Source organism: Salvia hispanica, chromosome 5 (assembly GCF_023119035.1).
Source record: "Salvia hispanica cultivar TCC Black 2014 chromosome 5, UniMelb_Shisp_WGS_1.0, whole genome shotgun sequence".
In the NCBI taxonomy this organism is placed as follows: Eukaryota; Viridiplantae; Streptophyta; class Magnoliopsida; order Lamiales; family Lamiaceae; genus Salvia; species Salvia hispanica.
Genome location: NC_062969.1, coordinates 36,636,064 through 36,765,521, shown reverse-complemented (window position 1 = coordinate 36,765,521; position 129,458 = coordinate 36,636,064). Strand labels below are relative to the sequence as shown.

At 35.8% G+C, this 129,458-nt stretch overlaps 14 protein-coding genes and 2 non-coding genes across 24 annotated transcripts in view; 9 read left to right on the top strand and 7 right to left on the bottom strand.

Annotated features, from left to right (window-relative positions):
• Window positions 1–8,126: 8,126 nt before the first annotated feature.
• Window positions 8,127–9,802, top strand: LOC125187272 (peroxisomal 2,4-dienoyl-CoA reductase [(3E)-enoyl-CoA-producing]-like). The gene is made up of 5 exons (XM_048083827.1): window positions 8,127–8,400; window positions 8,597–8,756; window positions 8,892–9,052; window positions 9,127–9,349; window positions 9,472–9,802. The coding sequence occupies exons 1-5, from the start codon at window positions 8,209–8,211 to the stop codon at window positions 9,624–9,626; spliced, it is 891 nt and encodes a 296-aa protein (XP_047939784.1). The 5' UTR covers window positions 8,127–8,208; the 3' UTR covers window positions 9,627–9,802.
• Window positions 9,803–11,036: 1,234 nt separating this feature from the next.
• Window positions 11,037–13,744, top strand: LOC125191210 (phosphoglycerate kinase, cytosolic-like). Its single transcript, XM_048088720.1, has 7 exons — window positions 11,037–11,169; window positions 11,254–11,462; window positions 11,929–12,006; window positions 12,087–12,347; window positions 12,587–12,904; window positions 13,103–13,261; window positions 13,371–13,744. The coding sequence occupies exons 1-7, from the start codon at window positions 11,067–11,069 to the stop codon at window positions 13,563–13,565; spliced, it is 1,323 nt and encodes a 440-aa protein (XP_047944677.1). The 5' UTR covers window positions 11,037–11,066; the 3' UTR covers window positions 13,566–13,744.
• A 376-nt stretch (window positions 13,745–14,120) lies between these two features.
• On the top strand, window positions 14,121–15,978 carry LOC125190242 (putative rRNA methylase YtqB). The gene is made up of 6 exons (XM_048087490.1): window positions 14,121–14,384; window positions 14,463–14,526; window positions 14,607–14,799; window positions 15,268–15,341; window positions 15,432–15,587; window positions 15,704–15,978. Exons 1-6 carry the CDS (start codon window positions 14,204–14,206, stop codon window positions 15,825–15,827), a joined length of 792 nt encoding a protein of 263 aa, XP_047943447.1. The 5' UTR covers window positions 14,121–14,203; the 3' UTR covers window positions 15,828–15,978.
• Window positions 15,979–16,196: 218 nt separating this feature from the next.
• Window positions 16,197–16,269, bottom strand: TRNAR-CCG. Its single transcript has one exon. It is a non-coding gene; the product is annotated as a tRNA-Arg (tRNA).
• A 1,154-nt stretch (window positions 16,270–17,423) lies between these two features.
• LOC125186499 (proteasome subunit alpha type-2-A-like) lies at window positions 17,424–22,221 on the top strand. 3 transcript variants are annotated; one of them, XM_048082865.1, is made up of 12 exons: window positions 17,424–17,549; window positions 17,831–17,910; window positions 18,017–18,093; window positions 18,546–18,610; window positions 19,070–19,116; window positions 19,602–19,677; window positions 20,331–20,398; window positions 20,753–20,822; window positions 21,149–21,234; window positions 21,484–21,546; window positions 21,816–21,881; window positions 21,972–22,221. In XM_048082865.1, exons 2-12 carry the CDS (start codon window positions 17,870–17,872, stop codon window positions 22,018–22,020), a joined length of 708 nt encoding a protein of 235 aa, XP_047938822.1. In that variant the 5' UTR covers window positions 17,424–17,549; window positions 17,831–17,869; the 3' UTR covers window positions 22,021–22,221. The 3 variants fall into 3 exon arrangements, with proteins under 3 accessions (XP_047938822.1, XP_047938823.1, XP_047938824.1); XM_048082866.1 differs by having other exon boundaries at window positions 17,481–17,583; XM_048082867.1 differs by having other exon boundaries at window positions 17,493–17,558.
• Window positions 22,222–22,652: 431 nt separating this feature from the next.
• TRNAT-AGU lies at window positions 22,653–22,726 on the top strand. Its single transcript has one exon. It is a non-coding gene; the product is annotated as a tRNA-Thr (tRNA).
• A 513-nt stretch (window positions 22,727–23,239) lies between these two features.
• LOC125187266 (style cell-cycle inhibitor 1-B) lies at window positions 23,240–24,743 on the bottom strand. 4 transcript variants are annotated; one of them, XM_048083818.1, is made up of 4 exons: window positions 24,585–24,743; window positions 24,398–24,502; window positions 24,124–24,179; window positions 23,240–23,766 (listed from the first exon to the last, which is right to left on the bottom strand). In XM_048083818.1, exons 1-4 carry the CDS (start codon window positions 24,640–24,642, stop codon window positions 23,533–23,535), a joined length of 453 nt encoding a protein of 150 aa, XP_047939775.1. In that variant the 5' UTR covers window positions 24,643–24,743; the 3' UTR covers window positions 23,240–23,532. The 4 variants fall into 4 exon arrangements, with proteins under 4 accessions (XP_047939775.1, XP_047939776.1, XP_047939777.1 ...); XM_048083819.1 differs by having other exon boundaries at window positions 23,240–23,763; XM_048083820.1 differs by having other exon boundaries at window positions 24,124–24,174.
• Window positions 24,744–33,611: 8,868 nt separating this feature from the next.
• On the top strand, window positions 33,612–34,972 carry LOC125186767. The gene is made up of 2 exons (XM_048083212.1): window positions 33,612–33,893; window positions 34,336–34,972. The coding sequence occupies exons 1-2, from the start codon at window positions 33,714–33,716 to the stop codon at window positions 34,801–34,803; spliced, it is 648 nt and encodes a 215-aa protein (XP_047939169.1). The 5' UTR covers window positions 33,612–33,713; the 3' UTR covers window positions 34,804–34,972.
• An 8,524-nt stretch (window positions 34,973–43,496) lies between these two features.
• LOC125189953 (protein DELETION OF SUV3 SUPPRESSOR 1(I)-like) lies at window positions 43,497–50,248 on the bottom strand. Its single transcript, XM_048087166.1, has 5 exons — window positions 50,188–50,248; window positions 44,888–45,016; window positions 44,790–44,806; window positions 44,715–44,740; window positions 43,497–43,772 (listed from the first exon to the last, which is right to left on the bottom strand). Exons 2-5 carry the CDS (start codon window positions 44,983–44,985, stop codon window positions 43,629–43,631), a joined length of 285 nt encoding a protein of 94 aa, XP_047943123.1. The 5' UTR covers window positions 44,986–45,016; window positions 50,188–50,248; the 3' UTR covers window positions 43,497–43,628.
• Window positions 50,249–50,558: 310 nt separating this feature from the next.
• LOC125186337 (post-GPI attachment to proteins factor 3) lies at window positions 50,559–53,477 on the bottom strand. Its single transcript, XM_048082687.1, has 6 exons — window positions 53,462–53,477; window positions 52,720–52,820; window positions 52,304–52,565; window positions 52,008–52,204; window positions 51,660–51,847; window positions 50,559–51,047 (listed from the first exon to the last, which is right to left on the bottom strand). The coding sequence occupies exons 2-6, from the start codon at window positions 52,818–52,820 to the stop codon at window positions 50,761–50,763; spliced, it is 1,035 nt and encodes a 344-aa protein (XP_047938644.1). The 5' UTR covers window positions 53,462–53,477; the 3' UTR covers window positions 50,559–50,760.
• Window positions 53,478–59,514: 6,037 nt separating this feature from the next.
• On the bottom strand, window positions 59,515–61,248 carry LOC125190787 (transcription factor JUNGBRUNNEN 1-like). 2 transcript variants are annotated; one of them, XM_048088189.1, is made up of 3 exons: window positions 60,848–61,248; window positions 60,514–60,761; window positions 59,515–60,080 (listed from the first exon to the last, which is right to left on the bottom strand). In XM_048088189.1, the coding sequence occupies exons 1-3, from the start codon at window positions 61,056–61,058 to the stop codon at window positions 59,739–59,741; spliced, it is 801 nt and encodes a 266-aa protein (XP_047944146.1). In that variant the 5' UTR covers window positions 61,059–61,248; the 3' UTR covers window positions 59,515–59,738. The 2 variants fall into 2 exon arrangements, with proteins under 2 accessions (XP_047944146.1, XP_047944145.1); XM_048088188.1 differs by having other exon boundaries at window positions 60,514–60,767; window positions 60,848–61,247.
• A 22,459-nt stretch (window positions 61,249–83,707) lies between these two features.
• Window positions 83,708–84,896, bottom strand: LOC125186534. Its single transcript, XM_048082914.1, has 3 exons — window positions 84,561–84,896; window positions 84,183–84,323; window positions 83,708–84,052 (listed from the first exon to the last, which is right to left on the bottom strand). The coding sequence occupies exons 1-3, from the start codon at window positions 84,894–84,896 to the stop codon at window positions 83,870–83,872; spliced, it is 660 nt and encodes a 219-aa protein (XP_047938871.1). The 3' UTR covers window positions 83,708–83,869.
• A 5,109-nt stretch (window positions 84,897–90,005) lies between these two features.
• On the bottom strand, window positions 90,006–93,393 carry LOC125187017 (uncharacterized protein At4g15545-like). 3 transcript variants are annotated; one of them, XR_007170551.1, is made up of 9 exons: window positions 92,892–93,393; window positions 92,724–92,792; window positions 91,797–91,850; window positions 91,612–91,672; window positions 91,380–91,451; window positions 91,038–91,292; window positions 90,882–90,927; window positions 90,544–90,794; window positions 90,006–90,257 (listed from the first exon to the last, which is right to left on the bottom strand). XR_007170551.1 is itself a non-coding variant. In XM_048083523.1 (8 exons), the coding sequence occupies exons 1-8, from the start codon at window positions 93,174–93,176 to the stop codon at window positions 90,623–90,625; spliced, it is 1,014 nt and encodes a 337-aa protein (XP_047939480.1). In that variant the 5' UTR covers window positions 93,177–93,393; the 3' UTR covers window positions 90,440–90,622. The 3 variants fall into 3 exon arrangements, 1 of the variants encoding a protein (XP_047939480.1); XR_007170550.1 differs by having other exon boundaries at window positions 90,006–90,235; XM_048083523.1 differs by lacking the exon at window positions 90,006–90,257 and having other exon boundaries at window positions 90,440–90,794.
• Window positions 93,394–110,575: 17,182 nt separating this feature from the next.
• Window positions 110,576–112,321, top strand: LOC125190749 (alkane hydroxylase MAH1-like). The gene has a single exon (XM_048088131.1). The coding sequence runs from the start codon at window positions 110,631–110,633 to the stop codon at window positions 112,098–112,100; it is 1,470 nt and encodes a 489-aa protein (XP_047944088.1). The 5' UTR covers window positions 110,576–110,630; the 3' UTR covers window positions 112,101–112,321.
• An 11,385-nt stretch (window positions 112,322–123,706) lies between these two features.
• On the top strand, window positions 123,707–125,411 carry LOC125191181 (alkane hydroxylase MAH1-like). The gene has a single exon (XM_048088676.1). It carries the CDS (start codon window positions 123,784–123,786, stop codon window positions 125,281–125,283), a length of 1,500 nt encoding a protein of 499 aa, XP_047944633.1. The 5' UTR covers window positions 123,707–123,783; the 3' UTR covers window positions 125,284–125,411.
• A 2,874-nt stretch (window positions 125,412–128,285) lies between these two features.
• Window positions 128,286–129,458, top strand: part of LOC125186893 (alkane hydroxylase MAH1-like) — a 1,826-nt gene continuing 653 nt past the window's right edge. Inside the window, exon 1 of the mRNA XM_048083379.1 lies at window positions 128,286–129,458. This exon is cut by the window's right edge and continues 653 nt beyond it. Coding sequence (XP_047939336.1) covers window positions 128,394–129,458 — 1,065 coding nt within the window. The 5' untranslated portion in view covers window positions 128,286–128,393.

The following is a 129,458-nucleotide window of genomic DNA, read 5'->3' as shown; positions in this document are numbered from 1 at the left end:
CAAGTGGTGGAAGAATAGGGACCAAGCGCCCTCCCAATTTTCACACTAGATTTGACCCCCAACTAGTGGGCCATTAATCAAAAGACTCAAAACAAAACTTTTTGGGAGGCACCCTTTTTATTTTGTTATTTTTTTATTTTCTTTTTGTTTTCCTTAAAAAAAAAATCAGGGGCCCCCCCAAAACCGGCGATCGCCCACGTGTTTTCACTTGGAAAAGGAGGGGGCCCGGGTGGGTTGGGCGGGCCAGCCCACCGGGGCCCCGTTTGAAAGCCCGTGTGGCGGCCCGGGGCCTTCCCCCGGCGCCCCCGGGGGGGGAATTCCCCAAAAAAGGTATGTTTTCCTTTCCCTTTTTCTCATTCCTTTTTAATTTCCCTTCCTTCCCCCTTCCCTTTAAACCCCAAAATTCACCACCCCACTCTCATTCTCTCAATTTTCCAAGTTTAAGTTCTTCTCCCTTCTCTCCAACAAAACGTATGAATCCCCTCATTTCGGTTTTTGCTTTATCTTTCGGGTTTTTGGATTTCTTGGATGAATTGTTTAAGCTCTTGTTATATGGGGGATTTTGGTGCATTTTTTTCCCATGGAAGTTTTTTGGTGGTGAATTGTTCTTAGTGAATGGGATTTTCTTTGTTCTTGAATGTGTATTTGTTCACGTTAAAGCATTGAAAACTTTTTATTTCCTGAATTAATATTTTCCCCGGGGGATAATTATTGGGGGATGGTTAATGCCCTTTTTTTGTTTATTATGCTCTACACGTTAACATGTTACAATTTAGGATGCTATGATGCAAACTTGCACGATTGTTGATTCTTTTTTTTACTTGGTTAAGTGAAAGTTTGGGGTTTGATTGGCTTTTTTTGGGTTAAAGAGTATGAATTTTTTTTTTTAGGATAATGGGATCAAAGGAAAAACCCGAGAATCGAAGAACATGGCACTACCCTTGCCCCGAGGAGCAAAAGGCTAGTCGAAGGTGTCGAAAGGGGCCCCTGATATATCCCCCATTTCCCTCTCCAAACTTTGGGGATCGGGAAGATTTTGGGAGGCGTGGGCGAGGGGCGACCCGCCTTTTCCCAAAAGGAAGTGGCCATCTTTTGGGAAGTCACTCTTGAGTTTCTTAGCTCCTAAAGGTCCCCAAAGGATCGCGCCACAATGTGCTAAGCATCGATTGCTAGGGCCGGGGCACTCGCCCCAGGAGGACAGTGGGTGTTCCATGCTTTGCCCCCAAACCCCCGGGAGGACAATAAATATGGATATTCCGAGGTTTGGGCTAAATGGCAAGACCCCCCCGGGGTTATCCCAATTTTGTCTTTCCCAACCCCCGGGGGCCCCATGGTATGAACCTGTTTGTGGGTCGATGGGGGGTGTCTCCCAAACGGGGCTTAATGTGATGTGGTGTCCAAAAAGAAAGGGATTATGGAACCCTTTTGAGGAGGAGGAGGAAAGGGGGGGTTGAGGTGCGAAATCGAAAAAAAGGCGATTGCCCTCCCTTTTTTTTAGCCGGAAATGATCCCCCGCCACTTGCAAGAAAAAGCCTTAACCCCAATAGTCGGTCTTCAATAATCCCACCGAGAAGAGCACCTCATAAGTGATAAAACGCTCCCCACCATCTTCCGTCAAACCAGCGAGAGAGATGCCCAAGTGTTCGGCAATCATCGTGATCAAGCCCCCACAACATATAACACCTCCGTCTTTCTTTGTGATCCGGTCAACATAAAGTGTAAAGAGGGTTCCATAATCGAATCCATTCTTGTTGAGCAGGCACCACATCACATTAAGCTCCGTTTGGGAGACACTCCTCCCATCGACCCTAGCAAACATGAGTTGGGTCATAGCGCGATGGAGGTACCTCAAGACGGGGTTACGAATAGACAAAGACTTGGCATAACCCGCGGCGTGCTCTTGCTCAATAGTTATCGCGCCCCAAACCTCGGAAAAATCATAGTCATTGTCCTCCTCGGGGTTGGGGTCAAAGCAATGGAACACTGCACTAAGCTCCTCCATGGTAAGCGAGTGCCAACGGTTGCCTAGGCGGAAGTCGATGCTTAACGGGACATTGTGGCGGCGATCCTTGGTGACCTTGAGTGAGCTAAGAAACTCAAGAGTGAGCTTCCTAAAATAGGGCCACTTCCTTTGGAACATGTAGGCGAGGCCATTCCCATCGCCCACATCGCATAGCCCCCAAAACTCCTCTGTGATCCCCAAAGTTTGGAGAGGGAAATCGTGGGGATATATCGCTGGTGCCGTCTCTCTTGCCGACACCTTCTTCCACATAGCCTTTTGCTGCTCCGTGGCAAGGCTAATGCCATAGTTCTTCGCATTCTCGGGCTTTTCCTTTGATCCCATTATCCTACAAAAGAAAATTCACACTCTTAAAAAGAGCACCAACAAATAGGCAATCAAAGTCCCTCCAAACTTGCACTTAACCAAGTAAAAACTAAGAATCAACAATCATGTGCAAGTTTGCGTATCATAGCATCCTAAATTGTAACATGTTAACATGTAGAGCATAATCAACAAAAATAGGACACTTAAATCCATCCCCCAACGTGAATTCATCCCCTATGCAGAGACGTATCAATAATAAATCAATACAAATCAACAAGCTCTTAGTAGACGCTACAGTTAGCTTCCCTTAAAACAACACTGTTAATTGAGAGTGAAGACTTTTCAAGGGTGTTAGGGCTTTTTGGAGTTACGTGTTTGGATTGACAACCCTAATATTGTAATCAACGTTTGTATCGCATGAGCATTAGCTAGATGACTCGTTGTATCAAAGTAATAACTATGCTAGGGTATTGTAGTTTGGAATTTGTATAACCATAACTGTGAACGCACATCCCTGGAATTCCCCTTATCTCTATCGTTTATCTCTGTGTTTTATTTGCATCTAGTTGTTATTTGCTCTCAAATATTTTCAGTTTTCAAAAGTTTTCAAAATCTCTCTGTTTTCCAGATAGTAATTGAGTTTTAGTGGAGGATAGACACTTTGTGTTTGTTTTCCCCGTGTTCGATATCCGGTACTGACCTTTAGCTATACTATATATACTCTTTATACTTGCAGGTTTATTTAGTGCTAAAAAAAATAATGCATCAAGTTTTTGGCGCCGTTGCCGGGGAAGACAATTCACTTTGGAGTGATATCTTCAAACGGACAATTTTACTACTTTGGATTTTAATTGCTTTCTGTTTTTATTTTTAGTGTTAATTTCTTTTTGTTTTTGATTCTTACAGGTTTTGTGTGCGAACGCGCTCTGGGAAGGACAGTCCAGAACCGCTCGATCTAGAACTTGTAGGAAAATAAGAAGTGAAAAAGGATCAGGATCAATGGGTGACAAAACAGACCTCGAGAAGTTGTAGGAGATTGTCCTGATGCTGATGGACGAGAGAGACGCGGAGAGGGCAGCCCGCGAGGCTTTGGAAAAGAAGAACAAGGAATTAGTACCTGTGATGAACATGTTCAGTCACGGGAATATGATTACTTTTCCTGAATTTGTGGAAACTCGTGTTGACGCTAACAATTTTGAGTTGTGCATGACCCTTATTCAAAGGGTCGAGCAAACTCCTTTTGCAGGTAGGGTCGCAGAGGATGCCAACCGCCAAATTTGTGGAAGCAAACAATCTGAAATTAAATGGTGTCGACGACGATGCCATAAGGGTAAGACACTTTCCCTTTTCATTGATTGATTCTGCTATAGAGTGGTTTGAATGCATGCCCATAGAAAAGGTCTCCATATGGGCGGTCATCGTAGTTGCATTCCTCGACAAGTACTATCCGCTAGGCACTATCTTGAAGCTTAAGAGCGAAATTTTCCAATTCATCCAAGGCCATGACGAGCCTCTCTACGAGGCGTTTGCTCGTTTCAAAGCTCTCCTCCGAAAGTGCTCCAACCACAGCTTCACCGTGGACCATCAGGTAGGAATCCTCTATAATGGGTTTAACGAGAAGATTTGTGTTATGCTTGATTCAGGTGCAAATGGAGGATTCTTGAGGAAGACGGGTGAGGATGTCATGGCAGTAATCGAGGAATTCGCCACCAACTGCATGGGGTGGTCGAATGGTTCGGCTCCGAGTCACCCCTCCGGCTCCCGCGGCGAACACCCCTCCGGCTCCTGCGGTTGGAATCACGAATGGTTCAGCTCCGAGTCATTCAAACGCAATTTTCGGCCCCTCCTCTAAACCAAGGTTCTCAAGTTCCAGGTGGCTACCGGCCTTACCCGGTGGACGACCAAGATGCCCCCGGGTTCGGGTGGGCACCCGAACCCGGATCGGGAGGGAGCGGTAGCTTTGCTCGTACTCCTACTTCTACCCCTACTCCTACTCCTCCTACTCATGGTACCCGCACCCTGTACACTCCGGATGAGATGATCCATATGTTCAAAGCCTACTTGGTAGTCTCCGAAGACCCGGATGTTGGCACGAACCAAACCAAGGAAACGTATTGGTGGCGCATCACTCGTCTTTACAATGTGATACGCCCGGATTTTGCACTGTTTTAAGGCCATTATTTGGTCCGTTTTTGTCATCAAAATCACTCTACATGTCCATTATTTGCATATTTTATACATTTTGGTATTTTGACGTGTTTTGTGAGAAATGTGCATATTTGAGCCGAAAAGGGGAGAAAAAATGCATAGTCTGGAAATCTGGAGTCAGACGGCGACCGGCGACCGCCGCGAAGTTGTACGGCGACCGCCGGCGCCCGGCGGTCAGAGCTATGTGGCGGCCCGCCTCGGAAATTTACGCTAGGAGCGGCGACCGCCGGCTTGAGGTGCGGCGGCCCGCCGGAGAAAGGCGGTGAATCCGACCAGCCCTAGATTTGCTCCAAGATTTACCAAATTTTGAAGATCTTTTCCTTCTATGATGAGGAATAATCTTCCCCTATAAATAGGACCTCAAGCTTCATCAAAAGAAGTTTTTTTTTCCGACACACAACAAGAACACATTCATAGAGATCAAAAGCTAGAGTACTTCAATTGTGCAAGGAGTTGAAGAAGGATTTCAAGAACATCAAGAACGACAAGGATTCAACCTACGGGTTTTATTTGCTTTAGTTTTATGTTCAAATTGCTTTCCCTTCAATCTATGTTTTTAGTTTATTCAGTCATGTATAACTAAACTCATAGGATTCTAGGGATGTGTTAGTAGCAACTTTGGTTATACAATTCCGTTTTCTATTTAATATCCGTTTTGTTTTTACTTTGTTTCTTCCCTAAGTTAATCATGATGCTTCATAATTGAGTGACACAATTATGTATGATTCAATACAACTTGCTTCATAACTGTGACAGAGTTCTAGCGAGTTAGATCCACTTAGTAGACACTACAGTTAGCTTCCTTTAATACGGCACTGTTAATTGAGAGTGAGGACTTTTCAAGGGTCTTAGGAGCTTTTTGGAGTTACGTGTTAGGATTGACAACCCTAATGTTAGTAATCAACGTTTGTATCGCATGAGCATAAGCTAGGTGACTCGTCCTTTCAAAGTATTAACTGTGCTAGGGTATTGTAGTTTGGAATTTGTATAACCATTAAAGCGAAAGCACATCCCTGGAATTCCCCTTATCTCTATACTTTTCTCTCCGTGATTTGCTTGTTTTTAGTTGTTTACTGTTTTTAATATTTACTATTTTCAAAAAGTTACAAAAAATTCTTGCTTCTCCAGATAGTAATTGAGTTCTAGTAGAAGATAGACACTTTGTGTACATCTTCCCCGTGTTCGATACCCGGTACTAACCTTTTGCTATACTATACCTACTCTGTATACTTGCAGGTATTTATAGTGCAAATAAAAAGTGCATCACAATGAAACTCGGCCGGAGGGAACCATCTATCGCAATGATAATATGGTGCGCAATTGCATCTTCAGATGCAACGAGGCAATCAGTAAGTTCCAGGGGTATTACCAACAGGAAGAGCGCGCGGCGGAGAGAGGCAAGAGCGAGCTCGACATCATTAGTGCCACCTTGGCGACCTACCAAAGCTTGGAGTTGAAACCGTTCAAGTACCTCGGTTGTTGGCAGGAGGGGCACCAACATCCGAAGTATAGGGGTGGCGTAGTAGCATCCTCCTACAGCTCCTCCAGCAAACGGTCGAGGTCGGTAGCCCTATCCGACGGCGCCTCCGATGATGTGGCTACCCAACTTGCCGGAACTAACTTGGGTAGCTCGACGCTGGTCCTAGCAGTTCCCGCTAGCCGGAAGGAAGGAAGAAGGCGACGGCCAACCGCCGTCGCGCCCCGACTTCATCCGCCCCCGCTCTCGCTCCCTTTGTGCCACCTCCATCCCCGAACAACTCGTTGTGGGCCTTCTTGGGTCAACTCAATACGACCGATACGTCTAACATGACTCCCGACCAACTTGCAACACATGTGGGAATGATCCGGGGTCTCAAGAGAACATTGGGGATAGAGGACTAGTCTTCCACAGGTGTATTTTTTAGTCTTTAATTTGCATTTTTATTTTTTAGGATTTTAATTATGTAATTTTTATTTTTTAGAATTTTATTATGTATTTTTTATTTTTTAGGATTTTAATTATGTAATTTTTATTTTTTAATGTATTTTCATAATGTAGGAATGTTTTTAGTAATTGAAGTATTTAAATTGAATAATAGAATGGTAAGACCTTGAGCTTGTCCTTAGCTAAGAGCACGGATGTGAGTGTTGTTCTCTTAGCTAAGGACAAAGAGTACAAGTGGGTCCGGGTCCACTTATGTGCTCTTAGCTAAGAGCATGGATGAGGATACTCTGAGAAGTAGTGTTAGTGAAATAATGTGTGGGGTTATTATTTGTTGAAAACTTTCCATAAATGAATGTACTCTATTTTTTGTGGACGGCCAAAAATGGTAATTGTGCTCTATTTTTTGTGGACGGAGGAATTATTGTTTTTATAATAGAATGTGAGTGTAATGAGTTAGTTGAAAGTGAGGTCCATTTACTAAAAATGGGGGAAAAAAAGCAAAGTGAACAACATTTCATGGACGAACCGAAATGACAAAACTGGACAACATTTTATGGACGGAGGGAGTAATAAATCTGCACAATAACAATTAACAAATATGCAATTCTACATCACTCATGTATTGACATTTTAATTACCCTAAATTAATTTTTGATTTTTTTATTACTTTTAATTATTAATTTATTTTATTCAATTGTTATATATTTGGATTATAAAATAATTTATATGATTTTAATATAGTTTTGTAATATATTTGAATAAATTATAACATTTATATTGATTAAAAATAAATGACAAAGAAAATATTTAATGGGGTTGAGTAGGGATTATTGATAGAAGTAAAAATTTAATAAGTTGAGGTTTGTATATGTAAATGAGTGAGAAATGCATATTTTATTAAAAAGTTGCTTGAGGTTGGTTAAGTTGGGTAAGGGTTACCGATGAGGGTAGTCTATAGATCATGGGGTCACTGGACTTCAAAGTCATAGAAATTTCAAAATATAAAAATGAGAAGTTATCTCTAAAAAATATGAACTATTTTCTTATTAGTCAATCCCTGAATAGTATATGAACTTTCTAATTTTATACTTTAAACAACATATTATCCTTACATATAATTTTATTTACAACTTATATTATTACACTAAACTACACTACTAATGATGTAGAACTCACTCTTCACTAGCACTTCTGACACTATCATATCTCTCTTACTTTGCTATTTATATACTCTCTCCGTCCCAAGATAAGTGATCTAGTTCTTTTGGGCACAGAATTTAAGGAATGATATTTAAATAAGTTAAAGTGGAGAGAGTAAAGTATGAAAGGGGGAAAAGTAGAGGAGAGAAGAGAGAATAAAGTAGGAGGAAAATAAAGTAAGAGATATGACTTTTTGCTAAAAATAAAAATATGTCACTTATAGTGGGACATCGCAAAAAGGAATACAAATCACTTATCTTGGGACGGAGGGAGTATTAAAATTCGTACATTGAATTAAGTGTACATGCTTTTCAGATAAGAAAAAGAGTAGTAACCTTAAATAAATGAAAAATAAACTATTTTTTATACCAAGAAAAATAGACTTTAGAGTTTGGACCGTAGGAATTCAAGACGTTGAGATGTAGAAATATCAAAATGAGACGTTTTTAGTTGGTGAATATAAAATGAGAGGCGGATTATACCAATAAGAATAGGGCGGCTGCATATTAATCAGTCAACTAGTTCATCAGTTAGTGGTTTGGGCGGAGAAATGGAAATGGAGTCCCCGTTTAAATCCGACGTCCTCAAAGGCAAGGTTGCCCTGCTCACCGGCGGAGGCTCCGGCATCGGCTTTGAGATCTCCACCCAATTCGGCAAACACGGAGCCTCCGTCGCCATCATGGGCCGCCGCAGGAATGTCCTCGACGACGCCGTTTCCGCCCTCACCTCCCGAGGCATCCCCGTATTATTTCTTAACTTTCACTTTTCAACTAATTTTCGCTTCCAATTCCGCTTTTCACCATCTCAATTCTGCTTATCATCTGCTCTGCTGCTTTTTTGCTTTATGTTTTTTATTGCTTTCTCGATTTTGATTGTCTTGCTATTTGGTAGCTACCAAACCAATTTTCGTCTCTAATTTCTCACCGGAAATTTTTCAGGCAATTGGTTTTGAAGGGGATGTTAGGAATTTGGAAGATGCAAAAAGAGTCGTGGAGGCAACGGTGAAGCATTTCGGGAAGCTTGACATTCTGGTCAATGCGGCCGCCGGCAATTTTCTATCTGCAGCTGAAAATCTCTCTCCCAAAGGCTTCAAGACAGGTTGATTTAGTTTTTGTCCTTTGAATAATGAATATTAGTCAAGTCTGGAACTAATTTAAATGATGTGATGATGAATCAACCATAAAATGAAGACTTGAGATCTTTACTTTTACAATGAATGAATACTGTATGCAGTTATGGACATTGATAGTGTTGGGACATTCACAATGTGTCACGAAGCGCTCAAGTATCTCAAGAAAGACGGACCTGGAAAAGCCGGAGGCCTTATTTTGAACATCAGCGCCACTCTGCACTACACAGCATCATGGTATCAGATCCATGTGTCTGCAGCCAAGGTTTGTAGTTTGATGCTTGTGGTGAACATCGTTGTACTTTGAGTCAATTTGTCGCTCTGTATTTCTGTATCCAGGCTGCTATCGACGCGATGACAAGAAATTTGGCACTGGAATGGGGCACCGATTTTGATATAAGAGTTAATGGGATTGCACCTGGTCCTATAGGAGATACGGCTGGCCTGAGTAAACTTCTGCCTGATGAAATTGGTAACAAAATAAGTGATTATATGCCTCTATACAAACTTGGTGAGAAGTGGGACATTGCCATGGCTGCCGTGTACCTTGCCTCGGATGCTGGTAAGGCACATTTGATGAAGCAACCTGCCTACTTTACTTGAAGCAGCTACTGTGTTTAGGTTTTAGGCTTTGACACCGTGTTTTTTCATTTTCCTGTTGTAATGTAACTGTCTTATGTGAAGGTAAATACGTCAATGGGAGCATCCTCCCTGTTGATGGAGGATTGTGGCTGAGCCGTCCTCGTCATCTAGCTAAGGATGAGGTGAAGCAGAATTCTCGATCCATAGAGAAGAGATCTCGTGCTGCCCCAGTTGGCCTTCCGATGAGCAAACTGTAGCTCAAGTTCAAATTGCGCTGCATACATCATGGACTAAATTCGTATGCATTTAGTTGGAACACCATTTGTTGAATTCTACAGGTTTCATTAAAAATCAGAAGGAAATAACTTAATCTCCTTCGTAGTAAATTAGAAGGATTACATGATCATTTGTGAATGAAAATTGATGTTTCGAATGTCTTGGCATTTATTTATGTTCTCGGTTAAAATGTGGTAGCTCTGTTTTGGTTCATCAAATGGAACCCTTTTCAGATAGGCAAGCCTGGCTTCTATCAACTGCCTGCACTATATCATGTGTTAATGTCTTTCAGCCACGCGATTTCTTCAGAGCGAAACCACTGTGCCCCGTTCAGTAGAAGAAGCAGTTCCTCCTAGAGTTCAACATCGGTGCAGCGGAGCAGAATATATATCCAGATCCAGGGGTTGAAACCTAAGACGGCGTAATGGTCCATCCTGTTCAGTAACGATGAGATTCCACAAAGATCACAACAGTACTCAAATGGCCAACACCCTCCACTCTACACACTCTACACACGGCTTATGGTTTCCTCGGTCTAACAGGTTATTATCGTCGTTTTATTAAGGATTATGGCAAGATTGCAACTCCTTTAACTAACCTACTATAAAAACCGACGCCCGCAAGTGAACTTGCCCTAGCGAAGCCGAACAAGCATTCCAAGCCCTCAAAGTTGCTCTTAAGTACTATTTTCGTTAACTTATGAACTCAAAAAAATGTCTGGCTATGATGGACATGGAGGGGAAAAATAAATAAAAAGATAGATTTAATTATTTCATTTAAATAACTGGGGGCCGCATTTGATAAACTGACAAATTTTAGAGACAAAAAATTGTAGAGTTCACTGTACATAAGAACTCATAATAAAATAAATAACAAATAAATATATCTTGAAAAAGTGAAATATTCCATTAATAGAAAATAAAGGAAAAGCAGGAAATATGCTGGTGGACTCAATTTAGTATTTAGTACTATTTACCAACTAAAACACCACATGAGATTTTCCCGAAGTTAATGGCGCACTCGCCCATTAAAATACAAATATATATATACTCCATTTATTGTAACCACAAAACATGTTTGCTTTTGGATTATAAAGATTCCACGTATTATTAAGTTATACCTTCATTTCTTGCTTTATTAATATTCTCTATAATGAGATTATTTTCATTTTGGATATCCAAAAATACTATGAAAAATGTTTCATTTTTTCATTTTGTGTACACTATTCTGAATTCTATTCACTTTTTCTTCTTCACTTTATATTTACACATCTTTTTCATCTTCATTCTCATATTTTATCTATTATTTTTATTTTATTCATTGGTGGAAGAGTACTTTTTAAATAATGAGAAATTATTCAATTTTCATTTATCTAACGGTTAGAAATTAGAGTGTGGTCGGGTGGCCCCATATATTGCATAATGCTCATAACCTACGCCTCAACTTTACATTATAAAACTACAAACCCCACTCAATTCATCCCACTGATCTCTCTGCATCGATACATTCATCGATTTTATCAACGTAAGCTCGACCTCTCTTATCTTCGCCCAAATATCTATATGTTTATATAATTCTATTGTTACCTGATTCTTCTTTTTTGTTCAGGATTTGATCTGAAAATGGCGACGAAGAAGAGTGTGGGTACGCTGAAGGAAGCCGATCTAAAGAGCAAAAAAGTTCTGGTGAGAGCGGATCTGAACGTGCCGTTGGATGATAACTTCAACATTACCGATGATACCAGGATCAGAGCCGCTGTCCCTACCATCAAGTATTTAACGGGATATGGTGCTAAAATCATCCTCACTTCTCACCTTGTACGTATTCATTTTTCATATATACTAATTCCTGGATTAAACTGGAAGCATTCGTATTTGTTTTATGGAGTACATATTCTGCGAGAGGTTTCTTCTTTTCTACATTTATTTGAATTAATTTTGTAGTATGACCGGGGATGTTTACATTTCAATAAATTTCTAAACATGATGATTTAATGTTGGTAATGCTTTGGAGTATGCGTATTGCTTGCTTAATTAATTGTGCTTTCTAGGTTAAGTTAGGTAGATATGAGTGCTCAATACTAGGGCTGTGTTAGATAAATTTGTTCTTCGATTCGTTTGGAAATATGTTTATAGCTACTTGTTTTTGTGCGCTAGTATCCAAGGTATCTTTACTGTGAACTAATTTAATTATTTGAGCTAACGTTTTGATCTTAGTAATAAATCAACTGCCATGTATGATGTGTTACCTTATTTGTTATTGAATAATATGTTGGTTTTTCAGGGCCGTCCAAAAGGTGTCACACCAAAATACAGTTTAAAGCCTCTCGTTCCCAGACTATCTGAGCTTCTTGGGATCCAGGTTCTGAGTACAGCAATCACCTTTATATTGTTGATCTGTGTCCAAGTGTTTTGCTTATCTGAGTTATTTTGTGTTGACAGGTCAAGATGGCTAATGACTGTATTGGTGAAGAAGTTCAGAAGCTGGTGGCTGAATTGCCAGATGGTGGTGTTCTTCTCCTGGAGAATGTTCGGTTTTACAAGGAAGAGGAGAAAAATGATCCCGAGTTTGCAAAAAAGCTTGCTTCTCTTGCAGATTTGTATGTTAATGATGCATTTGGAACTGCGCACAGAGCTCATGCCTCAACAGAGGGAGTTACCAAGTACTTGAAGCCATCTGTTGCTGGATTCCTTATGCAGAAGGTCAGCTGACTAATCTTTTGTTGCGCTTCTATACACTATATTATCCTTTTCTACTTCACAAAAGAATCAAGCCAATCCCGCATAGTCTATGTTGTACTTTTTAAAGCTACTGCCTGTTAAGTTTTCAATCTTAGATGGTTGGTTCACTAATTTTTTTTGTTATGTCAAACTGGAATACACGTTTGTATCAATGAACTTGCATTCTGAAATTATGATTCTGCCCATTTAATACATATCAGGAACTTGATTATTTAGTTGGAGCTGTGTCCAACCCAAAGAAGCCTTTTGCTGCCATTGTGGGGGGCTCAAAGGTCTCATCCAAAATTGGTGTTATTGAATCACTGTTGTCCAAGGTAGACGTCCTGATTCTCGGTGGTGGTATGATCTTCACTTTCTACAAAGCCCAAGGACTTGCGGTGGGATCCTCACTTGTGGAGGCCGACAAGCTTGATCTTGCAACTTCTCTCATGGAGAAGGCTAAGGCTAAAGGAGTATCTCTTTTGCTGCCTTCTGATGTAGTTATTGCTGACAAATTTGCTGCTGATGCCAATAGCAAGGTATGCAGTTTTTGCAAAAGTGGTAAATACAAGCTCAGCTATAGTTTGGTTGTATATGTATTAAATTGTTTTAAGTTTAGTCAAGGGTGATTATTTCATTGGCTTTACTTTGATGACCAAAAAGAAACAACTAAAGCACCTTTGCTGCTATCTGTGCGGTTTTTCATCGTAAATATTAATTTCTGCATTTACCTTCAGACTGTTTCAGCATCTGCCATTCCCGATGGATGGATGGGATTAGATATTGGACCAGATTCGATAAAATCATTTGGTGCAGCTCTTGATTCTACCAAGACAATCATCTGGAATGGCCCAATGGGTGTTTTTGAATTCGACAAGTTTGCAGCAGGAACAGAGGTATTGATTCAGTATTAAAATGCGATATCTTCAAGTTTACATTACTGCAAGTATCTATTTGCTGGACGAGACTTTAAACTAAAGATAATTTGCAATGGTTCCTGTTCAGGCTATCGCAAAGAAGTTGGCAGAACTCAGTGGCAAGGGAGTTACAACAATCATAGGAGGTGGTGACTCAGTTGCTGCAGTGGAGAAGGTTGGACTCGCAGAGAAGATGAGCCATATCTCAACTGGAGGTGGTGCGAGCTTGGAACTTCTCGAGGGAAAGACACTACCTGGAGTCCTTGCCCTTAATGATGCATAAGCTATCTTGTTTCATCGTCTCAAAATGCCCTTTTAGTTGGCGTGTCTGGTTTTCTGTGAAAAACACATTGTTGAGATGTTAGAGTTGGTCTTGTAGAGTGGTAGGCTGTAAACGCTAATAATCGTCACCAATATATTTTGGTACAATAACGGAGATTTTTCATCTTTGTTTTTTACTCATGAAGAGCTGTTGCATTTTTTCACCCGAAGTAAGAAACCACGATGGATGAATCCTGTGTTTGGATGCTCAGTTCTCACTTCTCAACATGGTTATTATATGTTTAGGAGGTGGGAATATCCAATACTTGCAAATGATAGTAGAATGTATGATTTGTTATCCACAGTTGAATCGCCTGGGTTTAATTCAAATCTTGACATAGATAGATTGCCGCACATCATCATGTCATGAGCCCAAAAGAAAACAAGAAAAAACTGGCTATCTTTATTGAAAAATCAATTGATATTTTAGATATATTTCCATAAAAATTTATCAATGTAGATAAATATTCATACTTGTACATTTTATCCAATTTTTTAAAATAAAAAGTTGTATACATGAACTCGTGTAAGGAGTGAGAGCACAACACGAAGGAGAGGGCATATTTTTGCTCAAGACTAACGTTGAAAGCGGAAGTGGCTATGATGAATATGATGAAATGGTGCCCAAATTCATACCCTTCAGCGACCCACAAAATTACTCAACTGCACAACAATCTCAAACTCTTCCGCTCCTCTCACTCGCCCTTACGCTCATTCTCAGCACAATCATCGATCTCGACGCACGACGATGTTCAAGTTCCCTCTTCCTCCCCCTTCTCAGGTCCCTCTCGATTGCTCCAATACGGCCTCAATTTTTTCCTTTTCTTTGGCTTAATTTATCGTATTACTATATTATTAGGGTTGGATGAGATGATGACGGGATTCATATTCGGGAAGAAGAAGGCAACTGAAGTTGCTCACGCGTAGGTACTTCTTCTCCGGCCGTAAATGTTTTTTTTTTTTTTTTTAATTTCGTAAGCGTTTTCACCGGTGGTTGCATTAGGGTTTGGAACAATGTTGTCCGGAAAGGGGATCTGGTGGTTGACGCCACTTGTGGCAATGGTCACGACACAGTGGCTATGGCGAGATTAGTTGCAGATGATGCCGGCAGAGGCCGCGTCTTTGCAATGGACCTTCAGAAATCTGCTTTAGAAAACACTTCATCTTTGCTCGATCAATCACTCACTCCTCATCAGGTTATATTCTCTTGTTGCTTTAATTTTATAGCATCATGTATTGACTCTAAATCATAAGTCTGTTCGGTTTGCAAGATTATATCTCGGGATTATATATGCATTGTGTTTGGTTCATGGGATTGAATCCCACAACTTATCTTAGATGGATAATCACGTGATAATTAGTCATAACTCACTCCATCCAACTAAAATAATCTCACAACTCAATCATATGATAATTAGTCATGGAAACCGAACGACGCCTTAGTTTTACCTTGAGGATGCTCTTGGTATCATTTCTGAATCTCGAGCACTCATCCTTACTGATTCTGCTCGAGTTGGTCGGTAACAAATATTCTGGTTAGCTGTTTATTGTCACTGTAAGTATAAATGTTCGTGCTGCTTGGTTCTTGTTTGTGTTGCTCAGCAGCTGAATTTCTGCATCTGTCTAAACTGAAAGTTGTTGCTTCCTTAATTTTGGGGATGCAGAGAGGACTCGTTGAGCTTTATGCTATGTGCCACACTAAAATGGAAGATCTTGTTCCTAGTGGTGCTTCTGTGAGGTACTGTATTGTGACACTATATGAATTGCAAGTGGTTTGGTTGAGTATAAGTTCAAAGAAACTGTATGGTTGTTGCAATGTTTTGTGAAGGTTAGTCGCGTTCAATTTGGGGTACCTACCAGGAGGTGACAAAAAGATCAAAACGGAGTCAGAAACAACTCTACTTGCATTAGAAGCTGCCAAGAAAATCCTTGCGCGAGGAGGTCTAATAAGTATACTGGCTTATGTTGGGCATTTTGGTGGAAGGTAGGATAAAGCTTGTGATTAATTCATTAAAATTTGTGATGAAACTGTGGTGATCTAGTAGTGATTGATGCTTTTTTCTAGTTTGATAAGTTAAGGTGTTTGTGTTCCTTTTGTAGGGAGGAATTTGAGAAGGTAAGGTCCTTTGCAGCTGAATTACCTGTTGATAATTGGGTGTGCTGCACACTCCAAATGTTAAACCGGCCATCGGCTCCTGTACTGGTCTTATTATCTAAGAAATGATTCGGACATGTCCTTTGTCTATGGCAGCGAGTGCATTTAGTTTGTTTAGAAATTCTCTTTATCTGTATTCGTGAGTTGTGTTAAGATACAGATTGATAATGTAAACTTCAAAATATTTGTGGTTACATGATGACATGCAGTACTTGTACTACCAAGCCTAGCCAACCGCAATTACACAAGGTTTCACGTATAAAACAAAATAGAAAGATCAGATATCTGTCGAATTTGTCCAGAATCTAGATGTAAAAATTTAGATTTAAAAAGACAATGAGAAAAAGCATACATGATTGGTGATGAGAGTACTGAAAATGGCGCAATATTATGGTTTATGAAAAATATTCAATAAAAAAAATGTAGTAACAAATTCCTCGACCGCGATGGGACTCGAACCCACAATCTCCCGCTCCGGAGGCGAGCGCCTTATCCATTAGGCCACGCGGTCCTTGTTGTTTGATCGTCTCGTGAAATTAAAATTATTTCTTTTAGCTAGAATAAATTACTAATGAATTTAGATATCACTACGTGTTATCTTTCTTCTGAAAAATTAGATGTCATACTGCCTATATATCTAAATTCATCTTCACCAAGTTCAACATTATTTTGATTAATAATTAATAATTACAGTATAAGATCAAATTGAACTTGTTAGTTAACCAGAACATATGTATACAAAATTTGAATTTTGATTAATTTCAAAATGCAAATAAATCTAGTGTTTCGTTCTGGTTTTGATTAGGGATGTCAATCGGGCCAGCCCATCGGGTTTCCGGCCAGCCCTATTCGGGTTGCGGGTCAATCGGGTGCGGGCTATTCGGGCTGTGATTTTTACGGGTTATAAAAGTTCAACCCTAACCCTAGAAGCTCGGGTTTCGGGCTAGCCCAGCAGGCTAATCGGGTTGCTACCGATAAAATTAACTTACATTCAATCCAATAAATAATGGTTAAAATTAGTTATATTTATAAAATGTAAAATATTTAATTATTATAAATTTGAGATAAATGCTTAAACTCAAACATAAACATGATCAAATACTAATATTTGAAATTTATGCAAAATAAAACATAATCATCGATAAATTTTAAAGCATGTTTTAAAAATTTAAATATATTTTTTTTAGTGAATTTGAAGTTTTTAATTTATATATCTATTATTATGTTAATAAAAATTTAATATATAATTTATATATTTAATATATAAAAACAAAAGTTATTTTTTTAGTAATCTATATTATAAAATAACCAATGAAGTGTCGAATTAAAGTCAAACAAATAGAACGATAGAAATTTTATTGGGTTTTCGGGCTAGCCCATCGGATTTTCGGGTCTGGTCCTAACGGGTTGCGGGTTAATCGGTGCGGGCTAATCGGGCTGTAATTTTATCGGGCTAGAAATTTTCAGCCCTAACCCTAAAAATTATGCGGCTATTCGGACCGGTCCACGGGTTGCAGGCTATATTGACGTCCCTAGTTTTGATCATACATAAGTTAGTATTTTAAATTTATCAAACAAGAATGGTTTTTTAACAAAGTCGAATAAATTAAATTTTGATCTGATCCGAATCCGGGTCAGGTGGGTTTTGGACGGGCACGGGCCGGGCCTATGCTGGCGTCAAAATCCCCAAGATCGTTAAATATTCAGAATCAGCTTCGTCTCCACCAAGAAACCGCGCATTCCCTGCTCCGGCAATTCATACTAGTGCATTTCTGGGAGCTCATTTTGCAAGTAATTCAGGAATATTTCGTGTCTTCAATTAGCTGTGACTACTTATCTTTTCTCTTTTTGAAAGCAAGTCGTTTCTATCAATTTTGCTCGCACTTGATGTAGATCACAACCCTATGCTTTATATCTATCTCCTGAAAAATCTTTCTCTACCTTTTTCGCGGTCGAATTTTCATTGTCCAAGTTGGATTTCTACGCTCCTTTAGGGCACTAAGTTTCAATTGTGATTAATCTCTTACTTTCACTATGCGAGAGTGCTTATCTTGGTTTGATTAATTATGCAGTTTGCTCATCAGGATTAGTAAAATTGTGTTGAGAAATCAATGGGTGATAGTCAGTACTCTTTCTCCCTCACCACTTTCAGGTATGTATTAGCCGGCTGCACTGATGTTTTTTTTCTAACCTTTTTTTTTTTTAAATGGTGGCGATTGTTGATTACAATGTCTTGTTCCTCATTTCCATTTGTGCAGCCCTTCGGGAAAACTTGTTCAAATCGAACATGCTCTGACTGCAGTTGGATCTGGGCAAACATCCTTGGGAATTAAAGGTGAATTTTTGCTCTGTGCCCCTGCTCACAGTCACATCGTTTTTTAGCGCTGATCATCTCTCACAAAACTGCCTAAATGATGATTTGGCTTATGCGTATGTTGATATGATGTAAGCTACAACTGCAGAAGCTTTTGATTTGTATGTTGAACATGAATGAGTTACAGTCATAAGCGGGCTGCCATAATTTCTATTGTAATCGTTTTGTTTTATTATTTTAAAAAGGGTCATCATTGTTTATGGTCTTGTTGAGTAACACTGAAGGTTATACAATTACATTATCTGTTTGAAATAGTTAACAAGCTCTTCTAAAAGAACATATGGTGGAAAAATTACTATACTGGTGTTTCGTTGAAAATACTTTTCTTTCCTTCCACACACTCACAAAATGAAAAAGAGATGTATCAATTGTTCTTTCAAGAAACTGAGAATGCTTATATCGTGTGGTTGCAGCTACTAATGGCGTTGTTATTGCAACTGAGAAGAAACTGCCATCGATTTTGGTTGATGAAACATCTGTAAGTTTTACATGCTCTTACAATAGCATTTCAACTTCATTCATATGCAATTCAACTCTTTATTCCTTTTCAATGTTGAAATGGATGCTGTTCTCTTCCTGATAAGCTGAAGTGCTTATAGTGCATAAACAGCTAATATTAAGTATCATGTTTCGCATAGGATGTAAGTTTTTAATTTTGCCTGAATGATAATATCTTTTTGCTTAATTGTAATTGTAAATTTAATATTACAAGTTTGGTTTGACAATATTAATGCTAACATTTTTATAAACATTCCATACAGAGTCCAGATATTATATATAGTGTTTAATGCTTTGTATATAAACTTATTTATGGAATTGCATTCAATTAGCTGTTTTGAGGGAATTGATTACTTTTCTACTTGAATTTAAATTTGTACACAGCTGTTAATTATGTTGATGGGCATCCTTTTTCTGAAGGTTTATCTGCTTCTTTCAGGTGCAGAAAATTCAGAGTTTGACTCCAAACATTGGAGTTGTATACAGGTTGGTATTGCTATTGCCATACTGTTGTAGCTCCACAATCCCTTGCTTTATTTTGATGGAACCTGGTGAAATCAAAGCATGTCATGCAAAGAGAATGATCATCAAGAGGCCCCTGATGATATAATTGTATACTACTATTAAATTATTAATGTATCCTGGATTCCTGGTATCCTTGTTGACTGCAACTATCTGATTGCTTGTTTGCTAGTAAAGAGTGACCACTCTTTGGCATTTCAAAGTATGAAAGAAACTTTCGATAAGGTTGAAATGTTTGAAATCTTGTGTCAAGGGCATTTCAAGAAAATTATTTGCTTTTGTGAACTGATAGTTGCTTATCCTTCTCTGTTGAGTTATGTTTAACTCAAAACGACATCTATTATATTCTTCTTGAGCTTCCATCTTTGTAAACAGAGGCATTATTATTTTCAGGAATTTTCATTGTTGAGGGTTTTTTGATAGCTTGATAAAGATTCTCTTTTGTGCAGTGGCATGGGCCCCGATTCTCGAGTTTTGGTTCGAAAAAGTAGAAAACAGGCTGAGCAATATTATCGGCTTTATAAAGTATGTAATCCATGCCCACTGATGTTTCTGTTATCCGACAACAATATTATTTGCATGTGGCCTTTTCTTTTCTGGAAATATCTTAATAAGAAATCATCATGTACTTGAGTATGCCTTGTAATATTTCAGCTGAAATCTGTAAGCACATATCGTGATAAGAACTTTCAAATTCTTTACACAGTGAAAGCAGTCAATTACACATTGCAAGACAAATCTGACTGAGCAAATATCAGCATATCTTATTACTGAATTAGTATTTCTATGTCTGTTTAGGTTTAATATCCATTAGTTGTGGGAGGTTGTGTGAACAACTGAACATGTAGGAAGTCTTTGTTAGTCAGTTTAAATCCTTTAACTTAAGTGTAGATCAACATTCCCTGGGATTCCATTTTACATCTGTAATAATAAAATGAACGAGAAAGGCCTAGGGACATTTTACAATAAAAAGTTTCACTTTACTTCTTGAGGTGCCCTATGGTTCCTACTTTTTTCTTTTCAAAATAAAGTTATCTTACACATGATATCCCATAGGTAGTGCTAAGTTTCTAACTAACAGCTAACTGTATGCTATGTATGTATCCATTTATATGTCCTCTGCAGACATAATATAGCAATCTATGCTGACAATCAGTCATCTGCCAAAAATATTATAGGAACCAATTCCGGTGACTCAGTTGGTGAGGGAAACTGCTACTGTTATGCAGGAGTTCACTCAGTCGGGGTATACTCGTTACTTTATTGCTCTCCTGTTCTAAAAAAGCAAGGGTCATTTATTTATTTTTGATGGCTTTCTTCTTTTGGCTACAACTGCTTTTGATGATTTGATCTCATATGAGTAAACTAGATCTGTCTGATAAAGTGTAATTAAATTAATTCATTTCTTAATTTATTATATCTGTTGCTACTCACTAGGCAGTTCATTATGATCACCGCCACATTCCACTATCTTTTTTCACCAACTTTTCTTTACATTTCTTAAATCCCGTGCCGAACTCAAATGAGACTCCTAAAGTGGGACGGAGGGAGTGTTAACATTTATCCTACTAATCTAAAAACTCTCTGGATTTTCTGATAGTGGCGTGAGGCCCTTTGGTGTATCACTTTTGGTTGCTGGATATGATGATAAGGGCCCCCAGCTATATCAGGTATACGAAGCACTAATTCTATCAATTTGCAGTTGCATTTTCTGTGCCATATCTAGTATTTTAGTTTGGTGACCGGGCCAACATTATATTTATCTTGTATTGCAAATTATACATTACTTTCGCCTTATCTATTTCTCCTGAAATGTACTGTGGGTGTGCATGCTGTTCCAAACACAGTTATATATTGCTATAATTTGATTGCCTCATTTTGTAATCCCACTTGCATGATACACAAATAATTCATGAATGAGTAATATTTTCTTGTTTTGCAGCAATTGACCAAATCAGAGCATCTACTTACTGAGATGTTAATTTTTCTTCTATAGGTTGATCCTTCAGGTTCATATTTCTCTTGGAAAGCTTCAGCCATGGGAAAGAATGTTTCTAATGCAAAGGCATTTCTGGAGAAGAGGTGATTTATTTTTACATTTTTTTGGGGGTGGAGGATGGCTTCTTTTCTTTGAGTTGCATGATGTTCAACTAGATCGGGCTACACTATCTATTTCATGTTACCTTAGCCCATTTAGAGAAGCATGCTGCACTCTACATATTTTTGAGTGGATTAAACTTTTCACTATTGCAATTACTCTTGTACCCATCTAATTCTTTGACTGCTCCTTGATTCCAAATTTTAGTAATTTACCTGTGGAATTCTTTGCAGATATACCGAGGGGATGGAACTTGATGATGCTGTTCATACAGCGATTTTGACTTTGAAGGAGGGGTAAGCGCCTGTTTTCTCTCTTAGAAATTGGTCTGTGTGTGAAAACTCTCTCTATTTCTCTTTTGTTGGGGAAGGTTTGAATTTATATCTATTTTTCAACGTCTCTTGGGGGGAAAATCACATGATTTTTTGCATGTTTTTCTCAATAAAATCATCTAGAAGAAGCATGTTCAGGTGCCACGGTTTATAATTGCTTAGAGTAATATGGTCTTTTATGTAGCATGGTGTGGTAATTGATATTAATAATTGTTGGCACCTTGGATTTCCAGATTCGAAGGGCAAATTACTGGCAAAAATATTGAGATTGGCGTGATTGGCAGCGACAGAATATTCAGGTGAGTGTGTTGTCTGTCTATGAAGTTTCTTTAAATTGCATGCAAAAGGGAGTCTGAGATGTTTTTTTTTTCTCAAAATTTGTTGTGCAGGGTTTTGAGCCCATCTGAAGTGGAGGATTACTTGCAAGAGGTGGAATAGTTGAGTTCCATCTCTCGACTATTACAATTATCCGGCATATCCTGTATTGGCCTGAAAATCTTCACTTCTCTTTCCTTTTGTATTTCAGCAAAAGATTTTAGAGATTTGTATCCTCTGAAATTTTTATTGTAATCTCGGTTTTTACTCTGATAATGTATTTTTCACAATATCAAGTCAGGTCTCTAGATTCTGTGGTTAAAATGCGGAAACTCCCATAATTATGCTCGCCCTAACTCTTTGAGCAGTTTTACTCGATACATCTCATTACCCAGTGATGCACATATTCTGGTCCCGACCCCCTCAGACCCAAGAGTGAGTCACTCATTAACCAGTCTGACCCTGCCCGGCAAAGATTTTTTTAAAAATAGTAGTAGTAACTCATTCTCCTCTAACCTCTCTCTTTTTTGTTTCTCTTGTTAAACAGAGTGAAAAAAAAGTTTTATCCCAACTTTTACTTATATTAATTGATTTTTCGTATAGGTCTCCTCCCTCTCGTCTGATACTGGATCTCAATTTATTTACGTAGACTCTGCAAACAAGATTGCTTCCACAGACCAGAATTGATTTTGTTTGATTATGTTTTATCCGACTAATCCCCATTACAATTTAAATAGACAGCAACAGTACAAGTAGCTCTTGTAGCTCAGTTGGTTAGAGCACCCGTTTAGTAAGCGGGAGGTCTTGAGTTCAACTCTCAACAAGAGCATGATTTATGTTTTTTTATACAATTTTGCTTTTATTTTTTGAGAGGATTTTCCAAGCCAGTGGATCACTGCAGCAAAAGGCAGATAGATATTCAATGTCACGATAATCTAGATTCAAGATCGCGTTTTTGTCCCTGGAATCAGTTTCAACTCATCATTCCATGGCCTATTATTTGCAACAAAAATGATTGAGACTGAGATAGCTAAACCATGAAGATGCTCCCATTTTACTAAAGCAGAAAATATGGATCTATTTGAACTAAGATTGGCTACATTGACATAAATGAGCTTCTTACATAAGCATCCCACTCGACTCTAGTAATTAGTAAACAATATATGTTCATGCAGAGGCATTCCGTAAATTAGAAGCTCATGTCAAGATTCAAGAACATTGATCAAGGTTATGTAGTTTGAATTTGCATCAATCACACTAACCAATCCTTTCTCCAACATATACTAGTATGAAAAATTTTACTAGCTTCATGTGTCATGCATCGTAAGTTGAACGTTCCCAGTTACAAATGCGCACCTTTGTCCTTCACTAATTCAAAAATGCAACAAATACAGTCCCCATAAAAGAACAAGAACCACAACATAACATACATTGAAGCCGCACTGAGCACTTTTGTAGGCATCGCATGCTCGAAAATGCAAGTGCAAGAGGCAACATCGCATGCTCGAAAATGCAAGTGCAAGACTGTACATGACTTGTGATTGTTGGAAGATATATAGCTTATCATCAAACATGTCAGGAGCTAGCTTAACATGACGAGAGTTCAGTCACAAACACTAAATTTATATTACTACGTTACTTTTTGATGTTCCACTTATGTGATGTCCGTGGTGCCGTTGCAATTCCATCGTAGTAATGGGGTTCGAGTTCCTGGCTGTTCCATTCTGCCACAAACTCCTTAAACAGACTCCGTGCAGCTTCCGAAGACAGATCCGCGAAGAACTTTCTCTTCTCTTCTTTTAGCCATGTTGAGAACTCGTTGTTCTTGGAGAAGTAATCATCATCAGTCAATTCTTGGATATCCAGCTTCTATGAGGAGGTGAGAAAATGTATCACTATTTATGCAGCATTCACAAAATTAAACTTCAGTAAGCAGCATTCATAAATTGGTGAACAACTCATTTGAGGGAGAATTTGTTAACTACAGCATACACAAAATTTTATCAAGATACAGCTAATCAATGAACATCTAAGCACAATCAAGATTAATTCAGAAAATATTAACCTTTTGAGAATAACTCAATGATGAGGACAATGTGAAACAAAATAGACTAATCTTGTGGAATTTGATGAGACAAGAACAAATGTTTCAGCCTAAACCAACACCATCACCTACCAATCAAGAGACCCTAATTCTTAGCTACAGAGGTTAGCAGGGGAACTTACTGGAAGTTTATCATGCTTGTGGCCTTTATGCTTGCGCTTCCCACTAGATTTCTGTTCTGAATCAGCACCAATCAATCAGTGATGTAATATAAAATTCAATTCGAATTCATCACAATCAGTAACGCGATTCGGCGAATTAATTTGTGATGGAATCGGATTCGTTATCATTTGATCAATGTTCGTAACCCTAGGGCTATAGCCAGAAGAAAATGCTAAATCAACAACAGAGTGAAAATTCTGAACCAATTACACAATCGAAATCGAAGTTAAATACCTTTACGAGAATGGTGCTTGGAGGAAGTATGAGATTTATGCTTCTTACTAGACTTGTGTTCCTTATCATCGTCCTTACTTCTACGCCTTTTGCTTCTCGATTCATCTGCACGAGAATCCGCCGTCAAAAGAGCTCTACGCCGCGCAATGAAACCAGCAAAATTATTGATTTAAAAAAAAAAAAGCACCTCGCGGAGAGGAAGACGATCTCTTGAGCTTGTGATTGTCATCTTTGGATTTACCCATCGCTGGAGATTGATTGATTTCCCTCTCAAATTGAATCAGACCTAATGTAATACTGCAAATCCCATCTTCTGGAGAATAAAAAATAAAATAAAATAAAATAAAGATAGTTTGGACTGGGTTTGGGCCATTGGGACCAAATTTAGAGTAGCCCACACTTTCCAACGGATAAAAGGGTCCAGTATTATGCACGTTGTTTTATCTCTATTTATAAACCATTGCAAAAATTTGTGAATCTGATCAATATTGGGAATGCACATAATAGCGCACTACTATTGATCTCTAAACAGTAAACTTATCAGTTCCTTTTCGTCAAAAGATTAATGCTATGTAGAGCATTTTTAATTCTGTCACCAGATTTTATGTAATGTTGAAGTAGAGAGAATAAAGTAAGAGAGAGTAGAAAAAGTAGACATAGTAATATTTCTATATTTAGGAATATGTCATACTATAAAATGGGACATCCTAAAAGAAAAAATGTATCCCTTAAAGTGAGACGGAGGGAATACATTTTTAGGTATTACTATTAGTATTGGGAAAAAAAAACTTGTTGACTAATGAGTAACGACTTGAATTTTCTTTTATGTTTCATTTATGTAGGGATCAGATTAGTCTAGATTCACTAACTACGGAGACCTCTTTGTACTTGTACAAGAGAGCTCAGCCAAACTCTCAACCACGCGGCTGATTTATACAAATATAATGGTGTAAATGTACTAAGGATACAAGAAATTGAACCCTAACTATTACAAGCTTCTTGACCGAAAACCCTAGCTAGTTCATCCACTTGATTCGTATCCTGCACACTCAAGAAACAGGTCAATAACTTCACACAAGATCTTCTCAGATCAAAGAAGAGAAACTAACACAAAGAGAAGAAACAAAACAGAATAGATCACACAATATGGCTCAGATCCCGCCACAACCACACTGATCTATTCTACCAGAACAAGATCCAATGGAGCACAACTGGACCGGTTAGAGTTCACCCTCACACCACCGATGCCTTCACCACTAGGGGTGGGTAAGTACGGTATACCTTACCGAAACCACCATACCGTATACCCTACTGTAAATACGGTATGCGAAAAAGTCATACCTTTACCTTACCAAAGTTTTCGGTATACCTTATTTTCGGTACGACGAATTTCCATACCGATACAGTACCTCATTTACGGTATACCGTACCGAAGTTCGGTATACCTTATTTTTGCGATAACTGACTTTCAACATCAATTAAAATAGAAAATTAGAGTTTTTAGATATTATTTATATTTAATAATTTTAAAAGTAAATTAAATATATTTATTCATAATTATATTTATATTTAACAATAGATTTTATAATTAAAAATATATAAAATATACTTCCTCCGTCCCCGAATAAGAGTTACTAATTTTCATTTTGGTCCGTCCCCAATTAAGAGTAGCACTTCACTTTTACCATAAATGGTAAGTAAGTCCCACATTCCATTAACTCATTTCACTCACATTTTATTATAAAACCAATATAAAAAAGTGGATCCCACATTCCACTAACTTTTTCAACCAACTTTTCTTTACATTTCTTAAAACCCGTGTCCCGGTCAAAGTGCTACTCCTAATGGGGGACGGAGGGAGTATTTTATATATAATTGTGTTTATATTTTTTTGGTATATACCTTAGTTTACGGTATATACCTTAATTTACGGTATATACCGAATTTCGGTATACCGCGGTATACCGCGGTATTTGAAAATTCATACCGTTACCTTACCGGAATCTTTCGGTAAGGTATCATACCGTACCGAAAGTCACGGTATACCGAAAATTCGGTATTTTTTCGGTACGATAAGGCCGGTATTTCGGTATTTTTCCCCTCACACCAGATCAAGTTCCACCGAACAAAATCTCAGCACAGAACCTTCAAGTCTCACAAACCCTAGTTCTTCTCCGGCACCCAAGCAATCGAAGAGATTGCCTTATCCCAACACACACAAAAGATCTACCACTCAAAGAACCATGAGAGATCACCAAGAGATGGCCGGAAACTCATCGGAGAAGAAGAGAGAAGAGAGAATACACTGAATCGAGTGTAGAGAGAGAGAGATCAGAGAATGAAAAAATGAGAACGGCGCATAGCCTTCTCACATTAACAAACACAGCCCTACATCCAACGGTGGAGGAGCACGATCTATGAGAGAGAGCACGTGGCAGCATCTGGTGAGAGGAGATAAGTCATTGGGTTTAACCCAATTAATTCCTTCCGAGCTCAAATAAAAGGCAACCCAAATAATAGTCCACGCCAATTTCAAACTAGAAAGGATGATGAAATAAAATTAGATACACTGTATAGAAGAGGTATTTAGGAAATGAAAAAGAGGGAAATAGTATCTAAGAAAAAACAGGTAGTTAGCGAAAAATAGTAGACTGCAAGTAGTTAGAGGTTGTGGAATGTTTGTTTTTTTTTCTTTTCTTCACATTCTTATCTCATGACAAGATGCCATGACCAAATTATGTTCCTATTTGTTGAAGTTTCAACTCCGAGAAATATCATACAACTAACAACAACAAAAATGTAAAGTTCTGCAACAATTTTGTGAGTCATGACAACAAATTTTGGCAAAATTGTAACAACAGTCATCCTTCGCTCTTTCTGTTTTATTAAATTGGTTATCAGTTATTCAGCGAAAATTGTCACATATTAAGTCATGATCTTCGTCTAAACATTATCGACCACGCTCATGCGTCAATCTAGTGAACACTGTTATAAAACATCTGCAAATCAATTGCAAATTTAACATAATTGTTGCTAAATATGATTAATTTCTGATAATTAAGTAATAACTGAAAATTTATCAAAATTGGAGCTATAGAGTTAGAGTACAAACTCATCTTTTCTTCTTTAAATTAACCTTTTTTAATAGAAGAATAGCTCCAACAGAGCATTTATAATTTTGAAAGGCAATGTATGTCCTTCTTGAGCTTAAATCGTAGACTGTTCATTAAAGATGTGGTTTGGGACAAAAACATTTGGACACACTCAAAGTTATAGCTGCAATAATGAATATAAAGTCGAGTTGTCTATTAATTTCTAATTAGACCCACATAAAAAAAACATACACATACATATATGCTTGTCAGTTGTCAGTTAGAGTTTTGTGAGATTTTCTGTATTCCACCAATAAATGAGGACCAGGGAATTCGAATATTATCATCTACTACTACCCCTTTTTTCAATTTAATTACGTATTATTTTGCCATACAACTAACCACATTATCCTAATCGATCTCCAGCGCTTCATCTATCCATACAACTCATCACCTGGAAAATATTGCGTAGATATAAATAAAATTTATTAATAATTATTTTCTGGATATTTGTTTGATAACTCCAACATTAAACAATAATGATTCTTGTTGCAATTTCGTGATAAGATTGAACAATCCAAAATCTCTTAATTTCAAACCGTTTAAGAGGGACCACTTTGCAACAGATATTGGGCCTTCTTGGGCCTATGAATGTTGTTTTCCTTCTTTGGTTGGATGAGGAGTTTCTCATATTATTACTGTGTTACGCATAACCTATTATATTTGTCACAAATTACATTTCCTTTATACGAGATTTAAAAGTAGTGTTTAGTAAGATAAGTTAGAAGAAGAAAAATAATATAAGAATAAAATTAAGAAAAAATATAATAGTGGCAATAAAATAAGAAATATTTAAAATATTAGATTTTTATTAATAATATAAAATGACTGAAAAAAAATACAGAGATATTTAAAATTGCATCAATAGAGTCTTTAATTTGTTATGAATAAATAAAATAATGCTTACAGCTACCGAAACATCACACACTTTATTAAACCTAATTTAATGAGATTGAATGAGGCGAAATCATTTTGAAGAGAGGAAATTGTGCTATTAAAAGGAGTTACCAATTGCCAATCGGGAGTAGGCAAAGGCGCAAAGCCAAACCTCATTAAATTCTGCGTGTCTATTGTTTTTGTGAACTTCTAATTTCTAAGTACGAATAGTTATAAATAAATAATAAATCAGTCAACCAAATCGTGCATTGGTATGGTAGAATTCAAAGTTCAAACATCTTTTTATTTGATTTTGTAAATGGTGCAATGATCTCGTACAGCCTAATTATAATTCTTAAGTTGTTTATTTCCCGTTAATAATCATATATACTGCGTAATTTGTGTCTCAAACATATGGTCCAATATCCAGTTTCGTAATATTCAAATTATTTAGTCTTATTGCTAAAGGTGATGGTCTCACTGTCATTGGCAATTATGACCTCGTGTAAGCTTAGAAATGGACGACAGTATTTTTTATAAATTTTTAAGTGTAACCAGTGGCGGAACCAGAAATAGAAAAAAGCCGGTGCTGAAATATAAAAAATAATAATATTAAAATAATTTAATATTTAATAATACCTATAAACTTTTACAAAAGTTAAATAGATTAACATTTTCTCAAGTAAAACTATACACCAAAATTCTAAGACAATTTGATAACAAATTTTTTGATATAAATTTTCACCATAAAATTATAAAGATAAATTTATTTTATAAATATTTCTCCCCATTTTCTGATATGAAACCATATCCCCTAAACTCATACTCTCATTAGCAATTGATATTAAAAAAATTACTCCCTTCGTCCCGCTTTAGCAGTCTCATTGACTTTTCTGTCTTCTTTTTGTAAAAATGATAAAAAATAGTTAAAAAGGTGAAATGGTAAATTAAGAGAGAAAATAATATAGAGAAGAGTTTTATCTACATTATTGTGTCTCTTACTTTACCATTACTCCACTTTAACTATTTTTTATTATTTTTACAAAAAGATGACAAAAAAGTCAATGAAACTGTTAAAGCGGGACGGAGGAAGTAAAAAATAAAGTAAACTGATCAAAATAAAGAGAACACCATCTATTACTGTGTAATACAAATAATAGATAGAGGAACTAAATTCATGCACCAAGCGTACATGAAATAAAATTTATAATAGGAGGAAAAAAGAATTAAATAAATGACTTAGAGTTATAAAACTAATGACTATCGATTTATCTATAGTGAGGGATATTTGGTCAGGAATTAAATAAGAGTATTAATATCTTCTAATACCAAAGGCCCAATTGATTTTATTATACATTCCAGCCCAATAGCAAAACCTAAGTCTGTAAGTTCATCTTCATCCTTAAGCAATCTAACGGATTCTGCAACTGGGCGGCGCCCTTACAATTTCCGGTGGTAATAATGATCAGGAACCAGCAAGCCCCCGCTCCAGCGGGGGCTTGGCCTATGCTGGTTCCGCAACTGAGTGTAACAAAATAAATTTGATTATATAAATCATTTCTAAAAATTTTAGTAAGAGATCGATCTCATATTCACTAAAAAATTGTCACATTTCACTTAAAATTTGTCACCTTTTGTTCGTCCCTAAATATTTGTTATCCTTCATTTTTATCATTTTTGACAGTGAACCCTATATTTCATTAACTCATTTCCACTCACATTTTATTAGTATAAAATTAATATATAAAAATAGGACGCACGTGTCATTAACTTTTTCAATCCACTTTTTATTATATTTCTTAAAACCCGTGTCAGGTCAAATGGTGACGAATTATTAGCGACGGAGGAAGTATGTGACAATTTTAGTAAAATTACAATATGTGTCGCCACAAATCAAATTCCAACAGCATCTCCCTATCAAGATTTATTTTATTTGTGTTTTTTCATAATATGTGTAGTTCTTATAAAGTTACACTATATAAATAATATGCGTATTAATTTGTAATACTATATAAATACTTAATTGGAACCAATTCTAAGTTATTTGACACTCTTAACTACAAAAATCTAATTATAAAGGGATAATTGTCATTGAAATTATAATTTTTTATTTATGTTTGAAAAATCTCATAACTTTGAAATTGGAGTATAAAATCTTAATTTCACAATTTTTCGCAGTTGTTCCATGATAGTCAAAATTGAAGCTTTTATGGTAAAATCAAATATGATATGACAATAAATACCATATCGTTCTAGAAATAATGATAATCAAAATATATTCAAATCGTTTTGTCACGAACAACATTGTTTTGTGTTATGTCAATTTGATTTTGTCATACAGTATTAATTTCTATTTTGATCATAGTGGGATAATAGAAAAAAAAAATTAAAAATTTATAATTTTATACTCCCTCCGTCCCGGATAATTCGGGTCATTTTGTCCGTGCACGGATTTTAAGAATTGTAATGAAAAGTGGTTGAAAAAGTTAGTGAGATGTGGGTCCTACCTTTATATATTAGTTTTATAATAAAATGTGAATAGAAATGAGTTAGTGGAATATGAGGTCTACTATCAAAAATGGTAAAAATGAAGTGGGACAAATTATATGGGATGAACCAAAATAGAAAATTGGAACGAATTATCTGGGACGGAGGGAGTAGTATTTAGGTTTTAAAAGTAGTACTCCCTCCGTTCCGGCTAAGATGATTTGCTTAGTCGGCACGGGATTTTAGGAGTTATTGGTTAAAGTGTTTAATTGGAGAGAGAGAAGGTGGGTGTAAATATTAAAGTAGAGAGATAAAGAAAGATGGATATTTTAATAGGAGTGAGAAAAAGTGGTTAAGTGTATTAATTGGAGAGAGAAAGTTACCAAAAAAGGAAATGTGTCATCTTAGTTGGGACAAACTAAAAAGGAAAACGTGTCATCTTAAGCGGGACGGAGGGAGTATAAGATTAATCAAAAAAGTCATCGGATATAACTGAAAAATCTCATAATTAAAGTTCCCCTGCATTCCTTCCCTCCCCTCATTTCATGGTATCTGCTCCTATTAGGTCAATGTCAACGCGATGGAGTGTATATCTTAAAAAATAATGCTTGTTTAATTTTTTTCATAGATATCTTACACATACTGATATCATATGGAGTATTATACATATGATTTTGGTTTTAAAATAAAATGTGGATATATGTGGGCTGTATAGATCTTTTGTAAAGATAAATATGTAGCATCATGACATATATGTTCACTATTTAACAAAGTGAAGGTACCAATTGGGGTCAAAAGGAAATCCATTTTTGGAATTAATTTGGTTTTAGGAAGCACCTTCCATTACTCTTTGTCAAGCCATATTTAAAAATATTTGACTAAGAAAAGCCATACAATTAAATCATTTCAATACTCAAAACTAGTAATTTGGTCCACGCTCTATCCTCCCACGACTCCTCATCATTCAAGCGCCACCACATAAATAATCCGACCACATATTCAATAATAAACCCCATGTTCGTCATTACTTATTATCTCTAGACAAACGTTATTTTAATTTTTTCACCAATATCACCTAAATTATGCCCATATCACAAACTATTTTGCATCATCAGTTTTTTCGCATAAACCGCGCCGCTGACATTTGACTTCAATTGTGCAATTTAATTTAAATTATCAATTGGATACTAAAAAATACTACTAATACATTATACATTTATACTAACATGCACCGGCGGACACAATAAAGAGAGGGGAGTATTTCATTTTCTAAAACTTCCAAAATTTTCATATACTGATCTTTAGCCCCTTTAATATTTTTTAAAAATCATTCTCTTACTTTTCAATTTGCAGTTAAACTCATATTATCATTAACAAAGTTATTTTCATGTACGAAATGAGTAGTTATTCTTTCAAGCACATATATACAATAAAGCCCCTATTAAAAAAGTTTTTGCCTCCGCAATTGCTAACATGATATGTACAATGCATGTATGATGGATTTATTATTGCTACATGTAAGGTTACTCATTTAACCGGATCGACAGGTAAATCAGGCCCAGCGAATTAAAATAAATTCAATTGTATGACAATGAATATGATAAACTAATCTTTTAGTTAATGAAATCCGAATAGAAGGTAAAAAGTAAAAACTCATTTTTTCTTATCAATCACTCTTGTTTTTCGATAAAATGACTTTGTATGCAAGTTTTAATGCGTATTTCATTTAAATTCATATTAGTATTACAATTTGAATAAACGATACTAATTACCTTCGTCTATTTATGAGTAAGCACTAATTGAATCTGTAATTATTTTGATGCTGATGTTATCATTGTATCTCTAATTTCTATTACTCATTTTCTAGTTATTCATCTCATTATCCATCTCTCACACGCAACTCTCAATTACTTATATTCAAGTTGTTTCCACTTGTTGACTTAAAAAACATTCAACAAATTTTAATATCAATTTGCGCCCCCAAGATTAAAATTCTGGCTCCGCCACTGAAATCTACAACAAAGTTGGAAAACCAGTTGCTCCGTAAAGCCACTCGTCTCGATTGTGAGCCATCGATTGATAAAACACAGAAGCTGCAACAGGATGGCATCCGCGTCGCGAGCCAGAGGCCACGAATGAAGACCCTATTGCGAATGCAAGTATAAAAACTATAATCACAAATTGAGTGTGCGAGGTAGGGTTACGAAGTTAGAGCCCTTCCTTTGTAAATTGAATTTGGGAGTAAAAAATTGAAAATTTGAAATTGATGGAGCCAAACAGGGCCTCAACTAAAGTCTGGTATTCAATAAATAGAGAAAACAAAAGGTGATTAATGCGGCATTAAAAAATCATAAACGCAAATGGATACAAAATAGAGAAGAAAAAAGCAGTCATTACCAGCATTAATTGCTTATCTAAGGTAAGGAAGCCAAAAGGTCTTTGTATTGTGCCTAGCATTAATTCACAGCTGTCTTTTTGTGTTCCTCTTCCCTCTCTGCATTTATTGCACCCCCCAAGAATCTCAACTCTCTAACCCATCCATCCTATTTATTACTCCAAATCAAAAATAAACACTTACTATTCAAATTACTTTCCCGTATGTATCCGAATAAAATCAAGATCACATTCAATTCTTCATTATGACAATTTAATTAATTATAGGTGGTGATTTTGGTTCGTCATCTTCTCCCCCCTTGTTATATTTATAGCGTGACAATCTCATTTCACCCAAACATTTTCATTCCCCCTTTCTCTCTCTTTGCCTTTTTCCTGCAATTCTGCTCCGTAGTCTACTTAATTAGATGGCTGCTGACGTCAGTTCATTGGTCAGATTGATCAACGGCGGCGATGCTGCTGATTCCCCCAAACCGACGGCTCCGATCACCCGAGACTTGCTAGCCGGATGTACAACCCTTGATGCTAAGGAATTGGACCTCGACTTGCAAGTCCCCTGCGGCTGGGAGAAGCGCCTCGACCTTAAGGTACAATCTCCCTATGCATAATTTTTCAATTTTTTATGATTTATTGATTGATTTTTCTGATGTTTTTATTTTACAGTATTCGATTTTTAATTTGTGGTGGAGAATGGCGTTTTGTTTTCTATTATCTTGATTTTGCATTTTGGAGAGTAATTGCAAATTGCAATATGTGGAAATTAATTGGGGTATTTAATGGATTTAATTATGCTGAATTTATTTATCATCCCCCGTTTATTTCACTCCGCGTGATTTTAAAAGGTGTTTAATGGTGGAATTATGTTCCGTTATTTTTCTTGGAATTGTGGAGCCATGATTAAATTAAATCTCTTACATATTCATTAATAAAGTGCAATTACTATACACTAATTCACGTATTCATTTGTATCATCATCATTAATCACGTAGCTAACTCAATTAATTGATCAATTTTGTGGTTAATTTCCAGTCAGGAAAGGTGTATCTGCAGATATGCAATCCCTCAAACTCATCATCAACATCAACAACAGAAAACAAGGCATTTCAAGACCTCAACTTCCCGCCGTCATCGAAGAAGAAGACGCTGAACCTCTTCGATGACGAGGGGCTGGACTTGAAGCTCGTGTCCCTCTCGTCTCCATCACCGTCCCCATACCAGAGCGTGTGCACCCTGGATAAGGTCAAGTCCGCCCTTGAGAGGGCGGAAAAGGAGACGGTGAGGAAGCGCTCAATATCAATGTCCAAGTCATCAAACTCATCGTCTAGCGATCTCGATCAGGAGGAGAGGTCGTCCTCGTCCTTTGCAGCCGGCTGCCCTTCGTGTCTCCTCTACGTGCTCATCTCGAGCAACAATCCGAAGTGCCCTCGGTGTAACTCGAATGTACCGTTACCTCTCGCTGCCAAGAAGCCTAGAATTGATCTCAACATATCCATTTGAGATGAATAGAGAGCCATATTTCATATTTCTTGGCTCCCATTTTTTGTAAAGATAGAAAAATACGTTTATTTTTCATAAGCTTTTAAGGAATTGGTATATAAATATAAACGTTTTACATGTAGCTAAAGATATGATCAAGTTCAATGCACATTTTCCTTTTTTATCTACATTTACAATACTTTGTTTGTTTGATTGTAAGAAAAGGAAAATGTATTGTTTGGGCGTCAAAGAAAGGTGTAAATGCGCATTAAAAAGGGAAATTAAGGCATCATGTAATTGATTAATACACCTAACAAATAATAAATGATAATTATATCTTCCTACCATCTTTGAATACACACACCTACTTTGTCATAAGAGTTGTTGTCAGCAAAAATTTTAATTGCAGTTAATGCCATTTTGAGTTGAATGTGCTTTGTAGTTGGATTCGGAGATAGATTTTAACTTCCCCAGCTGTGTGAAGAGAAGCAATTGATTTTCTTCTGTCTCATTTAATATACTCTGCCTCCCATTCAATTTTTTGGTCCTGCAACTTTGTTTTCGAATTCGTACAAGGATAATCAGATTAAATAAATAAAATATTAAATTATTTAAGTCTTCATATATTTCATGCTTTGACCACAATTAAAATACTATCTCCGTCCTTGATTAATTGTCACTCTTTTCTATTTCGGTTTGTCTCTCCATAATTGTCACACTTTATTTTTACCATAAATGGTAAGTAGGTCTCACGTTCCATTAACTCACTTCACTCATATTTTATTATAAAACCAATATAAAAAAGTGGATTTCACATTCCACTAACATTTTTTAACCAGCTTTTCTTTATTTCTTAAAACTCGTGGCCGGTCAAAGAGTGGCAATTAATCGGGGACGGATGGAGTAGTTTATAGGCGTTGAAATGATTATATTTAACCAAAGATATGATCAAATTTTGTGGCATTATGGCGGCATTAATATGCGTGAATCCTTAGGAGTTTAAAATGGGATTTAATTGTGGTCAAATGAATGAACTCAACGCTCTAAAGAGATATTAAATGAGGTGGCTCATATCATTTATGTAAGTGAACGCCTTGTAGCATTATATATCAATTAAAAACTATATAAATTGTCTTTACAAATGAATGTAAAAGTCAGAACATTTGGATGTAGACAATAAGTCATTTGTGGTATGTATGCATTACGATGTAGCCATACAATTGTAAATTCGATCTTTTTGATACTAGTCAAGCCCAGTTAACCTATCCATGTAGTAGTTGTATGATTATGACCCAATGTAGTACACGTGTTACAGGAAACAGTTAAGCTTCCACAATTATTAAAGATGGGAGGTGGAGTTAAAATAAATGAATTTATACTTTAGATATGAAAATTTGCAATTTTCGTTAATTTATGAAGAAGCACAATTTAATAAGAGTACTAGTATCTGATACTTCTTCCATCCAACTACATATGATCCACTTCTTTTCGTTTATAGGATTTAAGAAAATAATATTTTATTGAGTTAAATAAATAGAATAAAATATAAGAAAAATAGGAGAATAAAGACTAAATAAGTTAAAAGAGAGTAAAATTACTTTTTTGCAAAAATGAAATTCAATCACTTAAATTGGAACAATCCAAAATGGAAAATTAATCACTTGATATAGAGTTGAGGGAGTATTTGATATTTTCTAATGTGATCCATGAATCAGATTGTTCAAGATTTACTCTTACATGCTCAACCCTTCAATTAATAGAAAAATTAATAGGGTCTAATAAACAAAAAGCTAGTTAATTCGAAGAAAAAGATGGAAGACAAAAAAATGGAGAAAGTGTATGAATGTGAAATCGAAAATCCACTTATGACTTATTGAACCTTCTCCAAAAATCATATATTTACCGGATCAATTAGAATGATAAAGATAGCCCTGAAAATAAAATTTCCTAGAGTTTTCCATTGAAGATGAGAAAAAACATATTCTCTCTGTCTTAATATTCCATCTGTCCTAATCTAAGCGAAACATTTTTTTTTTCCAACAAATAACTCAGTTCTCTCTGCTAGCTCCTTAATTTTTTTTTGTCATACTTACACATTAAATTGACAATAGTTTGAGTATTAGTTGCAGCCTATCTATATTCCAAACTCATCATTTGAAATTTTCTGAACTAATAGGAGTAGTATTTAAATTTTATCGAGAATTAAAAATGGTTGTATCTGCACTGCATCCCATAAAAAATGTATTCAAATTAATGTACACTAGATTTATATCCAAATAAAATAGAATAGCTTATATTTAGATGGGAAGCATCTCCATCCATACTCTTGACAAAAAGCATGGATATAGGACCTGACCCATTTTTATTCATTTTTTACTTCTTATTCTTTAGTCACCCACATTTATACTCTTCCACAAAGACATGCTCAAGGGTCTCACCATTTTATTATTCAATTTAAATAAAAACATTCCACAATATTAAAATGTATTAAAAATATTCAAATACTATTACTAATTACTTAAAAATTAAAAATTACATAATTAAAATCCTAAAAATTAAAAATTTCATAGTTAAAGTCCTAAAAATTAAAAATTATACTCCCTCTGTCCCACTTTAGGAGTCCCGGTTGAATTCAGCACGAGTTTTAAGAAATGTAAAGGAAAGTTGGTGAGAAAAGATAGTGGAATGTGGGTCCTACTTTTTTATATTAGTTTTATAATAAAATGTGAGTGGAAAAATGTTAGTGGAATGTGAGGCCTAATACCATTTATGGAACATTCTAACCGGGACTCCTAAAGTGGGACATCCAAAAATAGTAAACCGGGATTTCTAAAGTGGGACGGGGGGAGTATTATTTAAATCCTAAAAATTAAAAGTTACATTATTAAATTCATAAAATATGAATGAGAGATAATTTGATGTGAAAACGGATGATGAATGTGTGTATTTATAGATGATTTTGGGAATAAATCTTTTTTAAAAAAATTCAAAATACGGTAATAAAACAACTATATTTTTGGGAATCCGAAAATATTTTTTTTAAAATTGTTTGGTATTATTTTTGATTTTTTTTTAAAAAAAGAAAGAAAATGCCGTTGGCCAATAGAAACACGCCACGTCGCCCTGTTCAGAGGCACGGACGTGCTCGATGCATCGAGCAGAGCCGTACCGTCGGCAAGAGCACAGCAGCGGACAGAGGCATGCCGTGCTGGCGACACGGACGACGTCCTTCCCCACAAGCACCGATGCAGATGCTCTTAGAATCTACCTTTTCCTATATTTATACATTTGACCGTGTATTTATTGAGGTAAACAAAAGGACTCGTTGAATTTATAATCTCAACTAATATCAAGAAGAGAATCAATGCAAACGGATCATATCTTATATAGATATATCATAATGCTCAGAGCCTCAGACCATGAAACTTTCTACGTACGTGAGTACCCACTATCTGACCTCATACTGTACACATGCATAATTGCATACTACTACATCGTTTAAAGTAGTGATTTTTAAAGTCAAAACTCTATTACTATCATCTATTCAAATATGAACTCCCTCTAGAAGAAATTGTCCCAATTGATCCTCTACTAACAGATTGAAGGCATTCAGTACCCAGTTATAGTAAAATTTATTTGTAATATATATACTCGCCTATATTATTAAAAATAAAACTCGCCTATCTTAAAAATAAAACGCTGTCCATTTTAGGTTAGGAATATTAAAAATAAAATATTTTTGAAAACAGAAACTACGTAATCTCTATTTTTTCCTCTCCCTTACTTTATTCTCTGTTCATTACACCTTCAACTATTTATACTAAATTATATTCAAACTCATTTTAGTATCAATGTCACTTCAAATGGTGATTTTACTCCAGCCATTTTAACACTAAACTCAAACTTAAAGAAATATTATCTATCCACTATCTATTTTCACTCACAGAAAAAGTGATTTGAGTTTATTCTAGTGTAAACTAAAATTTTTATATTGTACTCAAAAACTTAAAATGAGATTTGTTTAGGAGTACCATTGGAGCTAATTGCCTACTCCACTTTTGGTTTTAATGTACCATTGGAGATGGTCTAACTCATAATACAACACTACATAAAATCTCATGTAGAAGAGCAAAGGTTTCATATTTAGTACTCACTCCGTCTCACAAAAGATGTAACACTTTCTTTTTTAGTTTGTTCCACAAAAGATGTCACATTTCCATATTTGGAAAAAATTCTCTCTCACATGAATATAAAAATTATATTTTCTCTCTTCATTTAACACACAAAACAAAACCTCCTAAAATTTCGTGCCGTCCCACAAGTGTGACATCTATTTTGGGACGGAGGGAGTACTATCCGTGAGCACCATTCACATTTGATAAACTTGAACTCCCTCCGTCTCCAAAGGGTATGAATATTTGGTTTTCCACAAGTTTAATGCATTATTGGAAAAATAAAAGAGAGATAGAAAGAAAAAGTTTTTTAAAATTTGTTTTTGGTGGAGAATGAGTCCCACCTCATTAGAGAGAAATGGGTTTCCAAAATTAGAAAGTTCATCTACTTTTAGGGACAGACTAAAAAGGAAACAATTCATACTTTTTGGGGATGAAGGGTGTAGATTTTTTGTGATTGATAGTTTTGTAGGTACGTAGAACGATATTCTACATACCTTATGCGAGTATTATCCCTGGTCGCAAGACATTATTCGAGCCTCAGTGCATGTGATTATTTTTATTATTCCTTTGCTTTTACATTTAATTAGTTGCTTATCTTATGAATGCATCTTGCTCTGTTGTAATATTTGAGAAATGGATAGTTTGGTTGAATAAGGAATAATCACCTTAACCAATAGTAATGGAGAAACTCTAGCTTTTATGTGAAGCATTGAATCATAGGAGCTAATAGGAGTTTCTTGCTCATTTCTAGATGGAAACTTCGATAATATGGTGCTTATTTTATGTTTGTTGAATCAAATAGATATAGAAACTAACCATTCCTAGATTTTCTTTTATATAGTGATTCTAATTTATCTGTATTACTTAGTTCTAATACAATAGTCCTTGTAAATACGATACACTTATATCGGTTTGGGTTTTTATATCATACTGAAATCAACATGATCTTTATACACCGAATTTTAGTATATTAAAATTCGATAATCAAATTATGAAAAATTTACTTACCGACATTTCGGTGAACCATACCATGCTACGGTATATCGCACTGTACGATATGGTATACCAACATATCAATATACCAGAATCATAACTCTACCAAAAAAAAGCTACTATCATACATTTTATATTAAAAATAGTAGTAATATTTTAACAATATAGATAATGTCCAAATCAATAAAATTCCATCACAACTAAACATAAATCATGACACTCAAAGAAATACAACTTCAAATCAACAAAATTCTAACAATCAAAATCTAAAACAATTACACATATTGAAAGTCAATGACACAATATACAAAGTCATATCATGATATTAGCTTATTCTCGGTGAACGATAATGTATTTTGGACGTCTGCATAATATTTTTACCGCCACCAATTCTATTGTTCTTCTTTTCACAATTTCCACGTAGGAAGCAATATTATATAATTATAAATATTTTGCAATTGAATGAGAGTTAAGCACAACTTTAAATGAGAGCCGACCAAAATACAATATAAATGTGAAATATGACAATTAAAGTCTCATTATGCCTGCTATTGTTATTACTAACATGGAATTCGCATTTAAATAAATGCAAAGTAATTCACATTGATTTGTTTAAAGTTCGTATGAGTTCATCATGGAACAATAAAAGTTGCCACGTGCGCAAAGGCCTTTATTAATAATTGGAAGCAAGTAGTTTGATCATTAATCCCTTTCATTAATTGCAGATAGCGACAATGTCTCATGAATTTTAAGTTTGTTGCTCTAGAAGTGATCTCAAACTATATGTGTAATGAACCAAATACATTAGTTCCTTTTGAAATTCCGATTAGATATTGCATCAAGATCTATTTCCGATGTTCGTTTAATTTCCTTTTAAAAGAAAATTAATCTTCATTATTTATAGTTGGAAACCTACTTATGATAGAAAAGAGTGTTTACCTAAGTATTATCGAAAGAGATGTCGTATGGTTTTTTCTCGTGGTGTTTATTAAGGCATTAAATGCATCATTAAATTATGTACCTAACGCAAACCACTCCGCAATTAAGATTTGTTAATTCAGCTACGCTTCATGGATAGTGACTCCGACTATAACTACTCTAATAACTCTATTTCATGATTATTGGTCAAGCTAACATTGTAGTACAGTATATTTTTGTAAGATCTAACTAGATCATAATGCAGTTTTCAATAGTACACTCACCATTTGATTTTTAAATATATTTAGGTGGACATCGGTATCATTAAATATAATGAGATCATATGTGCATAATCATGATTGCATTGATTGTAGATAGTGTATATTTTTACCGTCAGGAATAAATTCTCAAACAAAATCCATATTTAAAAGAGGATGATATGTTTTTTTTGATTCATTGATGAAATTATATTTAAGTTAATTGGAATGTAATATATAATATCTTTTGAATATAAATGTTTCGCTTTGATTGAAACTGAGGGAGTACTTCTTTATTTTGTACTTACATGTACTTTTTGGCAAAGGCATAATATCAAGGATCATTGTTAAGTGATTATGGAGTAAATGGATAATCATTGTTGATCCTTGTATATAGAAAAAAGCATAATATATTAAGAATATTTATTGGCATGGGTGATCTTAAAAATTATTATTTTATAAACTTAAATTGAAAATATATTGGCGTCTTAATGATCATTTATAAATTTTCGTGCATATTAAAGATCATTGCTTTATGACCGTAAATTAAAATTTACATAAGTTTTGTTCATGTATTTGAAAAAAAAATAATAAAATAATGTGTGAAAAGCAATAAAAAGCACAATAGTTTGTGAAAACAAAAAACTAAACTGGCTTGTTGGATAAGTCACAAGAGATGTTGGCATTAGAGATACCCAAGGTTTTCGGTTCGGGCGGTTAACTGCGGAACCGTAACCGGCGGTTCCGGTTCTGAACTGGAATCGTGAGATTTAGATCGAACTGAAACCGTAGTTCGGTTCAGATTCCAAAATTTCAGAATCGAAACCGTACTGGAACCGCCAGTTCAGAACCATGAAAACTGCCAAAGACTGCCGGAAAACCGGTGATTCCGAACCGTAACCGTAACTGCCGGTTTTGGAACCAGAACCGAAACCGTGAAATACCCTCGCGGTTCGGTTCCGGTTCAACAATTTCCAAAACCGGAACCGGCAGTTCCGGAACCATGAGCATCTCTTGTTGGCATATAGAAACAGCCAATAGTTGAATTAAATACAAGCATACTCCATATTAATATTATTTTATAAAAATCAAGAACGATCGTCATTGTCAACTTTACTAGTCTTCGGACAATAAATTGCTGAACTATATACAGAACTAGATTTTGCACAAGAACATTTTTCCTTCTAGGATTAGAATCAATAGTGTCAGTAATACTCTGTGTGAACATTTTTCCTTCTAGGATTAGAATCAATAGTGTCACTAATACTCTGTGTGTGAGTTGGCCAAGCGGTATTACCTAGAAGTCGTTCATTCTTGACGTTTTACTCCCTCCATCCCACTCTAAATGAAGCATTTCTAATCATTGAATTTTACATAGCGTTGTTTTGTGAGTAAAATAGAGAGAACAATGTAAACTCCCTCCATCCTCTAAATGAAGCATTTCTAATCATCGAATTTTACATAGCGTTGTTATGTGAGTAAAATAGAGAGAGCAATGTAAAAAAGAAAGAAAAAGTAAAGAGACTACTCCCTCCGTTCCATAGTATTAGAGGCGTTTTTTTTTGGCACGGAGATTAAGAAAAATTGTGTCAGGTGAGTTAAGTAAATGGAGAATAAAGTGGAAAATGAAAATAGCAGAGAGATGAAGAGAAAAAAATAGTAAGATAGAGTAAAGTAGGTGTGGAAAAATGTGTTGAAGTTTACTAAAAAGGAAAATGACTATTACTATGGAACGTATCAAAATAGGAAAATGACTCTATTACTATGGAACGAATGGAGTAATATTTTTATATTTAGAAAATGCATCGTTTAGAGTGAGACATTCTAAAAAGAAAAATATGTTACTTAGAGTGGGATGAAGGGAGTATAACGTAGCACACGTTTTATATACTCCCTCTGTCCCACGTTACTTGAGTCATTTCTTTTTTGCACTCATTTTGAAAAAATAATAATAAATAGTTAAAGTGGAGAGAAAGAAAAGTAAGATAGAGAATAATGTAGAGAAGAATCTTAACTATATTATTTTCTTTTTTACTTTATTTTTCTCCACTTTAACTATTTATTATTATTTTTTCTCCACTTTAACTATTTATTATTATTTTTTCAAAACGAGTGCGAAAAAGAAGTGACTCAAGTAACGTGGGACAGAGGGAGTACGTAAATATAATAGTAATAAATAGTAATATAAGTACAAAAATTTTAATTTATAGATAATACAGTTAGGTTTAACATACTCAACACATGTATACATTTTAAATCAATACAAATTTTCACATATCTTGGAAAGGCAGCAATGAAAACTCCTGAATTTAAGAATTTTTGTAATCAGAACTGAATCCCACAATATAACCAAATCACTGACAACGGGTGTATTTTCATCGTTCAAACTATAAAGATGAAGGTGATTTTGCCCAATTAGGGATATTCAGAAGCAAGAAGACGGCAAGTCATTATACTAGAGTTTGAAATCAGAGTTATATATCCAAAACATACAACAGACAACTCAAGTTTTGCCCTCTTTCTTCTCGGCATTGCTGTCCAATTCCCTCCTCAGCTGCAAGGAGAAATCATCAGTGACATCATCATCATCCCAGTCATCTTCCCATTGCTGATCTACTTCTTTACCTTCCTCTTTGTCCCCCCCACTCTGAGAAGAATCAGAGAAAGTAGCACGTAAAAATACAGATATGCTGATAATAAACTAAGAAAGAACAGTGGAACAAGGAACAGAGAAATACAGATAGAATAAGAAGGAAATAAAAATAAATTTGTACAAAATATAATGAAAATGGTTGGTAATGAAGCATAAGTTACTCAGAAGTTCAGAGAAGGATGTTGGAAACCAGATTTCAAATTTTCTGCTATCTAAGAAGTTATTGTTTGAGTAAGAAAATCCAGCTTAAGAGGCCAGGTAAATTGGAGTACATTATCATTTTACTACTATTATGTAATCAACATAAATCAAGAGACTATATATCAGACAAGCATAGTATCAAAGTATCTTATTAGTTGTTGATTGGTTCCCAATGTCCCTGCCCTAGCAGAAGGGAAACTTTTCTCCACCTAAGAAAGGGTTCAATATGAATATTAGAACTTGAAGACCTAGGATTTCATGTCTAGTATGTTAAGTCAATGACAATGTGATTACAAACCATGAACCCAAGAACGGGCTACAAGTTCGTTGTTCACAAACAATTATATACTGAAAGGCCTAAATAATGATTCTAGCCTTTTCACATAAATAGCATTTAGTTGAAGATCAACTCGAGATGTGCCAAACTTAATTTTTGCACATAAATCTCCAATATAAAGAAATGTCATTGATCATATGAGTGGTTAGCTAGAATCAAATTGGTAGCTGTATGCATTGGGGATTTCAAACGCTGCTTCATGGTTTATGGACCTGTCTCATTACAATTTACCAGAGCCCAGCGGTGATGCTAAAATTTACTCATAGAGAAGCAAAAAATACTGCAAAATCACCCTGGCAGATCTAGATATCATAAATATATATTTTGAATTCACCCAGGGAATTAATAAGATGCAACAGATTATACTCAGAAATCAAGAGCGAATAAAATTGACTAACTTCAGTAGCGTTCTCATGATTATAATCTCAGGCAACAATAAGATGCAACAGATTATACTCAGAAAAAAAGGAGGCATAAAATTCTTTTCGTGCTAACGAAGTTAATCAACAGAACATCTAGCAAAAGGAGAAATCAAACTTAAGCAGTTAAATAAACCCTAAAAAAGAATCACCATCCTTGACCGATTTCAAACTCCTCAAATTCATCACCATCTTCAAACAGATCCATCTTTACTTCGTCAGTAGCTGGCTTAGCTTGTTCGGTTGCCATTTCAGCCTTGCACAGAGATCAAAATAAAATCCTAGACGATAAAATTGCAGCATGAATGTAGAATTTAAAGTTAATTCATGATGAATGGAGGAACTATGATACGAGAAATAAGCGCGAAAGGTGACGAGATAAATAAAGCGGTGCATGGGTGCATGCAACCGCAGGATCATAGGGGATGAAATCACACACACGGCGCACATTAGGAATGAAATGTAGTTAGAGGAGGTGAAGTTTGTTAGATCGTACACTTGAGTCACTATAAGAATTGTAATTTCCTTAATTGTAATCTCATTATTATGATTTAATGCAAAGTGCTCTCCCTTCCTCCCCGTCTTCATCTACAAGCAACTCTTTGTGCATCGGTGCTATTCCGGTCATTGTTTCATCTTCCGGTGACCCCAATACCGCACCAAGTGGTATCAGCTTCATCGATCCTATGGTGGAAACACGCTCCGGCGACAACCGCCGTCTCGAGGAGATGCTGACTGCTGCTCTGACAGATCTGACTACCAAGCTTTCCGACGCCGATCGTCGGCGTGAGGAGCTTGACAAAGCCCGCGATCTATCGGACTCCGCGCGCGATCTGACGCTGCGGGAGCTGAGGGAGGAGTTCCTGGCTCTTCAGGTTCAGCAGAATGAGATCATGGCCCGTTTCATGGCCACGGGTGGTGGTGGTGTGGCGCATCAGGGGGGCGGAGGTGGTTTTCAGGCGAGGCCCCAACAGTATTTTGCAACAAGGCAGTCGAAAGTGGGTTTCCCGATCTTTTCCGGCGAGGATCTGACTGGGTGGATCTTACGTTGTGACCATTTCTTCGCGGTGGATCTTACGCCGGAGGATGCGAAGGTCAGGCTGGCAATTATCAACTTGGAGGGCCGTGCTCTGCAATGGTTTCACAATTGGGCGAAGTATCAAGAGGTGCCCACGGCTACCCCATGGCCTCTGTTTCTTCAAGCCTTAGAGGGACGTTTCGGCGATCACCTTTTGGGCGATCCGATGTCCGAGCTCCTTGCTCTGAAGCAAACGGGTTCATTCACTGAGTACCACGATCGCTTCGAATTGCTGCTGGGTCGTGTTTCAATCTCCGAAGCCTACGCTATCAGTCACTTTGTCAACGGCCTCCGACCCTACGTCCAGAAGACGGTTCGCCTCTTCATGCCACATACGCTTGTTCACGCGTATGCATTAGCGCGCCTTCAGGATCTATCTGCTCCAGTTAAGGAGGGCTTCCCTTCGGGCCCTAAGCGATTCAATTCTCAAGGATCGGGCAGTGATTCTCGCAGCTCACCTTCCTTGCTGCCCACCCCTACTACACCTGTTTTTAAGAGTAAACGGGTGCTGACTCCGGAGGAGGTGGCTGATCGGAGGGCTAGGAACATTTGTTTTGGGTGTGATGAGAAGTTCGATAGGACCCACAGATGTGCTCGGAAGTATCTGTATGTAATGGAGGTGGACGATGGTTTCCGTGAGGAGGAACCACCTGCGGAGGAGGCAAAGGGGTGCGATGAAACAGAGGAGGAGGATAGCCCTCTCATTTCTATTAATGCGATTAGTGGATCAACTTCTCGTGGCTTTCAAACAATGCGTATCGCTGGACGTGTTGGTAAGCGTACTATTCACATCCTTATTGATTCCGGAAGTACTCATAATTTCTTGGATTTGAATTTGGCTAAGAAGCTTGGTCTTCGTCTTACTCCTATTAAGTCGGTTTTTGTTGATGTGGCCGATGGAAATCGGCTTGAATGTGCTTCGATGTGCAAGGATCTAAAGTGGTCTCTAAGGGGAACTTCCCTTACTACTGAGGTGTTACTCCTTCCCTTAGGCAATTGTGATATGGTTTTGGGTGTTCAATGGTTGGAAACTCTTGGGGTGATTAATTGGGATTTCAAACACCTCACCATGGATTTCAAGTTGAATGGCAAACGGTATGTTTTGAGGGGTGGCCAACATTTCCCCCGGGTCTCCACTGTTTCGGATAAGGAAATGAATAAGTTGCTAGCTCATGGAGAGGGTATCCAACTTTGCTGCATTCAGCTTAATGAGGAGGGTCAGTCAGAGCTGCTTGCTTTGGAGAGCTCTGTTCAAGAGGAGCAGAAGGTTCCTTCCTTCATTCACTCTTTTTTGGAGGACCAGAACGTGGTGTTTGAGGAGCCTACTTGTCTTCCACCGCTCCGTTCTCATAATCATCAGATCATTCTTACTCCTGGAGCAGCCCCGGTTAACTCTCGCCCTTACCGTCACACAGCTTTGCAAAAGAATATCATTGAGAAACAAGTTAAGGAGTTGTTGCAACAGGGTTTCATTAGGCCGAGTTCAAGCCCCTTTTCTTCCCCTGTCGTGCTTGTCAAGAAAAAGGACGGCACATGGCGTATGTGTGTCGACTATAGGCGCCTTAATAAGCTCACGGTGAAGGACAAGTATCCGATTCCCTTAATTGAGGAACTCCTTGAGGAGCTCCACGGTGCCTCTGTTTTTTCTAAGATTGACCTTCGTGCGGGTTATCATCAAATCAGAATGAAGCCGGAGGATATTCCCAAGACGGCTTTTAAAACTCATGACGGCCATTATGAGTTTGCCGTGATGCCTTTTGGCCTCACCAACGCCCCGGCCACTTTTCAAGGCCTTATGAATGATATTTTTAGACCCTTCCTACGGCAGTTTGTATTGGTTTTCTTTGACGATATACTTGTGTATAGCCGTGACATTGCATCTCATCTTTCTCATTTGAAACAAGTATTTGAGTTGCTGCGAGAACATTCTCTGTTCGCTAAGCGTTCTAAGTGTGAATTTGCTAAGAGTCGTATTGAATATTTGGGTCACATTATATCTGTGGAAGGTGTGGCGACGGATCCAGCAAAGCTGCGAGCTATGCAGGAATGGCCTTCTCCGTCAGATGTATCGAAATTGAGGGGGTTCTTGGGCCTTACGGGGTACTATAGACGGTTCATCCGTAACTAAGGGGTGATTGACATACTTGGATTTTGCTTGGTTTTAGAGAGTAATCTTGCATGGTTTTGATCACATTTCGTCTATTATCGGATATGATTATGATTACTTCTCTATTATTTTGGTATTTGACCATTTTGTGAAGAATGTGTAGAAAAATGTGCAAAACAAGTGGATGTGCAATAGCCTTAGTTCGAGGCAGTTTTTCTGGAGATTTCGAAGTCCAATCAGCCTCTAATTCATACCATTCTCTTCGTCTTCGAAAGAGCTTCACGTGGGTATCTTGCACGCCTCAATCGGAGTCCCGTAGAAGAAGTTATGGCCATTAGACGAACACTGCCCAGTCCAGTGAAAACGCCCGGTTTGGGAAGAAAACGCCCGGTTTGAGAAGAAAACGCCCGGGGACAGACTAAACGCCCGGTTTTGAGAAGAAAACGCCCGGGCACGGCGCCCGGGCGGATGTTTTGCTTTATATATATGTGCAACGCCTAGAGTTCACGGGAGAGAGTCCCATCCGCCTCCTACGCCATTCTTCCGCCTCCAAACATCCATATACACGAATTTTCGTCCAAGAGCAAGAGGAGGGCGATTGAGAAGAGTTCAACCATCAAGACGAAGGATTCTCAACCCCCAATTCATCTCCGGGGCAATTAGTATCAATTTACTTGTGTTTTCCATGTTTTCTACCGATTATTTTGTGGGATTCTTGTAAACATGAGTAGCTAGATACATTTGTGGAGCTTTGGGTGAAGATTACTTTGAATATGTTTTGATTTAATTGAATTGAACCTTCGCCTAGCTCTTGTGGTTATTTTGCTTGTTCTTGTGCTTTTATTGTTCTTTTGTTTGGCCAACATTAGAACTATGTCCGTTTAACTAGATTAATCGAGAGATAGCTAGTTTTATGTGGTAAAAGGAACGAGTACAACACATAGGTTTATCTACACTCGAGAGAGGGGACCCTATGTGAGGGCTTGAGTCTTAGGAACTTAAGGAGTTAGAATCTAATCTATTGGAAGGAGACTTTGATAGTTAGAATCTAATCTACAGGGTAGGTGCACTCGAGAGAGGGCTTATTCTAGAATCGCGACTTTCCTAATAATCCTAGAGACACAAATAGGTGAATCGATCTTTTAATGTTATACTTGGCTCATGTAGTTATTTTGTCATTCCCGCGCCTTTACATTCATTGGATTAGCTACCCGTTTGAATGCATCTTTACATTGTTAAAATATACGAGAGTTGATTAACAAATGTGTGATTTGGGAGTGGACAACACCTTAATCAATATCATCCGAGAGGAGTGAGGTTTTGTGTGAGGGTATAAATCTTAGGAGCCTTTTGGAGTTGTGTGCTTACACTATAAGGAGACTTTGGGCCTAGCATGCAACCTACAAGTCATGTGCATTCGAGAGAAGGCATGATCTTACCTTCGTGATAGCTTAGTAACTCTTGAGACCCCAGTCGGCATAGCTCGAAGATTGATTTAGAGGTTTAGTGAGATTAATCAAGACTATAACATTGTAGTTGGATCCCAAAGCTCTACTCTTTCTCCACTTTCTCTTCAATTCACTCATCTTCATTTTATTTACTTTGTTTTGATTCATTGTTCCTAGGATTTAGATACAAAAACCCAATCTTCGGTTGTCTAAATAGCGAATGATCTTGATTTGAGGTACTTAAGCCCTTAATTAGTCTCTGTGGATACGATACTCTTGACTTGCCTTTACTACGATAGCCCCGTACACTTGCGGGTATTTCTCGTGTTAAAATAAATCGAGTCAGTGATTTGTAAGCCTTTGACTGACCTGTTACGGAAGGACGCCTTCCTTTGGGATGATGAGGCCGAAAAGGCCTTCTGCTGCCTTAAAAAGGCCATGTTAACACCTCCGGTGCTGGCTCTACCGGATTTCTCCCTTCCGTTCATTATTGAGACCAAATAAAGCGGTGCATGGGTGCATGCAACCGCAGGATCATAGGGGATGAAATCACACACACGGCGCACATTAGGAATGAAATGTAGTTAGAGGAGGTGAAGTTTGTTAGATCGTACACTTGAGTCACTATAAGAATTGTAATTTCCTTAATTGTAATCTCATTATTATGATTTAATGCAAAGTGCTCTCCCTTCCTCCCCGTCTTCATCTACAAGCAACTCTTTGTGCATCGGTGCTATTCCGGTCATTGTTTCATCTTCCGGTGACCCCAATACCGCACCAAACTAATTGAAGAAAAGAATGAGAGAGAAAAATACTCACTTGGAGCTGTTGAGGGTACAGAGAAAAGAGGGATGAAGCTGAGCAGTAATGGCTGTTCAATTCCTTGAACCCTAATAATTTAGAAAAATTACAACTACGTCCCCAAAGTATATGTAATTTGCGAGGATCGGTTTTGGGATATCTGGATTTGGGCTTTCCTTGGGCTGCTTCTAACACGGGTTTCTCATTTACGAAGAAATTATTTATTTCTCTTTTCTTCCAGTTTCTTAACTTTAGTATGACGCAATTTTTAAATTTTATCCGTCTATCAAAATAAATTTGATTGTCGAATTTCAAATAAACGGAAATAGTTGTTGGAAGGAATACTTGAAATTTAACTATGAATATTCATATTAGTGAGAGACCAAAGTGGATATTGTTGGATATCCGGAAAAGATAACATACAATATAATTCCCAAAAATGTAGCACAACTCCATGTACAAAACCAATAAAAGAAACAGATTGTGATAAACAAAGCTATTGATAGAGAAACAGAGGGAACTACTACAGTAAAAGGTTGTAGGAAACTAAGAAGCAAGGTGTTATATGAAAGTCCAAACGGGCGACAGACACTATCGCACCTTCTTCAAGAGGTCGGCTGTTCTGGACTCAGCATCATACTTGATGAAGTTCCACCAAATGTATGTGAGAGGGATATTGGAAGCTTGCCAAACAGTTTCACCATGCACTATTCCTTGATAAGGAGGAAAGTCTAGCATCTTCACCACCACACCAAATGCACCTCCCACTACCACCATCCACAACTTCCATCTGCAAGGAAGATTCGTCGTCCCACCCCAAACTGCCCAACTCACCGCTTGGGCAATGCCCATGCCAATGCACACTTTTGTATTCCACTCTGTCAACAATTTTTTAAAGGGTCACAACTACTAAACCTACATATAAGTGTTTAGCATAACCACTTATTTATTACTCAAATAGACCAATATTCTTTCATGTGATACCATTTTCATCTCCTATAGTTTATTACAACATGTGAGATCCAACTTCAGTCGGTACGACCAAAACAATTATCACATGTTGTTCCTGTTCTCACTGTGCGACTACTCTGAAGTTTCAAAACACTAGTTCATATGAGGTCTCAATAACATGAAAATGCGATGAGATATTTCTATAAGCATTTTGAGCAGTTTAGTATGATGATAGAAAAATTTGAAAAATCATGAATACGAACACACATCTATCTATCTTTACATACTTTCAAGCAGCACATGAAGTAAGAGTTCATAGGCGCCTAGTGACATGGTAGCTTAAATGCACATATCTCATATCTCAAAGGTTTGCTTTTTCCATTCTTTGCTTTTTTTTTTTTAACTGGTGTATCAAAGTAGGCAGTGATATGCATGTTCAGGAAGGACTTGTGAGTTGTGACAGAGAGATACCTCTCAAGAACACATACTATACCTATAAAGATAACAGATCATTTTAAGATAAAGATGTAAGATGATACCATAGTCCATATTATAGTTGCAAAGAAACAAAATGTGTGTGGTGGCAAATGCAAAGATTGGAGCAGCAACCATGACTCTGGCAGCATCACTTCTTAAACCAAAGCTTCTAATGTTTGCCAATATAATTGAGTATCCAAGAAATGCAACAGCAGATGAATAATCAAGCTTTTCTGTCAAGGCCATGTCTCTGCATTGAAGGTTTAAAGGTGTCAAAATTTTTCCATTTAAGTAATTTGTCTCGACAGAGTGTTATAATGTTTTGGATTAATGTACATTTTTAACTTCCCTAGGCTTAGTGCAAACAAAAATCAAGGATAACATCACAAGATCAAATGAAAAATTAATACCGGAAGTGGTATATTGCGCTCCAAAACCATGAATTCATAGCCAGGAGACCGTAGACTTTAAAGAGGCTAGCGTAATCATAAAATGGCGTCTTATCCGGTTTCAAAGGCAAGCTGTAATAAAGAAGGTTGGAGAAAGAATGCCAACCATGAAAATGCATCACAAGGTTTAGAGCTGAAATGGCTATAGAGATTGGTTCCTGTGCAAACTGAGGACATCTTATCAGTGCATACATAAAATGAGTGAAGAGAATGATACATGGAAGAAAAAACATGGCTCAACTCTTAAGGCAGCCAACCTGAAATCCATATTGGCACCGAGAAGGCCATTTTCCATGATATTTAACAGGCTCCAATCCAAGTTCTATTCTTTCTTTTTCTCTGTAAAGCATACAATGGTAACGACAGTTACCTTGGCAGTCCCATTGGTTCCACCAAAAATAAAGATTCTTTATCTTGTACCAAGAGCCATCAAGGAGAGAACCATCTGAAGCCGAGTTGCAGCACGAGAAGCATTTTGCCCCAACACAACCAGTCTTTTGACATTGTGAAAAGCAAGCCCTAAAAGTACGTAGAAGTTAAGGTTCAACCTATAGCAAAATTATATGAGCAGTTGATTTGAACAAAATATAGTAAGTTAACTTGGTAAAGTTGCTTAATGCAAACAACTAATTTATCTTCAATACGAAACCAAAAAGCAAGGGCCGAGCTTTACTTATATAATTGGTCTGAATCACCAGGATTAGGACTGGCTTCATATACTCTGACAAGTGATGAGAACACGAAAAAGCATATAATCCAGCAACATTTGGCCATCTGTACAAAAAATTATTCCAATTATATTTGGTTATAAATAAGGAATGAAGAAGGTCCACGCATGGTGATTAATGATCCTGAAACTCATAAAGTTTGACTAATTTTTTCATTGAAAACAAATCACGAGTTTATAATCGAGAAAGGAAAGTATTATATACTGTAACATGAAATAGATAAACTATAACATGAAATAGCTGGTGAGTGATTCGCTTGCTCGAATGATTCTTACTTGAGCCATTAAACATCTAAATAGTTTCATCAATCAAAATGATCAGAACTTTACATTTCTAAACACATTAAATGAAAAATGGTCGATATATGATATTAATTTATCAAGCAATTAGCAATGATCAAGTTCAATGCTTGAAGATTCAATCCGACCTCTTTTATGCATCCATCAAACAACTGAAATTACTGATCGATGTTGTTGGAATTCTACCATGAATGACATAAGATTTATCCATTATTAAAGCAACATCAACTACCGACATTAAATTGGAAACTATGTTGTGCGAAATTTTCAACATTGCATCCACGTTAAAAATAGAGGAATGAATCCGATTTAGGTCAGGCTATACACAACTCATGCCAAAATGCTAAATAAATTAGAGAGGAATGGCGGATTGTAGAAAATGACATACCAGTATGGCGATCGTGTCCAAGAATTGATGAGATTCCGGAGTCAGAAGAAGAAAGAGAAGTTAGAAATTTGGTGAAGGGAGAGGAAATAGGAGCGAAATAAGGCATAAAGTTGAACTCTTTGAACCCTGGAAATATGGAAGCATTGAACAACTCTCTTGCACACTTCCTAAAAAATATATTTGCACTTCATTTTAGTTTTATCATGCTAAAAATGATTAATATATTTATTAATTTTTTTCATTTTAATAAGATGAATCTCATTTTGTATTGATAATAGTTTAATCACTTTTTCTCTCTCTCTTTTATTATAAATTTTGAAAAATTGTGTGTCATCCACATTTTAAAATCAGGGATAATGTTTTTGGATACATTAGACTGTCCACATCCCTATCTCTTATCCATCTCTTAATCATCTCATCTCTTCACTATTCATGGATTTCACTGTACTTTTCACCCCATCTCTTAACTAAAACACAATACCTGCCCATCCATCTCTTAATCATCTCATCCCTTAACTATTTATTCAATTTTTTTTTTGTTTTTAATTCCAACAAATTCAATTAATAAAAACACACTTCATTAAATAAAATAAAACTACAATTTAAAATACTAAAAAAAAATACATAATTAAAATCCAAAAAAAATAAATAAAAAAATACATAATTTAAAATACTCTAAATTAAATTATAAAAACTACTCCGCCGGTGAATCATCCCCGAAGTCGGTGGCGGTGCATCCATGTTAGATCGAGGCCGAATACCAAGTTGACTTGTCAGATGCTCAATGCCGTCCAGATGGGCTTCATAGTTCATATTTGGGAGACGTCATTTTTGAAGTGTCAGCCATCGTGGCGAGCAGGTACATGGACATTAGGGTGTTCGAGCGCGAGCCCGCTGGCTTGATTCGCCTCGGTCCCTCCCACTCCCCTTGTCTCTAGCCGCCTTCGCCGCCTTTGTCCCTTGCGGCCGATGGCGTGCCATGCCCTCAACCTCTTGTGAGGTGTTGCCCGACCCGCCCTCACTAGACGAGTATTGGCCACCCGCCGCATGCTTCGTGCGTTTTGAGTTCGACCCTGTGCAAGACTGGACACCGCCAGCCCACCTTTCAAGGTGGTGGACTTGCGACCAAGCATCGACATGTTTGAAATCTTTACCGGTGTCGTCTTTAAAGACCCGCAACGCCGCTCTCAGAATGTCGGCTCCACTGGCTCCACTTTGGTAATTCGCCGCTTCTTCCTTGTATATCGCGCAAAAAATTTTGACATCTTTGTCGCATCGGTCCTAATGACTGCGGGTGCGGCGGTGGGACACCTTCGGCTTTGTCGAGTTGTAAGCTTCAGTGACTTTTTTCCAAAAACACAAGTGGGTTTGTTGATTCCCGACGATGGGATCGTACGAGACGCTGACCCAAGCGTCGTATAGAGCCAACGTCTCCTTGCGACCATATGGATGATGGCCTAGATCCTCCACCTCCTCCTCGTCGCCCTCTTCCTCCTCGGCATTGACACCGCGACTGGCGGAGCCTCCACCGTCTATTGGAAGGTTTCCCGCAGTGTGTTTATCCGGAAACTCTCCCGAATTTGGGATAATCCCAGCATTTGCCCATACCTCTGGGAGGGGAGGGACGATAGGATGCATCCACATCAAAATGTGGTGTTTGGTACGCCGCCGGCATTGTTGAGCCTGTTAGGTTTGGTATACTGAAAAGTATGTTTCGAGCAAGTTTCGCGCGAATAGAATCCTTCTTGTATACATAAAACTCTATAATCCACTTTTAACCCGATTCAGTATTATTCGAGCAGTCTCGCACGAATAGAATCACTATTATTATTACATTGTGTTTGCTTGTGCATTTATAAGATGTTTTATAAACATTTAAATGTATAAGAAGCAAACAAAGTCTAAGTCTTTTGCTTAGTAGACCGGTTGTGGGCGACGTCCATTTTAATGTAACACGTTCAGATCTATGCAACGCTTTGCAAAAGAAAAAGAAGAATTTCACAACTTAGATAGGCTTTGACTACCTATCGTGAAAGGTTGCAATGTTAGTCCTCATATTTCTAAGCATTACTGCAATAAGATGACATTGGTGTGGTATAGCACTGAAAGGATCTAACAGCAAGACGTGTCTTTATGCTATCTACCGAAAGACTAGGTCTTGATAAAATACTATTTCTTAATCTACACATGTTAGCATTGAGCATACGGTATTGATTATGCGCTACTTTGACTTATCAAATGGTGCGAGTTTTTCGCAACCCAATAATCCTGATATATTGGGTAGTGGTGATTAATATCTAGCGGTGCTAGGATTGCTATTATGTTGTAACGTGCGCGAAGTGAGTCTCGTTTGATAATGTCCTCAAGAGGAGCTTGAACAAGGTTTTATTATTCGAAAAACTGGCTAGTTGGAGTTTTATTACTCTATGAATAATAAATAAATGTTTCTTGCTAAGTCCACTCTTGGAATTAATAAGATATTAAGTAATTAAGTCCATAGCAGACATTAATTAATTAATAGACATTTATATCTTAAGCGCGAGAAATAAATAATATATATAACGGAAACCCGGATTACTTGTAATTTCGGATTTAGATGGGGAGGTCAATATTACTTCTGTAGTGGCTGCTCGTAATATTCCAATATAAACTTGTATTAAATTGTGGGTTCAATTTAATTAGTAAAAAGCTAATTGAGGTGAGCACATATCCAAAACCTTCCATAGATCCATGTCTGGGCCCAAAAGGAACTTAATATAAATAGGAGAATAAAGGAGACAAAAAATAATTAATTTTTGATGAAAAATTTCGTCCAGTTCTAAACAGAGTAGGGACGATTTTTTTCCATTATTTTTCTCCTCCGTGAGTTTTTCAGCTCCTTCTCCGTGAGGAATTTTCTGTCTTCTTTATTCGAGCCCTAGTATTTTGATTAGATCAGCCCACCCTAATATCGAGATACAGTTCGGGAACCAAAGAGAAAATCCGTGGTCTAGTATTGAAAATCATCACGTGGAGAAGACGCGAGCAATCGTCGATTCTTTGGAGAATCAAATCGGTAACTCTAAACCGTAATATTCATGTTTAGGGTTTACTTTCTATGAGCATGAATTATTTGCGTTCTAGCATGCAATTATCTGTTTAACATGTGAATTGATTAATCGCATAATCGGTCAAATAGATCCTTGTCTGATTTATTTATTTTGTACAAGTCTTCCGCTGTGCAAGGGGCACCAAAACCCCAACAGAGCCTTGGGTGACCGGCGATGAACCGAAATCGGTAACACCCAAAACGTTGTACATGCCCCCCAATCGCCAAACGTGTTCAAGTCGAACCCGCCGGAGCCGCCAGAGTTTCCGTCACCGGACATTTTTTCAAAACTTGGATAGGAAAGAGAGATGATTTGAGAGAAGAATAGATGAGTGTTTGTGTGTAGAACGGATAATGAAAGTGGAGTAGAGAATGAAAAGGAATGAAAAGGGAGTATTTACAGAATAAAAAAAGAAAAAATAAATAATAATAATAAAAATTGACCGTTGAACTTTCATATACCGTTTAACATTTTTTTTAAATTTCGAAAAATCAAATTTTTTTAAAAATAATAATTATGACGTCATAAATACGACGCCCACTCGACGGCCGGCGAGTGGGTGTCACGCCTAGCGCCAACGCGCTGTCTCGATGGGGTGTTCGTTCGCGCAAGACGCGCAACGAGCTAGCGCGGTGCTATGGGACAAGATGGAGTTTGCAACGCTGTCTCGTCGCCGTCTCGTCTCGAAGAGACGAGATCGAGACGGCGACGATCCGCGCTGCAGATGCCCTTACGTACTTCCTCCATCTCATTACAAGTAATTGATTTTTTTGTTGTTGTCTCATTATAAGTGATTAATTTTCATTTTAGCTAAAAAGAAAATATATAATCGCTCTTACTTTACTCTTTTTCATACTTTACTCTTATTTTTATCTCTCTTACTTTATCACCTCTCCTATTTTATTATCTCCAACTTAACACAACGTTGTGTTAACAATTACTCCCTCCATCCCGCTTAAGATGACACGTTTTCCTTTTTAGTTTGTCTCAACTAAGATGACACATTTCATATTCTGGAAGCTTTCTCTCTCCAATTAATACACCCAACAACTTTTTCTCACTCCTATTAAAATATTCATCTTTCTTTCTCTCTCTCTATTTTAATACTTACATCCACATTCTCTCTAAAATTAAACATTTTAATCAATAACTCCTAAAATTCCGTGTCGGCTAAGGAATGTGTCATCTTAGCCGGGACGGAGGGAGTATTATTTTCTTAAATCCTGTCTCAAACGAAAATCAATCACATGCATGCGGCCGATTGGGGGAATACTTCCCAAAGCTAAAGGCCTTAGGTTGAATTTCAGATGTATATATGTTTATTTGTTAAAATTCTATAGAGAAATAAGCTGATCCCTTTATTTATAATTAAATAATAAAAGTAATCAAAGTCATGAAAATAAATCAAGTATTACTGTATAACTTCTATCGCAATACCATTAAGGCATTAACTATTATATTCAGAATTCTAATTCTCCAACTTTTATGTACTACTAGTATTTATCTTTGTTCTATATTTAGAATCTTTACATATTTAGTTATTTAATACTCCTATAATTTAAATTTTTATACGAGTATGTTAGTAATAATAACAATAATACTATAAAATACTCCCTCTGTTCCATAGTAATAGAGGCATTTCATTTTGCACACTCGTTTTGAAAAAATAATTATAAATAGTTAAAGTGGAGAAAAAGTAAAATAAAAGAAAGAATAATATAGAGAAGAGTCTTATCTATAATATTCTCTCTCTTGCTTTACTTTTACTCCACTTTAACCATTTATAATTATTTTTTCAAAACGAGTGCGCAAAATGAAATGCCTCTATTACTATGGAACGGAGGGAGTAATAACTAAGCAATAAAACCTAAAATAATTTAAAATTATGAATCATACTTAACTATGAATATAAAAATAAATAAATATATTAATATTACATAATCAATTAATAACTACTTATTATAATTTAATAATAATAAAATTTGATTATTATGTACCAAAAATGAATAAAACAATTATCAAGTACCATTTTTGTGCGAAAGTGAAAGATCGAATACTATTTATGCCGTTCATTCTATATTTAATGATTAACTACAAAAATGAAAATGTTAAGGATAAATATTTTTGAGTTGACCATCTTATTTTAGAAATGTAATTTGTATAAATATAAAATATATAAAAAGAAAAATTATTAAAAAACACGATAAACAAAATACTACTCCCTCCGTCTCCCATTAAGGGTCACACTTTTCCATTTCGGTCCGTCCCCAATTAAGAGTCACACTTTAATTTTACCATAAATAGTAAGTAGGTCTCACATTCCAATAACTCAATTCACTCACATTTTATTATAAAACCAATATAAAAAAATGGGTCCCACATTCCACTAACTTTTTCAACCAACTTTTCTTTACATTTCTTAAAACTCGTGCCCGGTCAAAGAGTGACTCCTAATAGGGGACGGAGGGAGTATAAGAATATCATGCGTGGGATATCATCAGTTGTTGATAACTATCTTAAATTTATAACTGACAACTACTTCAATAACTTACATATGAATGTCAACATGAAGACATTTGTATGTGAACTAAACGTAGTTGGCATACATATGTACCTATCTCAACTACATTTAATTGACATACAAATGTTTTCGTATTGACATCTATAACTTAGATTATTGACATAGTTGTCGGTTACTATTAATTGAAGATGTAAACCTAAACAAGACCCTGTCATGCGTTTAAATATATTTGAGCTCACCATTTTATTTAGAAATAATGATCACTGTTAAAATTTTCATAATTGAACTCAAAAATTCAACAATATTTGTTAGTAATATATAAATACTTCATAGAAAGAATGAAAATTAGAAATAAGAGACGAAAAGAAATGAGCATATCACGTGAATTTCTGCGTTTTAGAAATTGCATATAGTATTGTGCTTTTAAATACAAGTTGCTCGCATTCCTTGAATTTGTTCATTCCATTTTTCTTTATATTCCGTGAGTTAATTAAATTAGAACACATAATATTGTTAAACATGAAAACCTGATCTGTAGGATATGCTAGAGTGAGATACATAACTGAAAAGCATGTACTAACTATTACTCCCTATACATGGTGTGTCTCCCTGCCACTTCCTTCTTGTTCATTCCAATCTAACTATATACTAGTAGATGATAATCAACTCAAAAACAGTAAGGATTAGTAGGAGTAGGAGCAACAGCAACAGCAGCGGAATCGACCATGGATCGAAGATCTTCCCAATCCGCGTGTTTCAAAAACTCATCGATGTCACCGTACATACTGTAGTTTGAATAAGATTGCTGCTGAAGATTCTCCACACTGGTTTCAGTTGATACTTGCTTCTTCACAAGCGGAGCTGTGAAGCTGATGTAGCTCCGCCCGTGCTGATCCTCGCTCGCGGCTACAGTTGTCACTCTCTTCGCTGCCGCCATATCCTTCCAGTCCGGCACGTACTTCCTGTTGGAGGTGCTTCGCTTCAGTATTCGGCATAGAGTCCACACTTCCTGCATATACAAATACCAAATTAACATAGGGGGTGTTCGGTTGGCAAGACTAAATCTCATGATTAAATATGTATCATGTTTGGTTCATAAGATTGACCCCCTCAACTTAATCCTAGACGGATAGTCTCATGATAATTAGTCATAGCCTCCCCCTCCAACTAAAATAATCCTACAACTTAATCCCAGATATGGATAGTCTCATGATAATTAGTCATGGCAACCGAACGCCACCATAGTATATGAGTTGGTGACGGTCAGTTTGTTAGACCAGATAAAAGTAGTAACATATTATATTGTTAAAATAATATTTATCTAGAATTAAATTTAACATGGCAGTAAGGATGAGATGGTTAATCTAATTTTGGCATTACCAAGCTTATGAGAAAAGTGCAACCAAACAAGAGATAGTTAGATTAGAGATGAGTGGGGTTACTGGTTCCTGTAGGGTAGTGGCGGGGAGGCGGAACTCGTGCATCATCCAGTCGGTCTTGGTGCCCTTGCCGGCAGAGCCACGGTAGTAGACGAGGGACTTCTTTAGACCAATGCAGTCGCGGTCGGAGGAGTAGATGGGGCGGTCGATCCCTGTGGCCTTCCAGAACCCTGACCGAGTCACCCTATTTGGCCTCATGCTGTTCTTGTATTTCTTCCCTCTTCTACAGAAGAAGTACCACTCTCTCTCCCCTGTGGCTAATTATCATCATATCTGTTATTTTATTATCACCAAAACAACTATTTATCATATCAAATTAATACTATAAGTAACATACTCGGAAGATCCCATGGGTCGAATTTGTAGATGTCTACGTGCTTGATGAGGTCGAGGCGGATGGGCCGCTTTTCGACCTTGCGTCGCAGATAGAACCCAACGAGCTCTTCGTCAGTGGGGTGAAACCGGAAACCCGGAAGCTGGACGTCCTCGTCCTCATCCTCTTCCTCTTCCTTTGAGATTGTGCTGCTCACGTTTTCCTCTTCCATCATGGATAATACACCACCGGAAACTATTACTACTACTTTATTTTCCACAGATCGTACGTGTATATGTAGTAGCAAATTAATCAATCACCATTTTCTTTTCCTTGAACTTTCTGTGTGAAACCACTTCGTACTTGATGTACGCCTTAGAAAAAGGAACATTCTCAGCAATATAGAGATAGACAAGTTTATGTAATATTGTGTGAGAGAGAAAGTTGATGTAGTGCATTGTGTGGGCGAATATACAATATTTAATTCGGTCAAGTCACGAATGTTGACTTGTCGCATCCTTGGTCCTGATTTTTTTGATTATGGACGATCGTCGATGGAAACGGTCTTCAATTTCTAATGAAATCACCATCAACACTATTTTGGTTTTATATTTCCATAGGAAGGAGTGTTAATTTTTAAACGAGACAGTGTTTTCTATTAGATCAAAATCAAATAACATCAATATCCAGGTTGGTGCTACTAATTCAACATACTGCCAGTGACATTAGGGAACTCGAGGTTTAATTTCCATTTTCCACTTGGAAAAGTTGGGCTAATAATAGAAGGATCTTACCTTCTATATCACACCATTCCAAAGTAAGAGTACTATTGTTGTACCATCACTAAAATATAGATATAAAATTAAGGACAGTATAATTCTTATAGTATTTGATTTTATTTAAAAATATTTTGAAATTGATATCCAACCCAAAATTCACCCCCCTCCATTATTTTTAGTCACCAGCTCCAAACTTAATTTGTCAAAAGTTATTTAATGCTATAATTCGTATACATGTGATGAATAAATTCAAATGCGAAACTCTAATTTTGTCGCAAGACTATTTCATTTTCGTATACATGAAATTTATGTCGCATGACTATTTTATTTTATAATAATGTGAATAAAAAGTGATCGACCGCGAGTTCATGAGCTAGCTAGGAAATATCCTCCCATTGACAAATTAATTCAAGTCGGTCATAGATTGCCAGTGTGATTCCATTAATTATGTATTTATGTTGACATTGATGATATCACATGCTTGATAAAAGAGAACGATTTTGATTTTTCATAAATATTATTCCATCTATCTCATAAAAAAAAATAGATTTTGATTTTTTATAAATATTATTCTATCTGTCTCATAAAAATATGCACTTTTTATTTTCATCTGTTCCATAAATATATAAGCATTTCCATTTATGAAATGTTATCCCTATTTATTATCCATGTACATCAAGTTATATATGTACAAGACTTATACCTTTATTAAAACATTAATATTTGATAATATGGTAATACCAAGATAGAGAATTATATATGGACATTTCTAATTGTTTGATTTTATATTTAAGCTTAACTCAAAGCCCAATATAAGACAAGGGTCCTACCCAATCTTTCCATAATTATAACTTTAATCATGTTTATATAACCCACTAATTTGTCAAGTTAAGCTATTATTATTTAATACTCCCTCCGTCCACAAATAATAGATCTATTGTTGTTCGGCACGGGTTTTAATTTAGAATTGGTAAAGTAAGAGAGATGGGGAGAAAAAGTAGGTAAAGTAAAAGAGATAGGGAGAAAAGATGAGTAAAGTATGAGAGAGGGAAGAAAAAGTGGGAAAAGTACGAGAGATAAACTTTCCATTTTTAGAAAGTGATCTATTTTTTGTGGACGTCCCAAAATGGCAAAAGTGATCTATTTTTTGTGGACGGAGGGAGTACTATTCAAATTTAGATAATTTCTTGTTGGAATCTATGCCCGGTCAAATGACTTTGACCAAGTATAATTTTAACGGGACATTTAATTTTGTGAAATTAAATGATATAGCATCGATCTAAGTTCGGAGTAGATGACCGTAGTATATTCATTTTCTCAAATCCGATTCCCGGTGTGTGAAAAATAATGAATTAAAGTTGTGCAAAATTGCAAACTAATTAAATGAGCTACGAGAGAAGCCAAGTGTTTAATTAAGAGAGTTAATTATCCCACATTGGTAATGATAAGCTTATTAAAAAAGTATTTAATAAGAAGGATTATTACATGTAATAATTTTAGTGGACTAAGATGGGTGAAAGAGCTCACACGCGCCCGCACGCGCGCGCCGCGAGCCTCGACCCCGAGCCTGTGCCCGTGCCCTTGTCCTTGGATCTTGGCAATTGGTCTTTGGGCTATTCTTTGGCCTGGTCGTGGGCTTACCCAAGGCTAGCGGGTCTAGTTATTTTTAGACCACCACTATTTCCACGTCAGCAAGCCAAGCGGGATGACACCTCGTCAGGATGACGCGGTAAAGCTAACGTGGCTGACAAGTAATAGTCCACGTCGTGAATGAACCTAGACGTGTCTAGATTCAACCTCTCCAGCTCTGAGCTCGTAACGGCTTGTAACGCCCGACCGTTACAGCCTCACCATGATGACAACCATCAAGGCTGTGTTGAACCCTGCAGTGGCTGAGCCTATAAATAGGCTAGCCACTCCATGCATTCTACACACTAGAATTCACAAGCATTTCACCAAAACATAAGCTCTCTCTCTCTTTAGCAAAGTTCTTCTGTCGAAGTTCTTCCCTCACCTCCATTCAGTTCGTCGGAGCTTTGCTGATAGTGGTGCTGCTTCACCAGAGACGTAGTAAATACACTCGGATTTTGCACGGTTTCATTATTTTGCACGGATATTGCACGGTTTCATTATTCGTATATTTTATCCATTTTGGTATTTTGACGTGTTTTGTAAGAAATGTGCAAAATAGAGCAGAAAAAGAGCATAAAAAGGTGAATTTCTGAAGCTGGAATTGAAGGGACACCCAGTGGGCAGCTGCAACATGCGCAGCGGTCGCTGCAAAGACTCCAGAAGGCTCTGACTCTCTCCAGCGGTCACTGGGCCCTTGCCAGCGACTGCTGGGAAAACGCGACACGCGATAGCTATCTTCAAACTCAATTTTCTGGCGATCTTGAAGTCCGATCGGGGCGTTCTACACACCATTCTTTTCGTCTTGAAAGTTTCTTCAAGATGGTACCAAGATCACCTCAATCGGAGTTCTGTGGAGAGAGTTAAGGCCGTTCTACAATGTCGCGCAAAGCTGTAAAATGCAGTGTAGGCGGAAATTTAAAGAAGGAAAGAAGATACTACCTTATGAATCCAAATCTTTTCCTTACACTATAGGGAACGAAAATTACCTTCTCCAAACCTTTTTCGTGCCTACAAGGAGCATAGAATTCAAGGGAGATCAAGCAAGAGCAAGATTAATTCTTCCGGGTTTTATCTAGTTTTTATTTGATTGAACATGTCTTAATTTGCTTATATTTATTTAGATTATCTGTCTATGGATAACTAAATTTATAGAATCCTAGGGGATGAAAGTAATTGAGTCTATGTAGTTCTTTTTGTTTTGTTTAATGTTCAGAACTCATTTTTTTTTAATTATTCCTTGGTTTATATTTAATTGCTTGGTTGTTACTTTGATTATTGTCAATCTCTTATTGGTGATAACTTTGAGTGGTTTATAGTTTATGTGTCAATACAATATTTGTGACATGAGTGTTGATACACAATAGGAATAACTCCTAGTAGAGCTTTAGTCAGAGAACATAGAACTAAATAATTAGAATTACTAATGAGTTGATGAAATCACTACCCTAGGGTTCCCTTGTCTCATTTGCTTTCTCAAACCAAGTTAACTGCAAACTGCGAATCTGTTCCACTATTTTCACTTAATTGCTTTCTTTACTTGCTTTTATTTTACGTTTTTCTTAGTTTAAGAGCATCCGCAATGGTCGGCTAGCGACCGGCTAGCCGATTCGTCGCGCTGGCCGATCGGCTAGCCGAACCATTGCAATCGGCCAGCGCAAAAATCGCGAGCGGATCGGCGTGGGCTCGCCGATCGCTCGTCGCTGGCCGAAACGCTTAGCCGATCGGCTAGCCGCCATTGTGGAGGCCCGATCGGCCAGCGCCGATTTTCGATTTTTTTTTTTTAAATCATATATAAACGCGATTTTCGTTTCATTTTCATTTGCACCACTTGTTTTAACGAGTTTTCTCTCTCTCTAACTTTCTGTTCAAGAGCATCATCGAGTGATGGATCACAACAACGAGTCCAGTCCGGCTGACGACGGATCTCCAGCGCTTCTCAGACTTGCCGCAGGTGGGATGCGGATGAAAGGGCAGATGGGCCCGGGATTTAACATCCCTTGGAATCAGATGATGGGGATGATGGCAGTGCGCCGGGGGGGCGATGGGGGGGAACCAGGGGGGTATGCCGGGGGTATGCCGGGGGATGCCGTGTGCAGCGGGGAAGACGCAAGGCGTCAAGCGCCCGGGTGGGGGTATGCCCAGGCATGCGGCCCAGCCGGATGATCTTTGCGAGAAGATGATGGGGATGATGTGGCAGGGGGGATGCTGCACGGTATGCATCCCGGGATGCGGGGGGGTGCAGGGGGTCACCGGGAGGGGACGCGGTATATCGGCCCTCGCTTGATTTTTTGACGGCATCGTCTCACACGTCGACCCCGGTGGAGACGCAGTTCTCTGGCGATGACCTTCTGTCATTGCATGATATGGGGATCGATCTCGGGGACGATGATACTCCCGTTCGAGCGACGCCGGCCGCGCCGAGGAAGAAGACGAGGGGGAAGGGGAAGGACAAGGCGGTCGGCGAGTCATCGCAGCCCCTGCCACCGGCCGGAGGAAGTGGACGGAGGATGAGTACGCCGCGGTGGCCAAGGGGTGGTTGGAGGTGTGCGACGATCCGCTGGTTGCGAACAACCAGCGGGTCATCAACATGTGGGCGAAGATCGCTTTGCTGCCTATAAGAGCACCGCCCGCACGGGAAGGACTTCGGCAACGAGGAGGTCCGGAAGGGGTGGGAGCGCACCGGGGCCGCGGTTGGCCGTTTTGCGGGTACGCCAACGCCCTCGTCGGCTCGAAGTCAGCGGGCAGACCGAGGACGACGCCCGCCGGAGGATAGCCGCGAGTCAGTTCCCCTTGGAGGGGACGTATAAGGAGTTCACTTTCTCGGGAGTGCTTCTTGTTGCTGAAGGACTCGGAGAAGTTCCGGCGGGGGTGCGACCTTGGGTGGCCGAAGAAGCCGCGACTTAACTATAGCGCGGCGACTACTGGCGGCAGCAGCGGCGGATCCCACGACCTCCCCGGATGCTGAGGAGTTTCCATCCCCTCCTTCATTTGCTGGTCGCCCCCGCCCGGTTGGACAGAAGCGGGCGCAGCGGGCTGCGAGGGGCGGATCCCCCTATCGCCCCGCGAGGTCCAGTCCTCCGCCCTCCCAGCCGCCCCACTCGAGTACACTCTCCATTCGCGTAACCAAACGCGGGCTCAGATGTTACAGGTCTTCCGAGAGTGGAAGAACGCCACTGACCCCACGGAGAAGAGGATTCTTTACGAGATGCTCGAGAGCATGCGTGCTGATTTAGAGATCGCGAGGTCACGGCTGGGGGTTCCGACGTGGGCTCGAGATACCACGGTTGGCGGCAGCGGCGGCGGAGACGGCGGCGGCGACGAGGAGGGCGACGGCGACGGCGATGAGGAGTAGAGAGTGGCGGGGCTCGGGTGTTGAAGCCCTTTTTAAAAAAAAAAATCATGTACTTTTTTTTAAAAATCTTTGTACTTTTTTTTAATGGAATGGATTATTTTTCCCGTATATGTGTCGTAAATTTAATTCCGTACATCGCAATTTTAATTACGTAAATGTAGTATATTTTGAATTGTTTTTATTGCGGCTGGCCTATGGCTGGCCTAAATCTGACCTGACAGGTGGTTTTTTTAGTGTTGCTGACGTGGCAGAGGAGAGAATGGCTGGCCTATGGCTGGCCTATAAACCATTGCGGATGCTCTAATCAAATCTCAACTTTGTGTCCAAATAGTATATGAGACTGAGTATGTGGTAGACAGTCTGTAAATTTATTCTCCGTGTTCGATATCCCGGTACTGACCTTTAGCTATACTAGATCTACCATGTTATACTTGCAGGTATTTTTACTGCTAATAAAAAGTGCATCAGTGGCCGTTTTATCTTTGGGGATGAAACGCCAATCCGAAGAGCACTACCGGGGCGTATCTCGTCTTGCGGAGAGGCCTCCTCGACTCGGCTAATTTTGTTCACGGTTTATTGTTTCAGTTTCCGTTGTAATTTTGTTTCAATTCTTTACATTCTGTTTTCCTTCTTTGGATTGTATTACGCCCGGTTATCTCTTGTAATCCAGAAAACCAACAATCACAAAAACAGATATAACTTGCCGTTGAAGGAATTCGGACCTTTAAACTGAACCTAATTACTTTCGAAACATAACACCCTTACTTGAGATGTCGACCGAATCCAACACTGTTGCTGCCACCACTCCAGCCACCACCGTCGCCGCCATCTCCTCCACCATGGCGAACACTGGACCGATCTCGACGATGATCCCAACCCCTGGGTTCACCTCCTCATCAACTCTCTCATGGGGGTTTTCAAACCCCTTTGAGCCCACTGTTGGATCCTCCTCCAGTGGGTAGGTTGGTTCCGCTTTTAGTGGTTCCTTCAGATCCTTTAAAGGATCGAGTATTGGGGCCTTCGGGTCCAACATGGGTGTCGGTTCCTTCGGGTCCGGTACGACCATGGCGGACTCTATGTTCAACATGAATGGTGGGGGCTCTATGCCCAACCATGTTGTTCCTTCCAAGGACCAAGTGCGGCACCAAGAATGATGCTACCCGCCGAGAAGCCACCAAAATTTGGAGGATCTGACTTCAAAAGGTCGTACCAAAAAATGTTGTTCTACGTGACAATATTGGGCGTCGCCAACTTCCTCACGGAGAACGAGCCGCCCGCGCCAAGTGATCAAGAGACGAGACTCGAGATCTTGGCGGACTATGAACAATGGTGCAAAGGAGACTATCTTTGTAAAAATTTCATTCTAAGTGCTTTAGATGATAGCTTGTACAATGTATACTCCGTTGTAACCACATCCAAAGAGATGTTGGAAAGCCTAGAGAAAAAGTACAGTATCGATAATGCTGCAGGTACTGAACATGTTGTAGTATCCAAATTTACGGACTACAAAATGGTCGAGTCTAGACCGGTCATGGAACAAGTTCAAGAGTTCCAAATGATCATCCACTAACTCATGGCTGAAGGGATGATTTTACCCGACAACTTTATACTCATCCAGAAGCTTCCTCCTAGTTGGAAGGACTTCAAGCACTATCTCAAGCACAATCGAAAGAAGATGAGTCTTGAGAATCAACTTGGTTGTAAAATCAAAGCGATTCGAAGTGATAGAGGAGGCGAGTATGTAGCCCCGTTTGAGGAGTTATGCAACGCAAGTGGTATAATTCATCAAACAACAACTCTATATTCACCACAATCTAATGGTGTAGCAGAACGCAAAAATCGAACTCTAAAAGAGATGATGAATGCGTTGCTATTGAGTTTAGTATTACCACATAACATGTGGGGAGACTATCTTAACAACCAACTATATCCTAAACAAAATCCCACTCAAAGGAAAAGACATCACTCCTTATGAGTTATCAAAAGGAAGGAAACCATCCTACAAATACCTAAAAGTGTAGGGGTGTTTGGCGAAGGTGATGGTTCTCCCGCCCAAAGAAGTCACAATTGGACCTAAAATGGTTGATTGTATCTTCATTGGATATGCACTTAACAGTGGTGCATACAAATTTGTTGTTCACAAGGCTGAAATATCGACTATTACAGTAGTAACAACAATCGAGTCAAGGAATGTTGTATTTCTCGAAAATACATTTCCTTGCAAGGACAAAGAAGAAGTCACAATCAGTTCTGAGACAAGAATTGAAGATGAAGTCACTAGTTCTAAAACATTGGATGAAGCCACTAGTTCTACATCAGTGGATGAAGAGCCTAAATCGCGCAAGCTAGTGAGGCCTGATCCAAGTGATGCAGTACTAAGACGTGGTAATAGGTCAGAACACCAAAAACATTTGATCATGACTACATTGCTTTTATGTTGGATGAAAAGCCAACGTCAATAAAAGTAGCCTTTGATGGCCCAGACATGTTACATTGGAGAGAAGCTGTTCAAAGAGAAATTGACTCAATTTTGCTAAACCACACTTGGGTGTTGGTTGATTTGCCCGGAGGTGCGAAACCTTTAAGGTGTAAATGGGTGCTTAAAAGAAAATTTAAGGCCGATGGAACAGTGGATAAATTTAAATCCCGTTTGGTGGTAAAAGGTTTAAAACAAAAGGAAGGACATGACTTCTTCGATACCTATTCACCTAACGAGGATTACATCTATCCGAGTGCTTCTCGCGATTGCTGCATTGAACAATCTGGAGATTCATCAAATGGATGTAAAGACTGTGTTTCTAAATGTTGAACTAGAGGAAGAAATCTATATGAAACAACCCAAAGGATTTGTACTACCCGGACAAGAGAAAAATGTATGCAAACTAGTTAAGTCCCTCTATGGATTGAAACAAGCGCCGTTGCAATGGCACTTGAAGTTTGATAATGTGATGTTATCAAATGTGTGACAAATGTGTCTATATTAAGAGCACCGATAACGGGTACATTATAGTGTGTCTTTACGTTGATGACATGTTAATCATGGGTAGTAACACTCAAGTGATTAACGAGACAAAGACCATGTTAAAGAGAAACTTTGACATGAAAGACATGGGTCTAGCCGATGTAATTCTTGGAATGAAAATTCTAAGAACATCCGATGGAATCATCTTAACCCAATCTCATTATGTTGAGAAGATATTGAAGAAATTCAATGCCTATTATGGCGCACCGGTTAAGACTCTAATTGAACTCGATGTTCACTTGAGCAAAATGAGGGCGAACCCGGTGCACAATGCACGGGTCATTGGGAGCATTATGTGTTAGGTTTGGTATACTGAAAAGCATGTTTCGAGCAAGTTTCACTCGAATAGAATCGTGCTTGTATATGTAAAACTCTATAATCCACTTTTAACCCGATTCAGTATTATTCGAGCAGTTTCGCACAAATAGAATCAGTATATTAATACATTGTGTTTGCTTGTGCATTTATAAGATGTTTTATAAATATTTAAATGTATAAGAAGCAAACAAAGTCTAAGTCTTTTGCTTAGTAGACCGGTTGTGGGCGTCGTCCACTTTAAGGTAACACGGTCGGTTCTATGCAATGCTTTGCAAAAGAAAAAGAAGAATTTCACAACCCAGATAGGCTTAGACTACCTATCGTGAAAGGTTGCAATGTCAGTCCGATTATTTCTAAGCCTTACCGAAATAAGATGACGTTGGTGTGGTATAGCACTGAATGGATCTAACGGCAAGACGTGTCTTTATGCTATCTACCGAAAGACTAGGTCTTGATAAATACCTATTTCTTAATCTACATACGTTAGCATTGAGCATACGGTATTGATTATGCACTACTTTGACTTATCAAATGGTGCGGGTTTTTCGTAACCTAATAATCCCGATATATTGGGTAGTGGTGATTAATATCTAGCGGTGCTAGGATTGCTATTATGTTGAATCATGCGCGAGGTGAGTCTCGTTTGATAATGTCCTCAAGAGGAGCTCGAACAAGGTTTTATTATTCGGGAAACTGGCCAGTTGGAGTTTTATTACTCTATGAATAATAAATAAGTGTTTCTTGCTGAGTCCACTCTTGGAATTAATAAGATGTTAATTAATTAAGTCCATAGCAGACTTCAATTAATTAATGGACATTTATATCTTAAGCGCGGGAAATAAATAATATAAATAACGGAAACTCGGATTACTTGTAATTTCAGATTTGGATGGGGAGTGCAATATTACTTCTGTAGTGGCTGCTCGTAATATTCCAATTAAAAGATTATATTAAATTGGGGTTCAATTTAATTAGTAAAAAGCTAATTGGATGAGCCCATATCCAAAACCTTCCATAGATCCCTGACTAGGCCCAATATGAACTTAATATAAATAGGAGAATAAAAGAGAGACAAAATTACAATTAATATTAGATGAAATTTTCGTCCCCCTCTCTAATTAGTAGAGGAGCTCGAAAATTCTTCAGCTCTCCTCCGTGAGGAATTTCTATCTTCTTTTTATTCGAGTCATAGTATTTTGATAAGATCTGCCCACCCTGATATCGAGATACAGTTCGGGAACCAGTCAGAAGATCCGTGGTCTAGTATTGAAGATCATCACGTGGAGAAGGCGCGAGCAAATCTTCGATTCTTTGGAGAATCAAATCGGTAACTCTAAACCGTAGAAATCATGTTTAGGATCTATATTATTCTAAGCATGAATTATTTGCGTTCTAGCATGCAATTATCTGTTTAACATGTGAATTGATTAATCGCATAATCGGTCAAATAGATCCGTATCTGATTTATTTGTTTTGTACAAGTCTTCCGCTGTGCAAGGGGCACCAAACCCCATTATTATGTACTTGACTAATTGCACTCGGCCGGACATTGCTTGTGCCGTGAACAAGTTGAGTCGTTACACGAGTAATCCAAGCAAAGAGCATTGGAGAGCTCTTGTATGGGTTTTGAAATATCTAAAGCATACTCAAAATCATGGGCTACATTTTTCGAGACTCACATGTATAGCCTGTTCAACCATGGAATCAGAATTCATAGCTTTAGATAAAGCAGGGGAAGAAGCCGAATGGCTTAAGAATTACCTTGAAGATATTCCAGGTTGATCTAATCCAGTGCCACCAGTGTTGATTCACTGTGATAATCAAGCCGCTATCGGGAGGGCGAACAATGGCTTCTATAACAGTAAGTCTCGACATATTCGTCGAAGATATAATACCGTGAGACATTTGATCACAACAGACGTGATTACAATTGACTATGTGTCAATAGATAATCTAGCGGATCCGCTAACCAAAGGGTTAAACCGTGATCAAACGAATAAGTTGCTAGAGGGAATGAGTTTGAAATCCCACAAACTAAAGAATTGCCATAGTGGTAACCCAATGATAATGACTTGAGATCCCAAGAACTTAGTTCAATGGGAAAACTAAGCTATGAGAGTTCGTGTGAAACACTCATCTACATCTATTCCCCAGAGAGCAATAGAATGTTTGAAAACTTTCCTTGTGGTGAGGATAAGTCTATGACTTTTAATGATTCCTAAGGATCTCAAGGAGATTGAGTTCTCAAAGAGACCGAGTAGGGCAAGATACTCGAGTAGGAATCACCTATGTATGTGTGAAGTGTGGCCGCTTCAAATTACACATTTATGAATCCAAAGTGGCGTCCAAGGCCACAGAGGACACAAAACGTAAGAACATATGAGGTTGAGGTGTTTAAGTGTTAACACTATTGTCTCGGTGCACGCCGTGGAGGGATAGTTCAAAGCAGGGACGGATGTACATGCATCCTACAAGGAGCAAATGCCCCACCTCAAAAAAATTCATTAGGGCTATATTGATCATTATTTTTTAAATATTTTTGAAATACCATTATAAATGCCCCTTCTAAAATCCTTAAAATGTCTTTGTATGGAATTTTGCCCCACCTATACAGAATTTCTGGATCCGTCCCTGGTTCAAAGCATCGCGCTACTATGCCGCCTGTGTATCCGATGGCGTTGACTATGGAAGGTTCAAAGCTAAAAGCTACATATCCTTATGCTTATATACCTCTTGAGGGTTGAGTTTGTGTCTGCATGCATATGCATTTGGCTATTTTCACTCATGTGGGGGATTGTTGGAATCTATGCCCGGTCAAAGGACTTTGACCAAGTATAATTTCAACGAGACATTTAATTTTGTGAAATTAAATGATATAGCATCGATCTACGTTCGGAGTAGATGACCGTGGTATATTCATTTTCTCAAATCCGGGAATCCCGGTGAGTGAGAAATAATGGACTAAAGTTGTGCAAAATTGCAAACTAATTAAATGAGCTAAGAGAGAAGCCAAGGGATTAATTAAGAGAGTTAATGATACGCTCGGATTTTGCACTGTTTTAAGAGCATTATTTGGTTTGTTTTTTATGTCAAAGTCAATCTACACGTCCATTATTTGCATATTTTGTCCATTTTGGTGTTTTGACGTGTTTTGTGAGAAATGTGCATAATTGAGCCGAAAAAGGGAGCCAAAACGCAAAGTCTGGAAATTTGGAGTCGAGACGGCGACCGCCGGCGCCTGGCGGGCAGAGCAGTGCAGCGGTCCGCCTCGGAAAATTACACTTGGAAGAGAAGTCTCGCCCGGCGACCGCCGGAAGTCATGCGGCGGTCTGCCGTCAGACTCTCTGAACTCCAACGCGGCGACCGCCGGCCCACCGGAGAAAGGCGGCGACTCCGAGATGCCCTAGATTTGCTCCAAGATTTACCATATTTTGAGGATCTTTTCCTTCTACAACAAGGAATAGCTTTTCCCTATAAATAAGACCTCAAGCTTCATCAAATTAGAGAGCTTCTACTTGCAAAATAATTCACAGTGATCAAAAGCTAGAGTATTTCAATTGTGCAAGGAGTTGGAGAAGGATTTCAAGAACATCAAGAACCACAAGGATTCAACCTACGAGTTTTATTTGCTTTAGTTTTATGTTCAAATTGTGTTCCCTTCAATCTATGTGTTTAGCTTATTTCATTATGTGTAACTAAACTCATAGGATTCTAGGGATGTGTTAGTAACGACTTTGGTTATACAATTTTTTTTTCTATTTAATATCCGTTTTGTTTTTACTTTGTTTCTTCCTTAAGTAGTTCTGATGCTGCATGATTGAGTGACACAATCTTGTATGATTTAATATAACTTGCTTCATAACTGTGAGAGAGTTCTAGCGAGTTAGATTCACTTAGTAGACGCTACAGTTAGCTTCCCTTAAAACGACAATGTTAATTGAGAGTGAGGACTTTTCAAGGGTCTTAGGAGCTTTATGGAGTTACGTGTTAGGATTTACAACCCTAATTTTATAATCAACGTTTGCATCGCATGAGCATAAGCTAGGTGACTCGTCCTATCAAAGTAATAACTGTGCTAGGGTATTGTAGTTTGGAATTTGTATAACCATAACTGTGAACGCACATCCCTGGGATTCCCTTATCTCTATCGATGTGTTTTACTCGCATCTAGTTGTTATTTATTTTCAAATATTTTCAGTTTTCAAAAGTTTTCAAAACCTTCTGTTCTTCCAGATAGTAATTGAGTTCTAGTAGAGGATAGGCACTTTGTGTTTGCCTTCCCCGTCTTCGATATCCCGGTACTGACCTTTAGCTATACTATATATACTTTGTATACTTGCAGGTTTATTTAGTGCTAATAAAAAGTGTATCAGTTAATTATCCCACATTGGTAATGACAAGCTTAGTAAACAAGTATTTAATAAGAAGGATTATTACATGTAATAATTTTAGTGGACTAAGATGGGTGAAAGACCCACACGCGCGCGTGCCACGAGCCTCGAGCCTCGAGCCCGAGCCCAAGCCCATGCTCGTGCTCGTGCTCGTGCCCTTGGATTTGGACTTGGATCTTGGCAATTGGTCTTTAGGTGGTCTTTGGACTGTTCTTTGGGCCTGGTTGTGGGCTTGGTGCTTGGGTTCGACCCAAGGCTAGCGGGTCTAGTTCTTTTTAGACCACCACCATTTCCACGTCAGCAAGCCAAGCGGGATGACACCTTGTCAGGATGACACGGTAAAGCCAACGTGGCTGACACGTGATAGTCCACGTCATGAATGAACCTAGACATGTCTAGATTCAACCTCTCCAAGGGCTTGTAACGCCCGACCGTTACAACCTCACCATGATGACAGCCATCAAGGCTATGTTGACCCTTGCAGTGGACTGAGCCTATAAATAGGCTAGCCACTCCATGCATTCTACACACTAGAATTCACAAGCATTTCACCAAAGCATAAGCTCTCTCTCTCTCTTTTGCTTAGTTTTTCTGTCGAAGTTCTTCCCTCACCTCCATCCAGTTCGCTGGAGCTCTGCTAATAGCGGTGCTGCTTCACCAGAGACGTAGCCGTTTTATATTTGGGGACGAAACGCCAATCCGAAGAGCACTATCGGGGCGTATCTCGTCTTGCGGAAAGAGGCCTCCTCGACTCGGCTAATTTTGTTCACGGTTTATTGTTTTGTTTCCGTTGTAATTTTGTTTCAGTTCTTTACATTCTGTATTCCTTCTTTGGGTTGTATTACGTCCGATTATCTCTTGTAATACAGAAAACCAACATTTCTCTTTTATCAAACAACAACAAAAAAATCTTCTCTCTATATATCTTGACATAAAGCCCGTATTTCTTATCTTGTTTTACATATCTTCTCATATCACATCTTTCTTATCAATCATATAATAATGTGGATTACACTATCCACTAACACTACTTCAATTACATTTTTCTCCTTTCTCTTACTCTACTAATTTTATCTTAATTCTCGTATTATATCATATAACCATATTTTTATTCTGTAATAGTATATATGTAATTAGAAAATTTTCACCACGACTTTATGTTCAGTCTAACGCATCTATCCTAACTAAAATATTTAATTCATTGCATCTAGAACTACTGAAACAGCGAGAATTTATATATTAAACATTAAACATTACATATTGATATTGGTTTAGTCTGGAAGTTCTAGTTGAAAATTTGAAACACAACGAATCTTCATGGCCGACGTAATTACATTTTTGAATTAGCCACCCATTTTTCCTAATACCACAGCGTATATGTTTGACCTAGTTCAAATAATACATAGAAACATCGATCCTAAGAAAAACAGTAATAGTAATAGGTATCGGAAATTAAAAACTGTAACAACGGCAATGTAATAATTTATGATTGCTCGATGTGACAACTTTTCTGAACAAGATTTCCATAAACCTAATATTAATACTCCAAACGTTTTTTTCAAAGTAATATGTAATTTGTTAATTTCACTGTAATTTATGTAGTAACGTTTTGCATTAAATAAATAAATTTTCAACCATATCATGCACTGATCAGATCTATTGTGAATGTTTCTTCTTGATTGATAAATGTAGTCCCTAGATTCAAATTCCAGAGGCAACAACTTTTTTTTTCCTATTTTTGTACAATTATTTCAATGACGAATTCAATAAATATCATACATTTCTCACCGTACATTAATACAGATGCTTTTATTTTCAGAGAGCGAAAAGGACAATTGATTTTTCTTAACGTAGAGATATTTTTTACTTTATGCATACTCTACTGAGAAAGAATATTTCTTCCAATTCGTGAATATTAACTTATACTCCCTCTGTCCAATTAGAAATAAAACGTTTTCGTTTTTAGTTTGTCCCATTAAAAATGAAACGTTTCTAAATATGGAAACAATCCTCTCTCTATTTTTCCTTTTCTCTTATTTTACTCTCTTTTCATTAATTCACAAAACAATACTACATAAAATTCCGTGCTGAAAAGCAAATATTGCATATTTAATGAGACGGAGGAAGTACTATATACAGGCAATCATCAATGATTATGATGGAACATAGTCACATATAATAATTGATTTACATATTATGATCATGGAAAATGGTTATGTAGATATGAAATACTACCGCACTAATTAAAAATATAATTTTAATACTACTATTCATTACGGAAATGTGATAATTAACTATATCCTTTAGATATTTATAAAATAAGTATGACTAGTTTTCCATCTACAAACATTCATGATTATGACTGTATAAATTAGTCTATTTCAAAGAAGTGTAGACTAAAGACGCAATTACATGAAAACCATATATCCTAAGCCTCGTGCCAAGACTATTTCCCCCAAATCGAAAATCCCATCCAAAATAGTTCTAATATTTATGGCCTTTATTTTTAAACAGACACTAATTAAATTCAGTGGAAACATAATAAATGAACAGTTCAAAGTCTCTACAGTCAATGCACTAAGATACGAAATAGTATGATTTTACATTATACCTAATTTCTATCTGATACAAATCAGTTTCATGTATCCAAGTTTTCTACGTCAAACGTCAAGGTGACACATTGTTTCTCAATTTGTCTTTTCATACAGCACTATATCATACGTATCTAATTTCTAGACGTGATAATGCTAATGCGCGTAGATGCAAATATGCATTATTGTAGATAAATATAAGCTTGTTCTAAGTTGATTCATTTAAACTTGTACAGGTTTTTACGTATTATTGTACATAAAAAAAAAAAATCATCAGCCCCCATGTAATAAATTTCAACTATATTACTTTATCAATTGTTATATACTATGACGAATTTGTTTTGGTAGGTAGTACTCCCTCCGTCCCAGTTTTATAGTCACATTTTGCCATAAAAGTCCGTCTCACATTTAGAGTCACATTTAGAATTTTTCATATTTGGACATAAAATTTTACCCCATTATTCACAAAAATCACACCTAAACGCCATTATCTACATTAAAATAAACCAAAACAAAAATAAAAAAACCAAAAAGTCAAAAGGGACCCACCTTCAACCATCTCACTTCATTTATTACACACTCCACCATCTCACTTCATTTATTAGACACTCCACCTCTCACTTCATTAATTACACATTCCGCCAATTCTTTAAAACCCGTGTCATAACTAAATGTGACTATAAATGTGGGACGGAGGGAGTATTTTTTTATGTTTTGTGCACTTGAGTTCATCCCAGTGATTTGGTCGTTTCCGAATTTTATTTGGATTGTGTTAAGATTGGAAATGAGTTGTTTTTGACAGATTTTTGGTCTGAATAGCCCGATGAAAATTAGCTCAAAGCTCAGTAGATTAGGGTTAAAGTTGAAATTTTTTAACCAGATAATCTTCACCCACATAGTCCGAAAATTCGAGTGGATTAGCCCGAACTTGAACGGATGAACCCGATCGACATCCCTGCTAAAAGAATACGAAAATTGTTTGTACATGGTCAAATAAGTAAGCAACATGTTATCAAACTTTTCTTCTTTTATGAGCTCACCTCCATCCTTACGTTCATTAAATCAAATAAAAATAATCTATATTTGAACTAGTCTTTAAATGCAATTTTATTTTGACATTTTGCTCCTTGTAAAAAATTATTAATAGCAATCAAATCCGAACAAATTTGCACCCTTTTTACGGTAACAAACCTTTTCCTTAATAAAGTAACAACCATGCAAACAAAATACTTATACACAAGAATGTTGAAAAGAATAAGTCATACTCAACATCATTCCATCAAACAAATTATATTCCCTATTACTTAATAGTATAATCAAACCTCTGTCTCTTCTATTTGCAAGCAACTCTAATAAATCCCGTGGATCTAGCTTGTCTATACTTTCTAGTCATTCTATGTTGAAAATTGAAATAAAACATTAGTTTTATGATTAGTTTATGCACACGCCATTGCGAGCAATAATCTAAAATACACTACGGCCTGCAAAAGATTATCCCAAAGTCTCGTACCGAATTAATATCAGCATTGTCTCCTACATCATCGACGTATAACAAGTCCGGTCAACGTGAAGAGGACCGATTCCAGACTCCATACCCGGTCCACGAGCAGCAGATATGTTCAAAGATCAAAAGAAGCACAACTCATTGCCTAAAATGACTCATTCCAAGATAGAACATTTATTATGGAGACTTAATCAATAACATGGATAATAAAAGCATTCTGAATAATGAAATTGCACATAGTTGATCATATACAATGGATTGATGATAATCAACAAACGTAGGAAATATATTGGGATGTATGCAAAATATAGTCTCATTTCTAAAAAAATTAAAAGTTTGTTTTTTCATACTTTATCTATTCGTGTCGTCCACAAATGAGATTATATTTTGTGGAGGGAGGGAGTAGGAATCAAATTCCACATTCACATTATGGAATGAGTTCATGCAATTTCCCCACATATACAGCTTTCTTAGTGAATGGCTCGTTAAATCCAAACTGAAGACAAGATTAATTTAGTAACTTGAATAGAACATTCCATGGTGACCTATGTTTATGTGAGACTTGAAATCCCTGTATAAATGTCTCTTATAACTATCATACCCTTATCTCACTCATCCATCTCTTTAATTATAAAAATCAAGTCTATCCATTGTGAGCATTTCACATTTGATAGGCAATCCATTAAAATTGTTTGGATAAAAACAGTCAATTATTGGCAGTTTTTTTTGACAGTTTCTTTTGAACAGATACAGATTGTAGATGATGCAGTTTCTTTTAACATTCTTAACACTAAAAATGGAGCGAATCAGTTTCTTTTTTAGTTTCTTTATTGTGATTTTGCAAATCAGTTTTGGACTTTGTTTCTACAAAAGCCCACTTCTTTTTATGCGATTCTTGGACTTTGTGTTAGCTTTGGGCTATTTGGAATTTGGACTCTGTTTTAGCTTTGTTTCTGCAAATCACTTTATTTTATATAGCTTTAGACTTGTTGCATGCCAAATCATGTTCTGCACTAGATTGTTGGTTATGGAATTTATTTGATGAATGTTAATTTGATAAACATTTATATTTGAATCTTTGGTATTTGTAACTTTAAACTTGTAGGATGCCTCAAGGTGAAAGAACACCGTCCTCGTCTCCAAAGGCAATGCTAGAATTTTTTATTGGGACTCAAACTATTGTTGATATTTCCGAGGTATTTCTCAAACCAAAATTAACACGCTATTCTAAACATATGTTAGTGGAATCTACAACACAAGTTACCATCAGTTTCATCAGTTGTACATGGCTTACTCCTTCTGTAAATATGAAATGATTGTTTTTCATCACTTAATTTTATGTAGGAATCCTTCCGCCCCACTTTAGCAATCTCATTGACTTTTCTGCACTCGCTTTATAAAAATAATACTCCCTCCATCCGCAAATAGGAGTCTCATTTTATTTCGGCACAGGTTTTAAGAAATGTTAAGAAAAGTGGGTGGAGGAAAGTTAGTGGAATATTGAATCCATTTGTATAAATTAGTTTTAAATTATATATGAGTGGAATGAATTGGTGGAATATGGAGTCTTTTTACCATTTATAGTATTAATGAACCGGGACTCCTATTCGCGGACAGACTAAAATGAAAAAACGGGACTCCTATTCGCGGACGGAGGGAGTAATAAATAGTTAAAGTGGAGAAATGGTAAAGTAAGAGATCAAGAGTAATGTAGAAAAGACTATTTATTATCATTTTTATAAAACGAATGTAGAAAAGTCAATGAGACTGCTAAAGTGAGACAGAGGGAGTATTGTTTTGTGAGTTAATTAAGACAAATTAATAAAGTAAGAGAGAAAGAATAAGTGGAGATTATGGTTTTTCCGTTATAGGAAACATTTCATTTTTAATTTGACAAAATATTTCATTTTTATTGGGATAGAGGGAGTTTATTTCGATGAATGGTCAACTCCCAGATAATTTTGCACATACATTGATATATTATACATACACATATTCTATGTTGTGATCTTGTGGAACCATAGAATTTGTTGCATCTTTCCGATTGTGGGGTTGAATTAACTAAGCCTTCTCATTTCCAAGGCATGAAAATTAAGGATTAGTTTTTGTCACAGTTTAAAGAAGAACTATCAAGATTTGCTTTTTGATACAGTTAAGATGATACTGGTGAATTATTGTGATTTGATGTGGCAGCGGATCATCTCGATGTCATTTTCAGATCTTCATAAAATGGGTGCAAGTCAGCTCCTTAATCACCGACAGATTATTTCAGTAATGTAATATTGAGCCAAACAGCTGCATAAAGATTGGAGCCATCATGAAAAATTGTTTCATCCCACTATATATATGTATATGCATAGGTATGTATATGAGTCTTAACCTTCCCCACACCTCAAGGGACAGGTATGCTTTCTTTTTCTAATTTCTGAAATCAATTATATGCACACTGTTACCTCCGAAAACGACTTCACTTATCCTCCATATATTTTCAGTAATAAGGCCCATCGATTATAGTCCTCATTTCTAATCATATATCCTCCATAAATTTGCAGTAATAAAGCCATCGATTATAGTCCTCATTCTAATCATATGTATCTATGATCTTATTATAAGGGTTATACTTTAGCTCTCTGATCCACATAAATTTTACTACATGTTTTTGGTAATTAGACTTGACTAGATTTCATAGAATGTGACCTGGTTTTAGTATCATTTTATTTATATTTAAACACTTGGTTGTTTGATCATTTTATGTCCTTATCATTTCATTGAATTTTCATACCGTTCCATAGTAGTTGAGTCATTTTGTCATTTTAGTACGTTTCATAGTAGTTGAGTCATTTTCCTTTTGTAGTAAAAGTCAACACATTTTTTCTAACTTACTTTACTCTCTTACTTTATTCTCTCTTAATCTCTCTACTTTTTTTCATTTATTTCCTATTAATCTTCTTTTACTTAACTCACTTAACACAATTTTTCTTAAATCGCGTGCCGAAAAGAAACGCTCCCACCACCACGGAATGGAGGAAGTAGTAGAGAGTATTTAAAACAGGTCAAAAATACAAAGTACAAAAGTTAGGTTCTAAATTGCAAGCATAATGTTGTCAGCGGTTCGCCAAATTGCATACTGCCAACGGCCATCCCAAAGGTCCGCCAAATACTCCGACAGTGTAGAACTGAAACAACAGGGCCGCCGGAATTGCTCCAAAGGAACAGAACCCACTCAGTAGGCTACTGTAATGCATTTAATTTTCTTCTAATGCATTTAGTTATTTAATCATGAAACTAGAATGAACTCCCTCTGTCCCAATAAATATGCACATGATTTTATGTAGCGTTGTTTTATGAGAGAGATCAAAGTAAGAAAAAGGAAAAAGTAGTGATTGTATTATTTCCATTTCAGAAAACTTTTTATTTTTAATATGACAATCCAAAAAGGAAAACGTTTCATTTTTAACAGGACAAAAGGAATAATTCATTTTTTGTATACAACAAAGTGTTTTGATGAAAAAATATACTCATATATTGTGATTAAGAAAATCTATTTAAAAAGATAATTATATCACACATATGAATTGAAAATCCTAGGTATACCATTACCCCTTCCGCCGTCGAGTCGGTCGCAATGTTTTACAAAGATGGATTATTTGGTTTTAGCATTCGAAATTTCCGTGTTTAAATCGTGCGGTTTCCTGTATTTTGTTGATTTAATAAATGAGGACCTAAGTCGACGGATGTATAATCTACATAAAGGTAGGGTATTTGGTGCAAAATTAATAGTGATTTGTAGATGCATGGTTGAATTGTGACCCTAGTTGTGTGATGGGGACACTTGAATATAAAATATGTTTAATAGTCACTTCAGTTAAGTTAGTGGCTTCTTACGCTGGTTAGAATGTATGCTTGGGGCAATCCATTCAAAGATAAGTAATTAATTGCGAATATTTACTGTTATTTGTTGGAGTTTATGCATGAATAAAGGAAACATTAGCTAGTGACAATTTCTCACTTCATTCACTCCCTAGAGTTCCCACTTCAAATTTGTTCACCAAATTCTTTCGCATTCCACATATATCATAAATGCATTTTGCGGTAACAATCTTCAAGACTGATTCCAACCGTTTTTACCGGATGACTCGCAATGTAGCAGCGGTGACATGATTCTTTGACTGCTAGCGACCCCTCCACTTAAGGCGCGCCTCCGAACTTCCGAGCTTATGCAACACGTCGTGGGCCGACTTGCGAGAGGGACCAATTAATATGACCGAGACCGGCATGATCTACGTACCCATGCTTATCATTTCTATTGAATTATGCATTATTTTCATTTCTGATTTTATATTAATGTATTTTTTAAATTTTTATACTTATGTTTTGTTATTTTTAATTGAATTATGATTTTAGTTTTATTCGTAATTTGTAAGGAAAAATAAATATGAATATTGTAAGTGCTTTTCTATGTGTATATATGTTTGTGGATAGTGCAGAAACACATGCATGTGAATAATGTTGTAAATGCTTAATATTTAAATACTAGTACTCCATTTTTCTGGTTTCCACGTTGCTAAACGTCTTGCGCCCTTTTATATATACTCTCTCCGTCCCAAGGTAGTTGAGACATTTCTTTTGGACACGAGATTTAAGAAATTGATGTGTTAAAGGATTAGAGTAATGAGAGTAAAGTAAAAGAGTGAATAACGTAAGATAGAATAAAATGTGAGAGAGGATAAAGTTTTTGCCATAAAAAGAAATGACTCAACCTGCTTGTAACAATCCAAAAAGAATACGACTCAACTACCTTTGTTGGGATGGATGGAGGGAGCATGTAACTTGGCCTTGGCATTTGATGATGGTGAATTGTACTTTGTATTCTATTCTTGACCTAATTGTTAAAAGTCAGATGCTTTATTTCCTTTTCAAATGTGCAGTGGAATGTTGAATTTATTAGCTCTCAATTAGATACTTGAAAGTTTGGAGTTCTCGTGAATTGGAAAATGGTAAGGGCATCTGGGCATGCCAAATGAATCCACTAATATATGGATAAATATTTCAAATCGAATTTAAATTTGATGAATGGATTGGCTAAGCCTAGATGTATACATATATAAATATGGCTATATAGATATGGAAGTGGATGTGAGTGGAATAAAAATCAAATCAAGGGATCGATCACAACCACAAAAGTTAGTCCTTATATGCTCATCATCATTTCAAGACTTTATAGCATTGGATTCGTGGCTTAGAACTAATTAGAGATTAATTGGTATGGAAAGTAGTCAATTAAAACTACAAAGATTGCATAAGTACGTAGAATTATATTGGAATAAAACTGACTGCTAATATAGTACTCCTCGTTAATCATTTTCGATTAATACGAGACATGCAATTCAATTTATACAATAAACAGCAAAGAGTTATTAATTGTGACAGCACCAATATGGATAAAATTCCAAGGTTCTAGGTGGCTAAATAAGGAAAGTGGGCAAGATTGTCCATGGCTGCTTGCAACCAATAGTCCTCATCATCTTGGTGAAATGAATTGTTTTGTTGTGAGTCCATCAATATTTCAGCTTCATTGTTCTTGGCAAATCTCCCACGAACTCGAACACGCTTGTCTGCTAGGGTTTTACGACACGCATACTGCACCACCACCATATTTATAATTACCAAAATTCAGTTTATATATAGCAGTGATCAATAAATAATTAAATTCTAATAAATACATAACTAGAGACTAAATCTCAACCAAATATTAATTTGACATTCTCACCTTGATGGTCTTGTTAAAATTTCTCTGGTTTCTCTTCTTCAAGTATCTAACAATTCTGTCCTTCCTTTCTTCAGCTGAATATCTCCCCACCTTCACCTGATCGCTCTCCTCCGCCATTGTCGCATCTTTCCCTTGTATCCCCTAAATTAAAACATAATTTAATTTAGCAAAGTGGTTCCAATGAGAAGTTTGTTAAAATGAGAATTTTTGGAACTGAAAATCACATCAGTTCTATGATATATTAATATCAGTTGGCGACTTGGCGTCACAAAATATATCAGGTCCTGATATATTCAGTGATGCCAACTGATATTAATGTATATGTGAACTGATACGGTTCTCAGTTGCGTATACAGAAATAGAGTTTGGAAATCAAACCCAATTTTCAGCAAGCAAGGGATTGTAAGGTGGCCAGACTGATCCACTACACTCTTCCGATCCGGAATCAAAAACTTGGCTCTGATTGTAATCAGAGACGGAGAAATCACGAAAGCCGGTGTCCATCTGAGGAACGACCATATAATCGGAAGCAAGGCCAAATTGGACGTCGGGAAAAGACGCGACTGAAACCGGGGAATTGACGTCGTAGCTCAGCAACGGAAGCTGCAGCAGCTGCATGTTGGAGTTGAACATGTTTGAGGAGGTTTCTCCGTTGTTAGGGAGAAGACTGGGGTAATCGAAGCAGTGGTAATTGTGAGGGACTGAAGCAGCCATTGAAGAAAGCAAAGAAGAAGAAGAAGAAGAAGATGGGTTAATGAATTTGTGAATGAATTTGATGGTGGTGGGAACTATTTATAGCATCCAACAGAAAAACTAGCTAGCCCCTCGATCTCCACTCTCTGCCTTTCTGTCTACTCTTGATTTAGGTCTTATTATGATGTTAATGCATATTTATATAAACATATGCAGAATCTTCAATTGTGTACGAGGATTTTCTACACTAGTTTGTCTTAACTTGCATTACATTAATTTAATTCAATATTATTAATTGTGTGGGGGCTACTCGCATGTGTATTTTCTATTTTACTTTTGACGGATTTGCATACGAACGGATTCTCTGTTGATAATGTTAGAACTTGCAACTTGTTTAAAGGGAGGCACATTTTCTACTCTCCGATCAATTTATTTCCTAGTGTTGTTATTAATTTTTTTTTGGGTTTCTATATGCTTGGTTTAGTTTGCTAGAATTCAAAGTTTTCAGAGATTTTTTAAGTATGTCTTCATGTTGTTTCCTGTTTGCCTTGTTCTAAGTATGTCTTCATGTTGTTTCCTGTTTGCCTTGTTCATCACAAATGTAATATCCATCGTGTGCTCTATCATGTCCACGCCTAGAATAAATTAGTGATTTACTCTATCCGTCTCCTAAAAATAGAAACTCTTTCATTTTTGGTCCATCTCTTAAAAATAGAAACTTTCTCTTTAAGATTTAATTTCTTTCTGTAATGAGATGGGACTCATTTTTCATTAACACACTTTTCTTTCTATCTCACTCTTACTTTTCCAATTTTGTATTAAAACTCATACTGTTTCAGAAATATCTATTTTTAGGGGACGAGGGAGTACTTAATTTGACAGCTTAAACTAGCTTTTTAATCTATTTTAACCGTATTTAGTGGGTATAAGTACATCATTTTAGGATGAAAGTTAAATTAATTAGTTCAGGTGTTTATATACTCCAAAGGCAGCAGCAGAGCGGAATAGAATAGAGATAGAGCACTTCATGTGCTCACTGTACTTTTACTGTTTAAAGCTGTCTGCTTTGATTTGGTCTATAAAAATAGCCTAAGAATCTATTATTCGGACCAATTACTCACATTTTCCAGCTAGCATAATCATTTTATAATATTCCATAAATTTTTGACAAAATAAACATTACTCCTGCCATATTAAAAAAAATAAAAACATTTGAAACGACGTGAGTTTTAATGCATAATTAGTAAAGTAAGTGAGATTAATTGGTAAGGTAAGACAGACGAAAAGAAAAATGAGCAAAGTAAGAGAGGGGAAGAGAAAAAGTTATGGGGTCCATGTCCTGAAATAGAAAGATTCTAAAATTCTATTTTTATGAAATAATCCAAAATAAAAAATAGTTGCTATTTTAGAAAAACAGAGGGAGTAATTGACATAATCATTACATAACAAATTTATTGCAATCAATTTTTTTTTAAATTGCACTTCATCGTCGTCGTTTAAGAAAACGCCTAGTGAACTTCAAAAATGGTCCCTCGACTATGGGTTTATCTTGAAAATAATCCTTGGACTTTATAAATATCACCAGTAGTCCCTGGATTAAGGGTTAATATCAAAAACGGTCCTTTTGCACTGTTTCGAGACGAAAATGCCCTTTTGAGGGGTTTTGGGGGGTTTGGACAAGTTGGTCTTTTTACACTTTTAACTTTTTAAATCTGATATTATTTCAGTTATGTACTAAATCTGATATTATTTCAAAATTATCATTCTTCTTCCCTTTTGTCATCCTTCACTTTGTTTCTTTATTTCAATATTAGATTTAATTTTACAAAATTAAATTTTAAATTTCAATTTTTAAATATCAATAAATTTTTTTAATTATTAAAATTAATAAATATCAAAAATTAATGGTCATAATCAATATTTGATAGTGTCTAATATTTAATCAATAAGATATGACAACGCCTTAGTTTTAATCAATATTTAATAGCTTTAATCATAAATAGATCATATAACACGATTTATTCTGAAATAAATATGCATCTAATATAAGACTAATATAATTTTCGTTTATTAATTTGAAAACAATCAAAATGACTAGAAAATTTCAACAAAAATACTTATGTACTTCTTCAATCAATTATAACAATCTAACTAAGCCTAAATAGAATAGCTCTTATTTTTTCCATCATGATTAATATTATTTTTCTGTATTTCTTCAATTCAGCTGAATATTATATTAAATAACAAAAATTAATAGTTTTAATCAATATTTATAGTGTCCATGAATTAATAGTTTTAGTTAAAAAAAATTATTAATATTTAAAAATTAAAATTTTAAATTAATTTTATAAATTAAATCTAATATTGAAATAAAGAAACAAAGTGAAGGATGACAAAAGGGAAGAAGAATGATAATTTTGAAATAATATTAGATTTAGTACATAACTGAAATAATATCAGATTTAAAATGTTAAAAGTGTAAAAAGACCAAATTTTCCAAATCCCCCAAAACTCCACAAAAGGGCATTTTCGTCTCGTGCAAAAGGTCCGTTTTTGAGATAAATCCATGTCCAGGAACCATTTTCAAAATAAATCCATAGTCCAGGAACCATTTTAGAAGTTCACTCTAATTCAATACTCAGTCTAGACTCTTAGCAACAATATCACTTTGAATTTTTTCTTAACTTAATGAAATATGGGGCATTAAAAATAGATGAACGCATGATGTTTTACTAGTACTAGTATAAGATATCATTACTTATATATGATGGCGTGAATAATAAAAAGCACGTACAATAAGGGGGTAAAACTATAATTAGGTTTTTAAGTACAATAGTTACTAAAAAAAGAATGGTCAAAGCAAGAATTTAGGATCAAAATAAGGATTCTGATCATGTGTGTGTTTATCTGTTGTTGTATTTATATGGAGTACTAATTAGATAATGCCTATCTATCTATATATATTGAGAGATGGAAAAAGGAATATTATGTGGTGGTTTCATGTCAGGGAATACACTAGAGACATTTATACAGTTACTTCTTATACAAGGGTAACTTGTTTTTTGTGGCAATTCTCCACAAAAAGCTAACAAACATCTTAGTATTAGGGAATCAGAATTTTAATAGTACGGTTCTCCCTCTCTTTCTCTCACACACATCATAGAATATATGGTCAAAAGATTTAATAATATGCCTCATCATCTCTTAATGATTATATATTACAAGTATATAACACATCAAAACTGTATCCTTATTTTTACTCTACACAGATCATATTTTCATGATTGGATAATATTTCTTGAGGTACAAATTAAATACTCCATCTGTCCCTCTATAGTAGAGGCGTTTCATTTTCAACAATTGTTTTGAAAAATTGATAATAATAAATAGTTAAAGTAGAGAAAAAATAAACTAAGAGAAAGAATAATGTAGAGAAGACTCTTATTAGTATTATTTCATCTCTTAGTTTACTCTTTCTTCACTTTAACTATTTATCGTCATTTTTTCAAAACGAGTACTCAAAATGAAACGCCTCTACTGCAGAGGGACGGAGGGAGTATAAAAATATGAAAAGAGAATAAGAGATCTCAAATATTTTAGTTAGACATTGCCGATGAAAAATTAATTAGTGAGTTGTCATTATTGAAAAGTGGTACTGGGAGTGATGTGACGCAAACTAGAGAGTAATTAAATCCATATAAAAAATTGCATACTTTAGAAGTGATGGAGATTCGAGAAGTGGGGTAGATGTGTAGAATGAGAAATATGATTCCACGATCTGCAAAGAAAACAAGTAAATCAAGCAGGTGCCAATTTCTCTTTCGCAATTTCTCTTTGAATATATTTGCCGGGACAAGATCATGTTCCTGCATGTTGCCTGTTCATCATCTTAAGCCCACACTAGATTTATAGCCTTGCTAATTAAACATTTCATGTTAGACTATATATGCTTAATTAGCTACTCCTTAATTTCCATGACCAAAACTCAACACTTTTGGATATCATTAGAAAGCTACCATCGAGATATTTCCATCTATACCTTTGGATTATAGTACATCTGATTCTTAGCCCATGAAAATTGGACTATGCTAAATATAAAAAAACATTTATGTTTTGACCAAATCAATAATATAAACACCATAACTTGGGATGCATTTACAAGAAATTTTTAAAAGATAAATTTTCAGAAATACGACTAATTCCATAGTTATATTTTTAGAAAATTATAAATAAATATAAATTGTTAAAATATTTTTGAAATTTTAAAAATTGCATGAGAACGTATAAAATATTTGCATTATTCTCCATGAAAGTATATATGCATATCTGCATTTTAATCATACTAACAAAGTAACAAGTAACATGCATTTTATTAATATCATAGTATTATCACATTCAGAAAGTTTACAACAGAATAAAAAAAATCTCATAGTAACCAATAATTAAAAAATTCACAATAAAAATATTTGTGAACACAAATCCTTTAATCAGCAACTTTTTGTACACGAGTTAATATAATAACATGCACCGCGACTAACGAAAGAATAAACGTGCATGGATTTGTAAAACTTTAATTGTAGAGATATAATTCAGTCAAACACAGGATCCAACATTTATTTTGATGCACATGCATGCTTCATATCTCACACTTCACTTTTTTTCTTTTTCATTTTATTGTCTCTCTCTTTGTGGTAAAAACAAGGAAACTCCAAAATATTGGAGTGTTTGATTGCTTTCTCTGAATAAAAGAATATATTATTTGTAATCATGCTTACAAGGTGGTGGACATTTCAATCTTTCATGTATTACTATCAATTTTTATAGCTCAATTGGGTAGATCGCCTAGCTCCATGTTTGTTTAGAGCCTTTTAGATAGGAAAATTCAAAATATATTCCCAAAGAGAATAATTATATAGTGATTCTTTGAGTTGATTGAAATAAATTGATGATATGATATGAAAATCTTGTAGTAGTACTGTGCTTTTGTGCAACTTTGATTGGATTCATATATAATCTGCTGATTTGACTAATATTTAAAGCATAATAAGCTTTAATTTAATTTATTCTTCTTTTAATTAGTGAGTTAGTGTTCCAGTTAACACATTAAAACTTAAAAATTAAAAATTAACATAGACTGTAAAAAAATTGACTAGTTCTTGAAGTCAAGAACCAAGATTGTGTTCAGATATTGTTTAGAAGCACAAAAAAGATGAAAAGATATTATAAAATGAATACAAACTTTTACAAAATCAAAAGAGAAGCAGATACCATTGTAAGAATAATCATCAGAAATCAATCAGCTTTGCAGTTTTTGCTGCCCACTTGAAGCCTCTCCGGCATCTTAACTTTTCATACTTCAGCTGAAACATATTTTTCATCAATCTTTATCAAATCTGTCAGTAATAAATATACATTTTGGATTGTTTGGGAAAGTACATTATGAAAATAATACTGTACTTAATTTTATGAATAAGCCAATCAGAGACAGATGAATAAATTTCCGAATTGGGGCAATTATACATTTTTTTTAGGTGCAAGAAAATGACATCAAATCGCAGCAGACAGACGAGAGCCAAACCAAAAATGCAATTATTTACAACTACATGTGTTCTTGCACATAATAAAGAAACAAGGGTTGCCATGTTTGTTTAATCTGGAACAGCAGTACCTGCTGAAATCGGACAATACATCTCCCACGAGGAGGGGAAAGAATTTGGGCACGGAGCAACAATCACGTCGTTCCCTTCTTAGTGAGCATTGCGGTTTAGCAACCCTTGAAATGATACAAATAGATCCTTATTGTCTGTCCCGAAAATCTCTTCTGCTTTTCTCAGTGTCTCTTCCCGCGACTGCCTTTGCGCATTTAATTCCTTTATATTTGCCAGAAATGCGCTGAATTGCTCAAGTGATAACTGACTCCTGCATGATGCAACATAAACCCACCATGACATAAATCAAAGATTTTTAGTCACAACATCATCATTATGATAGCAATCTCAAACTCACCTTGCTTGACGGAAGAACTCTTTACCATCGACTCGAGGAGTACGACCTATTCAAAATGAGATAAAATAGGCATGTTTAGGACTTGATTGGAAGTAGAAATGTAGTCCTTTCAATCTGGTATGAAACAAAACTAGGATCGTTCATGCATTTATATACCTGGCAGTGGGCGTCCCCGAGGAGGAGAGTTGGCTGCTGACGACTGCTGGCTGGAAGGGTACCAAGACGAATAGGATCCTTTTCCGTCATAGTATGCAGAAGGAGAAGTAGTACCAGAGGTTCTCTGAGGAGAGGTAGCAGCTGAGTACCTTCTCGGGGATACACTAGAGGAAATCACCTTCGGAGTTCCAGTAGGAGTAAAACGAGGAGTTATATAGGGTGTGACAGAGAACTTTTGCCCAGCTTGTGTAGAAACTGCAAAAAAGGCAATCCATGAAATCAGAACTTAAAAATCATATGTAAATAATAGCAATCAGGACTCAATAACCAACTTTTAAATACCTTCATCTGTTGTGCTCGCATTGTCGGTTGAACCGCTATAAGAATTATGTTTCATATAGCCATTTGAATCATCTGTACAATAGAGCAATAGTTAACAAAAAAAATCAACATTAGCATATTACAACAGGAAAAACAAAAACATATTACTAACTGTAAAACAAACGCTACAATAAAAGAATACTCAGCAAGGCTAGTAATTAAAAGGCAATTACACAGAATTGATCAACATTACCATTTCTGGCGTAAGCCTTGGGGACTGATTGGTCGTAAGTTCCAATGTCAACAGTTTCTGACTGATGTAAGAACAGTTAAAATTTAGTAATTAGATAGCCATTAAAAACAAGATGTGATACTAGTATTAACTAGGAAAGTATCAATCTCAATATGGAAAATTAAACAAATGCAAGTCAACCATACTGTTGAATTTTCTTCATTCAATGACTGCATGAGTTGCCTCCTAAACGCCTCTTGCTGTCAAAATATCATAAATTAGAATGTTAAAAGGAGTAAATGAAAATCAAGCAGAGAACATAATCATGAAAAAGAAGACACGAGCTATAACACAACAACGTGTGTTTAACGAGCTGTTACATCAGGTGTCAAAAATCGTGGAATTGGACTAGTGACAGATAACCAACCTATTTCAGAAGTAACTACTTTGGTTTCAATTATCTTTTCACCAAACACAATTGCTCAAAGGAAGACCAAAATGTGCTTTAGTCTTAATGTCTGTTTGTTTAACTAAGTGGGAATTTAACGAAAACAACAAGTAAACAGGTATTATTTGCAATTTGCAAATTAAACTTATACCCTAAGAAGATAATAAGAAGCTCAAACTAAACCATCTCAACTCAAAAAAGATTAATTGACACAGTAAATGGTTAGTAATGGAAATGCTTTTCTATATCAAATTACAGGGCCTTGAAAAAAGTGCTAAAATCATCATACAAAAACTTTCTGATCAGCATAGGCAGACATCAAATCCAGGCAAAGAAATAGAAAATGGCAATACTTGTTTGCCTTGGGGCAAGCCAGAGTTATAAACTCGAAAACCAAGACGTCCTAATAATTAACTCAGTGAATCGCATAACAGTTACAAAGGGCGTTTTATTCTTCGGGTGTCTGGCAATCAAATTACTTGGATTATTTTCTCCTTCGGGCATACTACTTTACAGACTAAATGACTAAGATCACGCTGGTAAAGAGTTTTCCCCTAAATTCTAAGGATAAAATAAGATCAATTACAACTGTATTCTGTATACTTGCTTCCATTGTCCAACCAAAAAAATGAGAGAGATTATCAAAATTTATGTTTTGCTCTTTCGATATAGACATGTTAATTACCTTGGCCAAGTCACGACTGAGCTTCTTTGCTGTCACAGCCAATGAATCTCTTTCCTTCAATAGTTTCATCTGCAACACACGCAGTGAGAAAAGCCCTAACTCACCAATTCAAAAACACCAAAAAAAAGCAAACAATATTTAGAAATTAGAATAGAATAAAAAGCATACATTATCTTCGCGCGTAATTTTCAAGCGGAACTCGGCGTCCTGATAGGCGCCGTCGAGTTGCGCGACCTTATCCTCAAGCTGTTGAATAAGGCGGTCCTTCTCTTGAAGCTTTTGGCGGAAGCTACCGGCCTCGTTCTCGAGCTTGGTGACGCGCGACGCAATCGCCATGGACGTGATCTTACGCGCCAGATCCAGCTGATCGTAGGGGTCTGTGGGCATCACCGATAATATCTCGTCGGGAAGATCGAAATCCGGCAGGCCACCGTCCTCTCCGCCGTTCGCCATGTGCCACCACCACCAAACAACCCTAAATTTCGACTAATTATTGACTGAAAATTAGGGCGGAAGGGGGAGAACGGCGAAGCTGTTTGACGACGTCGGAGAGTCAGAATATTGGGAAAAATTATTAAGAAATATGCAAAATTTGGGATTTAGCAATTAGGAAAATAGGTTTCGTAAGAGAAATGTCAATGCGAATTAGGTGCGTGAATACGTGGAATGCGGTGGGTTTGAAATTTTGGGTTTTCCCTCCTCAAAACGATCATAAATCATATCCTAACATCTATATTGTCATTTTTGTGTATAGAAGAGTACTCTCTCCGTTTCATTTTAATTGAACATTTCTTTTCGATTCATATTCAGTTTGTCCGAATCTAGATATTTCCAATTGTTCACTTTACATGTTTTCAAACATGTTGGCCCTAGATATAAAATATTACCCGCACTGTTATTATGCAATTGTCCTAAATTTCTAACTTACAAAAGAGGTGATATTTATTTCCGAGTTTACCCCATAATAGCTCATGAATAGACTACTTTGCCCCCACCAAATTAGATTCCCTCAAATTTTCTCGTCGAAAAAACAATTCAGTCATAACACACTCTCTCTCACACGCATCTCTGCTGCGATCGACCTCCAAGGACTGGACGCCATTACCGGGCATGAAGATCACCTTTGGTACGTACATCGCTTCATTGTTAAACCAAACCAATCTTCTCTTCTGAATTAAAATCCCAATTGACTCACAGCTCGTAACATCTGATTCTTTTTCTTGGTTGTTTCCTCACGCAGCATTTCCGACATCAAAGATCTTCGCGACACAACTTTGACCGAGATTTGTGTCTAGAGATGAAGAAACGGTGAAGCAATGACTCTCGTTTTTATGGAATGTGTTGCGCCTTTTCCCCAAAATAATTGGAAGGAATTCACGTCAGAGTATACATTTCATTTCTCAAGCTATAGTAAAGCTATTTTGAAAATGTGTAATGGGCTACATGGTCGAAACACGGCCTTAAAGAGGCGTACGTTATTTAAACAAATCGCCAAATCATGTTCACTGAACACACATATTAAATTTTGTAAAGGTGGGTCCTACCACCTAATTCTGAAACACAATTATTTCTTGGAATTACCATTTAGGTGAAGGTGAACACCTCCTTAATCAATTCATTTCTAATTTCAACCCTTAGATATTTGACCATTTATGTATATTAGTGTTATAATAAAATGTAAATGAAATAAATTGATGGAATAGGGGCTTACAACCTACTTACCATTTTATAGTAAAAATGAAATAGAACTTTCACTGTGAGACGAATCGAAATAAAATATTACTTTTATTATACGACGGAGGGAGTATAATATACAAGTTGAACAAATTTATCAATTTAACAATTCCTTCTTTTTTTTAGGCGGTTTATTCTTTATTTCTTCGGTTTGAATTATTGCTTGTCATCCTCCTGTCGAAATGATGCCATGAATGAAAGGTAATGACTAATGAGTACTCTATCGTTGATTGCTTTTAACATTTGGGATCAGTCTTTTTGTTTTACTTGAACTCATTTGTGTATTTTTAATAGCAAAAGTATTTATGTATTTGGTAAGTTGGTGGGCATTCAACTTTCAACAAAAAGGACAAAACATAAAGTTCAAATTTTAAAATTGCTAGTGGGATTAGTTTCATATTAATTAATTGGAAGACATAAATACACAATTATTCGATGTATTAATTGCCAGAAAGCACACATGTGTGATGTAGGGATTCAATGGACTAAAAAATGTTTGTAACTAATCTTGAATTAAAAATTTGAAATCACAATCTATAGAATCATTTTCCGATGAACTTCATCGATCGTAGTCATACCCACTAAACTTCATGTTTACAACAATACCAACTTTGTACAACAACAAGGCTCACACAACTGTCAACACATTTATTTTTTTGTGGACTCGCTCGCATACAATCACTTAAATCATAAAAAGAACGAATATTTTTAATCAAACGGACAACAAATTACAGCACTACTTTCTTCTTGCAGATGTGAATTTCAGTTTTTTCAACAGATACCACTTTATCTTCAATCTGAAACACCAAATCAAATAATAGTAATAAAAAACTACAGATGTTGTAATAAATTTGAAAATAAAAAATTGGGCGGCCCATCCATATTTTCAAATAATCATTCATATTTCATGCAAATAATCTGCTATATCAATCATCATTATTCATTACAGGGCCCTCCCTACCCAACCCACTCTCCAGCCCAATTATTGGATTGATTTATTTCGTATATAACTCAAATTTCTCAATTTCACTTCAAACTAAGTGTAAACATTTTTTTTGTCCTTCAACTATTGATTTGAGTCAAATTAGGTACTAAAACTTTAAAAATATCGCTAGAGGACCTTCAACTTTAATTTAATATTATTTAAACTATTTTTACGTTTTGAACATTTTTTTGGTTGAAAATACAATTATGCTCCTAAAGGCATTTCTATTAATTTGTGATGAAAGATAGAGATAAAAATTGACATATTATTTCTCCACTTCATCTCCCTGCCTTCCCTCTTCTTCTCCATTTTTTTCATCTTCTTCCTTCTCTATTCTTCTCCGTACAAAACAAACAAATTGAAATCTCACCTCCATGTCTTCACCGGGCAACATTCATAGCGGCAGAAGCTTATCGGGTGCTAACAAGAATGCAGAGATACTCTCTAGATTTACTGAATCAGCACCCCTCTCTCTTCTCAAAAATATGTTGATGCTGAGAATAATGTTGATAATCTCAAAGAAGAACGATGATAAGATTCACCATAAAAATTATTCCTAGAGTTACTAAATCGTCACCCCTTTGTCCGGCAAAATTTTACTTTTAGATCCTTCTATGCCCCTCCTCAAAAATTTGTATTCATGCCCCTTTCTTTTAATTTATGAGTTTAATTAAAATTATTCTTTAAACGCCCCTTCTCAATATCTTAATATTTTGTTTATAATATATTTTTGTCCCTCCTCGTATCAATTCCTAGATCAGCCCCTGCACATGATCCTAATGCGTCTTTCATCTACTTTTCTAGACTCTCAATAATTTCAAGTGAGAGATGCGTCTTTCATAATGACACATGAAGCTCATGCGTTTCATTAAAGTGAAAGACGCATGAGGCTCATGCATCTTTCACAAAGCTGGAAATAAAAAAAAAACTTCCCCATCTTTCACTAAAAAAAAATAATGGTGCCTTATCTTTTCCAAAGCTTTTCCCAACATTAAATTTTTACTATTTACTCAATTAATTCTCTTTTTCGTTAAATGTTCTTCTTCTTTACTTAAATTTTCAACTCTATAACATTAGTTTATTTGTATTTCTCTTTTTTCTCTTTTATCTTTCTCAATTTCCCGTCAATATTGAGCATATATATCAACACGAGTAATACCATGGATAATAAATCATGGAGGGGCAAACAAATTGATTTGAACAGATGAATTCACGTAAATCTAATTACCATTCTATGGGCCTATTTTGCTTGTATATATATAATGACAAGATAAAAAGTAGTAGTACTATTTGGTGTTTACTCATTGTTTGGTTTGTTTGTTTCATTTGCTATTGGGCCCCAAAAAGGTCTAGGCCTGAGCAGAGAACCAAGTAATGAGCTGTTAACTTTTAGGGCACATTGGGCCCCGATTTATTTCTTGTCTCTTGTGACAATGGATTATAATTGCAATTGTAACCCTAACCATATTCTTACCGACTTAAATGGCTGCTATGATACAATGTATTCATACACCTAAGCGAGGACAAAATGAAAATTATATTACTCTCTCCGTTTACATCAATAGAGTCATTTTTTCTATTTTAGAAAGTTCTAATATAATTGAATCATTTTTATTTTTGGCAAAAAGTAATCCTCTCTTTTATTTTATTCTCTTTTATTTTATTCTTTTTTTACTTTATTCTCTATTGCTTTTATCACCATCCATTTAACACATTATTCTTAAACTCTGTGCTGTAAAAAAATTGCATCTATTAAAGAGGAGCGAGAGAAAAGTAATTAATAAAGGTCACAATTGTCAGTCAGTTATGTTACTTTCTCACTAAGCCAATAAACCAAACGGCTGAATAGAAATCATTTGTACTAAGACACAAAATTCAAACATCCGAAATAGGAAATCCTATCCACACAGGGCAATATCGATGTCAGGAATGCTCTATCACTAGATTCACTACTAATGCTATGCTTGGTATAATACACAACACTTAAAATGATAGGACGGAATGATATTTTTGCTCTTATTTCATTTATTTGTTTGCTATATTTTTTTTCTTAGGAATCATCATTTTATTTTTTATGGGAATATCTATTCCTTTTATTTAGTCCAGAAATAACAATTTCATTCAATTCCATTCTCCTTTCTTCTTATAATAGAACGGAGGGAGTATAAAATTTCATTCTCATTTTTTCTTCTAAATTCTAAATCCTAAACTCTAAAACCCCAAAGTTGATCACTTATAATGGGAGTATAAAATCGAAGGTTTTGTTGTATAGCTATTTATATAATAAAAATAATGAATGAAATATTGAAAATGAAGCAATAGTGGTACCTACATCTAATCCATCGGGCCAGTCCATCGGGTTTTGGGTATGGCCAAATCAAGTTGCGGGCTAATCGGGTTGAAAATTTTCAATCCCAACGCTCTATAATTAGTGGGCTATTCGGGCTAGCCATGGGTTGGAGGCTGCACTGACATCCCTAATAATTTAATTTTATAATTTTAAAATTTTATAATAAAACTAAACATTTTGAAATTTTTAATAACTGATTTTTTTCACCAAATATTGTACACACATACTAGACACACACTCACATAGTACCCACACTGTACCCACACTGCACATATATATACACAGACACAAAGTACATATATGTGTATGTTTTTGATGTTTTTGTGTGCATAGTGTGTATTTAGCGTGTATGTATGTGCGAAATGTGTGTATTTATTTGTAGTTACCAATAAAGGAAGAAATATATTATTTTCCAAATACAAGAATGGAATAAAATGCCAATCTTTATTCTATTCTCATCTCCATTTTATTCACTCTTTATTCTATTCAATCATGCCAAGTATGACTTATAACCTGACTTATCATGACATGTAAGGGTACCTAAAACCAGAGAAATGTTGTTAGAGTTTGTATACTAGAAATCACGTTTCGAGTGATTGAATACTGTAAAACTCTTATTTTATTTTCCAAGGAATAAAACAGATTATTTTTGTCATAATGTTGTTATGTTTTACATTTAATGGATGTTAATTGCATGTTTAAATGTATAAGTTAACTTAACAAAGTCTAAGTCTTTGTTTTAGTAGACCGGTTGTGGGCGGCGTCCACTTTAAGGTAACACGGTCAGTCCTAAACAAAGAAAAAGAAGAATTTCACGACCTAGATGGAATTAGACTATCCATCGTGAAAGGTTGCAATGTCAGTCCGCATATTTCTAAGCCTTACTGAAATAAGATGACATTGGTGTGGTAAAGCACTGAACGGATCTAACAGCAAGACTTGTCTTTGTGCTATCTACTGAAAGGCGAGGTCTTGATAAATATTTGTTTCTTAATCAATGTAGGTTAGCATTGAGCATACGGTATTGATTATGCATTACTTTGACTTATCAAATGGTGCGGGTTTTTCGTAACCCAATAATCCTGATATATTGGGTAGTGGTGATTAATATCTAGCGGTGCTAGGATTGCTATTATATTGAATCGTGCGCGAGGTGAGTCTCGTTTGATAATGTCCTCAAGAGGAGCGCGAAACAAGGTTTTATTATTCGGAACCTAGCTAGTTGGAGTTTGATCACTCTATGAATAATAAATAAGCGTTTCATGCTAAGTCCACTCTTGGAATTAATAAGAAATTAATTAATTAAGTCCATAGCAGACATTAATTAATTAATGGACATTTTTATCTTAAGCGCGGGAAATGAAAGTTAAAACGGAAACCCGGATTACTTATAATTTCGGATTTGGATGGGGAGAGTTCAATATTACTTCTGTAGTGGCTGCTCGTAATATTCCAATTAAAGCTTATATTAAATTGTGGGTTCAATTTAATTAGTAAAAAGTAAATTGGATGAGCCCATATCCAAAACCTTCCATAGATCCCTGTCTGGGCCCAAAAGGAACTTAATATAAATAGGAGAATAAAGGAGACAGAAAAATAACACAACACATTATTTTTTCTCAAAATTTTCGTCCCCCCCCCCTATAGGAGTTGGGCGAATTTTTCCTCTCCTCCGTGGAGTAGAATTTCTGTCTTCTTTATTTAAGTCCTAGTATTCCGGTGAGATCAGCCCACACTGATATTGGAGTACAGTTCGGGAACCAGAGAGAAGATCCGTGGTCTAGTATTCAAAGCGTCACGTGGAGAAGTAGCTAGCCATCATCAATTCTTTGGAGAATTAATTAGGTATTATTTCTGCTCCGTAGAAAAGCATGTTTTAGGTTTCAATATACTTAAAGCATGATTAATTCAAGTTATGAGCATGATACATGTGAGAATTACGCGAATAGATTTTGTCTAAATAATCTGCTAAATAGATCTGATTATTATGTGATTTATTTGTTCGATTAAGTTGACTAGATAGCTCATTTATATTAAAGTTATATGGCGAAAGATGATCTAAAATATGTATTTTTATTATGTTTTATTTATTTATTTTTTCTGTTAAACACCCAATAAGTCTATAACTATTGGCCATGTCTAAACTACAAATCAAAATTAACTTTTATCAATAACAAATTTGCAGTATACAATTAAATTCTTTAACGTTCTCAAATTCAATGTCTTTCATCATACATCCCTCTCCACAGTTCAAACGCAGGTTAGGTATTTCACTACATATACAATACGTTTGGGGCTAACATACCAATTTTAATAAAAACTATTTTAAACATTCGTTTTAAATGGTCATCTTTTGGGCGCTGGAAAGATTAATCAAAATCAAATTTAACACCCCCATTTCAGAAATAAAAGATCAAATTTAATAATAAAAAGATACAGAAAAAGATCAAATTTAATAAAAAATAAACAACATGATCAATTTTTATATTATAAAAACAACTTTTAATTAAATAATTCCAAATGAAGTGATCAAATTTAATAAAAAAACAAGATCAAATTTTATACGTATATATAAAAAAAGCTACCCATTAGGAATTATATCTCTCTCTTCTGATTAGCTTACAACTTTTAATTAAATAATTCCAAATGAAGTGACAAATTTAATAAAAAAAAACAAGATCAAATTTTATACGTATATAAAAAAAACTACCAATTAGGAACTATATATATATATATATATATATATATATATATATATATATCTTTTCTGATTAGCTTACAACTTTTAATTAAATAATTCCAAATGAAGTGATCAAATTTAATAAAAAAAACTACCAATTAGGAACTATATATATATATCTCTCTTCTGATTAGCTTACAACTTTTAATTTAATAATTCCAAATGAAGTGATAATTATAACCGGTTTCGTAACTCAAATTCTCTACGAAAAAGCTGCCTTATCGGTGTACTCCTATATATGAAACTAAAAATTGGAAGATATAGTATAATTATATCCTTAAAATTTTCTTGTATTGGATTTGAATTAAATTCGAGCATGTTATATGTATGAATTGCGTTCCGTCTTGAACAATCTTTAGCCTAGCAAATTGGACCTCGAATAAAATTAAAGGAAGGAAAGAGTCTTTGTCATACTAATATCTAACAATTTAGGTAAATAATTCCTAACATCATTTATTTCCGCAACTTGATCTAATTAGGCAACATTTATTGGTTTAGGATGTTGTTGGAGTTGGGGTTATGACTCATTGATTAATTAGATGTTACGTTGATTGTTTTATGAAAACACCCATCTGACGGTGTACAATTATTATGATGGTTAGAAGTTAGAACTAAAAATAGACGCACAAGGGTACGTTTATATGTGTCTTTTTTTTTCTTTTTTTTTAAAATCACAAATCTAAAACACCTCAAACTCAAAGTATATTAAATTTGCCATAAAATTTTCAATTTAAATTACTCCTATTTTTTAATATGTCATATATTGAATTAAAGGTAATATAATTGCATTACTTTGATAAACAAGTTGTATCGCAACTGTGTCTATCTGGGCGTCACGCATCGAGTCGTCGAAAAAGAAAAAAAGTTGTATCGCAGTTGTATAAATTGTTGCATCAAACCGAAACCATACATTCACTGACATCAGAGAAATTGTATCATATATATTGATTTTCATGTTGTAGCATAATGAAAAATAGTTTGGTTTGACGATAATCAAATCACTTATAATCCTAATAAAAACATATCGGTATCCATGAAGCCGATTTTTATGGATAATGTTGAAACTGACTTCGTGAAGATTACAAATTCACCCTTTTTACATTTTAAAATCTAATTTAGATCTACAATTTTGAATCCGAATGACAAATTCTGGAGTCGTCCGATAAAAAAATCTAACTATCATAATTGAACGTATGTTATTATTTTAAATTAAGTTGTTTTCGAACTACACCACTATATAAATTTGATGGATGTATTCTCATGGAGTTTCCTATTTTAAGCTTAATTCCTTATCAATGTGAGAATGCGTGCATAAAATCTTAGCCCATAATTTTTCTTTACATGATTATATTTTCCTTGCAGAAGAACAGACGACGACTAATCCCGAGATTACATTGATAAATTTATGCAGAAAATTGCCGACGACTAATCAATTTAATGGTGAAAATTTGCCAGCGATACTCTATGATTGTTTTATATTAGAATTGAATAGGAATGGAGAAACCTCTGTTGAAGAAGGACGGGGAAAATGCAGAAACCGTCAATGGGAGAAAAAAGAGAGAAGGAGAAAATATCTTTATTTATTTTGGAAGAGTTGACTACAATTTACTAATTACATTTTATTTTCCAATTCTAATATTTTACATAGATAAACATTCCCTCCATTATATCATAGTTGAAGCGAAACTTTTCGACACGGAATTAAGAAAGGAATGTTGGTGTGTTAAATAAATAGATAAAAGTAGAGAGAATAAAGTATAAAAGTGAATAAAGTAGTGATAATAAAGTAAGAGAAAATAAAGTAAGAAAGAGAGAATTTTTATATATGGAAATGACTCAACTATAAGTCAACTGAGGAAGTATTGGATTTGTATTTAACGTCAACAGTAATAGATTTGGGTTTAACATCAACGACATAAGAGAAATTGGTTTATCATCAACTGGGTGTAATGAACATAATAATTCTAAAGGTATTTTTTTCTTTTATTAGCAAATAAATATACTTCCTTGCATCAAAGATGACCCATTTTTCTTTTTTTTGTTACACATAAGATGACCAAGTACTAAAAAATAGAAATCTATTTATATCTACTTTATTTTCTCTCTCTTATTTACTGCTCCACCTAACAAACAAAATAAAAACAGCATAAAATCTTGTCGCGCCCAAAAAAGGTATAATCTTCCCTGGGACGAAGGAAGTACTCCCTCTGTCCCATTAGAACTGAAACGTTTGTTTTTTCACACATGTTTTGAAAATAATAATAATAAATAGTTAAAATGCAGAAAAAATAAAGTAAAAAACTGAATAATATAAAGGGGACTCTCCTCTACATTATTCTCTCTCTTACTTTATTTTTTCACTACTTTAGTTATTTATTATAATTTTTCCAAAACAAGTACGCAAAAGCGAACGTTGCATATTTAATGAGACAGAGGGAGTATAAATTTAAAGGTCGCATCATGGTGGACTCGAATCCGAAACTTTTTGCCTCATGCATTACCACTATACTTGAGACCTTTGTTTTTGTGTGTTTGCAAATATAGGTTGTAGTTTAATTTCATATTTACGATATTATATACTCCCTCCGTCCTACTTAAGATATCTACCTTTCCTTATTAGTTTAGTTTATCTCACTTAAGATGTCCATTTTTTATATTTGAAATAATTCTTCTTTTTTTTATTAAAATATTCAGCTACATTTTTTTCTCTACTTATTCCACCTAATAATTCCTCCTAAAAGTTCAAGCTATTCAAGAACGTGGACATTTAGAATGAAACTCAGTAGTTAATCGTCTCTTATAAGTTTACATGATTAAAAATTTGAAATGACACTGGCGTTGTATAATTGAGGAAACGTTGTTTGCTGCATTTACTGTTCTACATGATTTGGAAATTGCATATAATTTGGAAATAATGTAGGATATGATTTGATGTTGAAATATTTTCATTTAAATAATGTTCAGTAACAAGCCACTGACGGAAAGTCAGTGATGATAAGGTAGAAGGATGACGATGACATTAAGTTGGCCACAAAAATTGACAAATAATGTTGTGCCCACCAATTTTCTTCAATTAGTTTAAACTATATCTTCCCATTATGGGACATTATCAATCTATCACTCCTGCGATCAATATCAACCAAGCAAGATGCACATTTTTCAAGCGTGCTAGTGAATATCATATTTATACCCGATAATTTAAATAGATTTTTAATTATAAAAATTGAATATTATTTATTAATTATATTTATAGATATAAGATTTTTGTGATATAAATTGGTTAATAATGATATTTTATGATATGGTATAATCATTCACATTAGATATGGAAATTTTGCTTTCCTTTAGTGAGTCTGTTATAGTATATACTATGTCGTTTTACATTTAAACATGACTCTTGAGTTTAATGTAGGACAACTTTGCACAAAAGAGAAACTTTATTATTTTAAATAAAAAAAAAATTCGTTTTAAATACAAAACCAATGTTTAGTGATAAATGGACTTTGGTAAAATCTAAAGATGTTGGGTTCAAAACCGCACTACCTCATTTTTTTTTTATTTTTTAGTACATTTTCATTCCAATCTTCTTTCTTTTTTGCTTTTGTATTCTTAATAGCAAGCTTATATTTCTGTTTTTAATAGCATGCCTATATTTTTATTATTATGTAATTTCATTAGTATTAGCATTTAATTTATATAAAAGTAATTAGCATATGAATTTAATTTAATATTAATTTAAAACTTTAATTAAATGTAATTTGTATGTGAATATTTTATTTTGTATAAATTTATAATTTATACTACATCGAAATGATTATTTAATTATTATAATACATGAAATTAAAATTAAACATTAACGAAAACTATAAAAGTCAGACTCGTGAATAGTTAAGGGAACACACTACTAGAAATTGATAGTAGTATATCACAACATTTATTTTATGAAAATTAATAAAAGGTGCCAATACAATTGGATAGATGGTGGATTGTAAGCGTTGTTGCTAAAATAACGAATGAGATTAAAAAAAAAAATGTTGTGGAGCTCTTTAGAGCATCCCTATCCGTGCTCTTAGCGAAGAACACGGAAGTAGGCCCGGACCCACTTTTACCCCTTGTCCTTAGCTAAGAGCACAACACCCACATCCGTGCTCTTAGCTAAGGACAAGTTCAAGTGTCTTACCATTCTATTATTCAATTTAAATACTCCAATTATTAAAAACATTTCTACGTTATAAAAATACATTCAAAAATAAAAATTACATAATTAAAATCCTAAAAAATAAAAATTACATATTTAAAATCTTAAAAAATAAAAATACATAATTAAAATCCTAGAAAATAAAAAAATACATAATTAAAATCCTACAAAGATGAGAATATGAGAAAAAAGATGAGAGAATGTAGATGATAGAAAAAAGATGAGAGAATATGATTTTTTTTGTGTTGAAGTGGGGGTATTTATAGATGAAAATGTGAATTTTAGGGAAAAAAATTGAAAAATAAATTAAAAGTGGGTAGAAAACGGATATAATTTTTTGGGAAGTGCGAAAATATTTTTTTTTATAAATTTCGAATTTTAAAAAAATAATAAAAAAAATCGAATTTGCCAACGCCTATGCCGTTGGCCAATCAGACGCTTCCACGTAAGGGTGCTCAGCGGCATGGACGGACGAGCTGCAGCGGTGGACGGACGACGGGTGCTCAGCGGATGGACGGACGGACGGGGGTAAGAGCACCGCTGCGGATGCTCTCAAGAATGAAGGAAAGGAATGATTATAATGATGCGATTGAGGATAACCTAATTGGCTAATACCATGTATAGAAATTACTTAATCTAACAGAGTTTTTTTAAATTAGTAAACATGGCACTGCTATTAGTGGATGCGTTTTGATTTGATAAACGGAAATAATGTACCCATACGTAATTCTATAGTATAATATGCAAACACAGTTGATGTATATTAGTACTCCAGTATATACATAAATTCAAATATATATACATTCATCCAGTTACCAGAGCCATGTGTGCAATGTCGACTTATCACACCATATTATCTACCAATCAAAATTCATAGTCGTTGATAATAATAATGCTGAGATTTCGTATTCAGAATTTGAAGTTTGGAACATGAAGAATGTGTAAAAAATTGACGCAAAGATAGATCAAAGTACATGGTCATTGCATGTGTTTGGCTTGTCCGACAAATTATCAGAAGTGTTCTAGCTTTTGAGGCCCGACAATTTGTCATGTAATAGCTAGTTTTCCTCTACCTGTTTATTATCTTGCCTCATTTCCTATGCAGTGAAAGAGGGCATTTGGAGCATTCACAGTGGGGGTTTAGGGGAGGCTACGATGCGATGGGGGTTCACCGGGTGTCGCCCATTGTGGGTGTGGTGCTATGACGTTGAGGGTGTGGGGGTCGTTATCGGGGGAATGGGTTGGGGAGGCCATCTTGATAATATATGATACTCCTATATTCGTAAATATTTTGGTTTTGTAATTTGATAATACACAAATTTTTCCTTTTTAGAAAATGTAAGGTTTAAATTTTTAGGACTTTTAAATTTTAATGTTTTGACTTCGTAAATTTTTTTCTTAATTAATGAAATAATTTCATGGTAAACTAATGTGTGACTAAAAGCGTCTATTATGAAAGTTGTGGTATGACGCAGAAAATGAGAAGAATGATGATATGGTGAAAATATGTGGCGTGATAGGAGACTGCCAATGTGGATACTCTTATTTCATTTTTAGCTCTTTGCCAGAAAAACTAAATTAACTTAGACGATGTGAATTATAGAGTATTAATATTTATAATGGTTTTAGACAAAATCAACATATTGTAATTAGTAAAACAAAACTACATGCAATAAATATATTGACAAATTTCCATAAAAAGCAATAGTAAGATTTGTTAACTTGTCAATCTTGCAACTTTCAATAATAGCTAATTATGTTATAATTTTAATATTTTGTATTTGTCCTATTAATAATGATTTGGAAGAAAATTACACAAAGTATATTATTAAAATTTTAAAGTCTAATTAAGCCTGCTTAACCAGTTCTTCGTTTTCGGATACGCGGAACCGGAACCGGAACCAGCCAGGTAATTGAGGAACCAGGAACCGGAGAATCGATTCCGGTTCTAGTATTTTTTCAAAATTTTCGGTTCCGGTTCTTACCTGGAACCGGATAATATATTAATTTCAGATTTTAAATTTTAGTTTTAATAAAATTTAGTTTTTTTACTTAAATTAAAATTAATCCTAACTTCCTAAGGAGCCACCAACTATTGAGTACATATTTTTCATTTAATATCTCCTCATTTTTTGTATTCAACAGAGTTAGAAATTCATCAAAGGAATGCGCTTCAAATATAAATTCGTTTGATATGCTTTCAATTACTAACACATTGTATAGTTTATCCATTTTTTTCGATTAACATATACAGTGTATATTTTGATACACATCTATATCGTTAAGAAATATACGACAAAATCAAATACTACTATTTCGAAGTTACATTGATTTGTAAGCCTTATATACACATAGACTATAAACATATATGTGTAGGTCTGTCAAATTGGGTACCCGCGGATACCCGATCCGAAATTTACGGGTACCCGATCCCGAAATTCCCAAAATTCAATACCCGATACCCGACCCGAATTTGATTTCGGGTATCCAGTCCCAATTGTGATTTTGATTTTATTTTTTTTGAAAATTAACTACAAACTTTTAGAATTTATTTAATATTATTTAATTCAAATTTAATACAAAGTTGAAGTACTAATATCCAAGTAAAAATAACTACAAACTTTTAGAAATACAAAATTCTTATAGTAGCTCGAATTAAAGAGAAAATAACTACAAACTTTTAGGAATACAAAATTCTTGTAGTAGTTCGAATTTAAAAGAAAATAACTACAAACTTTGAAAAATACAAAATTCATAAGTTATAGTACATATTAATTTTTTTTTTATCCATCCACAATAAGTCAATAACCATCAAAATTCATAAGTTCAAACATTCATCCTTTATAAATATCACAATTCAATAATTCATAAGAATCAAGATCTAACAATAATATCATCAAAAAATTCAAAATTATAAATATCACAAGTCAATGAAATTAAAATTTAATTAAAAAATTAAATTACATATCTTATATGCTAACTATTAAGTATTAATTAAATTATAGTTAAGAAGTTAAATTACATTTAGTTATAATAAAAATATAATTTATTAATTTTAGAAAATAAATCGGATAATTCGGGTATACCCGATCGGATATCGGATAACCCGATACCCGACAATCCAAAATTCTCACTACCCGATCCCGATCCGATATCCGAAAAATCAGGTTTCGGGTATCTAATTATCCGACTTTTTCGGGTTTGGATATCGGGTATCCAATACCCGATATCCATTTTGACAGGCCTATATATGTGGGTGAAAATAGGCTAGCACATAGAAAATTAAAAATAACAAAACATCTAGTTTTGTGAATATCTCAATCATTGAAGTAATCAATTTCATGACTCATTTTTCCTTCTTATTGTTTTATTTGTTGGAAGGTATTTTGCTGAGTGAATAATAATGTAATAAAGATATTATTGAATTGAAATTTCCTAATATGTGGACTAGGCCTAGGCTTAATTTGTATACCATTTTTGAGATGAAGTTGGGCATAAATCACATGATTAGTGGTTATGAACTATATTTTTACTCCACGTTAAAAGTTACTGTATTATTTTAGATATTCAATATTTTGATTTGTATTTTTTTGTGTTTATTTAAAATTTTAGACATTAATTGTTATATTTATAATGTTGAATTATTTAAATAAATTAAATTAAAACTATAAATCAGTTTCGGTTCGGAACAGGAACCGACCGGTTCCTAACCTGATCCGGCTGGGTCCAGTTCCGATTCCGGTTCCAAGATTCATGAAAATTTGTAATTACCGGGTACCCGGTCAACCAGACCGGGTAGAACCGGAACCGGTCGAATAAGCAGGCCTAAGTCTAATCTTATAGTAGTATTCTATATATTCAATACTAAATCAATATATTTGTGATTGATATATAAATTTGAATTTTTTTTTATAAAGTTCAGCTTTTCACGTTATACATAACTAGTGTTAACCCACGTGCGATGCACGACGGAATATTTTTTTGCCATACAGTTTTAAATCGTTAATTGGTTAAACAAAATAAGAAATAATATAACTATTTAATATTTAAAAAATAGAAAAATATACTATATAATAATAATAATTGAATAAATATAAATTCATTTTACACCTAAAGACATAAAATTAAACATATTTGAAATGGAATCAAGTTAAACACAATTATTTGGACAACAATAAAGAGACTATATCAAGTATTGACACTTTTGAGAAATATGTTTAAAACGATCCTTCATATTTCTCTACTAAAAATTAATGTAAATCACACTTTTAATAAAATAATAAATAATAACTCATAATATTCAAAACGTTAAAATTATGACCTAAAAAAATTCAAATGATAAACTACACAAAAAACATGACATTAATTGGTTGAATTAACATTATTATATTAATGAATAATGATAGCCCCTTTGAACGTTGAAACGTTTATCTTTATTTATTGCACTTTTAAACGTGGCTTATTGGAACATGAAACATACATGCTATTTTGTATGATACTTTACAATTCTGAATACTGCAATTTTTTTTTAAAAAAAATATACTTAATATAATATACTATATTTTACTCAGTATGATCACCTATAGATAAGATAATTAGATTCTCTATATAAAATTAGTTGTATCCCAGAACAATTAAGTCTAAATCCTAATGTTAACAATAGTATTATTAGTAAACCATAATTTGGTAGCAGACTATTTTATTTTGTTTGAACAACTAATTATTTTATCAACTCGATTTTGATAGGTTTAATTATCTCACTGCAAATGTACATATTATGCACCACTTATTATTTCATCATAAGTGATAAAATATTATTTTTTGTGTGACACTACTTAATATAATTATAGCGTCAGTGACAATATAAATATACAAAAATAATAAATTGTATAAAGATGAAGATAAATATTATGCATGTTTCAAGTTAAGGACGTTTACAATTCTTCTATCTATAAGAATTGTAAGATGTATTAAGTTAAAATTCTTGAACCATATACACGTGGTACTTTAACTATTGTAATCAAAGGAAAAAAACAACAACAAATGAAATGGAAACTACATTCAAAATTATAAAATAAACTGAACCATAAATATAGTCGAGAAAAACCCTCTTTCGAATTGACGTATTATCCCCAAAGACGAAACGACTTCCTCCTAACGTATATAACATCTCAAACCCGCTAGGTACCGATGAATTTGATGGAGCTCCAAAAATTGAGCAATACAATGTTCTTAAAATATACAATAAAATGTTTAGAGTCTGAAAGTGAATGAAGAATACTTTTGTTGGTGTGTAATTCATCCACAACTCTATGCATTTTATAGGTACAAAATTAGAATATGAGAGATCATGGAATTAAAATATCATAAATTATAAAATTAAGAGAAAAGAGGTTACAAATTTTATTAAATGGTCATTATCTTATTTAAAAATTTATAACTGCTTACTCATTATATTGCTTTAAAAATTAGTCAAAGAATTTAATAATAATTTTTATTTATTACATTTTCATCCTTTGCGCAATTAATTATTCAAATCCTCCCAAAACTCGTCTTCTATATATGTATAGATAGATAGATATACATTACCGTTTTTAAAAATTACGAAATTAGGTAGAATTTTGTCCCATAAAATGTCTCTTTTTTCATTTTAGTTTGTACCACTAAAGATGTCACATTTCCATTTTTAAAAAAATGTATCTCTCCAATAATATAAATATTATATGCCCATGCCGTCTTATAAATGTGACATCTTTTGTGGGACAGACACATATGGAATATGATATTTTGTACTACTACTAGAACGAGCGGAAAACACCGACAAACCATTATTTAAAAAGCACGGTTATCGAAACCGCAACAAGAAAACGAAACAGAGAGAAGCTCTCTTACCCAATCCCATGGCCTTCTTCTTCGAGTGTTTCTTCCTCTCCCTCTCCATAATCCTCCTCTTTTTCTGGTCAAAAACTCGTCACCGGCGAGCCACGTCGCTGCCCACCAACTGGCCGGTGGTGGGAATGGTCCCGAGTCTCGTCCTCAACATCCACAGACTCCACGACTACGCAACTGAGCTGGCAGCCCAATCCGGCGGCACTTTCCAGTGGAAAGGCCCCCTGTTCTGCAACATGGACATGCTCCTCACCACCAATCCCGCCAACATTCACCACATCTTCAGCCGCAACTTCTCCAACTACCCCAAAGGCCCCGAGTTCAACAAGATCTTCGACATCCTCGGCGACGGCATCTTCAACGCCGACTTCCAAATCTGGGAGCTCCACCGCCGCACCACCCTCTCCTTCTTCACCCACCCCGACTTCTACCCCTTGCTCCAGAGCACCATCTCCCACAAGATCCAACATGACCTTCTCCCTGTCCTTGACCATTTCTCCCAAGCTGGAACGGACCTCGATTTGCAGGATGTTTTCCAGCGATTCACTTTCGACGGCATTTGCAAGCTGGTCTTAGACCACGACCCGCGAAGCTTGTGTTTGGATATGCCTCTTGTCGCGTGCGAGAAGGCCTTCAACGACGCGGTTGATGCTCTGCTCTACCGCCACCTTCTCCCTGAGGGCGTGTGGCGGCTGCAGAAGCGGCTCGGGATTGGGAAGGAGAGGAAGCTCAAAGAAGCTTCTAGAGCCTTCGATGACTTCATCTACCCTTGCGTGGAAAGAGCAGAGGAGGAACTGGATCGCTTCAGCCTGTTAGCATCATTCAAGAAGGAGTTCCAGCACATGACTAATCAAAATTCGAAGAAATTCTTGAGGGATACAGCGTTGAATTTGATGCTTGCTGGCAGAGACACCACTGGCGCGACTCTCACGTGGTTTTTCTGGCTAATTGCTCGCCACCCTTCTTCGGAGGCGAAGATCCGGGAAGAAATCGACAACTGTGGAGGACAAGTCGATGTTCAAAATTCGCGGGGGATGGTCTATTTACATGGGGCTCTGTGCGAGACGCTCCGGCTGTACCCTCCGGTGGCATTGGAGCATAAGGCTCCGATGCGACCGGATATTCTGCCGTGTGGGAAGCACCTGGAAGAGAATGCGAAAGTGATCATCTCATTCTACACGGTGGGGAGAATGGAGAGTGTGTGGGGGAAAGACTGCCTTGAATTTAAGCCGGAGAGGTGGATTTCTCCGAGCGGGAAGATCAAACACGAGGCGTCGTATAAGTTTCCGGCGTTCAACGCGGGGCCGAGGACGTGCTTGGGGAAGGAGATGGCGTTTATACAGATGAAGATGGTGGCGGCAGCGATCTTGCAACGCTACCACGTGAAGCTTGTGGAGGGTCATGTAGTTTCACCTCGTAACTCTGTCATACTTCAAACAGAACATGGTTTGAAGGTGACTTTGTCGAAGATCACATATTAATCTCTTACTATCTCAGTTTGTCTATGTTGCTTGACTATTCTGTTTTGAAATCCATTGTTTATGAGAGTATTAATAAATAATAAGTACTTAAAATCTGTGTAAAGGACTTAGCACCCTCTCCAACCAATGCCCAAAAGGGAAACCGGGGAAATGCAATGTGACCATGAGACTTAGCTCAGTTGATAAATATTTTTCGTTTAATTAATACTCCCTTCGTCCGCCATTAGGAGTCCCATTTATAAGCGGCACGGGTTTTAAAAAATGTTAAGAAAAGTGGGTGAAAAAAAGTTAGTGGAATAGGAGTCCCACTTGTATATATTAATTTTAAATAAAATATGAGTGGAATGAGTTGTGGAAGGTGGGACCCTATTACCATTTATGATAAAAGTGAACCGGGACTCTTATTCGTGAACGGACTAAAATGCAAAAACGAGACTTCTATTCGCGGACGGAGGGAGTACTTCTTTCGTTCTCATTAATTGTTCATTTTTGTTATTTTCGTCCGTCCTCTATTAAACTTTTACTTTTACCATAAGTGGTAAGTAGACCTCACATTTTTACTAATTTTTTTCACTCACATTTTATTATAAATTAATAAATAATAATGAGACTCATTTCCACTAACTTTTATCACTTACTTTTTATATTTCTTAAAATCCGTATCAGAATCAAAATGAACAATTAGTGGAGGACGGAGGGGGCAGTAAGTGGGGGAATTATTCACTCATTATCAATTTTTATAATTATCAAACCTATCCAAACACTGATATTTTTATGTGACTCCAAACCTCGACACATTAGAAGGAGATGGCTTTAACTTCACAACTTAATTAGTTTTCCTCATCTTCTCTAAAATACTTAATTAATTTTCATATGATGGATAATTCTAGTCATAGTTTTTCATTAGCCCTTTTCTGACTTCTTATTACTTGTTTCTTTTTTATTTAAGAGTTAAATAAATATAAAAAAGAGTGGAAATTTTTTTACATATCCGATAAGTATTACACAAAAGTGGGGAGCTAAAATAGTATTTACAAAACTTGTAATGCAATTTACTCATGAACATCTACACGAGAACTAAATACATTTAAGACACTGAAGCATTAAGACACTTGAATGTATGCAGATTCACGGTGCAACCACTCTAATTAAATTATGTTATCTCTGGGATACCAACCGCCAGCGCCTTGTCCGTCCTCCGATTTACTGGTTTCGACCCCTACCACACACTTGATGTCTCTCTCGCTTTTCATCCCACCATTCCGGCATCCATGGTCCATTGTGTCAAATTAAATCCAGAATTGGTAGCCAGGTTCAAGATCTATAATGCATGATATCTCTCTTTACTCATGACTATTCTGACTCCGTCGTTGGAATTGAGAATATCTACCAAGAGTCAAGAGATATGATATGCTTGGAAATTTGTTTGGAAACTATATGTGAATTACAGGCTCATCAGGTATGATAATATCTCAATCTCAGACAACACTAAATTGACAATACTATATAGTCTTAGTATATTAAATTGGCAAAATACTAAAAACCACAAATCCCCAATCTTGTTCAAATTCCACCCAAAATAAAAGCAATTACTACTACAACTTCCAACAGAAACATGTACAGTTGATAGATAGAGTTCAATTATTTTTGCAGTTCCATCGTTAAAAAGGACTCCTAGAAGTTAAAAAATTATTGGATGTGATGTTGTGATAAATCAAGTCAATGTCATGAATGTTCATAATCATCTTGCCATTCCAACTATTCCCAACAACGATCTTGATTCTTAAGGACCATAAGAGCATCTCCAATAGCGGCTAGCCGATTCGCGTCGCTAGCCGGTCGGCTAGCCGAACCATTGGAATCGGCCAGCGCAATTTCGGCGAGATAATAGGCGAGCGCACGCCGATTTGCGAGCGCTGACCGATGCGCTGGCCCCATTGTGGCGTGCTGATCGGCGAGCGATCGGCCATCGCTATTTTTTATTTTTTAAAATTTTTTGAAAAACTATATATACGCGATTTTAGTTTCATTTTCATTTGCACCACTTGTTTTAACGAGTTTTCTCTCTCTCTAAATTTCTATACAGAAGCAACATCGAGCGATGAGTAACGCGGGTGGTAGCAGTGGTGGTAGTGGTGGGGATCTTGAGGAGTACGAATGGCGAGATGAACGAGGCTATGGTAGCCTACATGAACCGCGAGATAGAGCGGTACATGCGAAGGGTCGAACAGCAGGCGGTACCTCACCCTCCACCCGTTGTCCACCGCCGAGCAGTGATTGATCGGGATCACGTAGCTGCACATCAGCGGCTATATGACGACTACTTCGCTCCGGACCCGCGGTTTCCCGCAAACATGTTCAGCGACGTTTTAGAATGCGCATGGAGTTGTTTATGCGTATCGTTGACTCTTTGGAGCGTCGATATCTGTATTTCCGCTTCAGGCACGATGCGGCCTGGCAGACCCGACCACACCCCTATTCAAAAGTGCACGGCGGCAATCGGGCAGTTGGCCTACGGAGGCGCGGCAGACATGTGGGATGAGTACCTCCACATCGGTGAGTCGGCAGCCCTGGAATGTCTGATGTATTTCTGTCAGGGCGTGATTGAAATATTCCGTGATCGGGACCTTCGAAGCCCTACCCCCAAGATTGTCGGGATCGATGCGGATGCACGAGGGAGCAGCATGGGTTCCCCGGGATGTTAGGTAGCATAGATTGTATGCATTGGGAGTGGAAGAAGCTGTCCGATTGCTGGAAGGGGGCCTACACGACCGGCTACAAGGGAAAGAATCCCACGATGATCCTCGAGGCCGTAGCTGATTACCGGCTGTGGATCTGGCATGCGTCGTTTGGGGTAGCCGGGTCGAATAACGACCTCAACGTCCTCAACTCGTCACCCCTCTTCAAGCCACGGAACGGTCACTCCTAGCGTACGACGTGGGGTACCTCACGATGAAGCCGGCCGCCTCCAGGAATATGCCGACATGCACCAAGTGGATGCTCATATTCAACTCCAAAATGATATAATTGAAGAGTTGTGGGCACGGAAGACTGCACGGCGATAGTTTTTTTCTTTATTATGTATTTTTTTTAATGAATGTACTTTTTTTTTAAAATGAAATTAATATGTCTCCTAAATTTAATTCCGTAATTTATCATAAATTTAATTCCGTAAATTTAGTTGTTTTAAAATTATTTTTATTGCGGCTAGCCTGTGGCTAGCCTATTTGCTTAAAATGATGATGTGGCAGGTGGAATTTTAGTGCTGATGACATGGCAGGTTGAGAGAGTGGCTAGCCTGTGGCTGACCTAAAGCCATTGGAGATGCTCTAATAAAGCTGGAGATGACTTTTTTCACACTTATTTTAAAAAAAATAATAATAATTTGTTAAAATGAAGATTAAGTAAAGCAAGAGAGTGAATAATGTAGAAAAGACTTTCATATATGTTATCCTCTCTCTTACTTTACTTTCTCTTTACTTTAAATATATATTATTATTTTCTTAAATCACGTGAAAAAAAAACGTGTCATCTTAACTGGGACAAGGGACATGATTATTGTAATTTGCTCTATATTTAAAACTAAAAGGAAATCAATAGTTTCAATACTTGAAACGCTGAGGTGGCGGCTAATAGAGGGGCCGTATAATTGGGCTTTTATCATATAACCTTTATTTCTTCCAAATTTATATACTACCCAATAAATAAATTAGACCCAAATTTGGCCCATACCTTGCAAAACCACTTAAATACAGAGTGAATTAGTTTCATTTTATTTATTTATCTTAATTAATTTAAGTTAATTTATCTAGTTATAATTCCATTCGTATGTTTACCATCCATATCCCAATATATCAAATATTTGGTTATTTCTAACTTTTCTCAAATTAATTATAATTCAATACTTTTCTTAAATTTAATAAAATATTTTAGTAACAAGTCAATCGAAATTATGTATCCTTCACAAATTTCTCACACTATTATTAGTTTGAATTTACAAATTTCCAGGGAAAAACATAATAGTATCACCAAAACAATATTATTTCGGGGTAAATCAAGATCCAACACAAAATTTTACTTATAAGATATTAACAGAAAATTGCAAGATAACAAGACCTAAGCATAAACAAAACTCTTATGATTTGGTTTTGCAAAGACACAACTCTAGCTCTCGTACAAATATGTCGATACTCATGTTTGGATGAGAATAAGGTCGTGAGTGCTGATAATATGAGTATATTTATATGGTCATAGACTCATAGAGATAGAGTGCTTTGTTTGTTAAGTTATTATTGGGGGTAGGGAGGATTCAAGAGATGAATAGCCATCCATGACTAAAAATAATTAACAGATTGGAAAATAAAATTAAGAGGATAAGTGTGAGGGCATCAACTCTTATGATTTATTAAGAGTTATAATTGGGATTAGTCTGATGCACGGTCTAGATATTTGGAGAAGGGTCTTGACTAATTTAGAGACCGTCTTAGTAAAATTAACATAGAAAATATTTGTGAGATTTGTAAAGTTGTCAATGAAATCAAAATAATAGGATTCCTCAATTTATCATATTTCTCTAGATTTTATTTATAGTTTTAATTTAGGATTTTTTTTAAAATTTAAAATCTCAATTAATTGATCATCTAGATAATAAAAATTGGTTAATACTTGAATTTAATTAGATCATGTGAAGAATGAGCTACGATCAAGTTAGTGAGAATCGCACTCACTCGGACAAAACAACAAACACCTTCAATGCAACAGATAAACTAACAAGAAAAGAACTCAGAGATTTTACGTGGTTCGGCTCTTTCGAACCTACGTCCACGGGAGGGAAGATGGAGGTTGTATTAGTCACAGCTTTGGAACAATTACAAGACAACGATCAAGCTCAAGAACGAGCTGAACACTCTCACCAACACTAGCTATTCCTCACGCAATCTATTCTACGAAAACTCAACAAGAAAGATGCAATTTCAGCTAGATGATACAAGTGTTTCTCTCAATCTGTCGACTCACTCAAAGAAGAAACTCAACTTCTCTTGATGAATCTTTTTCTTGAACTCTTTGTTTTTGTTTACCCGATGAGAGGCCCTTTTATATCTCAGCTTCCCAAATCTAATTCAGCTCTAGTAACTGAATAACGAATAAACTTCTCACAACTAATTCCCCTTAACCGTTTCTGCTTTCAAGGAACCGAAGCTTCTTGGATGTGGCTGATTATAGGTCATCAAAACCAGCCTTATTTCCAACAGATCACTCGTCCATGTGGAAACGACACGTATGCTCACCATTGTTATACAACTATCAATGAACTTAATTTTTAGCTACGTTTTCTAGGATTATTTTCTTATTTCTATTTATTGATATGATTGGTTGTGCCAAAGTCTCAATTAACAGATCATCTAGATAATATAAATCGGTTTTTAGATCACCCATCCATGTGGAAACGACACGTATGCTCACCATTGTTATACTACTATCAATGAACTTAATTTGTAGCTATGTTTTCTAAGATTATTTTCTTATTTCTATTTATTGATATAATTGGTTGTGCCAAAATCTCAATTAATTGATCATCTAGATAATATAAATTTGGTTAATACTTGAATTTAATTAGACCACCCGTCCATGTGGAAACGACACGTATGCTCACCATAGTTATACTACTATCAATGAACTTAATTTTAAGCTATGTTTTCTAGGATTATTTTCTTATTTCTATTTATTGACATGATTGGTTTTGCGAGTCTGAATATTGTGTGAGACCATATCCAATAGTACTATAAAATTTAAAATATAATAGAACAATACCCATATTAGTACAACAAATCAATCATATTATAGGTTTTTGAAGAAAAAAAAATACTTATCTTTATGTTTGGACTAAAACTATAACAAAAACACTTTTCAAATTTTGATTTATTGCATTCAAGTCCAAATCAATTTATATTTATCAGAATAGAAGAAGTGAAGGAAGAGAAATTAAATACAGTGACAAAAAAATTTACATGAAGAAGGTAGCAGCGAGGAGAAGAAGAAGATGTGGAAAAATAACCTAATTTAACTCTATTTATATTTAGTTAGTTAGGCTATCCCATATTAGTATAAGTTAATATTATAACATGATTGGAAAATTTTAATTTATTACTGTCTTTGTCCTGCATTAACTGTCACATTTACTTTTCTGCACTCGTTTTGTAAAAATAATAATAAATAGTTAAGGAGAAATAATAAAGTAAGAGAGAGGATAATGTAAAGAAGACTCTTCTCTATCATATTCTCTCTCTTGTTTGACTATTTCTCGATTTTCACTATTTATTACTCCCTCCGTCCCGCTTTAGCAGTTCCATTGACTTTTCTGGCCTCTTTTTGTAAAAATGATAAAAAATAGTTAGAGTGGAGAAATGGTAAAGTAAGAGAGACAATAATGTAGATAAAACTCTTCTCTATATTATTCTCTCTCTTAATTTACCATTTCTCATCTTTAACTATTTTTTATTATTTTTACAAAAAGAGGGCAGAAAAGTCAATGGAACTGCTAAAGCGGGACGGAGGGAGTATCATTTTTACAAACGAGAGCAGAAAAGTAAATGTGACATTAATGCTGGACGGAGGTAATAGTATTTAACTAAACAAACAGACGTTTTGTTCCCAAATAGAGATTCCAGTTTAGATTAATATAAATCTGGCTACGATTGTTTTATTAGTTATACTCCTATTTTTTATAGTATTTTTATTATATTTAAATTTTCTAAATTATGTAATTATTTACTCCATTTAATCAGACTAGATTTTATATATAGTTATATTAATTACTATTAATTAATTTAATTTAATTATTGACAAAATGTCATATGGTTAGTATGTAATTTAGATAAAATATATAGGCATGATTGAAAAATATAAAAGAATAAGTGGGTGAGGAATATTCTTTTGAGTTTGAGTTTAGTGTAAATAGTTGGAGTAAAATGTATATCTAGTGTAACATTTATACTAAAATGAGTTTGAGTTTAGTGTAATGGTCGGAGATGCTATAAGAGTTAATTTATTCTTGATGCATGCAAAGCAATCGAGCCATCGAGGGCATGGATTATTCACCCGCATTAAATAAAGAAAAGTGAAAACCGGTGAATGTTGAATAAGTTGTAATATAGCTAGGTTATCCGCCTAAATAAATACGCTCGTCGGCCAATGTATATACTATAATTTGCAAGTACTTCTAAAAATGATTTAAGGAATTGGAAACTGAGATTGGTACACTGATCTCTTATTTCTACATAGTTGCATGCTTGTATGTATTAACTTGTAATGCTGTTAAAAAATTTAGAACGTACCAATTGGTACAAGAATCAGACTAGTATGTGTATTTGTAGAGCGAAAATAGGTCGACTTCCAATCGCATAGTCATGGCCTTCTGTTTATTTAATTAATGCATTAATGTATCTATCTCAGTTCAATAAGGAGCCGTTACTTATAAATACGCCTATCAACTAGTAATTAAGCTATAAGTACTACTCTATTTCACTATTTGTAATTTTGTATAAAAAGCTAAGAAAAAAATAGAGGCAGGGTTATCATATACCGAGGAGTGAGCAACTTTAAATTGTAACCCGTACTTATTTATATTCGTTGTACGTTAAGTAGAATAGATGCACATACATGTAATATAATTTAGGAGATTAATTGATTGATGATATTAAATTTTATTTATTAATGTGTGATTCATGAAGCCACTAAAATTTACAGTTCTCTCCGTCCATAAAAATTTGTTACTTATTTTCATTTCATACTTCTTTCACTTTTACCATTTGGCAATAGATACCACATTTCACTAATTCATTTCCACTCATATTTTAGTATAAAACTAGTATATAAAAGTAGGACCCACATGTAACTTACTTTTTCAACTCACTTTCTATTACTCCCTCCGTTCCATAGTAATGGAGGCGTTTCTTTTCGGCACAGAGATTAAAAAAATTGTGTTAGTGAGTTAAGTAAAGGGAAAATAAAGTAGAAAATGGAAAAGGTAAAGAGATGAAAAGAGAAAAAAGTAAGAGAGAGTAAAGTAGGTGTGAAAAAATGTGTTGACTTTTACTAAAAAAGGAAATGACTCTATTACTATAGAACGGACCAAAATGGCAAAATGACTCTATTACTATAGAACGGAAGGAGTACAATTCTTAAAACCCAGGTCAAATGGTGAAGAATTATAAAGGACAAAGGGAGTATGATTCAAGAATTTTTTTTTTGTCACACTTACATTTTTACTAATGTTCCCTCCGTCCACAAAAAATAGATCACTTTTGCCATTTTGGGATGTCCACAAAAAATAGATCACTTTCTAAAAATGGAAAGTTGATCTCTCATACTTTTTCCATTTTTTCTTCCCTCTCTCATACTTTACTCACTTTTTCTCCCTATCTCTCTTACTTTACCTACTTTTTTCCCTCATCTCTCTTACTTTACCAATTCTACATTAAAACCCGTGACGAAGAACAACAGATCTATTGTTTGTGGACGGAGGGAGTACTATTTTTTTGTAATGAACCCCACATTCTAATAACACATTCTAATAACATTTTAATATAAAACAAATACTTCATTCGTTCGCCAAAACCTGACACATATTGTCATTTCGGATTCGCGATTTAAAGATACATTTACTTTTTTCCATTTTTAGTTAGTAGACCACATACTCCAGTAACTCATTACAATTATATTTAAGTACCCCATGTCCCATAAAAATATGCGCATTTTTCATTTTCGTCCATCCCATAAAAATATGAGCATTTTCATTTATGTACAGTTGTTAATCGGACTTCAACAATGATGGGAAATCGACTGGAACTAAGGTTGCTGCACCTTAGCCTTTTTGCAGCTTTTTCTGACTTTTTCTATCATTTCTCAACAAAAACGTCAAAATATTAAAATGTATAACATATGCAATTTAAGACCATAATTTGTATGATTGGCATTTAAAACGACTCAAATCTAGGTCTTACAAACATGCAAAATCCTTGTTTGTCGTTGTCCCAACTCATTACCGATGTACATCAATTTATTTAGAGCATCTTCAACCATTTGCACTAAACTTAAACTCATTTTAGTGTAAATGTCATATCAAATATGATTTTACTCCAACCATTTGCACTAAACTTAAAGAGAATATTCTCTATATTATGCTTTTTTTACTCATAAATTTTGAAAAACTTTTGGGTTTGGGTTTAGTGCAAATCTAAAGATAGATTTTTTTTTTCTCAAAAATAAAAAATGAGATTTGTTTTGGAGTACTATTGGAGCTAATTACCTATCCCAATTTAGGTTTTAGTGTAACATTGGAGATGGTCTTACAACTTATACCACTAGGGCCACCATTAAACACTAATAATTGTTGTGAGAGAATAGAACAATTGTGTAATCGAGATAAACAGAAACGTAAAGAGATGCAGAATTTACGTGGTTCACAAACGTTGCGTTGGCTACATTTACGGCGGAAACGGAGAACATAAGTTATTTAGATTGTCAGATTACTGAGTTTTGTGTCCTACTCCTATATAAATAAGCACACAGATGATGGGCTAGGTCCAATACAATATTAAGGCCTAAAACAGAAACATATACAGATTCAAGGCATACTAACAATAATAATGTGTGTCGTACTATCCACTAATACTACTACTTTAACTACTATTCGCATCCTCTCTTTTAATTTACTAATTTTGCATTAATTGTTGTGCCATTTTCAAATGCACACATATTTTTATGAGCGAAGGGAATATAAAATTAATATATAAAAATGAGACTCACATTCTACTAACTTTCACTCATTTCCTTTATAAAGACATACAGTTTTTTAAACCCGTGCTGAATCTAAACGTCTTTTTAAATTACGGGCGGAGGGAGTGTAAAATTATACTCCATCCGTCCGCTATTAAATGTCCTATTTTTTCTTTTTCGTTCGTTCGCTCATAAAAGTCCCAATTCATTTTTCCTATTTTTAATAAGTCGACTCCTCATTCCACTAACCCAATTCACCCACATTTTATTATAAAAGTAATATATAAAAGTATAACTTACTTTCCACAAAATCAAAAAATTTCTTAAAATATGAAAATATTTAATAGTGGACTGATGAAGTAACCACATTCCACTAACCTTTTACACTCACTTAAAATCTGAGCCCGGTCAACTTATGCCAATTAATGGCGAATTATTCTGAATACAACAAAATCTTATAATATGCTATTTGACATTACCTAGATGGTTGAATGTTGATCATCCTAATTTCTCTAATTTGATCTTAATTTTGATATAAATTTTTTCTGTATTTTGTTCCATTCCCTATATATATTTACATATATTAGTTTTTATTTTTGGAATATTGAAAATACATTTTGATCCCTCTAGCCCATAATTTAGTAGTTCTGCGTGCTCTCTACTTTGTTAATTGTTTTTAGTTAGGGACCAATCTTGCCGTTTAGACTTAATAGCATAATTTCAACATTTATACATAACTAACTCTAGCTAGCTAGTTACATCCATAAAAGGAGCGAAATGGCATATCATTTTAAATATATGCCATTTTTATTTAAACATTTATCTAAATTTAGTGATTTCAAAGAAATAAAGATCACTTCACTTCTAAAAATGTAAAGATTGATTTAAATAATCGTTTTGTATTAAAAAATGTTTGATCTATGTATTACTTTGAAGATCAAACTCTTTTAACCAACATTAGCAACACAATCTTAGTAGATCTGCGGTCCTTTGTCTTTCTTTTATAATTAATCTACTCGCTAATGTAATGCGTACACTACAACAACAAAAAAACTGTTAAGGACAATTTTAATACAATTAAAGATGCTATTTGGATTGCGGAAAATTCGAGTCTGGCTACAAATTTTCGGACTGCATTATCATATCTACTTACCTTCACTAACATAAATTGCACGGCGTTCAACTACTTGTTTGTGCATAGACAAGTGATCAATGTATAACTCAATCTTAATGCATTACTAGAGAACAAATCTCAGTTGTTAGATCAAAAATTGAAAAGATGAGATCGATGTATTTTAAAAATATGGAATTTACTATAAGGACGTTTTGATTCACTCCGTGTTTTCAAATCCATTTTATGAACTAAATGCCTTTATAGTGAACTAAACGCTCTTATAGTAAACTACAACGTCCTTATAATTAAATAGACCTAAGTCACTCAGTGTTATGAACTAAAACCTTTATAGTTAATTAAAACGTTTTTATAGTAAACTCCGTGTTTTGGTTTGTAGTTAACATAGCGGTTGCGCTATATGATATTTTGAACATTCACTTACAATTGATAAAAAATAGTTGTAGTATTAAGTTTTTATAGAGGAAATTAGGCACTGTAATTAGTATGTATTCAAACACGTGAAAAAATATACTACACTGTATTGATTAAAATAACTCTATTCGTAAACTAGTACAATAGAAATAAAAAATACCAGTAGTACGTAGCTACCTAGTTCAAAACACACTAGTCATCACGAAAGTGGCCATAGCTGCCATAAATTTATATACTTCTCCATAAGCTTTTTTTCTTGAGTCATGAATCCAGGGTTGCCAATTCAGAGCCGAAATTAAATGATTAAACCAGACACATGATATAATCAAAACCTAATTCAAAAGATCAGGAGTAAAAAATATGGGGTTGTTAGATTACCCGGAGCTTATTCTGTTAATCCCACTTATAGCATACATAGTAACGAGAAGAGGAAAGGAAATCCTCACCCCGACGAACTGGCCGGTGCTGGGAATGCTCCCGGGCGTCCTCCTCAATCTCCACAGCCCCCACGAATACTTGACTCAATTCTTCCACGACCGCGGCACCACCCTCGAGTTCAAGGGCCCGTGGCTCTCCGGCATGAACATGGTCATCACCTGCGACCCGGCCAACATCCACCACGTCTTCAGCCGCAACTTCTCCAACTACCCCAAGGGCCCCGAGTTCCGCAAGATTTTCAATGTTTTGGGCGATGGAATATTCGGGGCCGACTTTGGCCTCTGGGAGGTCCACCGCAAGACCACACTTTCGCAGCTCAGCCACGCTACGTTTATGGCTCACCTCGAGGCCACCGTGTGGGGCAAGGTGGAGGCCGGCCTCCTCCCCTTGCTCCGCGGCTTTTGTGAAAGGGGTGATGAGTTTGATCTGCAGGATATATTCCAGCGCCTGACGTTTGACAATATTTGCAAGCTTGTGTTGGATCATGATCCCTGCAGCTTGTCCCCCGGGCTCCCGCACATCCCGTGCGAGAAGGCGTTTAGTGCCGTTGGGGAGCCGCTGTTGTACCGCCACGTCATCCCAGAGTTCATCTGGAGGATCCAGGCGCGGCTCAACATCGGGAGGGAGAGGATGCTGGCGGACGCAGCGCATGTGTTTCATGAATTCATCTATTCACGAATTGGATTGGGATCTGATGAGGAAGGGAAAGGGTTTAACATGTTGAGGGCTTTTGAGAGGATGTATTTGGATAAGAATCTTGGGCCGGCGGCCGGGTTGAGGGATTTTCTCAAGGATACTTCGCTCAACCTGATGTTCGCCGGCAGGGACACCACCAGCACCGCTCTCACTTGGCTTTTCTGGCTCGTCGCGCAGAATCCAGCCACGGAGAAGAAAATCAGGGAGGAAATCAAGATTGGATTGAACCAAATGAATGGAAATAAATGGAGATATTTTACCTCCCAGGAGTCAAACAAGCTGAGATATCTGCACGGAGCTCTGTGCGAGTCGCTGAGGCTGTACCCGCCTGTGGCGATGGAGCACAAGGCGCCGCTCCGGCCGGATGTTCTTCCGAGCGGGCATTACCTCGAGAGTAACTCGAGGCTCATAGTGAGCTTCTATTCGGTTGGTAGAATGGAGAGCGTGTGGGGGAAGGATTGCTTGGAGTTCAAGCCGGAGAGGTGGATTTCTGAGAGTGGGAAGATCAAACACGAGCCGTCGTATAAGTTTCCGGCGTTCAACGCGGGGCCGAGGACGTGCCTAGGGAAGGAGATGGCGTTTATACAGATGAAGATGGTGGCGGCGGCTATTATTTACCATTACCATGTTGAACTGGTTGAGGGGCATCCAGTTTATCCTCGTGACTCGGTGATTCTTCAAGCCAAGTATGGGTTGAAAGTGAGGTTATCTGCCGTTGACTCGTGAATCATAATTTCGTTTTTAAAAATATGTTACGTTTAATCAACTGTAATTTTATACTGAGCTAGTGAAATTAATTAGGTTATTGTATTAAGAATAATACAACTAATTAACAAGAATCAGATACAAGTTAATTGGGTCTGTGGTATATGATTTTATATGGTATACTAGTAATACATAATATAATTATGTATATATTTTGTTTTGGTTATGAGAAAAGAAAAGAAAAGGAGAAATAAGCATTCAAGCATATCATCTCAAACGGATGTAATTTGCTTTCTCGGTAAAACAATAGAGGCAAAAATATCAAATGAGAAAGTCAAATTACTACTTCTTATTAAATGTCACATATTTAATCCGTGTTTATTCAAATAAATTGTTTTAACTTTATAAGAATAATATAGAAAAAATTAGTATAAAGTAGACCCCTTCTTTTATTAATTTCATAATAACTGTGAATAGAATAAATGGTGAACTATGAGGTCTACTAACTTAAAATAATAAAAATGAAATGAGACATATTTTGAGACTATAGGAAATAATAATTAGTCAATAATTTGGTTTTAACAATAATGAACTTAAATTTGATCCCTAAAAAATACACTTTGCACCTTTTAAGCTCCCGAACTCAAAATATTATCACAACATATATATCTCTGGGAGTGAAACTTACTAGTATCATTTAATTTAAGGTTCTTTTATATATTATTCATATTTTTTTCATACATAATAAAGGGAGAAAATATCAGTTATTTATGCTATGTATAGATTCATTATAAATATTACTCTCTCCGTCCTATAAGAGTATTCATTTTTTCCTTTTAGTTCGTCCCACAAAAATATGCAGTTTTGCAAACTTTTTTCTCTCTATTGAGGTGGACATATTTTCCACTAAAAATATTTTGATTACTTTTCTTTCTACATTTCTCTTAGTTTATCAATTGAGCATTAAAATTCTTGTCCTATCAAAAGTGCATATGGCATATGGAGTATATTTTATATTAATATTAAATAAAATACTGGGATAATATATTTTGTTAATTACTATATATTTCAGATATCCTAACTTCCGCTTCCGGTGCAAGGATGATAATTGACACATTTGTTATGTTAATTCTGGTTGTTGATTTAATTAGCTTAATACTTTGACACATTTGTCCTCCAATTAAAGATACATTTTGACTCGACACTGGTTTCAAGAAATTGTTTTACCATTTTGGGCCGTAAACTAAAATTAGAGCAAGTCTAAATATGAAAAGTTTTTAACCAATTACACACCTCATAATCCACTTACACTACTTCCACTACATTTCCCTCTCACTCTTATTTTTTGTCATCTCTCTCTTACTTTACAAATTGCATATTTTAAAAACTATGTCATTTACAAGTTTATCTATATTTTTAGGACAGAGGAAATATTAATTTTATAGTAGCATGTGAGTGTAATGAGTTAATAGAGTATGAGTTCCACCTACTAAAAGTGGAAATAAGGGAAATCTGTATTTAAATGACGGATAATCCAAAATGACTAAATGTTAGGTTTTGGCGGACGGAGGGAGCAGTTTCTTATGTTATGTTGATTGTAGTTGTTCTCAATGGTTGTACCAGACTTGTGAGGCTCCAAGTTTTTATTTCTCATTTTATTGTTGGGTTCAAGTCATTTTGGACTTGGAATGTACTATTTAGAAACAATTATTTTTATGTTATTTACAAAATGTTCTAGTTAACCATTTGTGAATTTGAGATTTGAATTTAACAATTTTATGTGAATGTGGTAGTATATATGTTTAGTATCTTTAAATTATTTTTACTTATATAAATGGTTGAGTTATATACACTCTTAATTCAATAAACACTACTCATTTTTTTATTTAAATTTTATGTCCAAAAGAAATGTTGTATCAACTATTTATTTCATGCGTCCTCTTAAAAAGTGGATGGTTAATATGTATTTAAGTTGCAATTATAGCATTACTAAAGAATATGGACTTATCATTGTTTCTTATGTCTTCCTAAAGGTGTATGGTTTATGTATTTATTTAAGTTGATGAGCGGATTGGTGGACCGCGGGAGTTGGAGTTATGTATATCGCTCTCATACAATAATTGAACATAATTGAATGGAAGGGGCCTCCGCCTTAACTCGCAACTAATTGAGATCTACGTCACGTAAGTACAAAATGCTTAATAATAGAAACAAAATTGATAGATTATTGTCATACATATTATTTACACCTAAGAAAAAGTCGCTCTCTTTGCAAATGATTTTGAATGATGTACTAAATTATTTACTCATTAGATTATGCACGTATTCTGAGGGTGTTCAGTTGAAAATATTAAACCTTATGATAATTAGTCAAAACCATCTCTTCCAATAAAAATAATCCCACAACTTTTGCTAGATGGGTAATTTTATGATAATTAGTAATGACAACCTCGATCACTTATATGTACTCAAACACACACACATGCGCATATATATAAGAGTTGGATCAATCTCGTCTTACCATCCAAGTGTTCATCTTGCAAACTACTCCACTATTGTGTCTTCGCCAAAGCCTTCTCCAATTATATTAAATACGACGATCAATTCGGAATTGATATTGAAACCGTCCACACTAGGATTCAAACTTCAAAGCTTGAATAAACAATGAGATAGATGTACCATTAATTGATTTTATCAAATCCAACCATCTCAATTACTGTTCGAAAAATACAACGAAGAGAAAAATCAAATGATAGATAGAGATCGAACTCATTAATTAGAAACCAAAATTTGATCAGTGTAACTCTGTTCGGCCTCATCATATCATCCGACCACATCCTACAATTAATTTTATAAAAAATGGTGAAACATTAAGTTGATAAATATCATGATATTTACCTAAAAATCATTGTTATCTGATAAAACAACGTACCTAAATTTTAGCATAACTAATTATTGTCTAGTTAATTAATAGTTCAACCATCAATTCAATCTCCCATAACGAGATGATTGCCCCATTTCCAAGGGTCTTCAAAAATCATTATTTAAACACAATGTATCCAAGCAAAAAGCCAACATTAGACACATACTATTGAGATAGAGAAAAAAACAAAATCGTCATTCTCTTCGAAATGGCCATGCTTGAATTCCAATACCAGTCTCTGCTGATGATAACATTAACACCACTGCTTGTGGTTTGGTACTTAGCAAGCAGAAGAGGCAAAAAACCGCCGGAGCCGACAATATGGCCGGTTCTAGGGATGCTACCGGCGGTTCTCCTAAATCTGCGGCGGATACACGACTATGCCACGGAGGTCCTAACCGCATGCGGCGGCACTTACCGGTTCTTAGGCCCGTGGTTCTTCAACATCGACATGCTCTTCACCTCCGACCCTGCCAACATCCACCACGTTTTCAGTAGAAACTTCTCCAACTATCCCAAGGGCCCCGAGTTTCGCAAGATCTTCGACGTCCTCGGCGAGGGAATCTTCGGCGCCGACTTCGAGCTCTGGGAGATTCACCGGAGAACCACGATGGCGGAGCTCAAACATGCCGATTTCAACGCCTATCTCGAGAGGACTGTTTGGGATAAAGTGGAGACCGGCCTTTTTCCGATTCTCGATCGTTTTTCAGGAGGGGAGCATTTGGATTTGCAGGATGTTTTCCAGCGGTTTGCTTTTGATAATATCTGCAAATTCGTGCTGGACTACGACCCCTGCACTTTGCGCACCGGCTTGCCTTTTTTCCCTTACGAGAAGGCTTTCAGCACCTTGGCTGAGCCGCTTCTGAGGAGGCACATATTGCCGGAGTGGATGTGGAAGCTGCAGAGGTGGCTTGACTTCGGAGACGAGAGGACCATCGCCAAGGCCAAAGCTGCGTTCGATGACTTCATCTACTCACGTATCACTTTCTCCAACAGCAGTGATAACAATAAGAGGAGTGTGTTGGATGCGTTCGAGAAGGTGTATAGAGAGAAGAAATCAGTGGTAATCAATGGCACTCTAACATCGTTCATCAAGGATACCTCGTTGAGTTTGATGTTTGCCGGGAGGGACACGACGAGCACATGCCTCACGTGGCTGTTCTGGCTCATCGGTCAAAACCCTACCGTGGAAGCGAAGATTCTGGAAGAAATGGAAGCGGAGCTCGGTTTGAAGGGCAAGTGGAGGCCGTTCTCCGCGGAGGAGTCGCATAAG

Bases quoted from the DNA above. Each gene is read 5' to 3' on its own strand.
- LOC125187272 (XM_048083827.1), top strand. From the start codon at position 8,209: ATGGAAATGGAGTCCCCGTTTAAATCCGACGTCCTCAAAGGCAAGGTT. The intron at 8,401-8,596 runs GTATTATTTCTT...GAAATTTTTCAG, and splicing joins TCACCTCCCGAGGCATCCCC to GCAATTGGTTTTGAAGGGGA. The intron at 8,757-8,891 runs GTTGATTTAGTT...TACTGTATGCAG, and splicing joins TCCCAAAGGCTTCAAGACAG to TTATGGACATTGATAGTGTT.
- LOC125191210 (XM_048088720.1), top strand. From the start codon at position 11,067: ATGCTCATAACCTACGCCTCAACTTTACATTATAAAACTACAAACCCC. The intron at 12,905-13,102 runs GTATGCAGTTTT...ATTTACCTTCAG, and splicing joins CTGCTGATGCCAATAGCAAG to ACTGTTTCAGCATCTGCCAT. The intron at 13,262-13,370 runs GTATTGATTCAG...GTTCCTGTTCAG, and splicing joins AGTTTGCAGCAGGAACAGAG to GCTATCGCAAAGAAGTTGGC.
- LOC125190242 (XM_048087490.1), top strand. From the start codon at position 14,204: ATGATGAATATGATGAAATGGTGCCCAAATTCATACCCTTCAGCGACC. The intron at 14,385-14,462 runs GTCCCTCTCGAT...CTATATTATTAG, and splicing joins CTCTTCCTCCCCCTTCTCAG to GGTTGGATGAGATGATGACG. The intron at 14,800-15,267 runs GTTATATTCTCT...TTGGGGATGCAG, and splicing joins AATCACTCACTCCTCATCAG to AGAGGACTCGTTGAGCTTTA.
- LOC125186499 (XM_048082865.1), top strand. From the start codon at position 17,870: ATGGGTGATAGTCAGTACTCTTTCTCCCTCACCACTTTCAG. The intron at 19,117-19,601 runs GTTGGTATTGCT...TCTTTTGTGCAG, and splicing joins AACATTGGAGTTGTATACAG to TGGCATGGGCCCCGATTCTC. The intron at 20,823-21,148 runs GTATACGAAGCA...TTTCTTCTATAG, and splicing joins AGGGCCCCCAGCTATATCAG to GTTGATCCTTCAGGTTCATA.
- LOC125187266 (XM_048083818.1), bottom strand. From the start codon at position 24,642: ATGGGTAAATCCAAAGATGACAATCACAAGCTCAAGAGATCGTCTTCC. The intron at 24,503-24,584 runs GTGCTTTTTTTT...ATTCTCGTGCAG, and splicing joins ATCGTCTTCCTCTCCGCGAG to ATGAATCGAGAAGCAAAAGG. The intron at 24,180-24,397 runs GTATTTAACTTC...GTGCTGATTCAG, and splicing joins CAAGCACCATTCTCGTAAAG to AACAGAAATCTAGTGGGAAG.
- LOC125186767 (XM_048083212.1), top strand. From the start codon at position 33,714: ATGGCTGCTGACGTCAGTTCATTGGTCAGATTGATCAACGGCGGCGAT. The intron at 33,894-34,335 runs GTACAATCTCCC...GTTAATTTCCAG, and splicing joins AGAAGCGCCTCGACCTTAAG to TCAGGAAAGGTGTATCTGCA.
- LOC125189953 (XM_048087166.1), bottom strand. From the start codon at position 44,985: ATGGCAACCGAACAAGCTAAGCCAGCTACTGACGAAGTAAAGATGGAT. The intron at 43,773-44,714 runs GTTAGTCAATTT...GATTCTTCTCAG, and splicing joins ATCATGAGAACGCTACTGAA to AGTGGGGGGGACAAAGAGGA.
- LOC125186337 (XM_048082687.1), bottom strand. From the start codon at position 52,820: ATGGCCAAATGTTGCTGGATTATATGCTTTTTCGTGTTCTCATCACTT. The intron at 52,566-52,719 runs GTAAAGCTCGGC...ACGTACTTTTAG, and splicing joins GATTCAGACCAATTATATAA to GGCTTGCTTTTCACAATGTC. The intron at 52,205-52,303 runs GTTGGCTGCCTT...CAGTTTGCACAG, and splicing joins GGTGCCAATATGGATTTCAG to GAACCAATCTCTATAGCCAT.
- LOC125190787 (XM_048088188.1), bottom strand. From the start codon at position 61,058: ATGATGGAAGAGGAAAACGTGAGCAGCACAATCTCAAAGGAAGAGGAA. The intron at 60,768-60,847 runs GTATGTTACTTA...GATGATAATTAG, and splicing joins CGACCCATGGGATCTTCCGA to CCACAGGGGAGAGAGAGTGG. The intron at 60,081-60,513 runs GTAACCCCACTC...TTGTATATGCAG, and splicing joins CCACTACCCTACAGGAACCA to GAAGTGTGGACTCTATGCCG.
- LOC125186534 (XM_048082914.1), bottom strand. From the start codon at position 84,896: ATGGCTGCTTCAGTCCCTCACAATTACCACTGCTTCGATTACCCCAGT. The intron at 84,324-84,560 runs GTTTGATTTCCA...GTTTTAATTTAG, and splicing joins CCTTGCTTGCTGAAAATTGG to GGGATACAAGGGAAAGATGC. The intron at 84,053-84,182 runs GTGAGAATGTCA...GTGGTGGTGCAG, and splicing joins ATTTTAACAAGACCATCAAG to TATGCGTGTCGTAAAACCCT.
- LOC125187017 (XM_048083523.1), bottom strand. From the start codon at position 93,176: ATGGCGAACGGCGGAGAGGACGGTGGCCTGCCGGATTTCGATCTTCCC. The intron at 91,673-91,796 runs GTATGGTTGACT...TTCTTACATCAG, and splicing joins TGAATGAAGAAAATTCAACA to TCAGAAACTGTTGACATTGG. The intron at 90,928-91,037 runs GTATATAAATGC...CATTTTGAATAG, and splicing joins TCGGGGACGCCCACTGCCAG to GTCGTACTCCTCGAGTCGAT.
- LOC125190749 (XM_048088131.1), top strand. From the start codon at position 110,631: ATGGCCTTCTTCTTCGAGTGTTTCTTCCTCTCCCTCTCCATAATCCTC.
- LOC125191181 (XM_048088676.1), top strand. From the start codon at position 123,784: ATGGGGTTGTTAGATTACCCGGAGCTTATTCTGTTAATCCCACTTATA.